The sequence below is a fragment of the Bufo bufo genome, chromosome 4 (assembly GCF_905171765.1).
Source record: "Bufo bufo chromosome 4, aBufBuf1.1, whole genome shotgun sequence".
NCBI lineage: Eukaryota > Metazoa > Chordata > Amphibia > Anura > Bufonidae > Bufo > Bufo bufo.
In genome coordinates this window covers 21875806-22019984 of record NC_053392.1, presented here as the reverse complement: position 1 = coordinate 22019984, position 144179 = coordinate 21875806, and the positions used below count along the sequence as shown (strand labels likewise).

Sequence of the window (144179 nt, the reverse complement as noted above, 5' to 3'; positions counted from 1 at the left end):
CGCGAGGTGGGTCAACTAGCCGGGGTCAGTCCAGGAGGTCACGCCAGTACAAGAGAATAGGCAAAGACAAAACCCAAAAGCAAGCCGAGGTGAAAATCCGAGAGGTAGCGTCAAGGTTCAGGGAGCAGGCAGAAGAGGTGTCAGGAAGCAGATCAAGGGTCAAATCAAAAGGTAAGCTAAATAACAATAATAATACACAGCCTAAGGGACCAAAATCACAGGCAACCTGTAGCCATCAGGCTGCCTGTATTTATAGTGGGGAGTGAGGGTCATGTGACGTGGCCAGCGTCACATGACCGACAGACAAACAAGTCGAGCACCGAGTGATCAGCTCGGCGCTCAAGGCAGACCTAGGAGCAGGGAGCCGCCCAGCTAGATAAAAGCCACCCTGGGAACGAGGCTGAACACAGATCCTCGCTCCCGAAGCTAAGCAGCAGGTCTGCGGCTGATGGGAGACCGAGTGCCCCTTTGGCGCCCCGTTACAGTATCCCCCCTTTTACGAGGGGCCACTGGTCCTAAGCCCTTGGGTACAAATCTCCCAGGATGGTCATCATGAAACGACTTGATGAGCCTCGGGGCGTGGATCTTAGTACCTGGGACCCAAGACCTCTCCTCGGGTCCATAGCCTTTCCAGTGGACTAGGTATTGAAAGGAGTTACTATCCTTTCTAACATCAAGAATTCTAGAGATGATGAATTCCTCCTGACCTTCAACCTCCACAGGTGGAGGAAGTTTTTTAACCGGAACCACTGGTGACACATATCTCTTAAGCAGAGACTTATGAAACACATCATGAATACGAAAGGAGTCGGGTAGCTTAAGTCTAAAGGACACTGGGTTAACAACTTCAATAATATTGTATGGTCCAATGAAACGCGGAGAGAATCTCCTAGAACACTGTTTCAAAGCAAGATTCTTAGTCGACAACCACACCTTATCGCCGAGTACAAAATTTACCCCCTTGGAATGTCTCTTATTGGCATGTTGACACTGGGTTTCCTCAGCCTTTTCCAGGTTCGTTCGAACCTGTGCCCAGACTGTGCACAATCTAGAGGTAAAATAATCTGCCTGCGGGGTTGAGTGAGGATACAGAGGGACTAGAACAAAAGCGAGGATGCAAACCACTGTTACAAAAAAAAGGAGACACCCCCATGGAAGAATTTACTCGATTGTTAATAGCGAATTCTGCCAACGGGAGGTATCTCGCCCATAAGAGTTGGTTATTTGATACATAGCACCTTAGAAAAAGCTCCACTGCCTGATTTAACCGTTCCGTCTGCCCATTGGTCTGTGGATGGAAAGCAGACGAAAAGGATAAAGAGATGTCGCATCTTCGACAAAAAGCCCTCCAGAAACCAGAAACAAACTGAACGTGAACGCCTCTAACAGAGACTATATTCTCAGGGACACCATGCAGACGTACCACATGTTCAATGAACAAGAATGCTAAGGTTTTCGCATCAGGGAGCTTACTTAAAGGAATAAAGTGCACCATCTTGCTAAAACGGTCAACCACTACCCACACCACTGATTTCCCCTCAAAAAGGGGCAGATCAGAAATAAAATCCATGGAAATGTGAGACCATGGTTTGCAGGGAATGGGTAGTGGTTGTAGTTCACCAGCGGGAAGTGTACTCGGGGTCTTAGACCTGGCACAAACATCGCAAGCCAAAACATAAGACCGTTCATCCTTAGAAAAAGGGGGCCACCAGACAGACCTCAGCAGCTATTCCATAGTGACAGCAATACCTGGATGACCAGAGAGCACGGAGTCATGTCATTCACCCAATAATTGAAAATGAAAGCACTCAGGAACAGAGTTGAGCGAACACCTGGATGTTCGAGTTCGAGAAGTTCTGCCGAACTTCCCTAAAATGTTCAGGTTCGGGATCCGAACTCGACCCGAACTTCACCCCGAACCCGAACCCTATTGAAGTCAATGGGGACCCGAACTTTTCGGCACTTAAAATTCTGTAAAATAGCCCAGGAATGGGCTAGAGGGCTGCAAAAGGCAGCAAAATGTAGGTAAATCCCCTGCAAACAAATGTGGATAGAAAAAAGAATAAAAATAAATAAAAATTAACCAATATCAATTGGAGAGAGGTCCCATAACAGAGAATCAGGCTTCATGTCATCCACCACTGGAATAGGCCACTTTCAGATATTTAGGCCCCGGCACCCAGACAGAGAAGAGAGGTCCCATTGCAGAGAATCAGGCTTCATGTCATAGCAGAGAATCAGGCTTCATGTCACCCACCACTGGAACAAGCCACTGTCAGATATTTAGGCCCCGGCACCCAGACAGTGGAGAGAGGTCCCATAGCAGAGAATCAGGCTTCATGTCATAGCAGAGAATCAGGCTTCATGTCACCCACCACTGGAACAGGCCACTGTCAGATATTTAGGCCCCGACACCCAGACAGAGGAGAGAGGTCCCATAGCAGAGAATCAGGCTTTATGTCATAGCAGAGAATCAGGCTTCATGTCACCCACCACTGGAACAGGCCACTGTCAGATATTTAGGCCCCGGCACCCAGACAGAGGAGAGAGGTCCCATAGCAGAGAATCAGGCTTCATGTCACCCACCATTGCAACAGGCCAGTTTACGATATTTAGGCCCCTGGCACCCAGACGGAGGAGAGGTTCATTCAACTTTGGGTTGCCCCGCAACATAATGGTAAAATTAAAAAAAGAGGATTGAATGAAGAAGTGCCCTGGAGTACAAGAATATATTAGTAAGGGGAGGTAGTTATAAATGTCTAATCTGCACAAGGGATGGACAGGTCCTGTGGGATCCATTCCTGGTTCATTTTTATGAACGTCAGCTTGTCCACATTGGCTGTGGACAAGCGGCTGCGTTTGTCTGTAATGACGCCCCCTGCCGTGCTGAATACACGTTCAGACAAAACGCTGGCTGCCGGGCAGGCCAGCACCTCCAAGGCATAAAAGGCTAGCTCTGGCCACGTGGACAATTTGGAGACCCAGAAGTTGAATGGGGCCGAACCATCAGTCAGTACGTGGAGGGGTGTGCACACATACTGTTCCACCATGTTAGTGAAATGCTGCCTCCTACTAACATGTTCCGTATCAGGTGGTGGTGCAGTTATCTGTGGCGTGGTGACAAAACTTTTCGACATATCTGCCATGCTAACCCTGCCCTCAGAGGAGCTGGCCGTGACACAGCTGTGTTGGCGACCTCTTGCTCCTCCTCTGCCTTCGCCTTGGGCTTCCACTGGTTCCCCTGTGACATTTGGGAATGCTCTCAGTAGCGCGTCTACCAACGTGTGCTTGTACTCGCGCATCTTCCTATCACGCTCCAGTGCAGGAAGTAAGGTGGGCACATTGTCTTTGTACCGTAGATCCAGCAGGGTGCAACCCAGTAGTCCGCACACGTTAAAATGTGGGCAACTCTGCTGTCGTTGCGTAGGCACTGCAGCATGTAGTCGCTCATGTGTGCCAGGCTGCCCAGAGGCAAGGACAAGCTGTCCTCTGTGGGAGGCGTATCGTCATCGTCCTCCGTTTCCCCCCAGCCACGCACACAGTGATGGGCCCGAGCTGTGTTGGGTGCCACCCCGCTGTGAACATGCTTCATCCTCATCCTCCTCCACCTCCTCCTCATCCTCGTCCTCCTCGTCCTCCAGTAGTGGGCCCTGTCTGGCCACATTTGTACCTGGCCTCTGCTATAGCAAAAAACCTCCCTCTGAGTCACTTCTAAGAGACTGGCCTGAAAGTCCTAAAAATGACCCCTCTTCCTCCTCCTCCTCCTCCTCCTGGGCGACCTCCTCTTCCATCATCGCCCTAAGTGTTTTCTCAAGGAGACATAGAAGTGGCATTGTAACGCTGATAACGGCGTCATTGCCACTGGCCATGTTCGTGGAGTACTCGAAACAGCGCAGCAGGGCACACAGGTCTCGCATGGAGGCCCAGTCATTGGTGGTGAAGTGGTGCTGTTCCTCAGTGCGACTGACCCGTGCGTGCTGCAGCTGAAACTCCACATGTGCAAGGTGGAGTTCCACCTGGTGGGCACGTCGCATATGAGGCGGTGAGCGGGAAGGCCGAAGTTACGCTGTAGCGCAGACAGGCGAGCAGCGGCAGGATGTGAATGCCGGAAGTGTGCACAGACGGCCTGCCCTTTATGCAGCAGCTCCGACATGTTGGGGTAGTTGTGAATGAACTTCTGCACCACCAAATTCAGCACATGCGCCAGGCAAGGGATGTGCGTCAAACCGGCTAGTCCCAGAGCTGCGACGAGATTTCGCCCATTATCGCACACCACCAGGCCGGGCTTGAGGCTCATCGGCAGCAACCACTCGTCGGTCTGTTGTTCTATACCCCGCCACAACTCCTGTGCGGTGTGGGGCCTGTACCCCAAACATATGAGTTTCAGAATGGCCTGCTGACGTTTACCCCGGGCTGAGCTGAAGTTGGTGGTGAAGGTGTGTGGCTGACTGGATGAGCAGGTGGAAGAAGAGGAGGAGGCAGCCGAGTAGGAGGAGGAGGCAAATAATGTTGCCCTGTGATCCTTGGTGGCTGAAGGACGTGCGCCAAAGAGCTCTCCGCCTGGGGCCCAGCCGCCACTACATTTACCTAGTGTGCAGTTAGGGAGATATAGCATCCCTGGCCGTTCTTCCTGGTCCACGTATCTGTGGTTAGGTGGACCTTGCCACAGATGGTGTTCCGCAGTGCACACTTGATTTTATCGGATACTTGGTTGTACAGGGAAGGCACGGCTCTCTTGGAGAAGTAGTGGCGGCTGGGAACAACATACTGTGGGACAGCAAGCGACATGAGCTGTTTGAAGCTGTCTGTGTCCACCTGCCTGAATGACAGCATTTCATAGGCCAGTAGTTTAGAAATCCTGGCATTCAGGGCCAGGGATCGAGGGTGGCTAGGTGGGAATTTATGCTTTCTCTCAAATGTTTTTGAGATGGAGAGCTGAACGCTGCCGTGTGACATTGTGGAGCTGCTTGGTGACGGAGCTGGTGGTGTTGGTGGTACATCCTCTGTTTGCTGGGCGGCAGGTGCCAAAGTTCCTCCAGAGGCGAAGGAAGAGGCCGAGGCAGCAGCAGAAGAGGTAGCAGGGGGAGCCTGAGTGAGTTCCTTGCTTTTAAGGTGTTTACTCCACTGCAGTTTATGCTTTGCATGCAGATGCCTGGTCATGCAGGTTGTGCTAAGGTTCAGAATGTTAATGCCTCGCTTCAGGCTCTGATGGCACAGCGTGCAAACCACTCGGGTCTTGTCGTCAGCACATTGTTTGAAGAACTGCCACGCCAGGGAACTCCTTGAAGCTGCCTTTGGGGTGCTCGATCCCAGGTGGCGGTGGCCAGTAGCAGGCGAACTCTCTTGGCGGCGGGTGTTCTGCTTTTGCCTACTGCTCCCTCATTTGCTAGGCTGTTGGCTCGGTCTCACCACTGCCTCTTCCTTTGAACTCTGAAAGTCAGTGGCACGACCTTCATTCCATGTGGGGTCTATGACCTCATCGTCCCCCGCATCGTCTTCCACCCAGTCTTCCTCCCTGACCTCCTCTTCAGTCTGCACACTGCAGAAAGATGCAGCAGTTGGCACCTGTGTTTCGTCATCATCAGAGACGTGCTGAGGTGATATTCCCATGTCCTCATCATCAGGAAACATAAGTGGTTGTGCGTCAGAGCATTCTATGTCTTCCACCGCTGGGGAAGGGCTAGGTGGATGCCCTTGGGAAACCCTGCCAGCAGAGTCTTCAAACAGCATAAGAGACTGCTGCATAACTTGAGGCTCAGACAGTTTCCCTGATATGCATGGGGGTGATGTGACAGACTGATGGGCTTGGTTTTCAGGCGCCATCTGTGCGCTTTCTGCAGAAGACTGGGTGGGAGATAATGTGAACGTGCTGGATCCACTGTCGGCCAACCAATTGAGTAATGCCTGTACCTGCTCAGGCCTTACCATCCTTAGAACGGCATTGGGCCCCACCAAATATCGCTGTAAATTCTGGCGGCTACTGGGACCTGAGGTAGTTGGTTCACTAGGACATATGGCTGTGGCAGAACGGCCACGTCCTCTCCCAGCACCAGAGGGTCGACTAACACCACCACGACCATGTCCGCGTCCCTTACTAGATGTTTTCCTCATTGTTACCGTTCACCACAATAAGAAAAAAATTATTTGGCCCAATGTATTGAATTCAAATTCAGGCCTTTTTTTTTACAGGCACCTAACACTATCTGGCTATCTATTTATGTACCGTATTACACTAATGCAGGCACAGCAGTGACCACAGGTTAGCTGAATATAAATTGTAGGCCTAGTATTTAGGCCCTGGATGAAAGGTTTTGTTTTACGGACAGAATTACACTTGGAGGTGCACGGTAGTGTGTGAATTTATTGAGGATGACTCTATCAGCACTTGAATTTGCACCTTGAATGTAATATACCCTTTTACGGACAGAAATACACTATGTGAGATGCACAATAGTGCGTGCAAATTTAAAGGCTTATGCTTTCAGCAATTGTATTTTAACAGTTTGTGTAATATACCCTTTTACGGACAGATTTAAACTTGGCCTGCAACAGCAGAAACCACTGATTTTTGGTATTGCTATTTTGGGAATTGAATTTCAACCCAGAACTAAAACTATGCTTTGACGGACACTAAAAAACTTGTCCAGACACAGCTGGAACACCAGATTTAGGGTATTGCTATATTGGCAATTGAATTTCACCCCAGAAAAAAATATATCCTTTGCCAGACAGCAGACAGTATTACACTTGGCTAGCCTCAGCTGGAACACCAGATTTAGGGGATTGCTATTTTTGCAAGTGAATTTCACCCCTCAATAAAATATAGAAAATTCTATCCTGTGTTTCTAGGGGTGACAATAAGCACAGCCAAGCCCCTGATGTAGGATATAGCAAAAAAACAAACCCTACTATTCATGGTTAAATGGACTTGGTGGCAGCTTGTGCTGGCGCACCACAATACACAAAATGGCCGCCGATCACCCCAGAAAAAAGTGACAGAAAAATGCTCTGGGCAGCCTAAAAACAGTAAGCAATTAACTAGCAGAAGTTGAATGATTCACAGCTGTAGATCGATCACTTCATAAAGTGTTTTTGCTGATTTAATCCCTGCCTAATCTCGCCCTAACAGCAGCTGCATCCTCTCCCTACACTGATTAGAGCAGAATGACGTGCGGCGCTATGTGACTCCAGCTTAAATAGAGCCTGGGTCACATGCTGCACTGGCCAATCACAGCCATGCCAATAGTAGGCAGGGGCGAGCTTGGCTGGGGGGCAGGGAGGCAATTGCCCCATAACAAAAAAAATATATATTTTTTTATCCCTGCAGGGGCGGGCTGGGACGGCCGCCCTAAAGCACTTAAAACGGCCGCTGTGCTGTCTGAGCACAGAGCGACCGGTCAGGAACCAGGAAGCCGCGGTGAAGGCTTTAAAGTTTGTACTCACCGGCGCTTCCTGGTCCTCGGCTGTGTCTGTGCAGGGCTGTGCACAGGCATAAGGCAGTTTGTGAGTGACGTCACACAGCTGTGCGCAGCCTTGAGCAGCCGACAGCAGATCGCTGGAGCCTGGAGGAGAGAGGAGCAGAGTGGAGGAGGCGGAGCCCGGCCAGCGTCCATTCCAGTTCCAGGAGCAGAAGGAAAAGTGTTTTTTTTAGGCTGATGCAGGACAATCACTCAAAGGGGGGAGCCGGGGGCTGATGAATTGATGTGGAGAGGAGGAGAGGTTGCTTTGGGGGGGGGGGGGGGCGGCCTGGCACTTGGGGGAGCTGGCACTATAGGGGGCTGGCACTATGGGGGTAGCTGGCACTATAGGGGGAGCTGGCACTATAGGGGGGGCTGGCACTATAGGGGGGGCTGGCACTATAGGGGGGGCTGGCACTATAAGGGGGCTGGCACTATTGGGGAGCTGGCACTATGGGGGGCTGGCACTATGGGGGGAGCTAGCACTATGGGGGGGCTGGCACTATACGGGGGCTGGCACTATGGGGGGCTGGCACTATGGGGGGGGCTGGCATTATGGGGGGGCTGGCACTATGGGGGAGCTGGCACTATAAGGAGGATGGCACCATGGGGGGCTGGCACTATGGGAGGAGCTGGCACTATGGGGGGACTGGCACTATGGGGGGGAGCTGGCACTATGAGGGGAGCTGGCACTATTGGAGGAGCTGGCACTATGGGGGAATTTCTTACTGGCACATTATGGGGGGGCACCATGGGGAAGAGGAGCACTATGGGGGTATCTGAAGGGGCTTTTTTTTTATTATTGGCACATTCTGGGGGGCACTATAGGGGAGAGCAGTGCTATGGGGCATCTGGTGTTACTATAGGGGCATTATTTGGGGGCACTATGGGGAAGTGGGGGCTCTAAAGGGCCTTTTGTATTGGAACATTATGGGGGCACTATGGCATTTGGTGGCACTAAGGGGGCATTTTTTACTGGCACATTATGGGAGGCACTATAGGGGAGAGCGGCACTATGGGGCATTATTTAGGGGCACTATGGGGGAGTGGAGCCTTATTGGGGCATATGGTGGCACTAAGAAGGGGCATTTTTTTACTGGCACATTGTGGGGGAAAGGAGCACTATAGGGGCATCTGCTGGGGGCACTAAGGGGCATTTCTTTACTGGCATATTATGGGGGACACTATGGGGGAGGGGGAGAGGAGCAGTATGAGGGCATTTACTGGGGCACTATATAGGGGTATTTTATACTGGCATACATTATGGGGACATTAGCTTAACTGCGGGCACTAAGCGGGGGTATTTCATGTACTGTCATATTATAGGGAAAATTAGTACTACTAGGGGGTATTATGGGGAGGAACATGATTACTAGGGCACTATAGGGGCATTATTACTACTAAGTGTGCTCTGGCAGATAATTATTTCTACTGGTGGGATTTTGGGGAGCACTGTTACTTTGGGGGCACCCTGGCATAGTATCAGCTTAGCACAATTATTTTTGGGGGACATTATCTTTATACTATTAGTGTCTGGGCGCAGTTATTTTGTAGAGGACTGTGTGCCAAGAATTGTTTAAGGGGGCACTATCTGTGTGGTAGTAGTATTCCCAGGGGTACTGTTTCTGCAGTATAGTATTGGGGGCATAGCGGGTACAGTACTGGGGGCACTATCTGTGTGGTAGTAATATTTCCAGGGGGACAGTTTCTGCAGTATAGTATTGGGGGTGGCAGGAAACTAATGTCTGTTTTTCAATCTCTGCAGAGACGGGAGATGGCAGAAAAATCATCATGGCGGTCTGGTCTGAATGGAGAAGATGAGGAAAGAGAACGTCTACATCAAAGGTGACATCACAGAAGTAGGATTCAGAGCTGAGTGAGAACAACGAAAGGGGGCAGCAAGCCACGGGCGGGTGGCAGATGGTGGGGGGGAACCACAAGCCTTGAGCAGGATCAGGGGAGGGAGGAGAGCGGAGGAGCTTCCTGGCTGTAGCTTGTTATATAAGCAGGCAGTTCAGCCAGGACAGACCCTCCCCTCTCCGTATGATGTGTAGACAGGCCTCAACTATAGAATGTCAGCTGTACAGTGTGTGTTGGGAGTGGCCTATTATATGTAGGAGGGGCTTTTAATAATGGGCGGGGCTAAAAAATGGGCCACTTGACTGGATTTGCCCCCCAGGACTAAGGCTGCCAGCCCTCCCCTGATAGTAGGCAGGGCTGTGATGGCCTCTTGGGGCAAGTAGTATGACGCCTGTTGATTGGCTGCTTTGCAGCCTTTCAAAAAGCACCAAGAAAGCGCCGAACACTACGTAAATGTTCAGGTTCGGGTCCGTGTCACGAACACCCCAAAATTCGGTACGAAACCGAACTATATAGTTCGGGTTCGCTCATCCCTACTCAGGAACACATAACTTATCTGCCGGTGTTTGTGGAGGAGCAAGTTGCTGAGCCCGTTGAATCTCAGAGGAACGATCCGCAGAAATTGCTGCCACAAAGATGGTTGCCGGCAAGATGGGTTCCGGGGGGGTGTCAGGAGGTTGGACGGCATTAAAACTCCGGGATAAGGCATCTGCCTTAATATTTTTACTACCTGGTCTGAAAGTGACAGAAAAATTTAAACGAGTAAACAGGGCCCATCTGGCTTGTCTAGGATTAAGGCGTTTGGCCGCCTCAAGAAACATTAAGTTCTTATGATCGGTGAGGACAGTAATACGGTGTCTAGGCCCTTCTAAAAAATTCCTCCATTCCTCAAATGCCCATTTTATGGCCAGTGATTCGCAGTTTCCAATATCGTAATTTCTCTCCGAAGGAGAGAACTTACGAGAGCAGAAGGCGCATGACCTTAAATTAGTGAGGTTAGAAGACCCCTGAGAAAGGATGGCCCCCGACACCATCCTCTGAGGCATCAATCTCCACCACAAAAGGTTCCTCGGTATCGGGCTGAACCAAGACTGGAGCCATCTGAAAACAATTTAAGGGTATCAAAAGCCCGAAAGGCCTCCAACGACCAGTTAACCAGATCAGAACCTTTTTTACTTAAGTCAGTAAGGGGCTTGGCAATAACAGAAAAATTCTTTATGAATTTACGGTAAAAATTGGCGATTCCTAAAAAGCATTGGAGTGCCTTTAAGGAGGATGTTCTTACCCAGTCTTGGATAGCCTGAACCTTACTGGGATCAATTTTAAATGAATGAGGAGTAAGAATATAGCCGAGATGAGGAATCTCTTGAACTCCAAACAAACATTTCTCTCAGTGACAGACCCCCAAAGACAGGGTAACCTCCGGAGTACAGAGTTTTACCGTGCCCCCTAGCAGGGGGGGTAGAATCGATGGCGACAACCTGGATTGGGGTGGACAATTCTAGTATAGGAATTCCCATTTGTTCAACAAATTTGTAATCAATAAAACTAAAAGCTGACCCTGAATCCACAAAGGCATTTCCTGACCCCTTTAAGACTCCAAAGGCAATAGAAACCTGCAACAATAATTTACTTCTTACCACCTCCGGGAGTACCTTGTCCTTGGATACTTCAGAGTTGGATGACTTTCCAGAAGGCGGAGCTTTACGACACTGAAGGATCCAGTGGTCGGGATCCCCACAATAAAAACAAGAGCACCGACGACGGTGTAGCTCTCTTCGCGTCATCCCGAGTTGCATGGGCTCGTCCGAGTGGGCCTTCATCTTGGGTTCAATGGGGGAAACCTGAGGTTGAAGAAGGGTATGAAGAGAAAACAAATGCTCTCGCTGTCTCTCTCTGATCCGTCTATCTAGTCTGATGGCTAGCGTCATGGATAACAAACCAGCATGTCTTTTAACTTCTCAGTCAAGCCTGCCCTAAATTGACATTTGAGCGCTGGTTCGTTCCAACCCGAGGGAACGCACCACTTGCGGAACTGCATACAATTATCTTCCACGGGACGATTCCCCTGAGTGAGGGCCTTAAAATTGCATTCTGCCACAGAGGCTCGGTCTGGTTCATCATAAAAAAAAACTAACGCCTGGAAAATGAGGTCCACAGAATTAAGACCAAGGGAATCCGGAGGCAAAGAAAAGGCCCATTCCTGGGGTTCCTCTTGAAGCAGGGAGATGATAATACGAACCTTCTGTAGATCAGGACCAAAGGAGTGAGGACGTAGTCGAAAATGAAGTTTACAGCTTTCCTTGAAAACTAAAAAACTTCGGCGGTCACCCGAAAACAGATCGGGGAATTTAATGTGTGGTTCTACCTGAACGGTGGCGGGAGCAAGAATGGGGGGAGTTCGGATGGTCTCTTGAACCTGTAGTCTCTCCCCAAGTTCCTGTACTATTTGAGCAAGACCCTGCACATGTTCGGTGAGGCTCTGTAGAGGGTCCATGCTAAATTAAGGCCTGTGATTCTGTCACGGGGTAGAGTCGCGGGTATAAAGATAGAACGGAGGTGCACCCCCTGAGCTGCCACCCGGTCCCCTGTCCCTACTTGCACCACCCGCCCTAAGTGACGGGGTGCAACTGGGCAACAGTCCCTGACCTGAGTAAGTGCAAGCAGAGAGAAAGAGACAGCAGGGAAGCGGACAGCCAATGAGAGGTAGCACTAGAGCGGACAGAGAGGTGGAACAAGCAAGGTTCCACCAAAAACGGAAGGGCGAGGCAGATCAACTAGCTCGGGTCAGTCCAGGAGGTCACGTCAGTATAAGAGAAGAGGCAAAGACAAAATCTAAAAGCAAGCCGAGGTCAAAATCCGAGAGGTAGCGTCAAGGTTCAGGGAGCAGGCAGAAGAGGTGTCAGGAAGCAGATCAAGGGTCAAATCCAAAGGTAAGCTAAATAACAATAATAATACACAGCCTAAGGTACCAAAATCACAGGCAACCTGTAGCCAGCAGGTTGCCTGTATTTATAGTGGGGAGTGAGGGTCATGTGACGTGGCCAGCATCACATGACCGACAGACAAACAAGTCGAGCACCGAGTGATCAGCTCGGCGCTCAAGGCAGACCTAGGAGCAAGGAGCCTCCCAGCTAGCAAAAGCCGCCCTGGGAATGAGGCTGAACACAGATCCTCGCTCCCGAAGCTAAGCATCAGGTCTGCGGCTGATGGGAGACCGAGTGCGCCTTCGGCGTCCCGTTACAGGACTATTAGAGATGGAGAGTGCAGGGGAATTGTAGATGGATTTTTTTACACTGTAGGGAGATAGCAGGGAGACTGCAGGTTATTATTATTATTATTTTTTATTATTAACGCGCCATTCATTCCATAGCGCTGTACATATGAGAAGAGGTATACATACATAATACAGACAATTGCACTAATCATAAACAAGACGAGTTGCAAACTGGTACAGAAGGAGAGAGGGCCCTGCCCATGAGGGCTTACAATCTACATGGTATGGGAGAAGGACCCAGTAGGCACGGGTGAAGTTGGTCATGGCGGTATGGAGGCAGCAGGGTCACTGGTTGTAGGCTTGTCTGAAGAGGTGGGTTTTTTCAGGTTTCCTTTGAAGGATTCCACTGTAGGTGAGAGTCTGATATGTTGCGGTAGCGAGTTCCAGAGTATGGGGGATGCACGGGAGAAATCTTGGAGTCGATTGTGGGAAGAGGCGATAAGAGGAGAGGAGAGAAGGAGGTCTTGTGAGGATCGGAGAGTGCGTGTGGGGGTCTATCGGGAAAGTAGCTCAGAGATGTAGGGAGGGGACAGGTTATGGACGGCCATGTATGTATTTGTTAGTACTTTGAAGTGAATTTGCTGGGCAATGGGGAGCCGGTGAAGGGATTGGCAGAGGGGAGAGGCAGAGGAGTAATAGGTTGACAGGTGGATTAGTCGGGCAGCAGAGTTGAGGATAGATTGGAGTGGTGCGAGAGTGCTAGATGGAAGGCCACAGAGGAGAGTGTTGCAGTAGTCTAGGCGGGAGATGATGAGGGCATGTACAAGCATTTTAGCAGATTCAAAGGTAAGGAAAGCACGGATGTGGGAGATGTTTTTGAGTTGGAGGCGGCAGGTGGTGGAAAGGGCTTGCATGTGCGGTCTGAAGGAGAGGGCAGAATCCAAGGTCACTCCAAGGCAGCGGACTTTGTTGACCGGGGAGAGTGTGCAGCCATTGATCGTGAGAGATAGGTCTGTTGGGGGGGTTGAGCAAGATGGGGGAAAGATGATGAATTCTGTTTTATCCATGTTAAGTTTTAGAAAGCGAGAGGAGAAGAAGGATGATATAGAAGATAGGCATTGTGGGATTCTGGATAGTAAGATGGTGATGTCTGGACCAGAGAAGTAGATTTGTGTGTCATCAGCGTAGGAGTGATACTGAAAGCCATGGGACTCTAAGAGCTGTCCCAGGCCAAAAGTATAGATAGAGAAGAGCAGGGGTCCTAGGACAGAGCCTTGCGGGACACCAACAGAAAGGTAATGAGACGAGGAGGTGGTGCGGGAGTTGGAGACGCTAAACGTCCGGTCTGTGAGGTATGATGTGATCCAGGAGAGGGCCAGGTCAGTGATGCCAAGAGATGAGAGAGTTTGCAACAGAAGGGAGTGGTCAACAGTGTCAAAGGCAGAGGACAGGTCAAGGAGAAGGAGGACAGAGTATTGTTTCTTGGTTTTGGCTGTCAGTAGGTCATTGGTGACTTTGGTGAGGGCAGTCTCAGTCGAGTGGTGGGGTCGGAAGCCAGATTGTAGGCGGTCAAAGAGGGAGCAGGAGGAGAGGTGAGAGGACAGTTCAGAATGGACATGTTGTTCAAGTAGCTTTGAGGCATACAGAAGAAGTGATATGGGGCGATAACTGGACAAAGAAGATAGGTGAAGTGAAGGCTTTTTGAGGATGGGTGTAATGGTAGTGTGTTTAAAAGCGGAGGGGAAGACACCAGAGGTTAGTGATAGGTTGAAGAGATGAGTTAGGGCTGGGATACACACTATGGTGAGGTTAGGGATGAGGTGGGATGGGATTGGGTCAAGTGCACAGGTGGTGAGATGTGATCTGGATAGTAGAGTGGAGAGTTTTTCTTCTGTAATGGTGGAGAAGCGGGTTTTGAGAGAAGAGGACCGAGCAGTTGTGTAGCGGGTCTGTGGGGACTGTGCAGTGAAGCTTTCTCTGATGTTGACTATCTTTTGTTTGAAATATTTGGCAAAGTCCTCAGCTGAGAAGAGAGGAGAGGGTGGGGGCGCTGTGGGACTGAGAAGAGAGTTAAAAGTGCTAAAAAGTTGTTCAGGGCTGTGGGCCAGGGAAGATATGAGAGATGAGAAGTAGGCCTGTTTTGCATCCGCGAGTGAGGATTTGAATATGAAGAGGGATTGCTTGTATGCAGTGAAATTATCTTTTGAATGAGATTTCTTCCATCGCCGCTCAGCAGGCAGCCCTGGAAGCTTGTCTGAGTTTTTTGGTCAGGTTGGTGTGCCAGGGTTGTCTGTTAATTTTTCGGGTTTTGTTGTGTGTGAGGGGGGCAACAGTGCCCAGAGCTGTACTTATTGTGGTGTTATATAGGGTGGTAGCAGCATCTGGGTCTTGGAGGGAACAGATAGTAGAGAGTGGGAGAAGAGAGTCAGAAAGCAAGCGAAAGTCAAGATGTTTAAGGTTCCTGCGGGGGGAGGGGGGGGGGTGCTAGTGTGTGGACCAGGGGAAGCAGCAGAAGAGACCAATGAAGAGAAGGTGAGTAGGTTGTGGTCGGATAGGGGGAGAGGCAAAATAGAAAGGTTAGATAGGGAGCAAAGGCGGGTAAAGATAAGATCCAAAGTGTGACCATCTCTGTGGGTGGGAGCTGAAGAACACTGTGATAGGCCGAAGGAGGAAGAGAGCGATAGGAGTTTAGAGGCGGCTGAGTGGCATGTGTCAATAGGGATGTTGAAGTCACCCATGATGATAGTGGGGATGTCGGCAGAAAGAAAGTGTAGTAGCCAGGTATTAAAATGGTCAAGAAAGATGGTGGCTGGGTCTGAGGGGCGGTAAATGACAGCTACTTGAAGGTTGGAGGGAGAGTAGATGCGAACAGAGTGTACTTCAAATGAGGCGAGCTTAAGGGAGGGTGGCAGTGGAGTTGGGCTGTAGGAGCAGGTGTCTGATAGGAGAAGACCAACTCCTCCACCGGGGGGTGTGATCGAATTGAAATCCACTATAAGAGAGTGCAGCAGGGGAGGAGGTGTCAGAGGGTGTCAGCCATGTTTCTGTGAGACCCAGAAAGTAAAGGTTTTGAGAGATGTAAAGTTCATGAATGTACGACAGTTTGTTACAGACAGAGCGTGCGTTCCATAATGCTCCTGCAAGAGGAACCAAAGGAGCAGGGGTCACAGGAATGGTTATTAGGTTTAAGGGGTTGCAGAAATTTGTAGAAGGAGATTTGTATTGGGACATAGAGGTGATAGTGGGGATTTGCTGAGGGGGGCGTGGATTTGGAGAGATATCACCATCAGTAAGGAGAAGCAGAGAAAGTGTTAATAGATGAGAATAGGAGAGGGCAGGAGGTATCTGTGTGTGTTTGGGAAGGAAGTGTTTTATGTTGTCAAACAGGTTTGTGCAAGCTGTCAGATGAGAAGGTAAGATGAAGGGATAGATGAATAGTTCCTTGCTGGGTGAATGGACTTGGGGGGTTTTCAGGAGGTTGTGGAAAAGTGGGAAGAGTAAGATGAAAAATTGAAACATTGTTTGCATTAACTATGTCTGTAATTACCTGTGTTCCCCTTCTGGTCCAATTCTGGTATAATTCAGTCTGTGCACTTAAGAGATTGAGTGTAATTGCCGTGTGCATCACGTTCCAGTGCACCCACATTCAGAGTTAATCCCTTATTTTAGTGATACAGTTACATTGTCTCTGTATACTAGGCCAGTGTAATTTTTTGCCCTGTACATTTGTGCAAAAAATGATGCTGTAGCCACCACAAGTAACAACAGAAGAAGGGGTGATGGTGGCAGCTGCAGCAGCAATAGTCCTGAGCTGCCACTGTCATCCCGCGGTTGTTTTTTGACCAACAATCCAGCTGTACTGAAATGGTTGACTTGCTCTTCAACATCATCTTAAGTTACAACAGATACACAGAGCCAGCAATCAGTGAATTCCCCTGACACCATGCTTAGTTGGCATGGCCCAGAACTGCTTCTATGCACTCAACCTGTACTGAACCTGCCTCTTGCTTCTGCTCCATTTGTTAACCAAGTAATGTTTTCTGCTGGCTCTGCTTTTCATCGACGATGACCTTTGTGGGAACAGTCAGCAGATACAGGCCAGCACAGACTTGGAGGGGAGGTCCTTTGCGGAATCATTTAGGCCTCCAACTACCGATAATGGAAGCATATATGGGAGCACATGTTGCAAATGGTCAGAGACAGATGAGGGTGACACATGTGATTTGCAAACATATGTAGATGATGATGTAGCTGATCGCAAGTGGAAGCCAGGTGAAGAGAGGGCTTTGCCATCATCAGTGGGTGAGGATGTCAGCGTGCCCGTGAGTCAGCCGGGTGGATACACCGTCTGCTACTAGGGAGACTACCTGTGAGGAACATACTAGCAGTGCATGGGTTCATAAAAGTACCGGCAGGCAGGCATCACACAGTGGTGGAGGGAAAATACTATACTCGGCAGTGTGGGAATATTTTGCACAGTCACTCGGCGATGTTAGTAGAGCAGTATGCAGGATGTGTTGGCAGAAAGTGAGGCGTAGCCAGGGTGCTAATGTTGGCACAATGACTCTGCATCAACAAATGGAACATCACCATAAAGTGGCGTGGGAAAACCGCATCTTTCATTTAGTCTTACAGCCTGATGTAGCAACTGTTGCATCTCCCACTGGCCTGCACCCCCACTCCAGCAATTAGGGCTCATCAACATCAGCAGAATGAAGCTGTCGTTCATTTCCATTGACTTAAATGTCGTCTATTGCTCCTGATGCTCATCTTTCTACTTCTCGTCACTTGTTTCGAGAGAAATCGATCACCAAGGCAATTTCAAAAAGAACAGTATTCGTGCACTAATCCAACGGCGCAGAAGCTGAACGTGCACCTGGCCAAATTGCTGGTACTACAGTCCTCCCTTTCCATGTAGTTGACTATGGATGTAGTACGGTATGAAGTAGAATATGCAAATCATTTTTTGTTTATACACCCCTTAGGGAGGCCAGGTCTTTATGGTGACCATCTTTGTCTTTCTCTGGCATTACTTTTTTAAATTATCCTTCGTCTTCATGTCCAAGGAAAGTCAGCAAGATGCAGAGAGAGGAGGAGCTGGATATTCCTGAATACATTATCATCGGTATTAGATGATGTGGGAAAGGAGGAAAAGCAGATGGCAGAAGAAGCGTTCTTCGAACTGTAGGGCAGGGAGCGGTGAGGTTTGGAGAAGTAGGTTCACTACTAGGGCAGGGGAGGGGGGCTTTCTTCTTGTGTCACTCCGGGAATGACCCATTACCATTTTTCTCTCCTCTTTTATTGATTCGTTGGATCTAACTGCCGGTCACCTGCTGCGCCACGAGGTACTCTTCATAGGTAGTTTCAGGATGCAAGGGTTAGAGGTCACCTGAGTGGGTAGGTCATGTGATATTTTTATGGAGATGCAGAAATATCTAATATCTATATATATATATATATTTTTTTAAAGGAATTATTTAAAATCGCTTGATGAAGGTAAAAGGCACTTTTTTACTGTAAACTTAGATTTTTTTATTTTTATAAAACACTTCTTTTTTTTTTTACTTTTTTGAATGTTTGTCCAAGTAGAGGGACTTCAACATTTCAGGGTCTGATTCCTGTTTCAATGTAGTTCAATACATACTTTACTGTATCATACTAATCATTATTTGTTTATGCACCCCTTAGGGAGGCCAGGTCTTTATGGTGACCATCTTTGTCTTTTGCTGGCATAACTTTTTTAAATTATCCTTCGTCTTCATGTGCAAGAAAAGTCAGCACGATGCAGAAAGAGGAGGAGCTGGATATTCCTGAAGACATTATCATCGGTATTAGATGATGTGGAAAAGGAGGAAAAGCAGATGGCAGAAGAAGCGTTCTTCGAACTGTAGGGCAGGGAGCGGTGAGGTTTGGAGAAGTAGGTTCACTACTAGGAGAGGGGGGCTTTCTTCTTGTGTCACACTCACTCCGTGAATGCCCCATTACCATTTTTCTCTCCTCTTTTATCGATTTGTTGGATCTAACTGCTGGTCACCTGCTGCGCCACGAGGTACTCTTTATAGGTAGTTTCAGGCTGCAAGGGTTAGAGGTCACCTGAGTGGGTAGGTCATGTGATATTTTTATGGAGATGCAGAAATATCTAATATCTATCTATATATATATTTTTTTTTAAAGGAATTATTAAAATTCGCTTGATGAAGGTAAAAATCACTTTTTTACTGTAAACTTAGATTTTTTATTTAAATAAAACACTTCTTTTTTTTTACTTTTTTGTATTTTTGTCCAAGTACGGGGACTTCAACATTTCAGGGTCTGAATCCTGTTTCAACATAGTGCAATACATACTGTACTGTATCATACTACATTGACTGTCAGTGTAAAATACTGCCTTACAGGCTTCCAAACATGGCAGACCCTAAGGCCTTTGCGTTGCCTGGGGTTGCCATGGCAGCAATCGGCCCCCTTTCACAGCAGCGCGAGGGACTGATGGACAGACAGAGGGAGGCCCCTCCCACTGCGGTCCTTCTATATGCCCGGTCAGCGCTGATCGCGGCATAGAAGTGTTACTCTGGCAGAATCAGCATTTACAGTGATGCTGGCAGATGCAGAAAGGGTCCCTGTAGTCATTCACAACCAGGCCCCTGCATTGATCGGGTGTGCACAGCTCCGGTGTCCGCTGAATCATCATGACGTACTAGTAAGTTAATTTGCAGGAAGTCAATTTCCGCTGTGACATGGTGGTACGTCAAATGTTGGGAAGGGGTTAAATAATTATATTTTTCATAATTTTTCCACCTTTAAAATTAAGGGAGCTTGACCTCCAAAACATCGCAAGTAGTGTTGAGCGAATCGATGTATCCAAAATGGACTTTGCTACAAATTTCATGAATAGTTTTATTCGCCGAATTTCTTTGCGTTTTGTAGTAAAACTATTTTTTTCCTATTTTAAGTGGCATAAAAAAAAAAAAACAACAACACAGTCACCTCATCCACCTGTGTGCGAAGAGGCCGTCGTGGCCATCTTGATTGCAGAAACCATGCAAAATCTTACGTGGGGTGATTTGTACGTCACTGCGCTGGCCGTGTGCGGTGACATCATCACGTAAGGTGGCTGTGACGGCCTCTCCGCGATCAAATGGATGAAGTGAGTATGTTTTTTCTTTTATAACTGGATTAGCCCCTGAAAGATCTACATTTTAGGCCTCATGCACACGACCGTTGTGTGCATCCATGTCCGTTGTTCCGTTTTCTGTGATTTTCTGCGGACCCATTGGGTCCGTTGAAAACTTTGAAAATGCACCGTTGTTCATCCGCGTCCGTGATCCGTGTTTCCTGTCCGTCAAAAAAATAAGACCTGTCCTATTTTTTTGATGGACAACGGTTCGCGGACCCATTCAAGTCAATGGGTCCGTGAAAAAACACGGATGCACACAAGATTGTCATCCGCATCCGTGTTCGTGTCCGTAGGCTACTTTCAGACAGACGGATCACAGATCCGTCTGCATAAAAGCTTTTTCAGATCTGGGTTTTCACTTCGTGAAAACTCAGATCCGACAGTATATTCTAACACAGAGGCGTTCCCATAGTGATGGGGACGCTTCAATTTAGAATATACTAAGAACTGTGTACATGACTGCCCCCTGCTGCCTGGCAGCACCCGATCTCTTACAGGGGGCTGCGATCCGCACAATTAACCCCTTTAATTGTGCGTATCATAGCCCCCTGTAAGAGATCAGGTGCTGCCAGGCAGGAGGGGGCAGATCCCCCTCCCTCCCCAGTTTTAAATTCATTGGTGGCCAGTGCGGCCCCCCTCCCTCCCCTGTATTACATTCATTGGTGGCCAGTGCGGCCTCCCCTCTCCCCGCCCTAATTAAAATCCCCCCCCATATACTATGGCCCCAGTTGTGCCCCCATCTTTATATTATGGCCCCAGTTGTGCCCTCATACATATACTATGACCCCAGATGTGTCCCTATACATATATTATGGCCTTAGTTGTGCCCCCATACATATATTACGGTCCCAGTTGTGCCCCCATACATATACGATGGCCCCAGTTATGCCCCTATAGATATATTATGGCCCCAGTTGGTGGCAGCCGAGAGTTCCGATCGGAGTCCCAGTTTAATCGCTGGGGCTCCGATCGGTAACCATGGCAACCAGGACGCTACTGCAGTCCTGGCTGCCATGGTTACTTAGCAATTTTAGAAGCATTATACTTACCTGCGCTGTCTGTGAAGCAATTCACCGCACAGACCTTTCACTTACCAGTAGGAGGAGCGCTCCCGGCCGGCCACAGACAGCAAGGTAAGTATAATGCTTCTAAAATTGCTTAGTAACCATGGCAGCCAGGACTGCAGTAGCGTCCTGGTTGCCATGGTTACCGATTGGAGCCCCAGCGATTAAACTGGGACTCTGATCGGAACTCTCCACTGCCACCAACTGGGGCCATAATATATCTATGGGGGCACAACTGGGGCCATCGTATACTTATGGGGGCACAACTGGGACCGTAATATATGTAAAGGGACACATCTGGGGTCATAGTATATGTATGAGGGCACAACTAGGGCCATAATATAAAGATGGGGGCACAAATGGGGCCATAGTATATGGGGGGATTTTAATTAGGAGGGGGGGAGAGGGGAGGCCGCACTGGCCACCAATGAATGTAATACATGTAATACAGGGGAGGGAGGGGGGCCGCACTGGCCACCAATGAATGTAATACAGGGAAGGGAGGGGGGCCGCACTGGCCACCAATGAATTTAAAATTGGGGAGGGAGGGAGGGGGGTCTACCCCCTCCTGCCTGGCAGCACCTGATCTCTTTCAGGGGGCTATGATACGCACAATTAACCCCTCAGATGCAGCACCTGAGGGGTTAATTGTGCGGATCACAGCCCCCTGTAAGAGATCGGATGCTGCCAGGCAGCAGGGGGCAGTCATGTACACAGTTCTTAGTATATTCTAACTTGAAGCGTCCCCATCACTATGGGAACGCCTCTGTGCTAGAATATACTGTTGCATCTGAGTTTTCACAATATAACTCAAATCCGATGGTATATTTTAACATAGAGGGGATCCCATGGTGATGGGGACGCTTCAAGTTAAAATATACCATCGGATTGCAGAAAACTACAAAAGTCAATGGGGGACGGATCTGTTTGCAATTGCACCATATTGTGTCAACGTCAAACGGATCCGTCCCTATTGACTTGCATTGTAAGTCAGGACGGATCCGTTTGGCTCCGCCACGGCCAGGCGGACACCAAAACAACTTTTTTTTTAACTTTCCTTCATGTCTGGTGATCCTCCAAAAATCACGGAAGATACACTGAAAAAAAAAAACGGACACGGATCACGGAACAACGGAACCCCATTTTGCGGACCGTGAAAAAATACTGTCGTGTGCATGAGGCCTTAATCTCAGATGCTGCGAACAGCGATGAATTAGCGAAGAAGAAGTAATTTGTCACAAATTTAATTTCTTTGGGAGATTCTGCAAAGCAGCCAAATAAAATTTTTCATAACTTCGCTCATCTCTGGTCGTGTGGATGGGGCAGGAAACCTGGCGTTCTCTGTATGCTGTATGTAACTAAAGACTGAATATAGGAAATTACCAAAACCAGATAAAGAAAAAGACAGAACTGTGACGTTCCTCGTGCTCGTGAGTCATGATTTTACTCTCACAGTGCATTGAAATAAGTTATTGCTGTGCCGCATTTCTTGGACTATAACGTTACGGTGTACAAGGTGACCTGAAAGAATCAGCGCTCGAGAAACTAATCAGAAACCATCATCTAAGATCAATCTACAATGCCACAAAATAAAGCTGGAGACTCCTGTAGGTGAACATTTCTTCAGATAAGACCACAATAGGACACAAGTTCAATGCAAACAGGAAAAGTTCATAATTCCAAGATTAAAAATGGAAAATTTGAAGCAATGTAAAGTTTCAGTTTTTTATTAAAACCTTGCAGACTCCGCTATCATGGAGAAAATAGGTTATTTATATTGGATAGTTTTAGAAACAGTTAAAGGGGTTATCCGAGTTATGGAGAAAGAAAAAACCTTATAAAACTCCTCAGGACTTACATATACAGTCGTGGCCAAAAGTTTTGAGAATTACATAAATATTGCAAATTGGAAAAGTTGCTGCTTAAGTTTTTATAATAACAATTTGCATATACTCCAGAATGTTATGAAGAGTGATCAGATGAATTGCATAGTACTTTGCCATGAAAATTAACTTAAAGGGATTCTGTCACCTCGTATAACACAAATTCAGATTTTAAACCAGTCATGCTCCACAGCTTACCTTGAATCGGCTGTGCTGTTCTATATTGTAATCCGTCCAGTAGTTTTGCAGAAAAACGACTTTTATAAAACCCTGAAAGTGCCCAGAGGGGCGTTATGTTCCCCTTTGTGTGCACAGTAACGCCCCTCTTACAGTGCCCAAAACGCCTTCCTCCAGAATCCCTAACCGCCCACAGCGTCTCATCCCTCTCCTCCCCCTCCCTGACGGCCGAGCGAAGTCTCGCGCAGACGCAGTACCCACTGAGGGCTGCGCCAGTGCGATTTGCTGGAGACTGAGGACAGGAGCTTCATCGTCGTCACTGGGCATGCGCCGAGCCCAGTGACGTCTGATGCTCGAGACTTCGCTCGGCCGTCCGGGAGGGGGAGGAGAGAGATGAGACGCTGTGGGCGGTTAGGGATTCTGGAGGAAGGCGTTTTGGGCACTGTAAGAGGGGCGTTACTGGGCACACAAAGGGGAACATAACGCCCCTCTGCACACCTTCAGGGTTTTATAAAAGTTGTTTTTCTGCAAAACTACTGGACGGATTACAATATAGAACAGCACAGCCGATTCAAGGTAAGCTGTGGAGCATGACTGGTTTAAAATCTGAATTTGTGTTATACGAGTCGACAGAATCCCTTTAATCCCAAAGAAACCTTTCCACTGCATTTCATTGCTGTCATTAAAGGACCTGCTGAGATCATTTCAGTAATCGTCTTGTTAACTCAGGTGAGAATGTTGACGAGCACAAGGCTGGAGATCATTATGTCAGGCTGATTGGGTTAAAATGGCAGACTTGACATGTTAAAAGGAGGGTGATGCTTGAAATCATTGTTCTTCCATTGTTTACCATGGTGACCTGCAAAGAAACGCGTGCAGCCATCATTGCGTCGCATAAAAATGGCTTCACAGGCAAGGATATTGTGGCTACTAAGATTGCACCTCAATCCACAATTTATAGGATCATCAAGAACTTCAGGAAAAGAGGTTAAATTCTTGTTAAGAAGGCTTCAGGGCGTCCAAGAAAGTCCAGCAAGCGCCATGATCGTCTCTTAAAGAGGATTCAGCTGCTGGATCGGAGTGCCACCAGTGCAGAGCTCGCTGAGGCGAAGACTTTTGGAAGATGGCTTGGTGTCAAGAAAGGCAGCAAAGAAGCCACTTCTCTCCAAAAAAAACATCAGGGACAGATTGATCTTCTTCAGAAAGTATGGTGAATGGACTGCTGAGGACTGGGGCAAAGTCATATTCTCCGATGAAGCCTCTTTCCAATTGTTTGGGGCATCTGGAAAAAGGCTTGTCTGGAGAAGAAAAGGTGAGCGCTACCATCTGTCTTGTGTCATGCCAACAGTAAAGCATCCTAAGACCATTCATGTGTGGGGTTGCTTCTCATCCAAGGGAGTGGGCTAACTCACAATTTTGCCCAAAAACACAGCCATGAATAAAGAATGGTACCAAAACACCCTCCAACAGCAACTTCTTCCAACAATCCAACAACAGTTTGGTGAAGAACAATGCATTTTCCAGCACAATGGAGCACCGTGCCATAAGGCAAAAGTGATAACCAAGTGGCTCGGGGACCAAAATGTTGACATTTTGGGTCCATGGCCTGGAAACTCCCCAGATCTTAATCCCATTGAGAACTTGTGGTCAATCCTCAAGAGGCGGGTGGACAAACAAAAAGCCACTATTTCTGACAAACTCCAAGAAGTGATTATAAAAGAATGGGTTGCTATCAGTCAGGAATTGGCCCGGAAGTTGATTGAGAGCATGCCCAGTCGAATTGCAGAGGTCCTGAAAAAGAAGGGCCAACACTGCAAATACTGCCTCTTTGCATAAATGTCATGTAATTGTCGATAAAAGCCTTTGAAACGTATGAAGTGCGTGTAATTATATTTCACTACATCACAGAAACAACTGAAAGACCTAAAAGCAGTTTAGCAGCAAACTTTGTAAAAACTAATATTTTTGTCATTCTCAAAACTTTTGGCCACGACTGTACATTGGATAAGCTTGATTTCTTAAGTGAAAGCCCCATAATTACAGCTTTTCCTGGTTGTGTTATTGCTGTGTTTACATGCTAAAGGACATGCTGAGGGGCGTGTACCAACAATGTCTGAGCTCACCCTCATGAATATTTGTGGGCGTAACAATCTGCCCTTTCCCGCCCCCTGCTCTGCACAGCCTAACTTTGCATGAAAAAACCCAGTCACATGATCATCTCCGAGCCCAGACAGGCAGAAGATCTGAGATCTAAGCTCTATGACACCTATATGTATCTAAGCTCTATGACACCTATATGTATCTAAGCTATATGACTGCTATATTTATCTAAACTCTGACACCTATATGTATCTAAGCTCTATGACACCAATATGTATCTAAGCTCTATGACACCTATATGTATCTAAGCTCTATGACACCTATATGTATCTAAGCTATATGACACCTAAATGTATCTAAGCTCTATGGCAGCTATATGTATCTAAGCTCTATGACACCTATATGTATCTAAGCTATATGACAGCTATATGTATCTAAGTTATATGACTGCTATATTTATTTAAACTCTGACACCTATATGTATCTAAGCTCTATGACAACTATATGTATCTAAGCTCTATGACACCTATATGTATCTAAGCTATATGACAGCTATATGTATCTAAGCTATATGACAGCTATATGTATCTAAGCTATATGACTGCTATATTTATCTAAACTCTGACACCTATATGTATCTAAGCTCTATGACACCAATATGTATCTAAGCTCTATGACACCTATATGTATCTAAGCTCTACAACACCTATATGTATCTAAGCTATATGACACCTAAATGTATCTAAGCTATATGACAGCTATATGTATCTAAGCTCTATGACACCTACAGTGGAGGAAATAATTATTTGACCCCTCACTGATTTTGTAAGTTTGTCCAATGACAAAGAAATGAAAAGTCTCAGAACAGTATCATTTCAATGGTAGGTTTATTGTAACAGTGGCAGATAGCACATCAAAAGGAAAATCGAAAAAATAACTTTAAATAAAAGATAGCAACTGATTTGCATTTCATTGAGTGAAATAAGTATTTGAACCCCTACCAACCATTAAGAGTTCTGGCTCCCACAGAGTGGTTAGACACTTCTACTCAATTAGTCATCCTCATTAAGGACACCTGTCTTAACTAGTCACCTGTATAAAAGACACCTGTCCACAGAATCAATCAATCAAGCAGACTCCAAACTCTCCAACATGGGAAAGACCAAAGAGCTGTCCAAGGATGTCAGAGACAAAATTGTAGACCTGCACAAGGCTGGAATGGGCTACAAAACCATTAGCAAGAAGCTGGGAGAGAAGGTGACAACTGTTGGTGCGATTGTTCGAAAATGGAAGGAGCACAAAATGACCATCAATCGACCTCGCTCTGGGGCTCCACGCAAGATCTCACCTCGTGGGGTGTCAATGGTTCTGAGAAAGGTGAAAAAGCATCCTAGAACTACACGGGAGGAGTTAGTTAATGACCTCAAATTAGCAGGGACCACAGTCACCAAGAAAACCATTGGAAACACATTACACCGCAATGGATTAAAATCCTGCAGGGCTCGCAAGGTCCCCCTGCTCAGGAAGGCACATGTGCAGGCCCGTCTGAAGTTTGCCAATGAACACCTGAATGATTCAGAGAGTGACTGGGAGAAGGTGCTGTGGTCTGATGAGACCAAAATAGAGCTCTTTGGCATTAACTCAACTCGCTGTGTTTGGAGGAAGAAAAATGCTGCCTATGACCCCCAAAACACCGTCCCCACCGTCAAGCATGGGGGTGGAAACATTTTGCTTTGGGGGTGTTTTTCTGCTAAGGGCACAGGACAACTTATTCGCATAAACGGGAAAATGGACGGAGCCATGTATCGTGAAATCCTGAGCGACAACCTCCTTCCCTCTGCCAGGAAACTGAAAATGGGTCGTGGATGGGTGTTCCAGCACGACAATGACCCAAAAAATACAGCAAAGGCAACAAAGGAGTGGCTCAAGAAGAAGCACATTAAGGTCATGGAGTGGCCTAGTCAGTCTCCGGACCTTAATCCAATCGAAAACCTATGGAGGGAGCTCAAGCTCAGAGTTGCACAGAGACAGCCTCGAAACCTTAGGGATTTAGAGATGATCTGCAAAGAGGAGTGGACCAACATTCCTCCTAAAATGTGCGCAAACTTGGTCATCAATTACAAGAAACGTTTGACCTCTGTGCTTGCAAACAAGGGTTTTTCCACCAAGTATTAAGTCTTTTTTTGTTAGAGGGTTCAAATACTTATTTCACTCAATGAAATGCAAATCAGTTGCTATCTTTTATTTAAAGTTATTTTTTCGATTTTCCTTTTGATGTGCTATCTGCCACTGTTACAATAAACCTACCATTGAAATGATACTGTTCTGAGACTTTTCATTTCTTTGTCATTGGACAAACTTACAAAATCAGTGAGGGGTCAAATAATTATTTCCTCCACTGTATATGTATTTAAGCTATATGACAGCTATATGTATCTAAGCTCTATGACACCTATATGTATCTAAGCTATATGACAGCTATATGTATCTAAGTTATATGACTGCTATATTTATCTAAACTCTGACACCTATATGTATCTAAGCTCTATGACAACTATATGTATCTAAGCTCTATGACACCTATATGTATCTAAGCTATATGACAGCTATATGTATCTAAGTTATATGACTGCTATATTTATCTAAACTCTGACACCTATATGTATCTAAGCTCTATGACAGCTATATGTTTCTAAGCTATATGGCGGCTATATGTATCTAAGCTATATGACATCTATATGTATCTAAGCTATATGACTGCTATATGTATTTAAGCTGTATGACACCTATATGTATCTAAGCTCTATGACAGCTGTATGTATCTAAGCTATATAGCAGCTACATGTATCTAAGCTCTATGGCAGCTATATGTATCTAATCTCTATGACACCTATATGTATCTAAGTTCTATGACGGCTATATGTATCTAAGCTATATAGCAGCTATATGTATCTAAGCATTTTGACACCTATATATATATAATCTCTATGACACCTATATGTATCTAAGCTATATGACACCTATATGTATCTAAGCTCTATGACACCTATATGTATCTAAGCTATATCACACCTATATGTATCTAAGCTATATCACAGCAATATCTATATTATGGACAATGATTTCCTCTGTGATGTTCCTGGGGGTGGTTTTGAGCTACCAGCTGGGGCTAGTAAAGATCTCCAGACGCAGGGCAGCGGGCACACTGGTGGACCGGAGGGAGGTAGCTTTGGAATCCATGGAATCTTTCTTCACGGCTGCCGGCACTGATAAGCATCGCGCATCGGGCGTGTGGATACACAGCAGAATAAATAATGAATGTACATTAGAAATGTGTTTTTAATAATGTTTTAAGCCACCTTAACATATATTGATTTAACTCGGATAACCCCTTTAATTAAAAAACAGATTGAGGAAGATCCAGACCGATACGAGAGTAGATATATAACTAAATAATACAAATATAAAAGAGTAATAAATACAGATGCAGCCGAGCTAAACTTGATGGTTAACGCATTAAGTAAATAATAGGAAGAGAAAGGTAACTAACTTTTAATTGGATTTCAATGGCTTTTGTCACGAGAAAACCAAGATAAGACTGTGCCATGTGTTATCAGAGTCAAGTTTAGCTCGGCTACAACTGTACATTGAAACACAAATCAAAATTCTCCTGTATAATGTCTTCTTATGACCCTTATATTGGACTTTGTGTTGAGTTCTGGTCTCAGTAGGATAATGTAACATTTGGGAATGAAGATACAGCCCAGAAGTCCAGCACTGGAACATGAGATGGCAAAAACTTCCACAGTCACCATGTATTTCCCCTTGGTGCTGAGGTAGGGTGGGATGAAGGAGATCCACACACTGCAGAACACCAGCATGCTAAAGGTGATGTACTGAGCCTCATTGAAGGTGTCTGGAAGTCTTCTGGCCAAAAAAGCTACAATAAAGCTCATCATTGCCAGAAATCCAATGTAGCCGATGGACAAGTAGAAAGCAATGGCAGATCCCTCAATACATTGTAAGATTATCTTTCCAACCTCTATTCCAGTGTTATATTCTGGGAATGGTGGAGAATAAAACAACCAGAGGACACAGATCAAAACTTCTCCAGATGAACCTATAACAAGTAAGGATGTGGAGAGGTGTCTCTTCATCCACTGCCTCAGTGTCCTGCCTGGTTTAATGGCTTGAAAAGCTAAGACTACAGTCACTGTTTTAGCTAAGACTGAAGAAACTGCAAGACTAAAAATGATTCCAAAAGTCACTTGTCGGAGGAGACATGATATATCTGAGGGACGTCCAATAAATAAGAGAGGACATAAAAATGAGAAGATGAGTGAGAGGAGAAGTATGAAACTGAGATTCTGGTTATTGGCTTTCACAATTGGAGAATCTTTATTTTTTATAAATATCCCCAACACAACTATAGTCACAAGGCAAAATGTAAGATTTATAATAATTAGAGATGACCCCAGTGTGTCTCCATAAGACAGGAATTCAATCGGTCTTGGAACACAGGAATCTCTTCTTCCATTTGACCAGTGATCGTTAGGACACACTAAGCATGTTTCCATATCTGCAATGAAGAAATAATTATATTTTACCATTGTAAATTTGGCGGAAATGTCAATTTATAGTAGTAGTCATGACATCACTGGCCTGCGGGAAACAGCAAGAAGGCCGCGGTGCTACATCCAGCGCCACTGCCTTCTCAAACAGCTGATCGGCAGAATTCCCAGGTGTCGGAAACCCACCGATCAGATGCTGATGATCTCTGCAAAGGATACATGACCAGTAATAAAAAGCTACAGAACCCCTTTAATGACCCACATTTTGTATGCTTTGAGGATGTAGCCAGGTTTTCTCATTTTGCCTCTTTGCATTGGGGCTCCCAGATTCTTTGAACCTTTACCCTTATAAAGCTTCATGAGGTTTTGTTTTTTAATAGGATTAGATGAACTTTCCCATGGTGCTGAGCTGGATTAAATATCCTTTCATTACATGTATTTTTATTTTTGATCTCAAAAGGAAATTTTAATTGTGATTCTTATTTTATGACTATAATGAAATATACAAGTGTTCTGATAGTATGTAATCGGTTGTTGGGATATTTGGAGAGGACATCTGGACACTACACTGCGGACCTTCAATAGCTATACATAATTTTTACTAAACCTAATTATATGATAATTACCCTGTTACACGGGCGGCTCAAGCTCACTGCTGCTGCTTTACATCCTAATCTTCACCAACCAATGACTAGCAACCAGTAGATATTTAAGGCATCTTCCCTGGTAGTGGTGCGTACCTCTGCCTGTTTCTTGATTGTTTCTCTGTTGCCTAACCTGACCTGTGCAGGATTTTTCATATTGATCCAGAGCCGCTTGCCGTGACCTTGGTTATGGTTCTCAAATTTGCATGGATTCTGCCTGTCCTGACCTTGGCCTGTCACTGACTATGAGTTTGATTGATCTCTCGGTGCCCTGAACCAGTGTCTCTGACTCCCAAAAGTCAGCTACCCAACTACAGTGGGATTATTCCAGAAGGTAGCGGCCTGGTGGTTCCCTGCAGTGAAGTCTAAATCCCTGTTTGGGGATAAGTGTAAATACCTGCGGACTGGCTGGATAACACCCTTAGATCTAGCCCAAAGTCAAACCGGTTGGTTGGTACAGTGTTTCCACACCAACTGCCATAACATTCCCTTGATTACAAATTCTTTGTATTTCATGGGCAGTTTTTATACTGACATGTTATGGTGTTAGAACAACTGGCCCATTTACTCACATTTATCTTAGGATACATATACATTTATCAGCAGTTGCTTCATTAGGTTGGTGATAAACATCTACTGTCAACAATAGCAGATCTATTCATTGTCATCATGGTTAAATGTGTGGAAATCCTCATGCATCCATGTGTCTGATTAATTTTGATAAAGGTAATGTTTTCGACAATGTTGCAGGACAATGTTGCCTATTTGGGTGTAATAACGGCACCTGCTGAGCTGAAACCTCTCTCTGAAATCACAGTGAAGTATTGACAAGACAATTCAGCAATAGCAAAGTGGGCTACTTCTAGTCACTGTTTCAATTTTCCTCCCCAGAAGTCCATGGGGTCAGGAAATAGTGTTGTACTGATATCCTTCACCCACCGCTGCCTCACTCCTTCCTGTAGGCCCAGACACTGCACTACTCGCAGTGGCCCCACTCCTCTTCCTTCCACAGCTCTGGTTCCACCCACCATGGTCTTCTGTGAGCCAATCCTACTTTAAAGGCTTCCAGGCCTGCTCTGTAGTGCACATGCATGCTTTCTCTCAGCCTCTTGAAAGGTCAGCATGCACACGTCCAAATCCTTTCCCACCCTCTCCCTAGGTATTTATGTTGCCCTCCCCTCTGAAAGGGAGCTTGAGTTTTAGGTTTTCTAGTCTCTAGTAAAATGCAAAAGTGTATTTTCTGTCTGACTACCCATTTACCTTACTCCAGCCTGACTACTGACTTCTAGTTGCCTTCCCTGACCTAAACCTATTTCTTGGATTACCCTACTGCCACCTGTCCTGATCTCAGCCTTGTCTCACGGATATCCTTGTATGCTGCCTGCTCTAACCTCGGCCCATCTCCTCACTACACACATTACCTGATCCTTCAGTGCTTTTCACTGGTGTGTCCGACCCTGTTGGTCAGCCACCAAATGCACTAGAACTATCTCAATTGGTAGTGGTTTGGTGGCTCCTCCTTAGCAAAGTCCGGATCCAGGGGTTAAAGAGTGAATACCACAGGACTAACAGGATCATGCCCTTAGGCTTCTTTCACGCGGGTGAGATTTCCACGTGGGTGCAATGCGTGAGGTGAACGCATTGCACCCGCACTGAATCCGGACCCATTCATTTCTATGGGGCTGTGATTTTCACGCATCACTTTTGCGTTACGTGAAAATCGCAGGATGTTCTATATTGTGCGTTTTTCACGCAACGCAGGCCCCGTAGAAGTGAATGGGGCTGTGTGAAAATCGAAAGCATCCGCAAGCAAGTGCGGATGCGGTGCGATTTTCACGCACAGTTGCTAGGTGACGATCGGGATGGGGACCCGATCTTTCTTATTTTCCCTTATAACATGGTTATAAGGGAAAATAATAGCATTCTGAATACAGAATGCATAGTACAATATGGCTGGAGTGGGGAGGTTTGGGTTCAAGGCTGTGTAGATTGTATTATTTCCCCTTATAACATGGTTATAAGGGAAAATAATAGCATTCTGAATACAGAATGCATAGTACACTAGGGCTGGAGGGGTTAAAAAAAAAAAAAGTATCTCACCTTAATCCACTTGTTCGCGCAGCCGACATCTTTTCTGTCTTCTTCTTTGAAGAATAGGACCTTTAATGATGTCACAACGCTCATCACATGGTCCGTCACATGATCCACCACCATGGTAAAAGATCATGTGATGGACCATGTGATGAGCGCAGTGACGTCATCTAAGGTCCTATTCCTCAAAGAAGAAGACAGAAGAGATGCCGGCTGCGCGAACATTAAGGTGAGGTAAATTATATATTTTTTTTAATTAACCCTTCCAGCCCTATTGTACTATGCATTCTGTATTCAGAATGCTATTATTTTCCCTTATAACCGTGTTATAAGGGGAAATAATAAAATCTACACAACCTTGAACCCAAACCTGAACTTCTGTGAAGAAGTTCGGGTGTGGGTACCACATTCAGTTTTTTATCACGCGCTTGCAAAACGCATTGCACTCACGCGATAAAAACTGAACAACGGAACGCAAACGCAGTCAAAACTGACTGCAATTGGGTACCCACTTGCGCGGGTTTGCCGCAACGCATCCGGACCTTATCCGGACACGCTCGTGTGAAAGAGGCCTTAGTGTTACTCCTAACCAAACCGTTTCATTGGTAAAATGGATTTACACCCACTGTATGTTAACAGGAGGAAGGGCACACACAGTCATGTAGACAATGAGACAATTTTAAACAATTTTAATGTACACAAAACTAGAGATCGCTAGAAGTTACATAGTTGATACAGTTGGAAAAAGACATAAGTCCATCAAGTTCAACCAAGTGTGAATATCATATAGCATCATTAAATATGAGTAAAGACGCGGAACTGTGCGACATTTTGAAAATGAAACAGTTTTTACAGACATATGGCCAAAAGTACCAATGCCATAGAGAAGAATGACATTTCTGTGAAGGTGCAGAACTGTGTAACATTATCAAAACGACAAATTTTATAGAGAGCTGACAAGAAATACTGCTGCCTGTCACGGATGGTTTTGCAGAAAGCTGGAACTTATAAATAAACATCCGACTGGCTTGATCCCAAATTAAAGAGCATATGGGTGAGCCCTATAAAACTATATAAATCACAGAAAAAATGCACCAAACTGCTCCCCCAATGAAAAACACGCTACAGTGTTAGGGCAGCTCCCCCAGAATTGCCACTATATTTCTGTGTTTGTGTCTTGTTTTATATGTAGTGTATGTGCCTTTACCTGGCATTCAAACACTCTTTTGCACCTGGTAACCTCCATCACACGGTCTGATATGGGTGTGGCTTACAGTCTGGCTTTGTTCACATTGCACTAGTTGTCCTGCTAGGCGGTTGTGTGGAAGCTTGACTGTGAGCTGGATTTCATCACCTTCAGACCTTGTTCACACCATAGTTAGCGTAGTGGTAGGACCCCTTGCCATGCTGAGTGACCGTGACGTGGTGCATGATGGGCTCCGATATTTTCCTGACAGGAATATATTGGTAAAAGTCTCAGCTTTTAATATCTGCATTTAGGACTAGCCAGTATAGTCAGTGGCATAACCGTTTGGTGCATTTTTTCTGTGATTTATATGATTATATTTTCATCCGCACAATGCTCCGTTTTGTGTAGGATGCCTTTGTGGTGCATGTGGACCGCGCCGACATCCTCTATTGTATGCATTTTTTGCTGGGGATAGTCGTTTTCTGCGGTCCACATGCGATGGGGCTGCTCCCCCAATGAAAAACATGCTACAGTGTTAGGGGTTGAGCAGCTCCCCCAGAATTGCCACTATATTTCTGTGTTTGAGCCCTATAAAACCCCTAGAGCTCTCCCTGACTGCTATGCCCATGCAAAGGTCTTAATGGTAGACGATTGCATGCCCTTGTACCTTTTACTATGTGACACCTGAAAACCCTATAATAGTGAGGGGACACGACCACCGGCTCCCTGCACTTAATACGGACGTAGTCAGGGTCACCTACAATCAAGCCAGGAAGGAAACACAAATAAAGGAAACAGACTTATCTGAGGAATCAGGAGAAGCAGCCTCCAGCAGTGAACACAATCCAGGAAGAAGTATAAACCGCAAAGTGAGGCAGTATGGGAGGGAATATAAAAGGGAGAAAATCAGTGCAAATAGGTGACAGCTGGGAGAAGGAAAAGAGATTAGAAAGTGAAACCAAAGAACATCATACAACAGGTAGAGAAGAACGTCTGCCAGATCTTCTCACAAAGCTGGCGGTGACAGTACCCCTTCCTCTATGGGTGGACTCCGGACACTCAGAGCCCACCTTCTCAGGATGAGACCTATGGAAAGCCCTGATGAGACGAGTGGCCTTAATTGTCACCACTGGGACCCACATCCTCTCCTCAGGACCATAACCCTCCCAATGAATGAGGTACTGGAGAGAACCGCAGATAATGCAAGAATCCACAATCCTAGAGACCTGAAATTCAAGATTACCATCAACAACAATCGGAGGAGGAGGCAAAGAGGAGGGTACAGTGGGTTGGACATCGTAAGAGGTGTGAAGTTTGAGGAGAATGGTGTTGTGATATGTCTCCCTGGTGCTACCGGTAGCAGGGATAGATGACGGATCCTTAATATTGTTAGGAAAGCAAAGCATGAAAGGGAAGTGGATGTTAATGTCCATCTTTGGACAAACGATCTGGCTTGTAATGAGGTTTCAAAGGTGAAAGAAGCTTTTCACATACTAGGAAAGGATATACGGGAGGTTGCATCAACTGTTTCATTCTCTGCAGTTTTGCCTGTGCATAACCTTCAGCATGACAGGAAGATGCGCATTAAGGAATTCAATGTATGGCTTGGTGAATGGTGTCGGAACCAAGGGTTTGGCTTTGTGTCTCATGTTAGCTCTTGTTGGAATGGAAAAGAACTGTACAAGAAAGATGGTTTGCATCTTTCTCTCAAAGGAACGAATGTCCTCGGTGAACAGTTCCAAGTATTTGCTAAGGAGCATTTAAACAAGGAAAGGGGGGCAAAAGAGTGATAATCCAGCAGTCCGACTGCCCCCCGGAACAATGCCAGAAGATTCCAGTAGCACAAAGGTTAAGAAATGACAAGCTCAGATTCTTATCTACAAATGCTCGCAGTTTAGGGAATAAGATCAATGAACTTGAGACTATAATGGCATCTGAGAATATAGATGTAGTGGCTGTTACTGAGATGTGGTTCAAGGGGAGTAATGACTGTGATATATCAATACCACGGTTCTCTCTATACAGGAAAGACAGAGAAGGCAAGAAGGGGGGAGGGGTGGCCCTGTATGTGAAAGACAGCATAAAATCTAATTTAATGCAAGTTAGCGAGAACAATTTTGAGTCAGTTTTCGTTACCTTGCAGCTTGATAATCATAAGGTAACTCGTGTAGGTGTGATATATAGACCACCTAGCCAAGTCAAAGAATTAGATGATCTACTAGTTGAGGAAATAGCTAAAATGACATTGAAGGGAGAAGTTATCATTATGGGAGACTTCAATTTTCCAGATGTAAACTGGAAAACCAAAATAGCTAGTTCTGCCAGGAGTACAGATATTCTAAATTCCCTACTGGGATTATCTCTACAGCAAGTAGTTGAGGAGCCAACCCGGAAGGAGGCCATTTTAGATTTAGTATTCACAAATGGGAATTTGGTATATGATATTACTGTAGGGGAAAACTTGGGATCTAGTGATCACCAGTCAGTGTGGTTTACTATAAGTACAGTGACTGAGTCACACCACACAAAAACAAAAGTTTTAGATTTTAAAAAAACTGACTTTTCTAAAATTAGATTAGTGGTATAGGAGTCCCTATCAGATTGGAACAGTTTCATTAAAGTCCAGGAGAAATGGGATTACTTAAAAGAGGCACTATTGAAGGCAACAGAAAATTGCATTAGGCTTGTCAGTAAAAGCAAAAAAAAGGAAGAGACCACTGTGGTACTCAGCAGAAGTGGCCAAAATCATTAAAAACAAAAAGATAGCATTTAGGAATTATAAAAAAAAAAAACAAGGATCACAGGCAAATTTATAAGATTAGGCAGAGAGAGGCCAAACAAGTTATAAGAGCTTCTAAAGCACAGGCAGAAGAGAAATTAGCTCAGTCAGGGAAAAAAGGCGATAAGGCATTCTTCAGATACATAAATGAAAAAAGGAAACTAAAACAAGGAATTAAAAAATTAAAAACAAAAGAAGGAAGGTATATGGAAGAAGATAAAGAACTAGCTGACTGCCTCAATGAATACTTCTGTTCAGTCTTTTCAAAGGAAAATGAAGGAAAAGGACCTCAGTTAGGAAAGAATACTAATGAATCTTTTGATGCATATGTCTTTACAGAGGAAGAGGTTCTAAGTCATCTGTCTAAAATCAATACAAATAAGTCACAGGGGCCTGATGGGATACACCCAAAGCTATTAAAAGAGCTCAGCGGCGAACTAGCAAAACCATTAACAGATTTATTTAACCAATCACTGGCAACAGGAGTCGTCCCAGAAGATTGGAAATTAGCAAATGTTGTGCCCATTCACAAGAAAGGTAGTAGGGAGGAATTGGGCAATTATAGGCCAGTAAGCCTGACATCAATAGTGGGGAAATTAATGGAAACCATACTTAAGGAGAGGAATGTGGAACATCTAAAATCCCATGGATTGAAAGATGAAAAACAGCATGGGTTTACTTCAGGGAGATCATGTCAAACTAATATTATTGATTTTTTTGATGGAGTGACTAAAATAATAGATGGAGGAGGTGCAGTAGACATCGCTTATCTAGACTTCAGTAAGGCTTTTGATACTGTCCCACACAGAAGGCTTATTAATAAATTGCAGTCTTTGAGCTTGAAATCCCATATTGTTAAATGGATTAGGCAGTGGCTGAGGGACAGGCAACAGAGGGTTGTAGTCAATGGAATATATTCAGACCCAGGTCTTGTTACCAGTGGGGTACCTCAGGGATCTGTTCTGGAACCCATATTGTTTAATATCTTTATCAGCGATATTGCAGAAAGCCTCGCTGCTAAGGTGTGTCTTTTTGCTGATGACACAAAGATTTGTAACAGAGTTGATGTTCCTGGAGGGATACACAAATGGAAAAGGATTTAGGAAAACTAGAGGAATGGTCAAAAATCTGGCAACTAAAATTTAATGTTGATAAGTGCAAGATAATGCACCTGGGGCGTAAAAACCCAAGAGCAGAATATAAAATCAGTGATACGGTCCTAACCTCAGTATCTGAGGAAAGGGATTTAGGGGTCATTATATCAGAAGACTTAAGGTAGGCAGACAATGTCATAGAGCAGCAGGAGATGCTAGCAGAATGCTTGGGTGTATAGGGAGAGGCATTACCAGTAGAAAGAGGGAGGTGCTCATGCCGCTCTACAGAGCACTAGTGAGACCTCATTTGGAGTATTGTGCGCAGTACTGGAGACCATATCTCCAGAAGGATATTGATACTTTGGAGAGAGTTCAGAGAAGAGCTACTAAACTGGTACATGGATTGCAGGATAAAACTTACCAGGAAAGATTAAAGGACCTTAACATGTATAGCTTGTAAGAAAGACGAGACAGAGGGGATATGATAGAAACTTTTAAATACATAAAGGATGTGGATGCATGGAATAGCCTTCCTGCAGAAGTGGTAGCTGCAAATACAGTGAAGGAGTTTAAGCATGCATGGGATAGGCATAAGGCCATCCTTCATATATGATAGGGCCAGGGGCTATCCTTAGTACTCAGTATATTGGGCAGACTAGATGGGCCAAATGGTTCTTATCTGCCGACACATTCTATGTTTCTATGGACATAAGATTTTAATAAGGACCTGTGAAAAACATTATGGATCTTCCAAGTCTGAGGAAGATCAAGACGGAAGGCAACGGGATTGATGACGGACAAGATCTTGTAAGGCCCAATAAACCTAGGACCCAACTTCCAGGAGGGAACCTTCAGTTTGATATTCTTTTTAGACAACCACACCAGATCCCCCACATTCAGGTCCGGACCAGGCACACGTCTCTTATCCGCCACACGCTTATATCTCTCAATCATCCTCTTCAGATTACCCTGAATCTTTTGCCAAATAAATGACAAAGACAAGGAAAATCTCTCCTCATCAGGTAAACCAGAAGACCCCTCTCCAGAGAATGTCCCAAAACCTCGGATGAAATCCATATGCACCAAAAAATGGTGACTTATCAGAGGACTCCTGGCAACGGTTATTTAAAGCAAACTCAGCAAGGGACAAAAAAGAAACACCAATACTCCTGATTCTCCGCCACAAAACAGCGCAGATATGTCTCCAGATTCTGATTGACGCGTTCGGTCTGACCATTCGACTGCGGGTGAAAAGCAGAAGAGAATGACAACTGAACCCCCAAGCGAGAAGAGAAGGCCTTACAGAATCTGGAAACAAATTGCGTGCCCCTATCAGAAACGATGTCTGAAGGAATGCCATGCAATTTAACAATGTGATCAACAAACACTTGCGCCAGCGTCTTAAAATTGGGTAACCCAGGAAAGGGAATGAAATGCGCCATTTTGCTAAAACGATCCACTACTACCAGAATCACAGTCTTCCCCGAGGAACGAGGCAGGTCAGTAATGAAGTCCATGGACAGATGCGTCCAAGGACGGGAAGGAATGGGTAACGGGAGGAGAGAACCAGATGGCCGTGAATGAGGGACCTTGGCACGAGCGCAGTTCTCGCAGGCAGCCACAAAACCCTCAACCGTCTTACGAAGAGCCGGCCACCAGAATCTCCGAGCAATGAGATCCACTGTGGCTCTGCTCCCCGGGTGCCCAGCAAGGACAGTATCGTGGTGCTCCTTAAAAACTTTGTGTCGTAAAGCGAGAGGCACAAACAACCTCCCAGGGGGACAAAGATCAGGAGCCTCTGCCTGGGCTGCCTGAACCTCTGCCTCCAAATCAGAATAAAGAGCAGAGACGTCCACCCCTTCAGCCAAAATGGGACCTGGGTCTTCAAAGTATCCCCCTCCCTGAAAACAACGTGACAGGGCATCTGCCTTCACATTTTTAACCCCAGGGTGGAACGTAACAACAAAATTAAACCTAGAAAAGAACAAAGACCATCTGGCCTGTCTCGGGTTCAGACGCTTGGCCGATTCCAAGTAGGCCAGATTCTTATGGTCTGTAAACACGGTAATAGGGTGTCTGTCTCCCTCTAACCAATGGCGCCATTCCTCAAAAGCTAATTTGATGGCCAACAACTCCCTATCTCCCACATCGTAATTTCTCTTTGCAGAGGAGAGTTTTCTTGGGAAAAAGGCACACGGTCGCCATTTGGCAGGAGAGGGACCCTGAGATAAGACCGCACCCACACCCACCTCAGAAGCGTCCACCTCAACAATAAAAGGTAGAGAGACATCAGGTTATACCAAAATGGGAGCGGAAGCAAAACTCTCTTTGATACTAGAAAAGGCTTTAAGCGCATCTACCGACCACGAAGAAAAATCGACCCCCTTTTTAGTGATATCAGTGAGTGGCTTAACAACAGAGGAATAATTCAAAATGAACTTCCTGTAATAATTGGCAAAACCCAAAAACCGCATCAGCGCCTTCTGATTCTCAGGAAGCTCCCAATCAAGCACAGTGCGGACCTTCTCAGGGTCCATGCGAAAACCAGAAGCGGAGAGAAGAAATCCAAGAAATTGAATCTCCGGAGCCGCAAACACACATTTTTCCAGTTTAACGTACAATTTATTATCCCGCAGAATCAGCAAGACCTGACGTAGGTGGTCCGGATGAATCTTGAAATCAGGAGAAAAAATCTAAATGTCATCCAGATACACCAGTACAAATTTCCCCATTAAATGATGAAAAATGCTGTTCACAAAATGTTGGAAGACGGCCGGAGCATTCATCAAACCAAAGGGCATAACTAAATTCTCGAAATGACCCTCAGGGGTATTGAAGGCCGTCTTCCATTCGTCCCCTTCCCTGACCCTGACTAAGTTGTATGCCCCTCTTAAATCCAACTTAGAAAAAACCTTAGCCCCAACAATCTGGTTAAACAGGTCCGGGATCAGAAGAAGCGGATATGGGTCACGAACCGTGATACGGTTCATCTCCCTGAAATCCAGACATGGTCTTAAAGAACCATCTTTTTTCTTTAAAAAAAAAAACTGCGGCAACAGGTGACTTCGAGGGTTGGATGAGTCCCTTTCTCAGGCTCTCAGAGATATAAGTACGCATAGCGACTCTTTCAGGTTGGGAGAGATTGTATAAACGTGATTTTGGCAGTTTGGCGCCTGGGATGAGATTAATAGGGCAGTCGTACTCCCGGTGCGGGGGCAACTCCTAGACACCACTCTCGGAAAACACATCCGAAAATTCAGAGAGAAAAGATGGCACAGTCTTGGTAGAAATCTCTGAAATAGACACCGTGAGGCAATTCTCTCTGCAAAACTCACTCCAACCATTTATTTGCCTTGCTTGCCAATCAATACTGGGGTTATGTTTAGTGAGCCTGGGTAGCCCCAACACTAGAGGAGTAGGTAATCCGCTTAAGACGAAACATGACATATCCTCAACATGAGCGTCACCCACAGTCAAAGGATATTGTGAACTATGCCCTTTAACGATCTTTGAGAAAGTGGAGCGGAATCGATAGCAAAAACAGGTATATCCTTATCCAAGTGCATACCTGGAAACCATGCGTTATTGCTAATTGATTATCAATGAGATTGACAGCTGCTCCACTATCTACAAAAATCTCACAAACAATGTTTTTGCTGTCTAGCGCCACCCTGGCAGGTAGGAGAAAATGGGAACTACAAGTAAATGGCAAACTTTTAATTTCCGCATCAACCTTGCCAATAGAAGCAAATGGAAAATTTTTAGAGGGTTTTTTTCTTTTATTACCCTCAGAAAACTCCATGAATCTCCTAGAGGGGCAAACATTAGCCAAATGATTTATACCCCCACAACAGAAACAAACCCTCCTCTGAGAGCTGAATCCTCTACTATCAGAAGCAAGCAAACCCAGCTGAATGGCCTCCTCCTCAGAGGGGATTGAGAGAGACTGAGACCCCTGCGCACTGAATGAGACAGCCCCACTGTCCTTGGACTGAATATGACAGGAAGCAGTAGTCTCCTCTCTCTCTCTAAGATGCCTGTCAATACGAACAGCTAGAGACATGGCAGATTCTAACGAGGCTGGTCTCTCATGAAAAGCAAATACATCTTTCAATCTTTCCAAAAGACCATGGCAAAATTGACTTCGGAGTGCAGCATCATTCCAACCAGTATCAGCTGCCCATCTCTGAAATTCTGAACAATATATCTCTGCGGACTGTTTACCCTGGCATAAAAGATGCAGTTTAGATTCAGCCAGAGCAATACGATCCGTATCATCATATATCTGTCCCAGGGCTACAAAAAATTCATCCACCGATCGGAGAGGCCGTGCCCCGACCGGCAGCAAAAAGGCCCAAGACTGAGCGTTATCCCTGAGCAGTGAGATGATGATCCCCACCCTCTGCTCCTCATCACTAGAGGAATTGAGAAGTAGGCGAAAATGGAGTTTGCAAGCCTCTCTAAAGCGAACAAAATTCTCACTACTTCCCGAGAACGTATCCAGAAGCGAGATCTTAGGCTCGGAACAAACTCCATGAACGCAAGCAGAACCGGTCACCTGAAACTGAGACACAGTTTTACGGAGATCTGAAACCGGATCCATGCTTAAGACGGTTATGGCGGTTTATAATGTCACTTATAAATAAACATCCGACTGGCTTGATCCCAAACTAAGGAGCATATGTGTGAGCCCTATAAAACCCCTAGAGCTCTCCCTGACTGCTATGCCCATGCAAAGGTCTTAATGGTAGATGATTGCATGCCCTCGTACCTTTTACTATGTGACACCTGAAAACCCTATAATAATGAGGGGACACGACCACCGGCTCCCTGCACTTAATACGGACGGAGTCAGGGTCTCCTACAATCAAGCCAGGAAGGAAACACAAATAAAGGAAACAGACTTATCTGAGGAATCAGGACAAGCAGCCTCCAGCAGTGAACACAATCCAGGAAGAAGTATAAACTGCAAAGTGAGGCAGTATGGGAGGAAATATAAAGGGAGACAATTAGTGCAAATAGGTGACAGCTGGGAGAAGGAAAAGAGATGAGAAAGTGAAACCAAAACAAAGAACATCATACAACAGGTAGAGAAGAACATCTGCCAGATCTTCTCAGAGAGTTGGCGGTGACACTGCCATAAAGGACAATAACATTTTAGACAAATCACACAACTGTGCACCCTGATTGAGAAGAGGACAGTTTTATACAGAAAGCCGACCAGAAGTATTATTGTCATGTAGCAGAATTACATTTGAGTGAAGGCATGGAACTGCATGAAATTTTAAAAACTAGACAATTTTTATATACAGCTATTAATGCCACATTTATAGCAGAATTACATTTGGGTGGTGGCGCCACTTGCCTCACTGAATACCCGTTATAACAGTATACTGGAGGCTGGACAAGATATGGTACAATGATAGCACACTGGGCCATTTCCAGCCACTGTCCCAATCTGCCTCCCAGAAGTCCACAGAAAGGGCTTAGTCATTTTGAAAAGGAGATAAATGTAAAGGGAGTCTATAAGAAACTTACCTGTCCGGGTTTCAGCGGTGCTGGAGCCACGCCCCCTGGTGACACGACAACATCCTTAGCAACAGGATGCAATACTCTGTTTCTTCTTGCAGCTGCCGTGTGCTGGGGGATATTAGCAATGGGCTGAATGCTCAGCTGCTCTATTACTGTGTGCTAGTGTTTCTAACTAATGGAGCTCCGAGTAATGGACCTATCAGGTTCTGATCCAGGGACTTGTACTCTATATAAACCTGTTCCTGGCCATACACCAGTGCAGTGATAGTCTCTGACTCACTAGCTGTGCTCCTGGTTCCTTGCTTCTGTGCTTATTGGATTGCTCGTTCCTCTGACTCTTCTGACCACTCTCTGTATCTCGTTTGGTACTCCATAGCTTGTCTGGTTCTGACCCATCTATGTACGACTCTGGTATTTTGTTTGTCTGTCTTGTTTGTTAGTGCATCTCTGCACTTAAATAGCGTAGGGACTGTTGGACCGTTGCGGTCTAGCTATATAGGTCTTCTACTGCAAGTAGGTAGGGACAGCGGGCTGGGTTCTAGCCTAAGGGCTCACTGTCCATGGTTGTCCCCACCTACTAACTGAGTCTGTCATGTAAATTTCACTAATATAGCTACCAGCAATGTCCATCAGAACATTGCAAAAACATTATAACCATACCTTTATGTCATCTGGATGTGTTTTCATGTACAGGAAAATAACTTTTTTTCCTATGAAAAACAGCTTCCAAGTTCCCATTGGGCAGGCTTTCCTTTTGAAAGGGCCTAAGTCCGCCACATTTCCCCGCTGTCTGCTATTCCCCTAACTTCCCAAGGCTGCCTCCCCCGACATCACAGTGATGCAGGGAAGAAGCCTTGGGTGGGTGGGGAGAAGGCCTTTCTAGAAACACACTGATGTTGATGCACTGAAATGTGCTGAACAGGAGCAAAATTGCAACTGGTTTGTAAAAAAAAAAAAAGTGCAACTGCACAGAATATTCAGCAAAACGTGTGCTGCTGGAGGTACTGTGCATAGGACTATAAAGCACTAACTATTGATGGTGAGGTTTTATGAATAAAGATAAAAAGGCTAGATACTCATGCACAGTATAAAAATCTTTTTGGAGGCTCTGCAAGATTTTTGTGATTGCAGTGCATTACATGAACAGCTCTAGATGCCCTCACTGTAAGGTAATCACACAGAACATTGCCCCTATGTTCTCCTCCTCTACTGATAAAACCCTGACATTTCTCTACCTATTAGTTCAATCTACCAAACTAAGTATGTCCCTATACTATCCCTGCAATACCCTGCAATTGACGAGGGTGAGTCAAATTGAGCAAGAGCACCTGTTTCCAAAAAACCTGTGGAGAGCCGCCTTTCTTTGTTATATATTTCTAAGAATTTTCCTCACCGCATAAGGCAGAGCTCCCACAGGGAATATGGATATATGGGACCATGTGGAAACAAAAAGACTGAAAATAGAGGAATTTGTATTCAACCAATCTGTGGATTTAAATTTCGAACTACCAATTGAGAAAAATATGTCAGAGATATTCAAAGAGGTAGAATATCTTCTACATAAACAATTGCGCCAAAGGTGGGAGATAAAAACCCTCAATCAATATATACACATAGGTAAAGTCCCCAAAGGGCTATTACTAACAAAAACTCCAGCCCAAGATCTGTGTAGCACAGACTTCAATGAAGAATGGGATATGATGTTATTGACACAATCACTATCTTTAACAAAATTAATAGTGAAAAGAAGGGGTCAAATATTGGAACAAATAAACGAAAAAATAAATGAAATAAAAATAAAGATAGATAAGCTCCCTAAAAATGAAGAATACAATAAATGGCAAGAAAGATTGTGTAGAAGTCTTGATAAAATAGAACAAGAAATTTTGAATAAAAAATTGAAAAAATACAAATATAATACAAGGATAGAACCTGCCAGAGAAGAACAAGGAAATCCGGAAAATAGAAGTGGTACCCAAAGAGGAGAGGATAGGGAAGAAAAAACACAAGAAAATACTCAAAAAATACAGCAGACTAGATACAATATACCAGTCACAAACAAATACGAAGCCCTTTCTAATGAACATTTTTTAGATGGGACTCCCCCGCATCACAAAACAAGGACACGACACAGATCACAAACGTCACACGAACGTCAGTATTCACCACCAATAAGGAGACACTATTCACCTTCACCATTGAAACACCAATACAATCTACGTCACAGATATCAACACTACAGAAGTTACCAACCGAACAGAACACAACATTCACAGGACACACAGTGGGTGACATCAACAAGGAACAATGGGGAGACACATTATCACAAAGAGAAAACACAAAACAAAAACAGAAAAAAACACGGAGAGGACGAAATAAACCATCACCACAGGATACAAAAGAAATAGATGCGATTATAAATCTGAGTGACACAAAATTGTCTGACGCACAAATTAGGGTGTTAAATAAAGGGTTAAAATTTGCACCGACACCCAAAATAAATAAATTTGAGGCATATATTGGGGTAGAAAAATTTATAAGGAAAATTTGTTTGAAAAAGTATTTTCTGAAAAATCCGGTTTTGGAACAAGCAGAGAAAAATCATAAATATACACATACAGAGTTAAAAGAAACCTCAAAAAAATTTCCTAGACAGGAAATAGGCCAGGAAATTGCAGCATTTAGACAGTGTGTCAGTTCAGACATAAGAAAATTAAAAAATGGACGAAACTTTAAAAATAATTTAACAAGTCAAGAAAGACAGGCAATTAAACAGCTTCAAAAACAGGAAAATTTGATAATACGACCAGCAGATAAAGGAGGAGCTATAGTAATAATGGAGGCAGAAAAATATAATAATGAATGTTTGAGACAATTGACAGACTCAAACACCTATGCTAAACTTAAAGGAGATCCAGGAGAACAATTTTACCAGGAACTTCTACAATACTGTAAAAAAGGTTTAGATAGTAATATTTTGTTACAGCAGGAATATGATTTTATCACAAAAACACAACGGAGACTACCGGTGTTTTATTGTCTCCCTAAAGTCCATAAAGACCCAAAAAATCCTCCTGGCCGTCCCATAATTTCAGGGATCAGATCTTTAACCTCCAACCTATCGCAGTATATAGATAGAATGTTACAGCCATCGGTAAAAAAGAGCGCCTCATATATAAAAGATACTACTCAGATTATTAAAATTCTAGAGGAATTAGAGTGTGATCCAGACTGGATTATGGGGACGCTAGATGTGAACTCCCTGTATACAATAATAAGTCATGAGCAGGGAGTCGCAGCAATGAAAAACCAGCTGGAGAAAAACAGTGGATTACATACCGAACAGATAGGTTTTTTAGAGGATGGGGTCAATGTTATCTTGTCACACAACTATTTTTATTTTGAATCTGATTTTTATCTTCAAACGAGGGGGACTGCCATGGGCACCAGATTTGCCCCCAGTTATGCAAATTTATTTATGACAGATTGGGAGGACACCAATATTGGTCCAAGACTGGGGACAGATCTGGTGCTCTGGCAACGTTTTATTGATGATGTTATTTTTATCTGGAAAAGTGGGAGAGAGGAACTTTTAAATTTTTTAAAAGATATTAATACAAATATGTTTAACTTAAAGTTTACCAGTAATGTGAACCCAATAGAGACCGAATATCTGGACCTACTAATTAGGAATGAAGAGGGAAGATATATATGCAGCACTTTCCAAAAACCAATTTCGAGAAATAGCTATACACTATTCAGCAGCTGCCATCTCCCGAGATGGCTGTTGAATATTCCAACAGGACAATTTGGCAGGCTCAAACGGAACTGTACAAAAATGGAGCAGTTTGAAATGGAAGCTGAAGAGATGAAAACCTGCTTCCTAGACAAAAAGTACCCAATAGACATAGTGGAAGAATCACTATGCAAAATAAGAAAAAAGGATAGAAATTCTTTTTTTAAATCGGAAAATACGGATAAACATAATATAAGTGGTAATTTAAAAGATGAAACACCCAGAATTATTCTACCCTTCAACCCAGAGTACAAAAAAGTGGAACGAATTATTAAACGCTATTGGCACCATATCCGAGAGGATAACACTATTGGTGCATTAATATCAAAAAACCCACAGTTTGTATATACAAAAGTACAAAATTTGGGATGCAAAATAGCGCCAACAACAAAACAAACCCAAATAAAAAAGAAAGGAATCCTACAATATTGGGACCACTTAAAAGGGTTTTTTAGGTGTGGAAAATGCTCAAACTGCAAACAAACAACCTTTCCTAGAAAAACCATGGAGGTACAATCTATACAAAATAATTTTAAAATCGAAATCAATGACCTACTTACTTGTAATTCAGATAATGTACTATATGTGATCCAGTGCCCTTGTGGCAAACAGTATATAGGTCGAACTAAAAGACTCCTGAAAACCAGGATAGCAGAGCATATCGGAAACATAAAAAAAGGATATGAAAAACATGTCCAGTCAAGACATTTTAAACAATATCACAATCAGAACCCATCAGGTCTAGTGTTTGTAGCATTTGAAAAATAAATAAACACTGGAGGGGGGGCGATCATATCGCTAGGATGTCTCGACAGGAGTCAAGAAGAATTTTCGAGTTCGATTCTATCCAACCCAATGGCTTGAATGCGGAACTCGAAATTTTTGGCTTCCTGTAAAATGGGATGCCCCTGGTTGACGGATGACGGTGGTCTCTGTTTATATCAGCACCCCCGTCTTCCCTTTACTAGGGGTCTCCCATAAAACTACACTTCTTGGAGTTTTTTACATATATTTTTTACATATTTTTTACATATTTTTACACATTGCTTGCAAAACTGATTTTTTGAAAAATATTCTTATTTATAAAAATATTCTTATTTATAAACTTTTTTATTGATAAATATTCTTATTTTCATAAGTTTGCAATTGAAAATGCATTTTATAATTGTGATTGGAGCCATAGGCCCATATTCCTCTATATTTTATTGTAAATGAATATTTATATATTTTTATTTTGCAAACATTGGAAAGAAAGGAAACTTCATAAGTGGCAATACTCTTGAAATATAGAAAAAGATTGAGATATTTTTACAGCAAAGAACTGAAATGTATATAATGGACTATATAATAATACTATTCCGGATCAGACTCCGGCTTTTCTGATAGACCGACACAGGATAAAAGGGAAACAGATCACCAATTATGCTTGACCACTGAGGAAGGAGCAAGTTTGAGCTCCGAAACATGTTTGGGTGAACAAGCATAGGAAGATTCTAACTATACCACTGGAGCGCTCTAAAAGGAATCAAATCCAAAGATACTCACAAAATCAGACCTAACATTTACAAAGTGGAACCCCGACAGCTGGACAAAGAAATTAAAAGGCATCCTGAATATTGAAGGGGCGGAACTGATAAACAGAGACGCCGCCATAACACGTGGAACGCCAACTTTTAAAGAAGCTGTGACCGGAGGATCCATAATATAAAGGTCAGCCTGTTCTCACAGCAGGAGCGGGACGCCGCACCAGAGAACAGCGCAACTGTGAGTAAACTTAACAACCATCTGATGTGTACAACTGAAGATTCCCTATCCCTATTTCTATTCTATTTTAAAAAGTGGGACTGTGTTTGTACTGCTTTTTGAAAGTGGGACTGTGTCTGTACTGCTTAAATAAAGAAGAAAGCTAGCGATCCATTGCAGGCAAGCGAATAGTGGAACTCTCAAAACGGCAACATTGATGTTACATTGTTGCAAATAAGAATAGTGCTGCTACATTATTGCTATACAATATAGCCATCCAATTTCCAAACAGACAGTGGAATATAATACATGGGGATTGATACATGGAACTATTACCACTAATCCAATTTTAGAAGGTTTCTGCTTTTGATCTATTTATATGCACATTAATTACTGTCAATACCACCACCATCCTCCAACTGCTATTGACACTGATGCTAAATATCTATTAGTGATTGTTTGCTGTTTTATTATTATTGCTGCTAAAATTACTTATGTTTGAATACTGCCATTGCTGCTAATAATATTTGTATTTTATGGTTTTATGTTTTTATATTTTAATATTCAATAAAATTGTTTTCCATGTACCCATAATTAGAGTGCCTGCTCATCAATATCCTATTTTTCCAAATTTCAATTGACGAGGGTGAGTCAAATTGAGCAAGAGCACCTGTTTCCAAAAAACCTGTGGAGAGCCGCCTTTCTTTGTTATATATTTCAGAGAAGAACATCTGCCAGATCTTCTCAGAGAGTTGGCGGTGACACTGCCATAAAGGACAATAACAATTTAGACAAATCCCACAACTGTGCAACCTGATTGAGAAGAGGACAGTTTTATACAGAAAGCCGACCAGAAGTATTATTGTCATATAGCAGAATTACATGTGAGTGAAGGCATGGAACTGCGTGAAATTTTAAAAACTAGACAATTTTTATATACAGCTATTAATGCCACATTTATAGCAGAATTACATTTGGGTGGTGGCGCCACTTGCCTCACTGAATGCTCGTTATAACCGTATACTGGAGGCTGGACAAGATATGGTACAATGATAGCACACTGGGCCATTTCCAGCCACTGTCCCAATCTGCCTCCCAGAAGTCCACAGGAAGGGCTCAGTCATTTTGAAAAGGAGATAAATTTAAAGGGAGTCCATAAGAAACGTACCGGTCCGGGTTTCAGCGGTGCTGTAGCCACGCCCCCTGGTGACACGACAGCATCCTTAGCAACAGGATGCAATACTCTGTTTCTTCTTGCAGCTGCCGTGTGCTGGGGGATATTAGCAATGGGCTGAATGCTCAGCTGCTCTATTACTGTGTGCTAGTGTTTCTGACTAATGGAGCTCCGAGTAATGGACCTATCAGGTTCTGATCCAGGGACTTGTGCTCTATATAAACCTGTTCCTGGCCATACACCAGTGCAGTGATAGTCTCTGACTCACTAGCTGTGCTCCTGGTTCCTTGCTTCTGTGCTTATTGGATTGCTCGTTCCGCTGACTCTTCTGACCACTCTCTGTCTCTGGTTTGGTACTCCATAGCTTGTCTGGTTCTGACCCATCTATGTACGACTCTGGTATTTTGTTTGTCTGTCTTGTTTGTTAGTGCATCTCTGCACTTAAATAGCGTAGGGACTGTCGACCCGTTGCGGTCTAGCTATATAGGGCTTCTACTGCAAGTGGGTAGGGACAGCGGGCTGGGTTCTAGCCTAAGGGCTCACTGTCCATGTTTGTCCCCACCTACTAACTGAGTCTGTCATGTAAATTTCACTAATATAGCTACCAGCAATGGCCATCAGAACATTGCAAAAGCATTATAACCATACCTTTATGTCATCTGGATGTGTTTTCATGTACAGGAAAATAACTTTTTTTCCTATGAAAAACAGCTTCCAAGTTCCCATTGGGCAGGCTTCCCTTTTGAAAGTGCCTAAGTCCACCACATTTCCCCGCTGTCTGCTATTCCCCTATCTTCCCAAGGCTGCCTCCCCCGACATCACAGTGATGCAGGGAAGAAGCCTTGGGTGGGTGGGGAGAAGGCCTTTCTAGAAACACACTGATATTGATGCACTGAAATGTGCTGAACAGGAGCAAAACTGCAACTGGTTTGTAAAAAAAAAAGTGCAACTGCACAGAATATCCAGCAAAACGTGTGCTGCTGGGGGTACTGTGCATATGTCTATAAAACACTAACTATTGATGGTGAGGTTTTATGAATAAAGATAAAAAGGCTAGCTACTCATGCACAGAATAAACATATCTTTTTGGAGGCTCTGCAAGATTTGTGTGATTGCAGTGCATTACATGAACAGTTCTAGATGCCCTCACTGTCAGGTAAACACACAGAACAATGCCCCTATGTTCTCCTCCTCTACTGATAAAACCCTGACATTTCTACCTATTAGTTCAATCTACCAAACCAAGTATGTCCCTATACTATCCCTGCAATACCCTAAGATGGCTGGCTTGAGTTTGTAATTGGGGTCTGCCGAGTCAGACAGACTCATGTGACACAAGTTCACAATGGCATCTGTGCTTCAGACAGACCACAGAGCCTGATGGGACAATATCTATCCAGCCACATGATAGGCTGTCTGCAAAGCCCGCCAGCCAGGGTTTCCCCCAGAGTCATGTGATCTGTCTTCCCCATCTTCCCTGCTCTATTTCTCTTGCATTTTAACAGTAAAATTTCAATCGCTGTTTTGGCAATTCCTAAAAAGCAAATTGCCTGAACTACGGATTTGTTTGGCAGAAGAATTTTTGTGAAATTTATATCGAATAACTTACAATCAATTCCATCTTCACTACTTTTATCCCTTTTACAAAAAACCTTCTATGGAGAATGATAAAAATATGGATTTCTATATATGATATTCATATTAAACACCTGGAGGAATGGAAACTAGCAAAATGGCACCTTCCAAAATATGACTGATCTACCCGACATACAGATGTAGCCAATGTTATCTTGACTGGCTTAACGTGTGAATGCAACAAAATGATATTACAGTGATCATGTTACAGTGACCCTCCTGGCATGCCTGGAGCCAGGATAATGTTGGCTACATCAGAACACATGAGCTCAAAATGAATGTTGTCTGATCGGTGCTAATGCCCATCTTGTAGATTTGTACTTTCATATGAAATTGTCCCAACTCACCAGTCTGGTTGGAGATTTCGCCTTCTGCACAGGGGGCACAGTAGTAGCAGCATTTCTGTTTTCCTTCCAGTAGGACTTTCCGGTATCCATGGAGGCAACTCTCACTACAGGTGGAGCGTGGTGTCTGGAAAAGTCATATACACAAAGTCATATACACATATACATATACATATTTAATGCTTGCCTTTTGAGACATAAAGGTGCTCTCCCTTTTATAATATATAAACTCCAGATATTGGGACCTGTAGAGGAATCCATACTCATCCAGTCCCCGCTACTCAATTATGGCCCTCTGACATCCAAGCTGTCTACACTGCACTTCTGGTCCCAGCCAATTACTGGTCTCAACAGTGATATGTTCCAAAGTGGCACATCACTGCTGGGTAATGTACTGCTTGGAGATATGTCACCTTTGAGGCCACTCAGTGGAAGCAGAGGATAAAGTGACACTGCCCATGCAGGAAGTTGACATATAGAGACCAGAAGTCCAATGAAGAGCCCTGGAACAAGGGAGTCAGAACCTAGCAATGGGGACTAGAGTTGAGCGAACACCTAGATGTTCGGGGAGTTCGGCTGAACTTTAAAAAAAAGTTCGGGTTCGGGACCCGAACTTGATCTGAACTTGGACCTGAACCCGAACCCCATTGAAGTCAATGGGGACCCAAACTTCACTTTATTATTTTCCATTATAACATGGTTATAACGGAAAATAATAGTATTCGCTTTTTCAGATCTGAGTTTTCACGATCGTGAAAACTCAGATCCGAAGGTATATTCTAACACAGAGGCGTTCCCATGGCTTCAAGATAGAATATACTAAGAACAGTGTACATAACTGCCCCCTGCTGCCTGGCAGCACCAGATCTCATACAGGGGGCTGTGATCCGCACAATTAACCCCTCAGGTGCCGCACCTGAGGGGTTAATTGTCCGGATCTCAGCCCCCTGTAAGAGATCAGGTGCTGCCAGGCAGCAGGGGCCAGACCCCCCTCCCTCCCCAGTATTAAAATCATTGGTGGACAGTGCGGCCCCCCCATCCCCACCCCCCCTATTAAAATCATTGGTGGTTAGTGCGCCCCCCCCTATTAAAATCATTGGTGTCCAGTGCGGCCTCCCCCCCACCCCTAATTAAAATCATTGGTGGCAGTGGCCACAGGTTAACAACCCCCCTCCCCCCCATCATTGGTGGCAACGGAGTGGCAGTTCCGATCGGAGTCCCAGTTTAATCGCTTAACCTTATAAATACAGCAAAATCATGTTTGATAACCTGATGTAATCACTCTTCTTTCAGCTCCACATGGGCGCACACACGCACCCCAACCGCCGTTTTCAAGCGCCGGCCAGCTCTTCAATATTTACTTCTCTGGGCGGCTTCTGCTGTCCTCGACATTCCGAGATCCTACGCATGCCCAATAAAAAGATCTCGGAACGTCGGGGACAGCAGAAGCCGCCCAGTGAAGTGAATATTGATTAGCTGGGCGGCACTTGAAAACGGCGGTTGGGGCGCACGTGTGCGCCCATGTGGAGCTGAAACGCTGCCCGTTGGGCAGAAAGAAGAGCGATTGCATCAGGTTATCAAACATGATTTTGCTGTTTTTATAAGGTGGACAGGGGTAATACTTATATGTTTTTAATACACATTAGATATTTAATTTTACCCGAACACCGAACCCGAACTTTTACTTAAATGTTCGGGTTCGGGTGCCGAACACCGTAAAGTTCGGTACGAACCCGAACATTACAGTTCGGGTTCGCTCAACCCTAATGGGGACTAGATGAGTATAGATTTCTAAGCAGGTCCCAATTTCTGTGAGTTACATAAATACACAACTGACAATACTAGCTAATTCCTCAAGCCGATGTTAAAAGCTGAGAACTTTGCCAATATCTTCCAGTCAGGAACATATCGGAGCCCCTCATGTACCACATCACGGTGTCTCAGCAAGCATGGGGTCCTACAACTAAACTACCTGTGGTGTGTGAACAAGGTCTGAACAGTGCTAAAAACCAACTCACAGAAAAATTCTTACATGCCTCCATGGTGGTATCACCAATGCACTGTCCATTGGTGATACCACCATGGAGGCATGTGAGAGTCTGGCTGTGAGTTGGTTTTTAGCACTGTTCAGACCTTGTTCACACACCACAGGTTGTTTAGTGGTAGGACCCCATGCTTGCTGAGACACCGTGATGTGGTACATGAGGGGCTCCGATGGGGTCCTAGTGGTAGGACCCTATGCTTGCTGAGACACCATGATGTGGTGCATGAAGGGCTCCGATATGTTCCTGACTGGAAGATATTGGCAAAGTTCTCAGCTTTTAACATCGGCTTGAGGAATTAGCTAGTATTGTCAGTTGCATATCATTTTAGTGCATTTTTTGCAGTGATTTCTGCATTTATATATTTTTTCATCTGCACAATGTATCATTTTGTGTAAGATATCCTTGTGGTGCATGTGGTCCGCCCCGGCATCCTCCATTGTATACATTTTTTTGCTGGGATTTGTCGTTATCTGCGGACCGCATGCGGAGGAATTACTCCTCCGGTTATAGACACACTACAGTGTTTGGGTTTAGAGCATTTCCACCCGTTTAGGCCACTTTTTTCAGTGAGTTACATAAATAAAAAAAATTAAAAATCTGGAAACGCCTTTAAGGTGTGTCATATTTTGCTAATGGGAGCAGTGCTAGCCAATCTAGGAGTAGGGCTGGATAAGCAGGAAATATCCTAGGCTAGTTTCAAACTACCATTACCATTCTCCACTAGGCTGTTCCAGCGGAGAACAGCCAAATGGAGTTCTCTGGATTCGGCATACCCAGACGTTACTGCAATGCCTGCTGGCCCCAATTACAAACCGGATTCCAAAAAAGTTGGGACACTATACAAATCGTGAATAAAAACTGAATGCAATGATGTGGAGGTGCCAACTTCTAATATTTTATTCAGAATAGAACATAAATCACGGAACAAAAGTTTAAACTGAGAAAATGTACCATTTTAAGGGAAAAATATGTTGAATCAGAATTTCATGGTCTCAACAAATCCCAAAAAAGTTGGGACAAGGCCATTTTCACCACTGTGTGGCATCTCCCCTTCTTCTTTCAACACTCAACAGACGTCTGGGGACCGAGGAGACCAGTTTCTCAAGTTTAGAAATAGGAATGCTCTCCCATTCTTGTCTAATACAGGCCTCTAACTGTTCAATCGTCTTGGGCCTTCTTTGTTGCACCTTCCTCTTTATGATGCGCCAAATGTTCTCTATAGGTGAAAGATCTGGACTGCAGACTGGCCATTTCAGTACCCGGATCCTTCTCCTACGCAGCCATGATGTTGTGATTGATGCAGAATGTGGTCTGGCATTATCTTGTTGAAAAATGCAGGGTCTTCCCTGAAAGAGATGACGTCTGGATGGGAGCATATGTTGTTCTAGAACCTGAATATATTTTTCTGCATTGATGGTGCCTTTCCAGACATGCAAGCTGCCCATGCCACACGCACTCATGCAACCCCATACCATCAGAGATGCAGGCTTCTGAACTGAGCGTTGATAACAACTTGGGTTGTCCTTGTCCTCTTTGGTCCGGATGACATGGCGTCCCAGATTTCCAAAAAGAACTTCGAATCGTGACTCGTCTGACCACAGAACAGTCTTCCATGTTGCCACACTCCATTTAAAATGATCCCTGGCCCAGTGAAAACGTCTGAGCTTGTGGATCTTGCTTAGAAATGGCTTCTTCTTTGCACTGTAGAGTTTCAGCTGGCAACGGCGGATGGCACGGTGGATTGTGTTCACTGACAATGGTTTCTGGAAGTATTCCTGAGCCCATTCTGTGATTTCCTTTACAGTAGCATTCCTATTTGTGGTGCAGTGTCGTTTAAGGGCACGAAGATCACGGGCATCCAGTATGGTTTTACGGCCTTGACCCTTACGCACAGAGATTGTTCCAGATTCTCTGAATCTTCGGATGATTTTATGCACAGTTGATGATGATAGATGCAAAGTCTTTGCAATTTTTCGCTGGGTAACACCTTTCTGATATTGCTCCACTATCTTTCTGCGCAACATTGTGGGAATTGGTGATCCTCTACCCATCTTGGCTTCTGAGAGACACTGCCACTCTGAGAAGCTCTTTTTATACCCAATCATGTTGCCAATTGACCTAATTAGTGTTAATTGGTCTTCCAGCTCTTCGTTATGCTCAAATTTACTTTTTCCAGCCTCTTATTGCTACTTGTCCCAACTTTTTTGGGATTTGTTGACACCGTGAAAATTGGAATCAACGTATTTTTCCTTTAAAATTATACATTTACTCGGATTAAACGTTTGATCTGTCATCTACGTTCTATTACAAATAAAATATTGATATTTGCCATCTCCACATCATTGCATTCAGTTTTTATTCACAATTTGTTTAGTGTCCCAACTTTTTTGGAATCCGGTTTGTACTTTAAAGGGATCCAGCGGAGAGCCAGCCACTACCTGGCAAATATGCGGAGATTCAGCTGGACAAACACGGTATGTACCGTATTTTTGCCCTATAAGACACACCGGCCCATAAGACACACCTTGGTTTTTGAGGAGGAAAATAAGAAAACAAATATTTTTAAGCAAAAGGTGTGCTTTTGGTGGGTTTTGAACTAATGGTGGTCTGTGCATGACACTACTATGGGGGATCTGTGGATGGCACTGTTATGGTGGATCTGTAGGTGGCACTGTTATGCGGGGATCTGTGGCTGGCACTGTTATGGGGGGATCTGTAAATGGCACTGTTATGGGGGGGGTCTGAGGGGGGCACTGCTATATATGTGTTACCACAGATCCCCCACCCCATAACAGTGCCATTGTCAGCGCCAGCTCTCTGAGAAGCTATGGCAGATGTTCTTCTGTACCTCTTGCATGATGTTCTTTGTTTTGGTTTCACTTTGTCATCTCTTTTCCTTCTCCCAGCTGTCATCTATTTACCCTAATTGCCTCCCTTTATATTCCCTCCCATACTGCCTCACTTTGCGGTTTATACTACTTCCTAGATTGTGTTCACTGCTAGAGATTGCAACTGCTGGTTCCTCAGATAAGTCTTTTCCTTTATTTGTGTTTCCGTGCTGGCTTGATTCTAGGTGACCCTGACTCCCTCCGTATTAAGTGCAGGGAGCCGGTGGTCATGTCCCCTCACTATTATAGGGTTTTCAGGTGTCACACAGTTTAGGTACGAGGGCATGCAATTATCTATCATAAAGATCTTTGCATGGGCATAGCAGTCAGGGAGAGCGCTAGGGGTTTTATAGGGCTCACCCATATGTTCAATAGTTTGGGATCAAGTCAGTCGGATGTTTATTTATAACTTCCAGTTTTCTGCAACACCATCCGTGACAGCCATCCGCATATCCCCCACCCCATAATAGTGGCATGCCCTAATATACCGGAGCTAAACCTGTGGGAGGGGGCAGGGAGGAGGGGCCGGTGGCATGCAAATGCGGCAGGCCCGGTGTGGTCACTGTACTCCGGCCCCGCCGCTCACTCACTGCTTTATTGCCTAAACCTTTTATAATAATAATTTTAATTGAAGTTCCGATCCCCAGCCCCATCTGTACTACTTTCTAAATGTCCTGTAGCAGGCAGAGCAGGGCAGGCGGCCGGCCGTAACTCACTGACGTCACGTGCCTGCGCTGCCTACTTTATGAATGAAGTACCGCTAAAAATGTGGATTAGGTGTGGAAGGAAAATCTGGCGGTGTGCATAAGGCCTTAAATAACAAGGAAACTATGTCTTGCAGATAGAAGCAAAATACAGTAGAAAACATAGAAACATAGAATGTGTCGGCAGATAAGAACCATTTGGCCCATCTAGTCTGCCCAATATACTGACTACTATGAATAGCTCCTGGCCCTATCTTATATGAAGGATGGCCTTATGCCTATCCCATGCATGCTTAAACTCCTTCACTGTATTTGCAGCTACCACTTCTGCAGGAAGGCTATTCCATGCATCCACTACTCTCTCAGTAAAGTAATACTTCCTAATATTACTTTTAAAACTTTGCCCCTCTAATTTAAAACTATGTCCTCTTGTAGCAGTTTTTCTTCTTTTAAATATTCTCTCCTCTTTTACCTTGTTGATTCCCTTTATGTATATAAAAGTTTCTATCATATCCCCTCTGTCTCGTCTTTCTTCCAAGCTATATATGTTAAGGTCCTTAAACCTTTCCTGGTAAGTTTTATCCTGCAATCCATGTACTAGTTTAGTAGCTCTTCTCTGAACTCTCTCCAAAGAATCAATATCCTTCTAAAGATATGGTCTCGAGTACTGCACGCAATACTCCAAATGACGTCTCACTAGTGCTCTGTAGAGCGGCATGAGCACCTCCCTCTTTCTACTGGTAATGCCTCTCCCTATACACCCAAGCATTCTGCTAATATTTCCTGCTGCTCTATGACATTGTCTGCCTACCTTTAAGTCTTCTGAAATAATGACCCCCTAAATCACTTTCTTCAGATACTGAGGTTAGGACTGTATCACTGATTTTATATTCTGCTCTTGGGTTTTTATGCCCCAGGTGCATTATCTTGCACTTATCAACATTACATTTTAGTTGCCAGATTTTTGACCATTCCTCTAGTTTTCCTAAATCCTTTTCCATTTTGTGTATCCCTCCAGGAACATCAACCCTGTTACAAATCTTTGTGTCATCAGCAAAAAGACACACCTTACCATCGAGGCCTTCTGCATTTTTTATTTCTTTTATTTTTATTTTTATTGTAATTTTCAATAGAAAACAGGGGGGTAACAGGATACCAAGGTATAGGCATGCAGGGCACGGTGATATGCTAGTAAGTACATTGCGAGTATAAATCAAATACAAAGTTGATACATGTCAGACATTATGGAAATAAGTAGACAAACAAGTGAGTAAGTGGGTAAGGCATCCAGAGGTGGCAATATTGAGAGAATGCAGTAAAAAGGGGGTATGTAATAACGTTAAAGTACAGGCTAGCTTCACGTTGTATAGCTAATTACCAGCAAATGAAGATGTAGGGTGGGGATCCTTTTTTCTGCTGACAATGGCCGTGGGAGGCCTGAGTGCAATGTGTTGAAAATGGCGCTAGACTGGACTGCTGTTGTCCAATATCTAACTCATGATAAATGAGGGCTAAGTGTGTTTTTGGGAGCTCTATAGGTTGACCAAGGGAGCCATTTTTTGAGGAATGCAACATGTGTGCGCGTTTCCCAAGAGGACAATTCCTCAAACCTATGGAGTTGATCCATTTTCTGGTACCATTGTTCCATTGGGGGGGTTAGGGTCTGCAACCAAAATTTAGGAAGCAAGAGGCGAGCAGCTATCAGCATTTGTGAGAAGATAAAGGGTGGTTGGATATGACCCTTTTCCTGGGAGAGAGACAGCAGGGCTAGCTGTGGGGAAGGTTGGATGGAAGTGTGGCAAATCTTGTTGGCCAAAAAAAATATCTCGGACCACCATTTATAGATAAGGGGGCAGGTCCACCAGATGTGGAGAAAGGTCCCCTTCTCCCGGAGGCACCTCCAGCAGGTGTCCGGAGCAGTCTCAGAGAAAAATTACGTCTTATCCGGCGTATTGTACCACCGGGTGAGAATTTTGTAACTGTTCTCTTGGATTTGGACACAGCGGGAGGCCCTATGGGGGGATTCAAGGAGTCTATGGAGAGAAGCGAACGGGATTGTAGTATTCAAGTCCAGTTCCCATTGTTTTATGAAAGATGGTTTGACTAGGATAGGTGGGAGACGCAACCTGCTGTAGATTTGCGAGATAAGTCTTTATGGGGTCGTGGGCTGGGAGATTACTGACTCGAGCCAGACCAGGGGTCGTAGTAAGTCACCCAATTGGACATGATGTCTTATAAAAGCTCTGAGGTATGAGACTGAGAAGAGGTCACATGGATGAGGGTTAAGTAGAGTATTTGTGGCTTCTAAGTCTATCAGATCACCAGTGGGGCATGCCAGCAAGCTTAGAGAAGTTAATGAGGATTTTATCCCTTGGGAAGCTGACGCTCTCAAGGTAGGGGGGGTCGTGCCTAGTACATCTTTTATCGTTAGGAGTGGGAGGGAAAGGGGATGGAGCAATGAGATATGGAAAGCCACTTCCAAGCCTCTAGAGTGGCTTTTACAATTGGGTAGTGAGTCAACGAACCAGGTAGAACAGTTTGATGCCCAAGCAAGAGTGCTCTGACTGGTCTATTTAATATATGAAATTCGATTTCTACTGCTGTAGATTGCGGGGAGGGGCGTAGCCAGGCTACCGCTCGTGAGATGAGAATAGCTTTGCCATAAAGTTCTGGGTTTCGAAGACCTATACCTCTGGCTTGTCTAGGTTTTGTGAGGAGGGAGAATGAGAGTCTCGCTTTCCTCCCATTCCAGATGAAGGTTCTAAACTTTTTTTGTAGTGAAGTATAATAGTGTTTAGGGATGGGGATAGGGAGAACTTGTTGTGAGTAAGTGAGGCGAGGGAGGATTAGGGATGAGAGTAAATTTTTGCGACCAAACCAAGACAATGTAGGATTGGATTGGGCAAGATTGTCTATGGCATTAAAAATTGTGGATCTTAAAGGAATGAAGTTAAGAGAGAAGAGGTCTGTTATTTTGGGGCTAATTTTGATTCCTAGGTACGTGATGGTGGGAGAGGACCAATTGAAGGGTGAGTTCTCCATTAATTGTCATTTGGTTGAGTGGGAAATACCCGAGCAAAGGACTAGGGATTTGTTGGCATTGATCTTGAAGTCTGACACTGTGCTGTAAAGGTTGAGGTGAGTCTGAATGCGAGGCAAAGAGACTATCGGGTTCACCGTCATCATAAGAACATCATCTGCAAATGCTGCAATTTTTTGTTCCCTGCCTCCCAAATATAGACCATCAATCCCCCGATCCATCCTTATAATGGATAAGAGTGGCTCCAATGCTAAGATGAATAAAAGTGGGGAGAGGGGACAGCCCTGGCGAGTCCCATTACTTATAGCGAATGGAGAGGATAGATTCCCATTAACTAGAACCAGGGCTGTTGCCTGCTCATACATGGCAAAGGTAGCTTGGACATAGGGACCAGGAAGGCCAAACCTCAACAACACATGTTTTAGATACGTCCAGTTGACCCTATTGAATGCTTTCTCAGCATCAGTGCTGAGGAGGAGCAGAGGGGAAGAAATACGCCTGGCATGACATAGAGTATTGATCACTCTAGAAGTGTAATCTTTGCCCTCTCTGTTGCAGATAAAGCCAACCTGGTCCCCGTGAACAAGATGGGGGAGAAGAGTTGCCAGCCTATTAGCTAACATTTTGGCCAGGAGCTTGAGGTCTATATTTAGGAGGGATATGGGCCTATAATTAGATCATTGTTTGGAGTCTTTCCCTTCTTTAGGAGTGTGATATGGGCCGCTGTCATGTCTCTAGATAGTGGGACTCCACGAAGCGCAAGGTTGCAGACATCAAGAAGATAAGGGAGGAGGAGTTCATGTAAGGTTTTATGGTATGAGACCGGGAGGCCGTCTGGACCTGGACTCTTCCCTGGTGGCATTTGGCGTAAAGCCTTACTAAGTTCAGTTAAGGTGAAGGGGGCTTCCAATTTTGTTTTCTGTTCGGGGGATATGGAGGGGATATTGGATGAATCTAAAAAGGCTGAAATAATGGGGGCACGTGTTTCTGGAGTTGTATTGGAGGTGAGGTTGTAAAGGTTTTCATAGAAGGAGCGGAACTGGGCGGCAATCTGGTGGACGGAGAAGATGGGTTTACCCTCAGGTGAGGTCAGTTGATGTATGTAGTTTCCGGTTCTCCTCCCTTTAATCCTGTGAATTAGAAATTTAGTGGCCTTGTCGCCATGGGCGAAAAATTTGTGCTGAGAGTTCATATAATATTTAGCAGCTTTAGCTAGCAAAAGAGCCTTAAGTTTTGCCCTATGATTCGACAGTTCCTGTAATTGGGAGTCAGAGTTTTTTTTTTTATGGCAGGATTCGAGTCTTTGGATGCTTTTGAGAGCCTTGTCTATTGCTTTTTCCCTCAACCTTTTTCTGGGAAGAACCAATATTGATGAATTGGCCCCTGATGAAGGGTTTGTGTGCGTCCCACAGCTTGTTGGCGGAGAGATCGGGACATTTGTTCAGGGAAAAATAATCCTTGATATGTTTGGAGACCAAATCAATCGTGTCTTGGTGTCCCAAAAGGGATTCATTTAGTCACCAATTATAGCATGTGGGGTTACCATTGGGGGCTATTACTGAAAGGAAGATTGGGGAGTGGTCAGAGAGATGCATGGAACCCATTGAGGCCTCACTACAGAGATGTAGGTGTTCTTTGGAGATAAACAAGTAGTCTAGGCGATGATAAGTACCATGCATTGGAGAATAAAACGTGTAGTCCAATGTATTGGGGTGATAAGATCGCCACACGTCTATCAATTGAAGGTTCCAAAAGTTATCGTGTATGGCTTTAAGGGTTTTGCAGGAGTGGGTTGATTTATGGGACGATATATCTACTTGTGGCAATAGAGCAATATTTAAGTCTCCTCCTAAGATCACTATCCCTTCCTTGAAGGAGTCAATGGTTGGGTAAATATTTGAGAACCAGTGGAATTGGTTGGAGTTGGGGGCGTATAAGTTTATGAAGGTGTAGGTTTGTGGACCTATGGTACCTTTAACCAGAATAAATCTTCCATCGGGGTCTTGGATGTGGTTAACATATATAAAGGGAATCTTCCTCTGAAACCCTATACTAACCCCGCCTGAGGCTGAAGTACTACCCCCACAGTGATACCAGTGAAAGTAATGGGAGAATTGCATATTAGGGTAATGGTTGAAACAAAAGTGCGTCTCGTGGAGGAACACAACTCCGGCTCCGGCTTTCCTTAGAATGGTAAAGATTTGACTCCGTTTTGAAGGGGAGTGAAAGCCCTTAACATTATAAGAAGCTATGTGCAGGTCAGCCATTGTAGGTGGTGAGTGTGAGGGTAACTTGTGGCCATTGATGTGTCCTCCAGGAGAGTGCACTGACAGTAGGGGACTCCGCCGTCTGACTTAGGATTAGAGATGTCGTGAACATAAAATTTTCCGTTCGCGAACGGCGAACGCGAATTTCTGCAAATGTTTGCGAACGGGCGAACCGGGCGAACCGCCATAGACTTCAATAGGCAGGCGAATTTTAAAACCCACAGGGACTCTTTCTAGCCACAGTAGTGATGGAAAAGTTGTTTCAAGGGGACTAACACCTGGACTGTGGCATGCCACATGGGTTACGCTCGCTTCACAGACATTGACAGACCAAACTCCCCTTTTAATGCACCGCAAACAACCGCAAACAGTCCATTTGACCAACCGCAAACTCTCCATTTGCACAAGGTTGGATACCAAGCTAGCCATGTCCCGTTGATGTCATTAAAAGTTTCTTCCTCCACCCAGCCACATACAACAAAAAGGGTCTCCGAAAGGTGAATTGAATAGATTTTTTAAACGGGGAGATGGTTAAAAAAACGCTGGCTCCCTCCCCTTTGTTTGAATCCACGGTCACTGCATCTGCGCCGTGCAATTTACTCTCACACCCGATATGAGTGGTATTTTCTGTAGTTCTCTCTTCTCATCAATTTAATCCCTGTTGCGTCCCCAATCTGGGATCCATTTATTAAATAGATTTTTCGAACGGGGAGATGGTTAAAAAAACGCTGGCTCCCTCCCCTTTGTTTGAATCCACGCCACGGTCACTGCGTCTGCACCGTGCAATTTACTCTCACACCCGATATGAGTGGTATTTTCTGTAGTTCTCTCTTCTCATCAGTTTAATCCCTGTTACGTCCCCAATCAGGGGTCTATTTATTAAATAGACTTTTCGAATGGGGAGATGGTTAAAAAATTGCTGGCTCCCTCCCCTTTGTTTGAATCCACGGTCACTGCGTCTGCGCCGTGCAATTTACTCTCACACCCCATATGAGTGGTATTTTCTGTAGTACTATTCTCATCAGTTTAATCCCTGTTACGTCCCCAATCTGGGGTCCATTTATTAAATTGATTTTTCGAACGGGGAGATGGTTAAAAAAATGCTGTCTCCCTCTCCTTTGATTGAATCCACGCCACGGTCACTGTGTCTGCGCCGTGCAATTTACTCTCACACCCGATATAAGTGGTATTTTCTGTAGTTCTCTCTTCTCATCAGTTTAATCCCTGTTACGTCCCCAATCTGGGGTCTATTTATTAAATTGATTTTTCGAACGGGGAAAAGGTTAAAAAAACGCTGGCTCCCTCCCCTTTGTTTGAATCCACGCCACGGTCACTGCGTCAGCGCCGTGCAATTTACTCTCAAACCCGATATGAGTGGTATTTTCTGTAGTTCTCTCTTCTCATCAGTTTAATCCCTGTTACATCCCCAATCTGGGGTCCATTTATTAAATAGATTTTTCGAACGGGGAGATGGTTAAAAAAACGCTGGCTCCCTCCCCTTTGTTTGAATCCACGCCACGGTCACTGCGTCTGCACAATGCAATTTACTCTCACACGCGATATGAGTGGTATTTTCTGTAGTACTCTCTTCTCATCAGTTTAATCCCAGTTAAGTCCCCAATCTGGGGTCCATTTATTAAATAGACTTTTCGAATGGGGAGATGGTTAAAAAAACGGTGGCTCCCTCCCCTTTGTTTGAATCCACGGTCACTGCGTCTGCGGCGTGCAATTTACTCTCACACGCGATATGAGTGGTATTTTCTGTAGTTCTCTCTTCTCATCAGTTTAATCCCTGTTTCGTCCCCAATCAGGGGTCCATTTATTAAATAGATTTTTCGAACGGGGAGATGGTTAAAAAATGCTGGCTCCCTCCCCTTTGTTTGAATCCACGGTCACTGCGTCTGCGCCGTGCAATTTACTCTCACACCCGATATGAGTGGTATTTTCTGTAGTACTATTCTCATCAGTTTAATCCCTGTTACGTCCCCAATCTGGGGTCCATTTATTAAATAGATTTTTCGAACGGGGAGATGGTTAAAAAAAACTCTGGCTCCCTCCCCTTTGTTTGAATCCACGCCACGGTCACTGTGTCTATGCCGTGCAATTTACTCTCACACCCGATATGAGTGGTATTTTCTGTAGTTCTCTCTTCTCATCAGTTTAATCCCTGTTATGTCCCCAATCTGGGGTCCATTTGTAAAATTGAGTTTTCGAACGGGAAACTCTGGCTCCCTCCCCTTTGTTTGAATCCATGCCACGGTCACTGCGTCTGCGCCATGCAATTTACTCTCACACCCGATATGAGTGGTATTTTCTGTAGTACTATTCTCATCAGTTTAATCCCTGTTACATCCCACATTAGGGATTGCCTTTTGTGAAAAAAAATTTAGGCCGGGTACCTTCGACTGCCTTCACAGTGACAGACCAAACTCTGATACACCAAAATGAATTGATTTTAGGAACCGGGAGATGGAAAAAGCAGCTTGGTCGGTCCTCTTATTCCCAAGTTGGGGCACTGCGCGTGCACGGAGCAATGTGCTGTGACACCCTATATGAGTGGTGTCTTAACTAGTACTATTCCTATCAGTTTAATCCCTGTTACGTCCCCTATCCGGGGACGTGTGTAGAATTGATTAACCATTGTCGAATTAACGAACCATTACGACATCCTGCAATAATTTAGTTCTGAGCTTTGTACTTGCTTTGTATTGGAATTGATGGGGATTTTTTAAATTGTCTGCATTATTTCTAATAAACTATTAAGAGACTTTATTATGATTTTTTTATTTTATGTATTAAAAACCCATGAAAAAAATAAATAAAAAATTAATGTTTTTTCTAAGAAAAATTATCCAGCCGATCGCTTTTGGTCTGATCATAATGAAGCAACGGCCTTATCATCTGGGGTGTGGCAACATTGCCAACAAACTCATAGAGGTGATGATCGCTTCATTGTGATACGCAAGCCCCTTCACCACAACAAGGTAACGATCACGAAGGGGAATTGACACTTGTATGTGCCTTTTTTTTTGTTTAGTTTTTGCAGCCACAGTGCAGCACAAGAGGCCAGAAAAATTAGGCATGTACACATGCCTGAACAATAGTGGTATTGTTGCAGCCGCTGTTGTAGCAGTGGCCGGAAAAATTGATGTTTTCAAGACAGAAAGGTGACTAAAACATTGTGGCTTGAATCCTAGTTGGTGTCGGAGAATTCACGAAAGTCATCCGGTATGCAGACATTAAATACAGCAGTGTGGGGACCATTTTGAGGCCAAGGCATGTCATCAGGCCTTTTGTTAGTCAAACGTATCCCCCACTGTCAGTCCCTTCGGGATACATGCCTCATTCATCTTAATGAAGGTGAGGTAATCAACACTTGACCGAGGCAACTTCTTTTGTCAGTGACAATGCCTCCTGCTGCACTGAAGGTCCTTTCTAACAGGACTCTTGAAGCGGGGCAGGCCAGAAGTTCTATCGCAAACTGGGATAGCTCAGGCCACAGGTCAAGCCTGCACACCCAGTAATCAAGGTGTTCATCGCTCCTCAGAGTGTCGATATCTGCAGTTAAGGCGAGGTAGTCGTTCTCTAAGGCTGGATCCTGAAGGGCTGTGGCGATGTGTAGGACTGAAAAAGCTCTGCATGTCCTCCATCAAAAACACATCTGTAAAGCGTCCTGTCCTTGCCGCCGTCGTGGTAGGAGGAGGATTACTTTCACCTCTTCCCCATATTTTTTAGTTTGGTTTTGAACTGCTGCATCCTTTCCGACTTTCGGTAATTTGGTAACATTTCCACCACTTTCTGCTTATACCGGGGGTCTAGTAGCGTGGCCACCCAGTACAGGTCGTTCTCCTTCATCCTTTTTATACGAGGGTCCCTCAACACACATGAAAGCATGAAAGACCCCATTTGCACTCATTTCCCGTTCCTCCTCCTCACTGATGTCATTGATGGTCTGTTCTTCCCCCCAGCCACGTACAACACCACGGGTCCCAGATAGGTGACAACAACGAGCACCCTGGGATGCCTGCTGTGGTTGGTCTTCCTCCTCCTCAAAGCCACATTCATCCTCTGACTCCTCTTCCTCATACTTCTCTTGCAGCGTTGCCGAAGGTCCGGCAAGCGATGATGACAAGGCTGTTTCTGGTGGTGATGGTGACCACAACTCTTCCTCTTCCTCTTCACGCTCATCTACAGCCTGATCCAGCACTCTTCGCAGGGCACGCTCCAGGAAGAAAACAAATAGGATGAGGTCGCTGATGGTGCCTTCGGTGCGACTGACTAGGTTTGTCACCTCCTCAAAAGGACGCATGAGCCTACAGGCTTTGCGCATGAGCGTCCAGTAACATGGAAAAAAAATTCCCAGCTCCGCAGAGGCTGTCCTAGCACCCCGGTCATACAAATACTCGTTGACGGCTTTTTCTTGTTGGAGCAGGCGGTCGAACATTAGGAGTGTTGAATTCCAACGTGGCGGGCTGTCGCAAATCAAGCGCCTCACCGGCATGTTGTTTCGGCGCTAAATGTCTGAAAAGTGCGCCATGGCTGTGTAGGAACGCCTGAAATGGCCACACACCTTCCTGGCCTGCTTGAGGATGTCCTGAAAGCCTGGGTACTTAGACACAAAGCGTTGTACGATGAGATTCAACACATGTGCCATGCACGGCACATGTGACAACTTACCCAAATTCAATGCCGCCAACAAATTGCTTCCATTGTCACACACCACTTTGCCAATCTCCAGTTGGTGCGGGGTCAGCCACTGATCCACCTGTACGTTCAGGGCAGACAGGAGTGCTGGTCCGGTGTGGCTCTCTGCTTTTAGGCAAGTCAACCCCAAGAGAGCGTGACACTGTCGTATCCGGGATGTGGAATAGCCCCTGGGGAGCTGGGGGGATTCAGTTGATGTGCAGCCAGACGCCGCAGCAGAAGAGGACTCAGCCGAGGAGGTTATCGAAGAGGATGGAGTAGGAGGAGTAGAGGAGGTGGCAGTAGGCCTGCCTGCAAGTCGTGGCGGTGTCACCAACTCCGCTGCAGAGCCATGCTTGGCAGCCGTCAGCAGGTTGACCCAATGCGCAGTGTACATGATATACCTGCCCTGACCGTGCTTTGCAGACCAGGTATCAGTGGTCAGATGGACCCTTGCCCCAACACTGTATGCCAGAGATGCCATGACTTCCTTTTCAATCACTGAGTAGAGGTTTGGGATTGCCTTTTTTGAAAAATAAATTCGTCCGGGTACCTTCCACTGCGGTGTCCCAATAGCGACAAGTTTTTTGAAGGCCTCAGACTCCACCAGCTGGTATGGTAAAAGCTGGCGGGCTAGGAGTTCCGTCAAGCCAGCTGTCAGACGCCGGGCAAGGGGGTGACTCTGTGACATTTCCTTGACAGACACCTGACTGTGGGCAGATGAGATGGAACTGCTGAAGGTGAGAGGCGGAGTGGCGGGTGGTTGAGAAGGGGCAAGGAGGACAGCAGTGGTTGACGTGGCTAAAGATGCTGGACCAGGAGGAGGATGGTGGCTTTGAGTTTGTGTGCTGCTTGTACTCATGTGTTGATCCCATAGGCGTTTGTGATGTGAGATTATGTGCCTTCGCAAAGCAGTTGTACCGAGGTGGGTGTTGGACTCCCCACGACTCAGTTTCTTTTGGCACAGGTTGCAAATGGCATTGCTGTTATCAGAGGCAGACACACAAAAAAAATGCCACACTGCTGAGCTCTGCAATGACGGCATTTTGGTGGTGGCAACATCATGCGTTGATTGGCATGCTGTCTGGCTAACTCAGGGTGCCGATGCATGCTGTCTGACTGTGCCACTAGCTCCTTGCGACGACCTCCCCCTGCTTCCAACTCGTCTCCTCCTTCTCTCTTTCTCCCCTTCTGAACTTTCCTCCTCTTATTCTTCTCTTCGAGCAGGCACGTGTGGTGGCTGTGGTGGTAGTGGTGGTGGTGGCGGCGGCCGGGAGAGTGGTAACTTGTGAGCAGGTGACCAAAGCTGAGCTGGAGGAGGGTGGTGCGTCAAGGTTCTTAGCGGAAGCTGTTGAAGATTGGGTTCCTGTGTAAGCCAGTCAACTATTTTCTCTGAATTTTTTTAGTTCAGGGTACGTGGCCTCTGAACACTGGGCGTTATTCCAGGGCCAGTGGAAATCACAGCACCACGACCACGACGGCCCCTGCGGGGTGGCCTGCCTCTGTCTGTCATTTTTTTATAGATAAGTGGTACTATGCATGCAAGGTACTGTGCCACCCTATATAAGTGGTGGGCAGTGGCCACAGTACAGTCTGTGTGGGCCAGACACACACTGGCTTGCAACTGGGATTATATCACAGAAAAATATTAAATTGAATATTTTTTTATCTGCAAGGTATTTGTGAGTGAGTGACACCCTGTAACGGTATGAGTGGTGGGCTAGCCAGTGGCCACAGTACAGTCTGTGTGGGCCTGACACACACTGGCTTGCAACTGCTATTATATCACAGAGAAATAATTTATTGCATTTTTTTTATCTGCAAGGTATTTTCTGTCACACCCTGTATGAATGGTGTGCACACAGTACTGTCTGTGACTGAGCCTGCAGCCTCTCACACACGGGCAGGCAACTGCAATATATATAAATATAAAAAAATATTTAAAAAAGCAGACTGATGTACCAGCCCTGAAAAGGGCTTTTTGGGGTGCTGTCAGGACGCTGTCCTTACAGCAGATGAGTCGGTGGACACAGAACACTGCCCTAGCTAACGCTTTCCCTATTAGATCACAGCAGCAGCTGCACTGTCCCTCCTCTCACTGAGAATGCAGATTCCGAATGAATCTAAAATGGATGCTGTCCAGGAGGTGGGAGGGTCTGGGAGGGAGGGTCTGCTGCTGATTGGCTGGAATGTGTCTGCTGACTGTGAGGTACAGGTTCAAAGTTTACTCAATGATGATGTATAGGGGGCGGACCGAACATCGCATATGTTCGCCCGCCGCGGCGAACGCGAACAAGCTATGTTCGCCGGGAACTATTCGCCACTTAGGATATGAACCGCAATGTTGAGGGTCTCGCATTGTACTAAGAAGGAGGTCAAGTACCTTGGGAAAAAGATAGGGTGGAAAACAAGTGCATAACAAATTAGAACATCAAAACAAAGATAAACATGCATACCAAGATATGCTTTAGACATTTGGGGGGTAATTCGTCAGATGACCCTATAGGAGATCATATAGCACCCTGAGGAGGGCAATAGGGTAAAAAGCAAGGATGGGTCTAGCATTTTGTAAACTATATGTCAGGGAAAACAATAGGTTATACTCATTTTATGTCCGGATACACCAGTTGATGACTGGGGCATAAAACTTTCAGAAGTGATAACCGATAAAAGCAGGACCAGAACTTGGATCCAATCAAGGATCCTGAGAAAGGCTCCTGGGAGTGAGCTGGTGGCCTCTTTTCTTGGATCTCGATGACTTAAGCTATTTTAATAGCTTTGGGTGTAAATGCAGAAGGAATTGGTCATGGAATGCTAAGTACCCCAGAAAAAATGTTCACAATTTAGAAATACCTGTAAATGATGAATATTATGTATGTTCCTAAACTGTAACATTTATATCATTTTAACAAAGTGAAAAAACAGCAGAGACTCTGTACACACGGACAAAATAAGGAGATTTAGCAAGCCAGGCATCTCTAACACCAGTCTTGGTCTGAAGTGCTGTAGCATGAGATACCTCAAAATAATAAAAAAACAGAGATGAGCGAATTTCTTGAAAATGGTCATAAAATTTGATTTGGGTCATGAGATGAGGAAATCTTTTCTACACTAACGGGATTCTAACTGAATCTCACAAATTTTTTCTTCCAAATGAATTATAATTGCCTAAATAAGCACTGATCATTTTACTTTCAAAATGAAGTACAATAAAGAGGGAAACCGGACAAGGAGTATAAGGATGAAAGATCACATGACTCAGACAGGTCATGTTATCTTTGCAGGCAGCCTGACAGCCAATCAGGAGGCAGAATGTTTGCTGGTCTATTAGGCTCTGTGCTAGCTGTGAAGCTCAGCCACTGATGTGAAGTCAGGTTGTATCAATAGGGAGTGCATAGGGACTATTAGTGTACTCGGACTGGATGTCTTACGGGGGGGGCAGCTGTTCATGGCTGGCACTGCAGACACAAAGACCCTGCACTAAGATCATTCAAAGAGACAGTTGTCACAAGGTAGGGGGAGGGGTGGAACACCAGAATGACAATAGAAGGAAAAATACCAGAAACTAGCCCTTACGGCAAGAAAAAGGGTAGAGGTCACCACCTAGGAAACCCTAAACCTAGCCCTGACTCCTGTCAGAATGAATAGACCATGAAGGTGGGAATATTCATACTCTGGAAACCTAGGCCTTAAAAACCCTGGAAAGCCCTAGGAGTAGTGACTGGGTCTGAGACCACTGGTTCCTTCCCAGATGAACGAACCAGCGTCTCCCTGAGGCCTAGCAAACAACGAGCAAATGGGAACAACAAAATACAAAGAGAAGTACACTCATCTTCAATAGAAAATGGATGAGCGGGAACACAGATGAGGGACTCACAGCAGCTCTTCCAACTCCAGGCAGATAATATCAACCACATGGTAAGAAGTGTGAATCTAGACTAAATAGAAATCAGAAATGACAAAAAGCTACACCTGGGATAAGAGGTGTGGCCATTACTAACAACAACACTGCAACAAGTGGAAACAGAGAGACTGTCAGATAACCTCACGTGCCGCCAGTCTCTCAGAGCTTCTAACTCAACTCAAACCCGAACTCAACCCGAACTTCACCCTGAACCCGAACCCCATTGAGGTCAATGGGGACCCGAACTTTTCGGCACTGAAAAGGCTGTAAAATAGCCCAGGAAAGGGCTAGAGGGCTGCAAAAGACAGCAAAATGTAGGTAATCCCCTGCAAACAAATGTGGATAGGGAAATGAATAAAAAAATAAAATAAAATAACCAATATCAATTGGAGAGAGGTCCCATAGCAGAGAATCAGGCTTCATGTCACCCACCACTGGAACAGGCCACTTTCAGATATTTAGGTCCCGGCACCCAGACAGAGGAGAGAGGTCCCATAGCAGAGAATCAGGCTTCATGTCACACACCATTGGAACAGGCCAGTTTACGATATTTAGGCCCCAGCACCCAGACGGAGGAGAGGTTCATTCAACTTTGGGTTGCCCTGCAATATAATGGTAAAATTAAAAAAAGAGGATTGAATGAAGAAGTGCCCTGGAGTACAAGAATATATGGTTAAGGGGAGGTAGTAATAAATGTCTAATCTGCACAAGGGACGGACAGGTCCTGTGGGATCCATGCCTGGTTCATTTTTATGAACGTCAGCTTGTCCACATTGGCTGTGGACAGGCGGCTGCGTTTGTCTGTAATGACGCCCCCTGCCGTGCTGAATACACGTTCAGACAAAACGCTGGCTGCCAGGCAGGCCAGCACCTCCAAGGCATAAAAGGCTAGCTCTGGCCACGTGGACAATTTGGAGACCCAGATGTTGAATGGGGCCGAACCATCAGTCAGTACGTGGAGGGGTGTGCACACGTACTGTTCCACCATGTTAGTGAAATGTTGCCTCCTGCTAACACTTTCCGTATCAGGTGGTGGTGCAGTTAGCTGTGGCGTGGTGACAAAACTTTTCCACATCTCTGCCATGCTAACCCTGCCCTCAGAGGAGCTGGGCGTGACACAGCTGCGTTGGTGACCTCTTGCTCCTCCTCTGCCTTCGCCTTGGGCTTCCACTTGTTCCCCTGTGACATTTGGGAATGCTCTCAGTAGCGCGTCTACCAACGTGTGCTTGTACTCGCTCATCTTCCTATCACGCTCCAGTGCAGGAAGTAAGGTGGGCACATTGTCTTTGTACCGGGGATCCAACAGGGTGGCAACCCAGCAGTCCGCACACGTTAAAATGTGGGCAACTCTGCTGTCGTTGCGCAGGCACTGCAGCATGTAGTCGCTCATGTGTGCCAGGCTGCCCAGAGGCAAGGACAAGCTGTCCTCTGTGGGAGGCGTATCGTCATCATCCTCCGTTTCCCCCCAGCCACGCACCAGTGATGGGCCCTAGCTGCGTTGGCTGCCACCCCGCTGTGAACATGCTTCATCCTCCTCCACCTCCTCCTCATCCTCGTCCTCCTCGTCCTCCAGTAGTGGGCCCTGGCGGGCCACATTTGTACCTGGCCTTTGCTGTTGCAAAAAACCTCCCTCTGAGTCACTTCTAAGAGACTGGCCTGAAAGTGCTAAAAATGACCCCTCTTCCTCCTCCTCCTCCTCCTCCTCCTGGGCCACCTCCTCTTCCATCATCGCCCTAAGTGTTTTCTCAAGGAGACATAGAAGTGGTATTGTAACGCTGATAACGGCGTCATCGCCACTGGCCATGTTGGTGGAACACTCGAAACAGCGCAACAGGGCACACAGGTCTCGCATGGAGGCCCAGTCATTGGTGGTGAACTGGTGCTGTTCCGCAGTGCGACTGACCCATGCGTGCTGCAGCTGAAACTCCACTATGGCCTACTGCTGCTCGCACAGTCTGTCCAGCATGTGCAAGGTGGAGTTCCACCTGGTGGGCACGTCGCATATGAGGCGGTGAGCGGGAAGGCCGAAGTTACGCTGTAGAGCAGACAGGCGAGCAGCGGCAGGATGTGAACGCCGGAAGCGCGCACAGACGGCCCGCACTTTATGCAGCAGCTCTGACATGTCGGGGAAGTTGTGAATGAACTTGTGCACCACCAAATTCAGCACATGCGCTAGGCAAGGGATGTGCGTCAAACCGGCTAGTCCCAGAGCTGCAACGAGATTTCGCCCATTGTCGCACACCACCAGGCCGGGCTTGAGGCTCACCGGCAGCAACCACTCGTCGGTCTGTTGTTCAATACCCCGCCACAACTCCTGCGCGGTGTGGGGCCTGTCCCCCAAACATATGATTTTCAAAATGGCCTGCTGACGTTTACCCCGGGCTGTCCTGAAGTTGGTGGTGAAGGTGTGTGGCTGACTGGATGAGCAGGTGGAAGAAGAGGAGGAGGAAGCCGAGTAAGAGAAGGAGGTTACAGGAGGCAAAGAATGTTGCCCTGCTATCATTGGCGGCGGAAGGACGCGGGCCAAAGAACTCTCCGTCTCGGGCCCAGCCGCCACTACATTTACCCAGTGTGCAGTTAGGGAGATATAGCGTCCCTGGCCGTGCTTACTGGTTCACATATCTGTGGTTAGGTGGACCTGGCCACAGATGGCGTTGCGCAGTGCACACTTGATTTTATCGGATACTTGTTTGTGCAGGGAAGGCACAGCTCTCTTGGAGAAGTAGTGGCGGCTGGGAACAACATACTGTGGGACAGCAAGCGACATGAGCTGTTTGAAGCTGTCTGTATCCACCAGCCTGAATGACAGCATTTCATAGGCCAGTAGTTTAGAAATGCTGGCATTCAGGGCCAGGGATCGAGGGTGGCTAGGTGGGAATTTACGCTTTCTCTCAAATGTTTGTGAGATGGAGAGCTGAACGCTGCCGTGTGACATGGTGGAGATGCTTGGTGACGGAGGTGGTGGTGTTGGTGGTACATCCTCTGTTTACTGGGCGGCAGGTTCCAGCGTTCCTCCCGAGGCTGAGGAAGAGGCTGAGGCAGCAGCAGAAGAGGTAGCAGGGGGAGCCTAAATGACTTCCTTGTTTTTAAGGTGTTTACTCCACTGCAGTTCATGCTTTGCATGCAGGTGCCTGGTCATGCAGGTTGTGCTAAGGTTCAGAACGTTAATGCCTCGCTTTAGGCTCTGATGGCACAGCGTGCAAACTACTCGGGTCTTGTCGTCAGCACATTGTTTGAAGAACTGCCACGCCAGGGAACTCCTTGAAGCTGCCTTTGGGGTGCTCGGTCCCAGGTGGCGGTGGCCAGTAGCAGACGAACTCTCTTGGCGGCGGGTGTTCTGCTTTTGCCCCCTGCTCCCTCTTTTGCTATGCTGTTGGCTCGGTCTCACCACTACCTCTTCCTCTGAACTCTAAAAGTCAGTAGCACGACCTTCATTCCATGTGGGGTCTATGACCTCATCGTCCCCTGCATCGTCTTCCACCCAGTGTCACAGCCAGACAGCTGAGAAGCGCTCACAGGAGCTTCTCAGATCCTCCTCCTTGAATTTCTTTGTTTTGGTTTAGTTCTCATCTCGTTAGTCTATCTCAGCTGTCATGCTGTTGGACTAATTGCTACCCTTTAAATTCCTCCCCATAATGCAGTAGTGTGCGGCTGATACAACTTCCTGGAGTGTGTGTGCATGCTGTTGCCAGTTCTCAGTCGTCACTCGTCTGCAAGTTAAGTGCTGTTTATGTATTTATGATTTTGTCTTTTCTGGATCCAGGTGACCCTGACTCCCTCCGTGTCAGTGTAGGGAGCCGGTGGTCGTGTCCCCTCACTATTGTAGGGTCTTCAGGTATAGATAGCCGAGGAACGTGGATATGCGCCCATCCACCTTTGGGGTGTTCGCATAGGCTGAGCAGTGAGGGAGAGCGGCAGGTCTATTTGCAGGGGTCTCCCTTTGTTCCTTAGTTGTGGATCCAGAGAGACATTGTTTATATGGTATTGTCTTGTTTCCTGTACACCATCCGTGACACCCAGTCTTCCTCCCTGACCTCCTGTTCAGTCTGCACACTGCAGAAAGACGCAGCAGTTGGCACCTGTATTTTGTCATCATCATAGACGTGCTGAGGTGGTATTCCCATGTCCTCATCACCATGAAACATAAGTGGTTGTGCGTCAGTGCATTCTATGTCTTCCACTGCTGGGAAAGGGCTAGGTGGATGCCCTTGGGAAACCCTGCCAGCAGAGTCTTTAAACAGCATCAGAGACTGCTGCATAACTTGAGGCTCAGACAGTTTCCCTGATATGCATGGGGGTGATGTGACAGACTTATGGGCTTGGTTTTCATGCGCCATCTGTGCGCTTTCTACAGAAGACTGGGTGGGAGATAATGTGAACGTGCTGGATCCACTGTCGGCCACCCAATTGACTAATGCCTGTACCTGCTCAGGCCTTACCATCCTTAGAACGGCATTGGGCTCCACCAAATATCGCTGCAAATTCTGGCGGCTACTGGGACCTGAGGTAGTTGGTTCACTAGGACGTGTGGCTGTGGCAGAACGGCCACGTCCTCTCCCAGCACCAGAGGGTCCACTAACACCACCACGACCATGTCCGCGTCCCTTACTAGATGTTTTCCTCATTGTTACCGTTCACCACAATAAGAAAAAAATTATTTGGCCCAATATATTGAATTCAAATTCAGGCCTTTTTTTACAGCCACCTAACACTATCTGGCTATTTATTTATTTACCATATTACACTATTAAAGGCACAACAGTAACCACAGATTTAGGGGAATATCAATCGTAGGCCTAGTATTTAGGCCCTGGATGAAAGGTATCCTTTTACGGACAGAATTACACTTGGAGATTCACAGTAGCGTGTGAAAAAATATATAGGATTATGCTTTGAGCACTTGTATTTTAACACTTATTGTAATATACACTTTAACGGACAGAAATACACAAATGCACAATAGTGCGTGCAAATTTAAAGGATTATGCTTTCAGCAATTGTAATTTAACACTTTGTGTAATATACCCTTTTACGGAAAGAAATATACTTGGAGATGCACGCTGAGTGTAATATGCCCTTTTACGGACAGATTTACACTTGGCCTTCAACAGCAGAAGCCACTGATTTAGGGTATTGCTATTTTGGCAATTGAATTTCACTCCAGAAAAAAATATATCCTTTGCCAGACAGCCGACAGTATTACACTTGGCTAGCCACAGCTGGAACACCAGATTTAGGGGATTGCTATTTTTGCAATTGAATTTCACCCATCAATAAAATATAGAAAATTCCATTCTGAGTTTCTAGGGTTGACAATAAGCACAGCCAAGCACCTGATGTAGGATATAGCAAAAAAACAAAACCTACTATTGATGGTTAAATGGACTTGGTGGCAGCTTGTGCTGGCGCACCACAAGACACAAAATGGCCGCCGATCACCCCAGAAAAAAGTGACAGAAAAACGCTCTGGACAGCCTAAAAACAGTGAGCAATTAACTAGCATAAGTTGAATGATTCACAGCTGTAGATCGATCACTTCATTAAGTGTTTTTGCTAAGTTAATCCCTGCCTAATCTCGCCCTAACAGCAGCTGCATCCTCTCCCTACACTGATTAGAGCAGAGTGAGGTGCGGCGCTACGGGAATCCAGCTTAAATAGAGGCTGGCTCACATGCTGCACTGGCCAATCACAGCCATGCCAATAGTAGGCATGGCTGTGATGGCCTCTTGGGGCAAGTAGTATGATGCTTGTTGATTGGCTGCTTTGCAGGCTTTCAAAATGCGCCATAGAAATCGCCGAACAACGAACCCGAACCCGAATTTTTACGTAAATGTTCGGGTTCGGGTCCGTGTCACGAACACCTCAAAATTCGGTACGAACCCGAACTATACAGTTCGGGTTCGTTCATCCCTGCTTCTAACCTCTGTTATGGGAGGGACCGTGAAAACAGTACTCCTATTTTCTGTGCATGAGTCAGCCTTTTTTTCCAACAATCTGTTAGAAAGCTGCTTCAATTAATAAGTGTTGTACAGACATATTCTGAGAACCTGGAGTAAGTAGATATTATATGTTAGTAGGATGCACAGGGTTGCTGGTCCACCAAACAGGGTGCCCACAGTCCCGCAGTGTCAGACCCCCCGAGTACATGTGAGTGCATCACATCGACCGAATAAAGGAATAGTGTCAAACCCGATTTAAAAACTCTGCATGAAAGGTGGCAGTCAGACGGAGTCCGGATCCAAACAAGCGGGCTCACGTGCAGTGACTAACCTACGCGGTGAACACACTACCTGCCAAACTGAAGGAGGAGACCGGAGTGAGGTCCGCAGGACGGCAGAAGCTCTCAACATCGGGCGGCAGAAGCTTCCAACACCGGTAAGACCGTTTCAATACAAAAAGCCGGTTGAATTGCTAGAAGCTCTAACACTGACCTAAAACGGGACGCCGCCAGGTCAGTAATATAGCGGGACTCTGCCGCCTACTATTGTACACTACTGTTCCAACCTATACACCACTGTTCCAACAAGTTCGGCTTAGGATTTTAGGCCATATTTTATTGCTGACTATTGGGAATAATACTGAAAACCTTGTTTTTGATCCAGCTTTTTAATGTTCATCGGAACAATTAGAGGAACTTGAGTCATCTTGATACTTTGTTGCCAATATTGCTGCTACAATCGAAGTACGCTGCTATAACTTATGCTGCTATAATTAACTTATGCCACTATTTCAAGTGAAACATTTTTTAGTGTATTTATAAGGACCAAGCGCTTTTAACTGATCAGTTTAGTGTTGTATGTGTGCCTCTGAATGGATTGTAATATTTGCAGTGCTATGTTTCTTTAGGAGCAATCTCCAGCTATTGCAAGCCATAGGTGATACATTACCTCAATCACCTCTGCCGTGAGATCGCCCTTTAGAATTGTCAGATATATTATATTCATTTTATCACAATTTAGTATATTATAGATTCCATATTGTATTGTAAGTCTATTAAATAAATTCAGTGACCCAATATCTTAAGGTGTGCCCAGTCCTTTTCTGAGAACCACCATCAGCATATAAATTTTGTAGCATACACTGCAAAATGTTGTCTTTTTGTTTCCAAAAAACATCTGCAATTTTACACATATTAAAAAATTGCACAATTCAGTGCATTTTAGGGCATCAATATCAGTATGCATTGTGTTTATAGAAGAGCATGTTTATTTTAGCCAGTTAATAAAAAAAAAACTGTTAAATTTTTCTATTTATAGTTGCACAATTCAGTGTATTTTAGCACATCAATTCCAATGTGCAGTGTGTTCGTAGAAACAGACGTTTAATTATGCTTCTATTAACTACAAAAAACTGTTACAATTTTGCTACTGATTACAATTGCACAATTTACTACATTATAGTGCATCAGTACCAGTGTGCAGAGTGACCATCGAAGGGCAAGTTAAATTGAGGTTGTGTAGAATGTGTAGAGTGTATGTAGAATGGCACATTTTATTGACCCTATGTTAATTACAAAAAAAAAAGCAAATCCAATTTTGGTACCGTTAATACTTGCAAAATTCAGTGTGCAGTTTATTTGTAGAAAGGATTGTTTGATTGTCTGTTAGTTACAAAAAAAAAAACACTTGCTATTTTAATACCATTTATACATACGAAATTTAAGGCATTTTTTGGTACGTCAATACCAGTGTGCATTGTGTTCATAAAAGATCATGTTTAATTGAGTTTGTGTGAATCAAAAAAATGTTTCCGTTTTGTTACCATTTATATTTGTACAATTCAGCACATTTCAGTGTGTCACTACCAGTGTAAAGATTGTTCGTAGAAGGGGCGTTTATTTGCGCCTGTGTTTATTTCTAGAGATGAGCGAATTTTCGCCGAATATTTCAAAAAAATTTGGTTCGGTCTAAATTTATTTGCGGCAAATCAAATAAAAAAAAACAGCTATTTCCTGGCTGCAGGGAGCCTTTATTGTGTTGTAGAACACTGTGTCTTGCAGTAACACGCCTATGGATTCTGCTGTGGCAGTGAATTACAGTAATACTGTGAGTCAGTATGACATGCAGATGACAGGCGTCGCTCTTAGAATCACTGCACACTTCACTTATTTAGGCAGTCACAGGGCCAAAATTGACCAAATAACTATGAACTCAGCCTTACAGGTCGATGTTAGCGTCAAGAAGAAGAGATCTCCTTTTACACCCTCATCAGCTGATTCCACATAGATGTCTACAAAACCTGTTATTTTAAACGCTTACACAAGTAGAGCCCCCCAGACAGAGTGGAGAGGGCGTCAACCATAAGTTTGTCTTGACATCACAGATTATTTTGCCCTTCCTCTGATCCGTCAGAACAATAATCCCCAAAAAACGGATCCTGTCTGTGGATCATCCGGCTTCACTTGGAGAAGTGTCAAATCAGAAGAAGTGTCAAATAAATGATGTAGGCCAGGCCTAAAGAGAAAATAGTGGCCCAGTCATGAAGTAGGGAGGTTGGGAACAACATGAGAAGTCCACAAAGTGGCCCTGTGACATAGTGGTGATGTGGAAGCAGCATGAGGAGACCACAGAGTGGCCCAATGACAGTGTGGAGGTGGCGTCAGCATCAGGAGGCCACTGAGCTACACAATGACAAAGTGTGGAGGTGGCGGCAGCATCAGGAGGCCACAAAGTGGCACAATGACAGTGTGGAGGTGGCAGCAGCATTAGGATGCTACAGAGTGGCACAATGACAGAGAGTGAAGGTGCCAGCAGCATCAGGAGGCAACAGAGTGGCACAATGACAGAGTGTGGAGGTGGTGGCAGCAGCAGCATCAGGAGGAGGCCACAGGTTGGCACAATGACAATGTGAAGGTGGCAGCAGCAGAATCAGGAGGCCACAGAGTGGCACAATGACAGTGTGGTGGTGGCTGCAGCAGCATCGGGAGACCACAGAGTGACCCGGTGACAGAGTGAGGAGGTGCGTGGCAATCCGAGTACCAACTGAAGATTGTGGGTGAAAGAAGGAGCACTTGGCATCAGATGTGTGGCATTAGGCAGGTTGCAGCATCAGAATAGTAGCTGAGGCAGGTAGCCAGAAGAAACCAGTCTCTTTTGTCAAAGTGTTGGTGTGGCACCATGGATGATCGACTCTGATGCATCAGGCATTGGTGGGTGGAAATCCTGGCTGATCCACGCCTGATTCATCTTGACAAAGGTCAGTCTCTCCACATTTTGGGTGGACAAGCGAGTTCTTCTTTGGGTAACTATGGCCCCCGCCGCATTAACCGCCTCAGCTCCCCTAGCTTAAACCCCCTTAATGACCAGACCACTTTTTACAATTCTGCACTACACTACTTTCACGGTTTATTGCTCGGTCATGCAACTTACCACCCAAATGAATTTTACCTCCTTTTCTTCTCACTATTAGAGTTTTCATTTGGTGGTATTTCATTGCTGCTGACATTTTTTATTATTAATCAAAATTTACCAAAATTTTTGCAAAAAAATAAAATTTTTCACTTTCAGTTGTAAAATTTCTCGAAAACAAAAAAATTTCTATATAAATTTTTCTCAAAATTTATTGTTCTACATGTCTTTGATTAAAAAAAAAATGCAATAAATGTATATTTATTGGTTTGGGTAAAAGTTATAGCGTTTACAAACTATGGTACAAAAATGTGAATTTCCGCATTTTGAAGCAGCTCTGACTTTCTGAGCACCTGTCATGTTTGCTGAGGTTCTACAATGCCCAGACAGTAGAAAAACCCCACAAATGATTCCATTTCGGAAAGTATACACCCTAAGGTATTCGCTGATGGGTATAGTGAGTTCATAGAACTTTTTATTTTTTGTCAGTTAGTGGAAAATTATGATTTTATTTTTATTTTATTTTTTCTTACTAGGCTGCAAAAAAGTGTCACACATGTGGTATCGCCGTACTCAGGAGAAGTTGGGCAATGTATTTTGGGGTGTCTTTTTACATATACCCATGCTGGGTGAGAGAAATATCTCTCTAAAAGACAACTTTTCCCATTTTTTTATACAAAGTTGTCATTTGACAGAGATATTTATCTCACCCAGCATGGGTATATGTAAAAATACACCCCAAAACACATAGCCCTACTTCTCCTGAGTACGGCGATACCACATGTGTGACACTTTTTTGCAGCCTAGGTGGGCAAAGGGGCCCAAATTCTAAAGAGCACCTTTAGGATTTCACAGGGCATTTTTAACACATTTGGATTTCAAACTACTTCTCATGCATTAGTGCCCCTAAAATGCCACGGCAGTATAAATACCCCACAAGTGACCCAATTTTGGAAAGAAGACACCCCAAGGTATTACGTGAGGGGCATGGCGAGTTCCTAGAATTTTTTTTTTTTTTTTTTGCACAAGTTAGCGGAAAATGATGATTTTTTTTTCTTACAAAGTCTCATGTTCCACTAACTTGTGACAAAAAATAAAAACTTCCATGAACTCACTATGCCCATCACGAAATCGCTCGGGTGTCTTCTTTCCTAAATGGGGTCACTTGTGGGGTAGTTAAACTGCCCTGGCATTTTAGGGGCCCTAATGCGTGAGAAGTAGTTTGAAATTCAAATGTGTAAAAAATGTCCTGTGAAATCCTAAAGGTGCTCTTTAGAATGTGGGCCCCTTTGCCCACCTAGGCCGCAAAAAAGTGTCACACATGTGGTATCGCCATACTCAGGAGAAGTAGGGCAATGTGTTTTGGGGTGTAATTTTACATATACCCATGCTGGGTGAGAGAAATATCTCTGTAAATGTCAACTTTTCCCATTTTTTTATACAAAGTTGGCATTTTAGAGAGATATTTCTCTCACCCAGCATGGGTATATGTAAAAAGACAGCCCAAAACGCATTGCCCTACTTCTCCTGATTACGGCGATACCACATGTGTGACACTTTTTTGCAGCCTAGGTGCTCAAAAGGGGCCCAAATTCCTTTTAGGAGGGCATTTTTAGACATTTGGATTCCAGACTTCTTCTCACGCTTTAGAGCCCCTAAAATGCCAGGGCAGTATAAATACCCCACATGTGATCCCATTTTGGAAAGAAGACACCCCAAGGTATTCCGTGAGGGGCATGGCGAGCTCATAGAAGTTTTTTTTTTTTGGCACAAATTAGCGGAAATTTTTTTTATTTATTTTTTTCTCACAAAGTCTCCTTTTCCGCTAACGTGTGACAAAAAGTTCAATCTTTCATGGACTCAATATGCCCCTCAGCAAATACCTTGGGGTGACTACTTTCCAAAATGGGATCACATGTGGGGTATTTATACTGCCCTGGCATTTTAGGGGCCCTAAAGCGTGAGAAGAAGTCTGGAATATAAATGTCAAAAAAATTTTACGCATTTGGATTCCGTGAGGGGTATGGTGAGTTCATGTGAGATTTTATTTTTTGTCACAAGTTAGTGGAATATGAGACTTTGTAAGAAAAAACCAAAAAAACAAAAAACAATTTCCGCTAACTTGTGACAAAAAAAAATAAAATCTTCTATGAACTCGCCATGCCCCTAAAAACTGATCTTTTTATAGCGCCGCAGCGATTTTCCGGTGTTTTTGCAGTGATCAGAAAAAAAATATTTCCGTCACTTCGGTGGGGTGGACTGAACGCAAGTGTGCGCACAAGATCAGGCCTGATCGGGCGAACACTGCGTTTTTTGTAGCTCCTATAGAACATGTCCTATTCTTGTTCGCAATTGCGGACAAGAAAACGCATTTTCTATATAGTTCTGGCAATGTGTGGATCCACAAAATGTGGAAAGCACATTGCCGGTGTCCGTGTTTTGCGGATCCGCGGTATCCGTGTTTTGCCGATCCGCGGATCCGTGGATCCGCCGATCCGCAAAAAAACATACGGACGTCTGAATGGAGCCTTACAGGGGGGTGATCAATGACAGGGGAGTGATCAGGGAGTCTATATGGGGTGATCACCCCCCTGTAAGGCTCCATTCAGACTTCCGTATGTGTTTTGCAGATCTGTGGGTCCGCGGATCCGCATAACACATACTGACGTCTGAATGGAGCCTGGTGATCAGGGAGTCTATATGGGGTGATCACCCCCCTGTAAGGCTCCATTCAGACGTCCGTATGTGTTTTGCGGATCCGTGGATCCGCGGATCCGTGGGTCCGCGGATCCGCAAAACACATACGGACATCTGAATGGAGCATTACAGGGGGGTGATCAATGACAGGGGGTGATCAGGGAGTCTATATGGGGTGATCACACCCCTGTAAGGCTCCATTCAGATGTCCGTATGTGTTTTACGGATCCGCGGATTCGTGGATCCGCAAAACACATACAGACGTCTGAATGTAGCCTTACAGGGGGTTGATCAATGACAGGGGGTCATCAGGGAGTCTATATGGGGTGATCACCCCCCTGTCATTACTCACCCCCCTGTCAGGCTCCATTCATACGTCCGTATGTGTTTTGCGAATCCGTGGATCCGTGATCCGTGGGTCCGCGGATCCGTGGGTCCGCGGATCAGCAAAACACATACTGACGTCTGAATGGAGCCTTACAGGGGGGTGATCAGGGAGTCTATATGGGGTGATCACCCCCCTGTAAGGCTCCATTCAGACATCTGTATGTGATTTGCGGATCCGTGCATTCGCAAAACACATACGGACGTCTGAATGGAGCCTTACAGGGGGGTGATCAATGACAGGGGGTGATCAGGGATCCTATATGGGGTGATCACCCCCCTGTAAGGCTCCATTCATATGTTCGTATGTGTTTTACGGATCCGCGGATCCGCAAAACACATACAGACGTCTGAATGGAGCCTTACAGGGGGGTGATCAATGACAGGGGGTGATCAGGGAGTCTATATGGGGTGATCACCCCCCTGTCATTGATCACCCCCCTGTCAGGCTCCATTCAGACGTCCGTATGTGTTTTGCGGATCCGCGGATCCGCAAAACACATACGGACATCTGAATGGAGCCTTACAGGGGGCCTGATCAATGACAGGGGGTGATCAGTAACAGGGGGGTGATCAGGGAGTCTATATGGGGTGATCAGGGGTTAAAAAGGGGTTAATAAGTGACCAGGGGGGGTGTAGTGTAGTGGTGTTTGGTGCTACTTTACAGAGCTGCCTGTGTCCTCTGGTGGTCGATCCAAGCAAAAGGGACCACCAGAGGACCAGGTAGGAGGTATATTAGACGCTGTTATCAAAACAGCATCTAATATACCTTTAATGGGTTAAAAAAATCGGATCTACAGCCTGCCAGCGAATGATTGCCACTGGCAGGCTGCAGATCCACTCGATTACCTGCAGTTTCTGTGAACGCGCGCGCCTGTGTGCGCGCGTTCACAGGAAATCTCGCCTCTCACGAGATGACGCGTAGATGCGTGATTGTTCCTGAGTCAGCCGCCTCCGGAACGCGATCCTGCGTTAGGCGGTCCGGAGGTTGTTAAACACCCGCTCTGATGCCACACTACTGTCTGGGCAGGACAGCTTTTCCAGGGCAAACTCGGCTAGTTGCGGCTTCAAATCCAGTTTGGCTGCCCAGTAGTCCAGCGGATTTTCAATGTGAGGTGGCAGGGTGATGTCCAAGTATGCCACCACCTACTGGTTGAGGTCCTGCTCCAGGTCTAGCTGCTGCTGCTGGTGAGTAGTTTCTTCACTAAGCACCGTGTATGCGATCGCAGAAAACCGCAGGTCAATTCAGACCTGCGGTTTTCTGCGTTTCCGGGTTATTCGGGTCTCTGAGGACCCAATAACCCGGAACAGAATGGTGATGTTGATGTGATTTTACCCCACCAATCACTATCCTGCGATCCTGAGTGGTGATGGTGATATCACCTCTCAGGATCGCTTCTGATTGGTTGGTGGGCGGGACGGCGGCAGATTCAAATGTTGCAAGCGCTCCTCTCCTCCTCCTTTTGTGTTCCGGAGCCGGAGGAGAGAGGAGCTGCCTGCATGTCGTTGTCGATCTGTGCCAGCATCACCCCATCTGTGCCCCCCAGGACCCGATCTGTGCCCCGGCACCCCCCATCCTAACAGCAGGTACTTAGGGAAAGTATAGGGGAAGTTTGGGCTAGGCAGGGAAAATAAAGGGAAAGTTAGTTTGAAAAACTTTTATTGCATCACCCTAAGTTAGGGTGTCTGGGGTCCACAGCACAGCCGTGTGACCCTAGACCCCCCAGGGGTGCTGCCGCTTGCCCCCCCCCTGCCCCCCCCAACTTTTTTGGGGTGCAGGATTTAGCGTCCGGCCACTGTTAGCGCATCGCACACCCCACCGCTGATCAACTTCGGACGGTTGATCAGCGGTTTAGAATATTTTTTTTCAAATTTTTTGAACACCCGTGCCCCCACACACACACACACACCAAATAAAGATTTACACACACGCACATACACACGCAGACGCACACTCCCCTATGGCCCGCCGGACATTCTCGGCCGAGGAGGCATACACCCAGCTTGCCTCCGACTCCGAGAGTCCCAGTGAGGACGAGGATGACCCCACTTTCCTGTTGTCATCCGTGTCCTCCTCATCATCTAGCGATGATGATGAGCCCCCAAGGCGGCGGAGACGCCGCCAGGCTGAGCTAGTGGACCGCCATGCTAGTGACCCTGTGGTCCAGTCTAGTACGAGCAGCTCTGGGGCTCGTACTAGTTTTCCGGCCCACCAGTTAAATCCACCGGAGCACCCTGCCGGTGAACCTGTCTGGTGTACCCCAGAGCGATACGAGCCAGTGAATCCTGATTTTGTAGGCCAATCGGGAATCCTGATTTCCACAGTGGGCTACACTGAATATGACTTTTTTTGTCATTTTTTCAGTGACCCACTGGTAAATCTGATGGTGGAGCAGACGAACCTGTACGCCCAACAGTTCGTTGCTCAACACCCAGGCTCCTTTTTGGCCAGGCCCGGTGGCTGGACGCCGGTCAGTGCAGCCGAAATGAGGACATTTTGGGGCCTCGTGCTGCATATGGGGCTGGTCAAGAAACCTAGTGTCAGGCATTACTGGAGTGGGGACGTCCTCTACCAGGCCCCACTTTACAGTACGGCCATGACACGCTCCCAGTTTGAGGCCATCCGGAAATGTCTGCATTATTCAGATAATGCTGCATGTCCCCCCCAAGGTGATCCTGCCTATGACCGTCTGTATAAGATACGGCTGGTCATCGATCATTTTGGGGACAAATTTGTACAGGCCTATGTACCTGGAAGGGAGGTCGCGGTTGATGAGTCTCTCATTGCGTTCAAGGGGAGACTCATTTTCCGCCAGTATGTGCCCTCCAAGCGGGCGAGGTATGGCGTGAAGCTATACAAACTTTGTGAGAGTACCTAAGGGTACACTTACAAGTTTCGTATATACGAGGGGCGAGATTCCCGTATTCAACCCCCAGAATGTCCCCCCACTCTGGGTGTTAGCGGGAAACTTGTGTGGGACCTTATGTACCTTCTGCTAGATAAGGGTTACCACCTTTACGTGATTAATTTTTATACTAGTATCCCCTTGTTCCAGTCCCTTGCCGCCAGATCCACGTCCGCTTGTGGGACCGTGCAGAAAAATCTGTGTGGCCTCCCTGCCCACCCCCTCCAGGTACCTATCCCCTGGGGTGAGACCCGTGCCCTTACCAGTGGAAACCTTATACTGTCCACAATCCACGGTAACAGCACCACCCCCGTCTCTGTGCGAGGTACCGCGGCAGCGGTCCTCAAGCCTGATTGTATAGTCGACTACAATCGGTATATGGGAGGAGTTGATCTCTCTGATCAAGTCCTCAAGCCATATAATGCCATGCGCAAAACCCAGGCATGGTACAAAAAAGTTGCGTTCTACTTGGTACAGGTTGCCTTGTACAACGCTTTTGTACTATCCTGAAGCGCTGGCAGCACAGGGACAGTCCTCCAATTCTATGAGGCAGTCCTCAAGGCCCTGATCTTTTCGGACCGGGAAAGAGCAGGCTGGAGTACCTCGGGAAAAATTAACGTGGTCTCCCTGCCCACCCCCTCCAGGTACCTATCCCCAGGGGTGCGACCCTTACCAGTGAAAACCTATTGCTGGTCCGATATAAGGACAAGAGGGATGTCCTTGTACTGTCCACAATTCATGGTAACGGCATCACCCCTGTCCCTGTGCGAGGTACCGCAACAACGGTCCTCAAGCCCGATTGTATCGTCGACTACAATCGGTATATGGAAGGAGTTGATCTCTCTGATCAAGTCCTCAAGCCATATAATGCCATGCGCAAAACCCGGGCATGGTACAAAAAAGTTGCGTTCTACTTGGTACAGGTTGCCTTGTACAACGCTTTTGTACTATCCTGAAGCGCTGGCAGCACAGGGACATTCCTCCAATTCTATGAGGCAGTCCTCAAAGCCCTGATCTTTTCGGACCGGGAAAGAGCAGGCCGGAGTACCTCGTGAACTGGAGGCGCCTGGATCGTCCCTGGCCAACACTTTCCAGGTGTGGTCCCCCATACTGGAAAGAAGGGACGAACCCAAAAATAGTGCAGTGTGTCGCAGGAGGGGGATACGGAAGGACACCACTACTCAGTGCGACAAGTGCCCCGATCATCCGGGCCTCTGCATTGACGGTTGCTTCAGGTAGTACCACACTTCCATGGAGTACTAAATTTATAAATTATATACCAATTTAGCCACTGAAAAAACAGGTTCTCAGACTTGAGACACCCAAAAAAACTTAAATAATTTTTAAAAAGTATACAAATTAGGTATCGCTGCGTCGGTAATAATCTCCTCTATAAAAATACCCCATGACCTAACCCCCCAGATTAACACGGTCCAAAAAAAAAAAGTGCAAAAAAAGAACTTTTTTTGTCACCTTACACAACAAAAATTTTAATAGCAAGCGATCAAAAAGTCCTACAGCCCCCAAAATAGTGCCAATAAAACCGTCCTCTCATCCCGCAAAAAATGAGCCCCTACATAAGATAATCGGCTAAAAAAAAAAAATATGACTCTTAGACTTTAGAGATACAAAAACATTTTTTTTGTATCAAAAAGGATAATATAGTCTAAAACCTAAATAATTGTAAAAAAAAGTAGACTTATTAGGTATCGCCACGTCCATAAGAATCGTTAATTTCTAACGATAATTTGTTTTCCCTTAGTCCTAACAGCAGCACAGATGTGGTTAACTGCCCCTGTGGACTGGTAGGACCGGCGGAATTTTTAATGAGCCCAAGAACCAATAAACGATCTTCAGCTCCCTGAAAGGGAGGAGATCACCCCCCAGCCCACCGTGTTTTTAACAAGCATAATGTATTTTAGGGTGGGATATTTGTGTGCTGCTGTTAGGACTAAGGGAAAACAAATTATCGTTAGAAATTAACGATTCCCTTACGTCCTACCAGCAGCACAGATGGGTAGATAGCAAGAAGAATCCCCTAGGGAGGGTCGTCATGCCTGGCAGAACTAAGAACAGTCTGCCCAAAAGCTGAAAACTCTGCCATCCTAGCATCTATCCTATAATGGGAGATGAAGGTTGACTCAGAGCTCCAGGAGGCCGCCTTACAGATCAACTCTAAGGGGAGGAGTCTTCTCTCCGCAACCGAGGTGGAGACCGCCCTAGTAGAATGGGCTCTCACAAACTCAGGAGGATCTAAGCATTGGGAGACGAAAGCTTCCATAATGGCCTCCTTGATCCAGCGACTAATGGTAGCTTTAGACGCTTTACGGCCTTTAGACTTACCGGCAAACAGGATAAGGAGATTCTCATCTATCCTGAATTCTCTAGATCTATCCACATAGATCTGGAGGCATCTTGAAATATCCAGCGGGTCTCTAGCTGGAGTATCAGAGGAGGAGGCTATAAACAAAACTGGTAAAGAGATTACCTGATTGATATTCTGGAAAGTAGGCACCTTAGGCCTGAAGTATGGTAAAAACTTCAGGAGTACTCTGTCCTGTAGGAAAATAATGTACGGGTGAACTGCAGAGAAAGCCTGCAATTCAGAAATTCTTTTGGCTGAAGCTATGGCCAGAAGAAAGACCATCTTTAAAGTCAAATATTTGAAATTTACCTCCTCCAAGGGCTCGAAGGGGGGAAATGCTAGCCCCCTGAGCACTACTGAAAGATCCCACTGGGGGATAGGTTTCAGTATAGTAGGCTTTAGTCTTTCAGCTCCCTTCAGGAAGCGTTTAATGAGTGGGTCCCGAGAATGTGGCCTGTTGAGACAGGCCGAGATGGCATAAACCTGTACCTTCAAGGTAGCTGGAGATAGGCCTCTATCTAATCCATCTTGAAGAAATTGAAGTATCGCAGGAAGGGGCGGATCTGCGGACGCCACCTGTCTGGAATCACACCATGCCACGAAGATTCTCATGATCCTGGAGTAGGCCTTCTTTGTAGACTCTGCTCGGGAATGCGACAAAGTTCTCAGGACCGACTCGGAAAGCCCTTCTATATTGGGAAGGGACTGATCAACCTCCAGGCTGTCAGGTTGAATCTGTGCAGATCTGGGCAGAGGTGAGTGTCCCACGACACCAGGGTCTGCTCCGGGGGGAGTCTCCAGTATTGTCCCCAACTCATCTGAATGAGTTGGGTAAACCAGGATCTTCTGGGCCAATACGGTAAGATGGCTATTACCGAGGCCTGATCCTGACGGATTTTCATCAATACCCTCGGTATCATGGAAAACGGAGGGAAGATGTAAGCCAGCCTGAACCTCCACGGTATTGACAGAGCATCTATCGCCAGGGGGTTGTCTTCCCTGTAGAGGGAACAGAACCTCAGCATCTTGGCGTTGAACCTGGTTGCCATGAGATCCACTTCTGGCATACCCCATCTGTGAACTAGCTGCCTGAAGATCTCCGGATGCAGAGACCACTCCATGGTCGGTAATCCTCGACTTAAGCGGTCCGCTATCATATTGAGGGAGCCTCGAATATGAACGGCAGATAGATGGGAAAGGTTCGTCTCTGCCACCGAAGAATCACCCCGATCTCTGACAGAAGGGGCAATGATCTTGTGCCTCCCTGTTTGTTTATATAGAGAACTGCAGTCATATTGTCTGACTGGACTTTCACTGCTTTGCCCCGGATCTGAGGGGCAAAGTGAAGGAGGGCTAGCCGGATAGCTCACATCTCGCGAACATTGGAAGAAAGACGCCGCTCCAGAGGAGACCAAGATCCCTGAATTGGGGATCCGTCCAGGTGAGCGCCCCAGCCTACAAGGGACGCGTCTGTAGTCAATATGACCCAAACTGGTTGGGCCATAGACTTCCCTGGTGGTAGCTGAAACCACCATCTGAGGGAATTCCGGGTTTGACCGGACAGGGAGCACAGGGAATCTAGCCCCGCAGGGCTGCCGTTCCATAGGTGTAAGACCTCCGACTGAAGAGGACGGAGGTGCCATAGCGCCCAAGGGACTGCATCCGCAGCCGCTGACATGAGCCCCAGCATCTTCATGAGAGTCCGGATAGAGACTCGACGAGGGACATAAAGGACCTTTGCTAGGTCCTGAATCCGCGCTCTCCTTTCTGGAGTCAACCGGAGGGACATCTCCACAGAGTCGACCACGAATCCTAAGTAATGGATTGAAGTCGATGGGCTCACATTCGACTTCTGCCAGTTGATAATCCAGCCTAGGCGGAAGAGAAAAGAGATTGCGACCTGAAGATGGTGGGTAAGGATCGGAACTGAAGAGGCTATGAAAAGCCAATCATCCAGATAAGGAATAATAGTCAGTCCTTGAAGTCTCAAAGCTGCCACCACCACCTTGGTCAAGATAAGGGGGGCAGAAGAGATTCCGAAGGGAAGCGCGGCGAACTGAAAGTGCCTGCGAACCCCTGATATCTGGACCGCGATCCTGAGGAGTTTCCGGGATGCGGAATGGATCGGAATGTGAAGATACGCATCTTTGAGGTCCAGAGTAGCCATGGCATCCCCAGGGTTGAGGATATGGCTGACTGACCTTATGGTTTCCATGCAAAACCTTGTTTTCCTTATAAATCGATTGAGAAATCTCAAGTCGATGATCATCCGGAGATCTCCCGTCTTTTTGGGAACCAGGAATACCGGTGAATAAATCCCTAGGCCCCTCTCCCCTGCCGGCACCTCCTCTAGGGCTCCCTTGGAAATATAGTCCTGAATGTAAGCTTCTAGGACCACTTGTTTGGTCGACCCGAAGTTTCGTGTGGCGATGAATCTCTCTGGGGGGAGAGAGATAAGATCTACCCGGTACCCGAGGGAAACTATGTCCTGGACCCAGGGGTCTGCAATCAACCGGCTCCAAGAGTCTTTGAAATGGGTAAGACGACCCCCCACGGGAATCTGGGGGAGGGGTACGGGAAAATCTACGGGAGATACTGCAGGGGCAGCAGGGCTTATCCAAGAGCCTCAAAGAGGCCCATAGTCAGGAGGGTTTTGCCTCCCTGGTGGGTTTACGGGAGCGTCTCGAATATTTACGGTCCCCCCCAATCTCTGCGTCTAGACTGCTGCCCTGGACGACCTCTGCCTTTCTTCTCCTGCCTGGGGCGTCCCCGAAAGGGCTGCTGGGGGAGGCTCTTCCCCTTTTTATCGGAGAGCCCCTCCATTATCTTGTCCAATTCGGACCCGAATAGCCTATCCGGTTCGAAGGGGAGCCCACAAAGATTGAACTTGGACGCGTTATCAGCGATCCAAGGTTTCAGCCAGAGTGGTCTGCGGGCAGCCGAAACTAGGGCCATAGTTTTGGCGGCCAGCTTCAGCTGCATCTGGGTAGAATCGACCAGAAAGTCCATGGCCAGATTGGCCGACTTGAAGGCTGCCAGGATATCATCCCTTGATACGCTCTGATCAACGTCCGTCTGGATACGGTTAAGCTTGGAGCGTAAATAGGCGGCTACCTCCGTGGCCGCAATAGAAGTTGATGCGGAGGCAGCAGCCGCCACGTAACTCCTCCTAAGGGTGCACTCTGCCCTCCGGTCTAGAGGGTCCTGCAGACTAGACCCATCGTCTGCAGGAACTAGAGTGCGCCGGGACAACTTGGCAATAGCCATGTCCACCTTGGGAACGGAACCCCACGATTCCACCAAGGGTTTAGCCATCGGGTACATCAGTTTGAATTTTCTAGTGAGAACTGGACCCTTCTCAGGCTTTCTCCATTCCGTGCGCATCACGGAGAGAAGGGTCTCATCCGCTCTAAAGACACGCTGTGTCCGTCCGGCGGGATCGGAGGACTTCCCCATGTCAACATCATGGTCCCCCGACCTGATGGACTTGAGTAACTTCTGCGTCTTTTCTGGGGGAAAAAAGCAAGAAGTAGATTCTTCTTCCTCAGAAGAAGAAGACCCCGGAGAACAGGGGGTAGGTCTTTCGACCGGTGCGACCACCTCCATGGGAGTCTGAGAGGGTCCTGGTAGCCTCTCATTCAGCAGCCGCACCACTCCCTTAATGGAGTCGTCCACGTATGTCTTCGTCCACTGAAACATTTCCTGCATCGTGGGTTCCGTGGATGCCGTGCGACAACTCTCACATCTAGAGTACAGACAGCTGTCGTCTAAGAGGGTGTTGCATTCGTAACACGCCAGATGCTTCCTCTTGGCCCCAGCTTTACGCTGATCCGGATCCTTAGGGGAAGCCATAGTTCTGTAATTAGAAAGAACACAGGTCATAACACCTACAATTTTACCTGGAGGTGGTGAAACAAGACCTTATGGGGGCCCACCAGCACTAGCAGAAAATAGAGCTGTAAAAAGGAAACCACAATCCCAAGCCAAGCAATATCAAAATATCTCAAGGCACAGGGAGCTCTGGAGCTAACTTGTGAAAGCGACGCAACCAGAGCACTGACTGACAGGCTCTGGGCGCTTAAGAGGAGGAAGCCCCGCCCCCTGGACGGGGCCTCAATCGTAATTAGCCCAGAGGGATAAACAGAGCCTAAACAGGCTCAGCAAGCCCTAAATGTCTCCCCCAGCTAATCCTGGATCCCAGGGTGAGAAAGGGAGAAAGCTTTTAATAGAAGCAGTGGGGTTTACCCTCACGGCATCGCTATGAAAAAAACGGAAGTGACGTAGCGCACCTAGTGCGCGTCACTTCCGGAGATGGCGGCGCCCATAGCGCCGCCACATGCGGCGAGAGAACGGAGGTGATACCGCAGCACTTGATGGAAGAAGAGGGGAGGGGACACCCCCCTCCCCGAAAGTACCCCAGCGGCACCCGACGGCCATAGCGCCGCTCACATGCGGCGAGGGAGGACGGGATACCACAGCTGGATACAAGAAGAGGGGAGGGGACACCCCTCACCCTGACGGTACCCCAAATAGAACGCCGACTAGCCTAAAATAAAGGCAATGAGAGGCCATAGAGGCAAACTTTAGATTTAAAGAAAAATAGAGCCCCTAGCACTCTTCAGCTCCCTGAGGGGGAGCGCCGCCAGTCCACCTGTCCAGAGGACAGAAAAAAACACGGTGGGCTGGGGGGTGATCTCCTCCCTTTCAGGGAGCTGAAGATCGTTTATTGGTTCTTGGGCTCATTAAAAATTCCGCCGGTCCTACCAGTCCACAGGGGCAGTTAACCCCATCTGTGCTGCTGGTAGGACGTAAGGGAATCTCCTTTATAAAAATATCCCATGACCTAACCCCCCAGATAAACACGGTAAAAAAATAAAAAAATAATTTGGCACTTTTCCATTTCAATCCGTTTTTTCCGGTAACAAAGCAAGGGTTAACAACCAAACAAAACTTAATATTTATTACCCTGATATTGCAGTTTACAGAAATGCCACATTTGTGGTTGTAAGCTGCTGTATCAGTAAAAGGGAGGCCGCAAATGGAAAGGACCGACATGGTTTCTGGAAGGCCGATTTTTATGGCCTTTTTTATTGACACCATGTCCCTTTTGAAGCCCCCCTGATGCCCCCCTAGAGTAAAAACTCCACAAAAGTGACCCATCTAAGAAACTACACCACTCAAGGTATTCAAAACTGATTTTACAAACTTTATTAACCCTTTAGGTGTTCCTCAACAGTTATTGGCAAATGGAGATGAAATTTCAGAATTTCAATTTTTGGTAACCTTACCTCACAAAAATGTAATATAGAGCAACCAAAAATCATATGTACCCTAAAAGTAATCCTAACAAAACCGCCACCTTATCCTGTAGTTTCCAAAATGGGGTCACTTTTAGGGAATTTCTACTCCAGGGGTGCATCAAGGGGGTTGAAACAGGACACGGTGTAAATAAACCGGTCCATAAAAATCAGCCCTCCAACAACCAAACGGCGCACCTTTCACTCTACGCCCCGCTGTGTGGCCGTACAGTAGTGTACGGCCACATACTGGGTGTTTCTGTAAATGGCAGAGTCAGGGCAATAAAGATACAGTCTTATTTGGCTGTTAACCCTTGCTTTGCTAGTGGAAAAAATGGGTTAAAATGGAAAATTAGGCAAAGAAATGAAATTTTCAAATTTCAGCACCATTTGCCAATAACTATTGTGCAACACCTGAAGGGTTAACGACGTTTGTAAAATCAGTTTTGAATACCTTGAGGGGTGTAGATTCTTAGATAGGGTCACTTTTAGGGAATTTCTTCTCCAGGGGTGCATCATGGGGGTTGAAACAGGACACGGTGTAAATAAACCAGTCCATAAAAATTAGCCCTCCAAAAACCGAACGGCACACCTTTCACTCTACGCCCGCTGTGTGGCCGTACAGTAGTGTACGGCCACATATAGGGTGTTTCTGTAAATGGCAGAGTCAGGGCAATAAAGATACAGTCTTGTTTGGCTGTTAACCCTTGCTTTGTTAGTGGAAAAAATGGGTTAAAATGGAAAATTAGGCAAAAAAATGAAATTTTCAAATTTCAGCCCCATTTGCCAATAACTCTTGTGCAACACCTGAAGGGTTAACAACGTTTGTAAAATCAGTTTTGAATACCTTGAGGGGTGTAGTTTCTTAGATGGGGTCACTTTTAGGGAGTTTATACTCCAGGGGTGCATCAGGGGGGTTGAGACAGGACACAGTGTAAATAAACCGGTCCATAAAAATCAGCCCTCCAAAAACCAAACGGCGAACCTTTCACTCTACGCCCCGCTGTGTGGCCGTACAAATTTCATCCCCATTGGCCAATAACTCTTGTGCAACACCTGAAGGGTTAACGACGTTTGTAAAATCAGTTTTGAATACCTTGAGGGGTGTAGTTTCTAGAATGGGGTCATTTTTGGGTGGTTTCTGAAGAGACTCCATCTTGTCTTCTCTTACATGTACAGAATTGTTATAATATCTCACCCACGCACTGCTTCACATCCCCCCCCCCCCCCCCCCCGCTGTGAGTTACGTTTCCTTATCTGTCCCAGGACAGATTCTGGGAATATCCTAGAACTAGAACAAATGTTCTAGTTTCACTCAGGGTCATTCGGCACAACTGCGTACATTCTTATATGTGACATATTACATACCCATAAAAGGATGTTCCGGTAATATCTGTATGGGCGTCAATGTTTATCATTTTTGATTGGTTTAACGCTGTTGTTATGCAAACTTTTCTACTGCCTATATGAAGCCAAGTGATAGCATAATAACATTAGAGTGTTTCTCAGTGATGTGTGTGTCTGTTATTGCCAACTGAGAAACATCTCTCCTGACGTCAGTGTCTCAAACCAAGGTGGTCGTAGAGGTCCAGAAAGGTCCAAATCCTTCCAGTTTCTATTATATAAGCCTCACAAAGTGACTTCAGACCTGAACTGGTCCCTAAAAATTGGGTTTTTGAAAATTTCTGAAAAAGTTCAAGATTTGCTTCCAAACTTCTAAGCCTTGTAACATCCCCAAAATATAAAATATCATTCCCAAAATGATGCAAACATAAAATAGACATATGGGGAATGTAAAGTAATAACTATGTTTAAAGGTATTACTATGTATTATAGAAGTAGAGAAATTGAAACTTGGAAATTAGCAATTTTTTTCAAATTTTTGGTAAATTTGGTATTTTTTTATAAATAAAAATGATTTTTTTTACTTCATTTTACCAGTGTCATGAAGTAAAATATGTGACGAAAAAACATTCTCAGAACGGCCTGCATAAGTCAAAGCGTTTTAAAGTTATCACCACTTAAAGTGACACTGGTCAGATTTGCAAAAAATGGCCTGGTCCTTAAGGTGAAATAAGGCTGAGTCCTTAAGGAGTTAAAGAAAAAATATATTTTCCGCTCAGCGGTGCGGTTATCTGTTCTAAAGCCATTTTTGCCGTGTATTAGTGGCAAACCAAAAATAGAATAGAAGTTGGAGGGCACTCAAGTATCTGGTGTCACACAGAGTACTATAATTTATGGTAATATAAACACATTTATTGACTAAAAATTAAAATTCATAAAAATACACATAAAACACACCGTACTGATAACGGATCAAATCTCCTATGTAGTAACTTGTAGAATATTAAATCAATACGCAGTTGATATTTGTAGTGCCCTTAATCAAAAACCAATAATCTTTTCTTTTGAAATGGTTTGTTCAGAGAACGATGATAACCATCTGTTATAGGTTGAAAGAAGCGGAAAAAGATACTGAATATTGGTAAGTATAATATCTTAATTGTTCATATTGTCAATTACAGGTTCTCCGCAATAATACACATTTCTATAGCTGACTGGTTTGAGGACCGTATTTTTCTCCCTCTAAGATGCACCAGCCTATAAGACGCACCTAGGTTTTAGAGGAGGATAATAAGAAAAAAATATTTTCCATTGCACCTCAGGTCAGACCAGCAATCAGACCCTTAATGTTAATCAGACCTCAGATCGGACCCCCGATGCCTCAGATCAGCTTCCATGTCAGCCATCAGCCCCCATCCATCAGCCCCCATGTCAGTCATCATGCCACCATGTCAACCATCATCCCCCCATGTCAGCCATCATCCCCCCATGTCAGCCATCATCCCCCCATGTCAGCCATCAGCCTCCCATGTCAGCCATCAGCCTCCCATGTCAGACATCAGCCCCCCATGTCAGCCATAAGCCCCACATGTCAGCCATCAGCCCCTGTGTCAGCCATCATGCCCCCATGTCAGCCATAATGCCCTCATGTCAGCCATCATGCCCCCCATGTCAGCCATCAGCGCAAATAAAAAAAATAAAAAGTTTTACCTCTCCTGCTCCTGGACGCCGCTGCTCCTCACCACCAGCGCTCTCTCTCTTCTTCCTGGTTCTCGGCTGTAAGCTGTGACATGGTGCGCAGCCCATTACAGCAGACAGCCGAGCGGAGGACCAGGAAGCGGTGAGTACAGATCCTCCACCGCTTCCCGGTCCTCCGGTACTAATGAAGCGCTTCCAAAATGGGGTATTTAAAAAAAAAAAAGTTTCATTTTTCCGCCCACCCCTCTCTGCGCCCTAAGGCAGCTGCTTGGTCTGCCTTATTATAGCACCGGCCCTGGTTACATTACCAATAGTGATGAGCGAGCATGCTCGGCTGAATACCTGTTCGGCTCGAGCGTCACTATGCTCGGCACATGGTGGTACTCGGCCGATTACTGCATGTGCTCAAGCGCCATGCTCGAGTCTCCTCCCCGCACGTTTCGTGGCTGCTAAGCAGCCAATACACGTGCAGGTAAGTACTGCCATCACTGTAATGCCAGTAGCCATGTTGGCTGCTGGCATTACAGTGATTGGCTGGCCGGAACGCGTCATCGGGAGCTATATAGTCATAGTCAGGGAGAGCAGAGGGTAGGAAGGGAAAGACAGTGTAGGGAGCGAAATTCTCAGTTACTATTCGCAGAAAGCTTTTCAAAGACCCAAAAGTCCTTGTAAGGACTACTGTGTGTGTGTTTGACAGCAGAAAGATATTTTTCTTTAATACCTATTAGTGACATATACTGTACATTATCCGCAGACTGTGTCTTTTTGCGTAAATTCAAATAATCAGCGCCACATTTATTGTCTATAGTGTGCGTGTAATACACATCTGTGATATATACAGTACTCCATCCGAAAACTGTTTCTTTAGCGTAGATTCCAATAATCTGGCCCTAATCTAGTGTCCATAGTGTGTTGTTTTCTGTGACATATACAGTACTCCATCCGAAAAACTGTTTCTTTAGGGCAAATTCCAATAATCTGGGCCTATGTTTATGTGACATATACGGTCCTGCATCCGAAAACTGAGTTTGTATTGCAAATTCCAAAAATATGGTCCTAATCTAGTGTCCACAGTGTGTTGTTTTCTGTGACATATGCTGTAGAGTTGAGCGGACACCTGGATGTTCGGGTTCGACGGGTTCGGCCGAACTTCACAAAAAAGTTTGAGTTCGGGACCCGAACTTTGACCCGAACTTGAACCCCATTGAAGTCAATTGGGACCCTAACTTTTGAGCACTAAAATGGCTGTAAAAATGTCATGGAAAGGGCTAGAGCTAGAGGGCTGCAAATGCTGGCAAAATGTGGTTAAGAGCATGGCAAGTGCTCTGCAAACAAAAGTGGATAGGGAAATGACTTTAAATAACATAAAATATGTAAAAATAAAAAATTATAATCTTGATCTAGGAGGACAAGGTCCATATGGAGTAGGAGGTTGATAAGGCGGTGAATTTGGCGGTGTAGGTGGAAGCGGCGGTGGATGAGGAGGAGGTAGACTACACAGCTTTTTGGTTTAAAATTTATTTTTATTTTTTTAAATTAGGGTACACCCCAAAACATTGGGAAATATAACCTGTGATAACGCCCTCCAGTCAAGCTAAACACACATTCAGACAATACACTGGCTGCAGGACAGGCCAGCACCTCCAAGGCGTAAAGGGCAAGCTCAGGCCATTTGCCCAATTAGGAGACCCAGAAGTTGCAGGGGGCAGAACCATCAGTCAGTTCGTGTAGGCGTGTGCAAACATACTGCTCCACCATGTCCCACGTCCCCGTGATGTTCACGATCCAATTGGATATCTGCTCTATCAACTTTCGATGTTCTTTTCTGTACCTACCATGGTGATCACGGTTAGCGGCGAATCAGGGTTGCACGCCTGAGAGGGAGCGTGAGAAAGAAAGACCACATCCAAGGAAGATCAATGGATGAAATTTAATTGTGATTGAGCGTAAATGTGGGAGAAGCTATTAAAACGGAAGAATTGAAGGAAAGGAGGGGGCGCGCGGCAATCACCCACTCCTGACTCGGAGTACGGGACTCTTAAGATGCCCTGTTATTTGAATGATTATTTAAAAATTATAGGAATGTCACTGGGGTATTTTGGATTTGTAAACGTTAGCCAGGAGAGGCCCTGCTGCCACTTTGTTGACTCTAGATATTTTCTGCCTGATCGCACGTCCCTGTGACGTCCACCATCCATTTAGATATCTACTCTATCAACTTTCGATGTTCTTTTTTGAGCCTACCATGTTGATCACGGTTATCAGCGAATCAGTGTTCCACGCGGAAGAGGGAGCGTGAGAAAGAGAGACCACATCCAAGGGAGGTTAATTGTTTTAAATTAAATATGATAGAGTGGAAATATGGGACAAAGTATTGAAGCGCAAATGTGGGACAACTTGTTAAAGTTTAAGCATTGAATAAAAGGAGGCGGCGCGCATAAATTAACCGCCTCACGTCCGCCCATAGACTATAAACGTCCTATGGGTGGACGTCTATTTCTGACAGCACGTTTTAAAACGCCCTGTCAGAAATAGCAGCTGCACGCTAATCGTGCAGCTGCTGATCGGGTTGCCCGCTGTCAGTGACAGCAGGGCAACCCTAAGACAAGGCAGGGACAGTTCCCAGGTGTCCCTGCCTTCACGATCGCTGCAGACACAGCGCTCACCGAGCGCTGTGTCTGCAGAGCAGGAAGCGCTGTGCGCTTCCTGTTCCGGCCCGGCGGTCATGTGACCGCCGTGACCGGAGAGTGCAGGGGCTGTGTGAGGTCTTTCAGAGACCTCGATCAGCCCTGCTCTGAGGCTGTACAGCGCTGGATTGCTGCTGTACAGCCTCTCTGGGGGGTGCATTTCTTCTGTAACTGGGGCTACTATGTCAGCCCCAGTTACAGGAGAAATCAACTGTGAAAAAAAAAAGAAAAAGTGAAGTAAATGTCCCCCAGAGGTCTTGTATGACCTTATGGGGGACGAAAAGTGTAAAAAAAAATAAAAAAAATAAAGGGTTGAAAAAATAAAATAAAATAAAGTTTCACATGTAAAAAAAAAAAAGTTCCCAAGTAAGGAATAAAAAAAAAAAAATAGAAAAAATAAAATAAAATAGACATATTAGGTATCGCCACGTCTGTAAAAACCAGCTCTATAAAATTATCACATGACCTAACCCCTCGGGTGAACACCGTAAAAAAAATAAATAAAAAATAATGTCAAAACAAGCAATTTTTGTCACCTTGCATCACAAAAGGTGCAACACCAAGTGATCAAAAACGCGTATGTCCCACAAAATAGTACCAATAAAACCGTCACCTCATCCCGCAAAAAAGGAGCCCCTACATAAGAAAATCTCTTAAAAAATAAAAAAAACTATAGCTCTTAGAACATGGAGACACTAAAACATCATTTTTTTGGTTTCAAAAATGCTATTATTGTGTTAAAGTGAAACAAATAAAAAAAAGTATACATATTAGGTATTGCCGCGTCCGTAAAAACCAGCTCTATAAAAATATCACATGACCTAACCCCTCGGGTGAACACCGAAAAAAAAAAAAAAAAAAAAAAGGGTGTCAAAACAAGCAATTTTTGTCACCCTGCATCACAAAAGGTGCAACACCAAGTGATCAAAAATGCGTATGTCCCACAAAATAGTACCAATAAAACCGTCACCTCATCCCGCAAAAAATGAGCCCCTACATAAGAAAATATCTCAAAAAATAAAAAAACTATAGCTCTCAGAACATGGACACATTAAAACATAATTTTTTTGTTTCAAAAATGCTATTATTGTGTAAAACTTTAATAAATGAGAAAAAGTATACATATTAGGTATCGCCACGTCCGTAACAATCTGCTCTATAAAAATGTCACTTGACTGAACCCCTCAGGTGAACGCTGTAAAAATAAATAAATAGAAACTGTGCTAAAACAACCAATTTTTTGGTCACCTTGCCCCATAAAGTGTTATAATGATTGATCAAAAAATCATATGTACCCTAAAATAGTACTAATAAAACTGGCACCTTATCCCCTAGTTTCCAAAATGCGGTTACTTCTTGGGCTTTTCTACTGTAAGGGTGCATCAGGGGGCTTCAAATGGGACATGGCATCTAAAAACCATGTGGAGTTCCTTTTCTTCTGCGCCCTGCCGTGTGCCCATACAGCAGTTTATGACCACATGTGGGTGTTTCTGTAAACCACAGAATCTGGGTAATAAATATTGAGTTTTGTTTGGCTGTTAACCATCGATGTGTTAAAGAAAAAAATTGATTAAAATGGAAAATCTGCCAAAAAAGTGAAATTTAAAAATTTGATCTCCATTTTTCTTTAATTCTTGTGGAACGCCTAAGGGGTTAACAAAGTTTGTAAAATCGGTTTTGAATACCTTGAGGGGTGTAGTTTCTACAATGGGGTCATTTATGGTGGTATCCACTATGTAGGCCCCACAAAGTGACTTCAGACCTGAACTGGTCCTTAAAAAGTGGGTTTTGGCAATGTTCTTAAAAATTTGAAGAATTGCTTCTAAACTTCTAAGCCTTCTAACGTCCTAAAAAAATAAAATGACATTTCCAAAATGATATAGGAAGAAAACGGCTGGCACTCACTATGTGGTATCACATCAAACAACAATTTATTAAAGCTGTATCGCTATTTAAACAGTAAAATACATATTCGATAAAAACAAAATAGTTAAAAATCCCCCTAAAAAAGAAATAATAAAAAACAATATACTGTTCAATTGGATCTAAAACCGCACAAGAGTAAAGTCTCTTCAAAAGATATGATGTTTCTTTGTCTGTTTGTGCAATATATGTCCAATTGGGTATAACAGGAATACTGTCGTTGTAAATGCAATAGGAAATAAAGCCAAGTCCCCACGCTGTGTTAGTAACTGCTGGGATATAGTCTCTACCTCTCTATGGTTCACTTCAGCAGTTGTTATTTAAATAAGTCATGTAGGTTTCATTTTTTGGATATATCATTCCTTTGCAGGGTAATAATGTAGCTTACCCACCAGGACGAAACTCCGGCTGTCTACTTCACTCGCCGCCGCTTGCTCTCAGCGTCCCCCGCTCTCCGTTGTTTGGCACGTGATATACCTGGGTTATCGCGGGATTTAGCAATTCCAATCCGAAGATCTGGTGAGAGCAGAGCGGAACTCCGGCTGTCTGTTTAATTCGCCGCTGCTAACTCTCGGCGTCCCCCGCTCTCCAATGTTTGGTACGTGATGTACCTGAGTTATCGCGGGATTTGGCAATTTCAATCCGAAGATCTGGTGAGAGCTGTAGAATAAGTATATGAGTGGAGCGCTCCACTTGTAGAAAATACTTCAAATTTCGTTGATCATATCCAGAAGCTCCTTATTGGCAGGGATATAACGCTAAACGCGTTTCGAGGACTTCAATCCTCTTCCTCAGTAGCTACTGAGGAAGAGGATTGAAGTCCTCGAAACGCGTTTAGCGTTATATCCCTGCCAATAAGGAGCTTCTGGATATGATCAACGAAATTTGAAGTATTTTCTACAAGTGGAGCGCTCCACTCATATACTTATTCTACAGCTCTCACCAGATCTTCGGATTGAAATTGCCAAATCCCGCGATAACTCAGGTACATCACGTACCAAACATTGGAGAGCGGGGGATGCCGAGAGTTAGCAGCGGCGAATTAAACAGACAGCCGGAGTTCCGCTCTGCTCTCACCAGATCTTCGGATTGGAATTGCTAAATCCCGCGATAACCCAGGTACATCACGTGCCAAACAACGGAGAGCGGGGGACGCTGAGAGCAAGCGGCGACGAGTGAAGTAGACAGCCGGAGTTTCGTCCTGGTGGGTAAGCTACATTATTACCCTGCAAAGGAATGATATATCCAAAAACTGAAACCTACATGACTTATTTAAATAACAACTGCTGAAGTGAACCATAGAGAGGTAGAGACTATATCCCAGCAGTTACTAACACAGCGTGGGGACTTGGCTTTATTTCCTATTGCATTTACAACGACAGTATTCCTGTTATACCCAATTGGACATATATTGCACAAACAGACAAAGAAACATCATATCTTTTGAAGAGACTTTACTCTTGTGCGGTTTTAGATCCAATTGAACAGTATATTGTTTTTTATTATTTCTTTTTTAGGGGGATTTTTAACTATTTTGTTTTTATCGAATATGTATTTTACTGTTTAAATAGCGATACAGCTTTAATAAATTGTTGTTTGATGTGATACCACATAGTGAGTGCCAGCCGTTTTCTTCCTATTTTATTTATCTTCTTGGACTGATCGAGTGAGCAGTCTTATCGGCTAGAGCACCCCTACCCTACTGAGGAGGGTGGTGAGCTATCCACATATCTTTCCATATTTCCAAAATGATGCCATCATAAAGTAGACATATGGGGAATGTTAAATAATAAATATTTTATGAGGTATCACTTTCTGTTTTAAAAGCAGAGAAATTGACATTTAGAAAATTGCGAATTTTTCAAATTTTTGGGTAAATTTGGGATTTTTTCATAAATAAAGGTGAAATGTTTTGACTCAAATTTATGACTATCATGAAGTACAATGTGTCACGAGAAAACAATCTCTGAATGACTTGGATAAATAAAGGCGTTCCAAAGTTATTACCACATAAAGTGAGATATGTCAGTTTTGCAAAATTTGGCCTGGTCAGGAAGGGGGCAAATGGCCCGGATGGCAAGTGGTTAAAGAAGAATTTCTGAAATGTTATTCCCTGTCACCTATGCAGAGCAGGGGTTTCTATCTGGCAAAATTGGTAAAATGTCACCTGACAATGTAACAGAAGATTTTCTAAAATGTATGTTCCTGTTACCTATGCAGAGGTACCCCCGTGACGTCCACCATCCATTTGGATATCTTCTCTATTAACTTTCGATGTTCTTTTCTGAGCCTATCATGTTGATCACGGTTATCGGCGAATCAGGGTTCCACGCCAGAGAGGGAGCATGAGAAAGGGAGACCTCATCCAAGGGAGGTCAATGGCTGCAGTGGGATGAAGCGTAAATGTGGGACAAATTATGTCACCAGGATTTTGTGCATAGAGCTGGGGACATGGGCTGCTAGATGGCCGCTAGCACATCTGCAATACCCAGTCCCCACAGCTCTCTGCTCTTTTATTGTGTTAAAAAACCTTTTTGATCAATATGCAAATGACCTGATATGAGTCTCCTCCTTGCTGGCTGACGTCACAGAGCTGGAGCGCCGAAATCTCGCGATGCGCGAGCTAGCGCATGCGTAGTTCGTTCCCTGATGCCAGCACAGGGAATGAACATGATGCCGACACTCTGCATGCGCTAGCTCGCGCATCGCGAGATTTCGGCGCTCCAGCTCTGTGACGTAAGCCAGCAAGGAGGAGATTCGGAGGACGCGGGGCAGTGCTGGGCTCCTTTCCGCTTGACTCATCTCCGGACACGGGACTCCTATCAGGTCATTTGCATTATTGATCAAAAAGGTTTTTTAACACAATAAAAGAGCAGAGAGCTGTGGGGACTGGGTATTGCAGATGTGCTAGCGGCCATCTAGCAGCCCATGTCCCCAGCTCTATGCACAAAATCCTGGTGACAGGTTCCCTTTAAAGCAGAAGGATTGAAGGAAAGGGCCAAATAAAGATGAATTTTAGAAATTTAGGTCCCTGTCACCTATGCAGCGGAGGTGTTTTTCATCGCCAGAAATGGGTTAATGTCACCCACCAATGAAACAGATTATTTTTTAAAATTTCGGTCCCTGTCACCTATGCAAAGCAGGGGTTTATTCACATCAAAAATTGTAAAATGTCAAAACAAGAATGTAACTGAAAAATTAGCAAAATTTATTAACCTGTCTATTAGGTAGAGAAGAAGTCTATCACAGTCCAAAATTGTTGAATGTCACCCGAAAATGTAACAGAAAAATTAGTGGAATTTTTTAAGCTGTCAACTAGGTAGAGCAGGGGTATATCACACCCAAAAATTGGTGAATTTCACCCGAAAATGTAAAAGACAAATTAGTGTTTTTTTTTTGTTTTTTTTACCTGTCTACTATGTCTACCTGTCTACTATGTATAGCAAAATTGGTGAATTTCAACCGAAAATGTAACAGACAAATTAGTGATTTTTTTACCTATCTACTAGGTATAGCAGTGTTATATCACACCCAAAAATTGGTGAATTTCACCCGAAAATGTACCAGACAAATTATTGATTTTTTTTTACCTGTCTATAGGAGTGGTATATCACACCCAAAAAGTTAGTGAATTTCACCAGAAAATGTAGTAGACAAATTTGTGAATTTTTTTTACCTGTCTACTACTAGGTATAGGAGTAGTATATTACACCCAAAAATTGGTGAATTTCACCTGAAAATGTAACAGACAAATTAGTGATTTTTTTTAAACCAGAATATTAGGTATAGGAGTGGTATATCACACCCAAAAATTTGTGAATTTCACCCGAAAATGTACCAGACAAATTATAGAATTTTTTTACCTGTCTATAGGAGTGGTATATCACTACCAAAAATTGGTGAATTTAACCTGAAAATGTAACAGACAAATTAGTGAATTATTTTAACCTGTCTACTACGTATGGCAGTGGTATATCACACTCAAAAATTGTGAATTTCACCCGAAAATGTAACAGACAAATTGGTGATTTTTTTTACCTGACTACTAGGTAAAGGAGTAGTATATCATACCCAAAAATTGGTGAATTTCACTTGAAAATGTAACAGACAAATTAGTGAAATATTTAAACCTGTCTACTAGGAATAGCAGTGGTATATCACACCCAAAAATTGGTTAATTTCACCCGAAAATGTAAAAGACAAATTCGTGATTTTTTTTTACCTGTCTACTAGGTTTAGGAGTTGTATATCACAACCAAAAATTGGTGAATGTCACCTGAAAATGTAACAGAAAAATTAGTGAATTTTTTTAACCTGTCTACTAGGTATAGCAGTGGTATATCACACCCAAAAATTGGTGAATTTCACCCAAAAATGTAACAGACAAATTATAGAATTTTTTTTACCTGTCTATAGGAGTGGTATACACAACCAAAAATTGGTGAATTTAACCTGAAAATGTAGCAGACAAATTAGTGAATTTTTTTAACCTGTCTACTAGGTATGGCAGTGGTATATCACACCCAAAAATTGGTGAATTTCACCCAAAAATGTAACAGACAAATTTGTGATTCTTTTTTACCTGTCTACTAGATATAGGATGACCCCCGGACGAAGGCACGCCGAAACGCGCGATGGGGTAGCGCTATCCTGGGTGATATAGCACACTTTTTTTGTTGTTGAGTCTTTGCTCTCTTTTTTACCTGTACGGCATTTGATTCAGGTTATTTCATACCTAGTCATTACTGAGGTTTGCTCTTATTTCCTTTATGCTGCACTCGCAATGCAAACCCTGCTTCAGTTTTTGCCGTGTAGGTTTTCTTTTGATTGGTGACTCAACCGTTATTTATGCTGTATTTTTTGGTCATTGGTCGGTCATTGTACCGTATATAATCCATTCCATTGATCATCATTATTTTTTACATTTGACACGTGTGCTATCCCAGGGTGGCGTTCTTTTTTATGTTTCCATTCACTTTTTTACGGCATATCACTTATTGCTTCATACTTTTTAACTATGTTACGATATAATTATATTTTTACTTTTGGTACCATGAGCTCTGTTTTCTTGTTTTTTCGCCTGTTTTACTCGGGAGCTAGTACCGAGTTACAACTACGGGTGTCCTTTTGGTTGTATTGGGTGGATACTGTTTTCCATTTTTTACCAATCTGGCACCTTTGGTCTTTATTGTTTTTTCTAGGTATAGCAGTGGTATATCATGCCCAAAAATTGGTGAATTTCACCTGAAAATGTAACAGACATATTAGTGAATTTTTTTAACCTGTCTACCAGTTTTTTAAACTGTCTACTACAGTTTCAGGTGAAAATCCTCAATTTTTTGGGTGTGATATATCACACCCAAAATTTGTGGAATTTCACCCGAAAATGTAACAAACCAATTAGTGAAATGACATAAAATAAAATAAAATACGTACAAATAAAAAAAACAACAACTTGGTTTATGAGGAGGAGATCCATATGGAGTAGGATTTTGAGGAAGCGGTGGATGTAGCGGTGTAGGTGGAAGCGGCGGTGGAGGAGGACGAGGTAGCCAACACTGTTTTTTGGTTAAAATGTTGCTTTTTTTTATTATTAGGGTACACCCCAAAAGAGTGTGAAATATCCAAAATACAAGAATGAGCAATTGCGCTGTAGTATAACAATGGCTGGGTAAGGCCGGTATACATGTCTATTCTGCACAAGGTACGAACAAGTCCTGTGGGATCTATGCCTGGTTCATTTTAATGAACGTGAGCTTGTCCACATTGGCTGTAAACAGGCAGCTGCACTTTTCTGTGATAACGCCCCCCTGCCGTGCTAAACACATGTTCAGACAATACACTGGCTGCAGGGCAGGCCAGCACCTCTAAGGTGTAAAGGGCAAGCTCAGGACATGTGCCCAATTTTATATACCCAGAAGTAGAAGGGGGCAGACCCGTCATTCAGTACGTGTAGGCGTGTGCACACATACTGCTCCACCATGTTGGTGAAATGCTGCCTCCTGCTAAGACGTTCCATATCAGCTGGTGGTGCTGGTTGTTGTGCCGTGCTGACAAAGCTTTTCCACATTTCGGCCATGCTAACCCTGCCTTCTGACGTGCTGGCGGTGCCCCAGCTGCGTTGGCGACCTCTTCTTCCTCCTCTGCCTTCGCCTTGTGCTTCCACTGTGCCCCCGCTGTCAGGTGGGAATGCCACCAGCAGCGCGTCTACCAGCGTGGGTTTGTACTCACGCATTCTACGATCACGCTCCAGTGAGGGAATTAAGGACGGTACGTTGTCCTTGTAATGGGGATCCAGCAGCGTGGCCACCCAGTAATCAGCACAAGTTAAAATGTGGGCAATTGCGGAGACACTGCAGCATGTAATCGCTCATGTGTGCCAGGCTGCCCAGAGGCAACAAAAAGCTGTCCTCTGTGGGAGGTGTATTGTCTGTGTCCTCTGTATACCCCCAGCCACGCACCAGTGATGGCCATGAGCTAGTCTGGGTGCCACCCTGCTGTGAACAAGGTTCCTACTCCTCCTCCATCTCCTCCACCTCGTCATCCTCCAGAACTGTGACCTGGCTGGACAGTTGTGTACCTGCCGTTTGTGGGTGCAGGAACCCACCCTCTGAGCCACTTGTGAATGACTGGCCAGAAACCCTACGAAATGATCCCTCTTCCTCCTCCTGTGCCACATCCTCTTCCATCATCACCAGCAGCATTTTTTCAAGGAGGCATGAAGTGGGATAGTAACACTGAGAATGGCGTTATCGGCACTGGCCATGTTGGTGGAGTACTCGAAACACTCGCATGGAGGCTCACTCATTGGTGGTGAAGTGGTGCTGTTCGGCAGAGCGACTCACCCGTGCGTGCTGCAGCTGAAACTCCACTATAGCCTGCTGCTGCTCACACAGTCTGGCCAGCATGTGCAAGGTGGAGTTCCACCTTGTGGGCACGTCGCATATGAGGCGGTGAGTGGATAGGCCGAAGTTACGCTGCAGCGCTGACAGGCGAGCAGCAGCAGGGTGAGAACGCCGAAAGCGCACACAGACAGCCCGCACTTTATGCAGCAGCTCTGACATATCGGGGTAATTTGTAAGGAACCTCTGCACCAAATTCAGCACATGCGCCAGGCAAGGGATGTGTGTCACACCGGCAAGACCTAGAGCTGCTACAAGATTTCGCCCATTATCGCACACCACCAGGCTGGGCTTGAGGCTCACTGGCACCAACCACTCATTGGTCTGTTGTTCAAGGCCCATCCACAGCTCCTGCGCGGTGTGGGGTTTGTCCCCCAAACAGATACGTTTTAAAACTGCCTGCTGTCGTTTACCCCTGGCTGTGCTGAAGTTGGTGGTGAAGGAGTTATGCTGACCAGATGAGGAGCCGGTAGAGGATGAGGAAGCAACAGGAGGCAAGGAGAAGCTCCCTGCAATCCTCGGTGGTGGAAGGACATGCGCCAAACTGCTATCCGCCTCAGGCCCAGCCGCCACTGCATTTACCCAGTGAGCTGTTATGGAGGTGCACCTTGCCACAGATGGCGTTGTGCAGTGCACACCTGATGTGTCCCCCACTTGGTTGTGCAGGGAAGGGATGGTACAACTGAAAAAGTAGTGGCAGCTGGGCACGACGTACAGTGGGACAACCACCGCCATAAGACTTTTAAAACTCTTCATTTCCATCAGACGGAATGACAGCATTTCAAAGGCCAGTAATTTTGGGATGCTGGCATTCACGGCCAGATATCGCGGGTGGGTAGGGGGGTACTTCCTCTTACGCTCCAGTGTTTGGGAGATGGAGAGCTGAACGCTTCCGTGGGACATTGTGGAGATGCTTGGTGACCCAGATGGTTGCTGGCAGATCCTCTGTTTGCGGGGTGGCAGGTGTCACTGTCACTTGAGGTGGATGAAGAGTCCGAGACTGCAGCAGAAGAGAAAGCAGGAGGAGGAGGTTTTTGAGGTGTCTACTTCATTGCAGCTCTTGCTTTGCACTTAGTTGCCTGGTCATGCAGGTTGTGTTGAGAACGTTGATGCCTCGCTTCAGGCTCTGATTGCACAGTGTGCAAACCACTCGTGTCTTGTCGTCAGCACATTGTCTGAAGAACTGCCACGCCAGGGAACTCCTTGGAGCTGGCTTTGGTGTGCTCGGTCCCTTGTTGCGGGTGTGCTCGGTCACTTGTTGCGGTGGGCAGTAGCAGGCGTACTGTCTAGGGGATGGCCGCTCCGCTTTTGCACCTTGCTCCCTCTTCTGCTGTGCTGGTGGCTCTGTGCAACCACCACCTCTTCCTCCGAACTAAACAGGTCACTCGCATGACCTTGATTCCTTGTGGGGTCAAGGACCTCATCATCCTCCACATCATCTTCCACCCAGTCTTTACCCCTACCCTCCTTGTCGGTCTGCACACTTTCGAAAGCCACAGCAGTTGGCACCTGTGTTTTGTGATCATCTGAGACGTGCTGCGATGGTCCTCCCATGTACTCATCTTGAAACATAAGTGGTTGGGCATCGGTGCACTCAATCTCTTCCACTTCTGGGCCAGGGATAGGTGGATGGCCCTGGGAAACCCTGCTAACAGAGTCATCAAAAAGCAGAAGAGACTGCTGTATGAATCGGGGCTCAGACTGCTTGGCTGATTTGTAAGGGGGTGAGGTGAAAGACTGATGGACATCGGCTGCAGGTGCCAACTCTGATATTTCAGCAGGAGACTGGGTGGGAGACAATTTGAAGGAACTGGAGGCACTGTCAGCAACCCAATCTACTATCGCCTGTACTTGTTCTGGCCTCACCATTCATAGAGCCGCATTAGGCCCGACCAAATAACGCTGCAGGTTCTGTCGCCTGCTCGCACCTAAGGAAGGGGTTTCACTTGTGCGTGTAGCTGGCACAAATCGACCAAGTCCTTTCCCTGCAACAGGAGCTCCACCAGCAGCACCACGACCTGGGCCACGTCCCTTATTTGACGCTCTCCTCATATTTCTCAAATTTAGGATCTTGCCCTAAATGGGTGCTTTATTAATAGCAGAATAGAACAACAGTATGTAAAGGGTGTATCTCACACGTACAGATGCAGACTAGGCCGCAATTAAAGATTTTTGTCCAAAATGGGTGTTTTATTAATAGCAGAATAGAACCACAGTATGTAAAGTGTGTATCTCACAATGACATATGCAGCAAAGGCTGCAAAATTAATTTTTTTGCCCAAAATGTGTGTTTTTCTAATAGCAGAATAGAACCACAATATCTAAAGTGTGTATCTCACACGTACAGATGCAGACTAGGCTGCAATTAAAGATTTTTGCCAGAATTGGGTGTTTTATTAATAGCAGAATAGAACCACAGTATGTAAAGGGTGTATCTCACACGTGCAGATCCAGACTATGCCGCAATTACAGATTTTTGCCCAAAATGGGTGTTTTATTATTAGCAGAATAGAACCACAGTATCTAAAGGGTGTATCTCACAATGACATATGCAGCAAAGGCTGCAAAATTAAGTTTTTGGCCCAAAATGGGTGTATTTTCAATAATAGAATATGACAGCAGTATATAACGCTTGAATTTCACACGTGCAGATGCAGCAAAGGCTGTAAAATTGTGTATTTTGCCCAAAAAGGAAATTATAGCAGTATTTCTAGCTTAAATTGCACACTGACTAATGCGACAGAGAGACAAGATGAAGGTTATTGCCAAAAATTGGTGTTTTTTTCAAAGCCAGAAAATTATTGAAGTATTTCAAACTTGTTTTTAATAATCACAGATGCTGCAAGGGCTGCAAAATTACGTTTTTTGCCCTAAATGGGTGTTTTTTTTAATAACAGAATATGACAGCAGTATATAACGCTTGAATTTCACACGTGCAAATACAGCAAGGGCTGTAAAATTGTGAATTTTGGCCAAAAAGAGTGTTTTTTAAAACCCAGAAAATTATAGCTGTATTTCTAGCTTAAATTGCACCCTGACTAATGCTGCAAAGGCACCAGATGTAGGATATTGCCAAAAATGTTTTTTTTTAAACCAAATTATTATTGCAGTATTTCAAGCTTGGATTTGAATGTCACAAAAGCACATATGCAGTGCTGGTTCACTGAGCTTGCATAAAATGGCTGCCGCCGCCGCCCACCTAACTAACAGACAGGTAAAAGTAATTTTTCTCTGTCACTGGGCTTAAGGCAGGGTAAAAAGATTGTGCACTGCATCCACACAACTAATTCTATGTAGATCGCTGAGTTCAATTGCAGTTCTGATTAAAGATTCTGTCCTATTCTCTCCCTCACAGCAGCAGCATCCTCTCCCTACACTAAGCACAGCAGAGTGACGTGCAGCGCTACGTGACTGCAGCTTATATAGAGGCTGGGTCACATGCTGCTCTGGCCAATCACAGCCATCCCATTAGTAGGCATGGCTGTGATGGCTTCTAAGGTCACACAGTTAAACGCTTGTTGATTGGCTGCTCTGCAGCCTTTCAAAAAGCGCTAAGAAATCGCTGAACACCGAACCTGAACACGAACTTTGACTGAAATGTTCGGGTTCGGGTCCGGGGTCCAAAAATCCTAAATTTCGGTACGAACCCTAACTTTACAGTTCGGGTTCGCTCAACCCTAGTTACTGGAGTTTGGAATATGACAGAAAATGTTGGAAAAGTCTGAATAATCTTACCTTCCATCTGACATTTTGGGTGGTAAATATTTGGAGATGTTCTTGTCTTTTATGTGAGTAGATCAGATGATGTAAGGCATAAGCCACAATATACACTGCAGAGTACACACTGAATGTGTAACGGAAATTGTCTACATCATACCGGGAGCGATCCACATTACCTAGAACATCTCTTTCATTACATGGTCTATTAGATAAATACTGTCCAGAGCTGCAAGAAAGATGATCATACCATACTTCAAACATCATCTCAACCTCTGGGTATTTTAGAGGATCGGCTGTGAGTAAATATTCTTGCAAACCTTTTGGTGGTGCTGTTCCACAGTGCGACTGACCCGTGCGTGCTGCAGCTGAAACTCCACGATGGCCTGCTGCTGCTCGCACAGTCTGTCCAGCATGTGCAAGGTGGAGTTCCACCTGGCGGGCACGACGCATATGAGGTGGTGAGCGGGAAGGCCGAAGTTACGCTGTAGCGCAGACAGGCGAGCAGCGGCAGGGTGTGAACGCCGGAAGCGCGAACAGACGGCCCGCACTTTATGCAGCAGCTCTGACATGTCGGGCTAGTTGTGAATGAACTTCTGCACCACCAAATTCAGCATATGCACCAGGCAAGGGATGTACGTCAAACCGGCTAGTCCCAGAGCTCCAACGAGATTTCGCCCATTATCGCACGCCACTAGGCTTGAGGCTTACCGGCAGCAACCACTCGTCGGTCTGTTGTTAAATACCCCGCCACAACTCCTGCGCGGTGTGGGGCCTGTCCCCCAAACATATAAGTTTCAGAATGGCCTGCTGACGTTTACCCCGGGCTGTGCTGAAGTTGGTGGTGAAGGTGTGTGGCTGACTGGATGAGCAGGTGGAAGAAGAGGAGGAGGAAGCCGAGTAGGAGGAGGCTACAGGAGGGAAAGAATGTTGCCTTGGCGGCGGAAGGACGTGCGCCAAACAGCTCTCCGCCTGGGGCCCAGCCGCCACTACATTTACCCAGTGTGCAGTTAGGGAAATATAGCGTCCCTGGCCGTGCTTACTGGTCCACGTATCTGTGGTTAGGTGGACCTTGCCACAGATGGCGTTGCACAGTGCAAACTTCATTTTATCGGATACTTGGTTGTACAGGGAAGGCACGGCTCTCTTGGAGAAGTAGTGGCGGCTGGGAACAACATACTGTGGGACAGCAAGCGACATGAGCTGTTTGAAGCTGTCTGTGTCCACAGCCTGAATGACAGCATTTCATAGGCCAGTAGTTTAGAAATGCTGGCATTCAGGGCCAGGGATCGAGGGTGGCTAGGTGGGAATTTACGCTTTCTCTCAAATGTTTGTGAGATGGAGAGCTGAACGCTGCCGTGTGACATGGTGGAGATGCTTAGTGACGGAGGTGGTGGTGTTGGTGGTACATCCTCTGTTTGCTGGGCGGCAGGTGCCAACGTTCCTCCCGAGGCGGAGGAAGAGGCCGAGGCGGCAGCAGCAGAAGAGGTAGCAGGGGGAGCCTGAGTGAGTTCCTTGTTTTTAAGGTGTTTACTCCACTGCAGTTCATGCTTTGCATGCAGATGCCTGGTCATGCAGGTTGTGCTAAAGTTCAGAACGTTAATGCCTCGCTTCAGGCTCTGATGGCACAGCGTGCAAACCACTCGGGTCTTGTCGTCAGCACATTGTTTGAAGAACTGCCACGCCAGGGAACTCCTTGAAGCTGCCTTTGGGGTGCTCGGTCCCAGGTGGCGGTGGCCAGTAGCAGGCGAACTCTCTTGGCCGCGGGTGTTCTGCTTTTGCCCCCTGCTCCCTCTTTTGCTACGCTGTTGGCTTGGTCTCACCACTGCCTCTTCCTCTGAACTCTAAAAGTCAGTGGCACGACCTTCATTCCATGTGGCGTCTAGGACCTCATCGTCGCCTGCATCGTCTTCCACCCAGTCTTCCTCCCTGACCTCCTGTTCAGTCTGCACACTGCAGAAAGACGCAGCAGTTGGCACCTGTGTTTCGTCATCATCAGAGACGTGCTGAGGTGGTATTCCCATGTCCTCATCATCAGGAAACATAAGTGGTTGTGCAGTAAGCCGGATTGGGACAGATGCACACTGGCACAATATTAATGGTTTTGAGTTTGTGACGCCAATTGCAGCTTGCGCAGGTACTGTAGCAGGGCCCTTTAAGATGTTATAGCTCACGTACTAGGTAAGGAATGCCAGAGGGGGGATAGTGTCTCTTTGTATGTCAACTGTGTCTCCTACCTTGGTACGGCTGGACTCCTGTATCCTGGCTCACATGCAATAAATTGAATGTGGTTAGCAGGAGTAATTGAGGAATAATTGAAATCCACACAGATAATAGGGTCCAACTTGTGTTTACTTAAGGACTAGCAGCTTTGATCCATACAGGTAGAGCAATAGTCTAGGATCCCAGCAGGTAGTGGCAATATGTGGCAGGAATTTATATTTATTCTGCTTCTTATTTATACGCCTAGTAGAATCTAGCAGGTATCTATCTTCTGCTCTGTCTTTGGTCTGCTTGGTTTGGGCCTGACTAGCTGATGAGGTACTTAACTTCTCTTTGTCTTTGGATCTGTACTTACAGGACTGCTCGCAGGGTATGGTGTTGTCTTCCTGGAGATCTATAGTGCTGTAGATGGCTGCTTTCTTTGTCCACCAGCTGAGGTAGATTACTCAGGCTGGGAAGGGTGATCTTGGGCCTCAGCCGAGGCTTGGATCCTAGGTTTCTGGGAGCTCCTACTAACACAGCCTTCCCCAGCAGGGGGGCTGGTTCACACTGGATCTAACTGGTTTCTTCCCTCCCTTGCTGCAGGGCGTGGGACCAGCCCACTTCTGCTCCTAGAAGAGGGAGAGCTAAACACTGGAATGAACTATTCCAGTCTAGCTATACTAAACTGAACTAAACACATTGCTGCCACCTGCTGGTGTACAGGGAAATTACAGCATAATATATGAAACAGGCATAGAAAATACATATAATGGAAAATGCAATGTTAGACTACACAAGATGACAATACATATGCACCTGACATATTGCAACGGGGAGAAAGAGTTTTAGTGACATACTCTGGGATGTTACATACCCGCTTACTTTAAGTGAAGCCGTCCTCGGCGTATGCTTAGGAGAGTGGAGGAATCAGCTCTGGGTACCCAATAAAATACAAAGTGCTGCATGAATCACATATAAAGACATTACATAGACAAAACATATAATGGTTTCATCAAGGTTCCTGCCCGCTAGAGTAAGGTGTCCAACACACAGTTTCCTACTCTTGGTATAACCAGGTAACCTAATACTGCACAAAGCAAACATTACTGACTGACTTTGTATATCGTCCACCAATATCAAAGAAAGCATGGGGGTGTCTTTACTCCGTAATCCCACCATTATGTAATGGAATGCCTGCAAATAGAAGGGTGGCTTTATCCTGTATTCCCTTCCCTGCACCATAGCCTGAAGAAATTTGGCTTGCAGCACGATCACTATGATGTCTATGAGGAAGCTAAGTATATGGCTCTAAGGCTTGAGGCGCCTTACCTTAGGCAAAAGGCTCAGAAGGGGAGGTATTTATCGTCTCTGTGTTTTCTGGCTATGTCACAGGAGGAGGGCCTTTAATCCCATGCGCTCCTGGAAATGAGACACCTCCGGATGGGAACAATCCGGAACATTTAACAAGCGGGAAGGAGCAGCCTAGGGCTTCTAACTATTCCCGAAGCAGCAGGGGTACCTGTGAAGTAATTGGATCTGCCAGGACTTACCACTTGGTCCTACCCTGGGTACCTATGGGTATATATCACCGGGTGTAGGCCATTAGTATTCAGCGTCCGTATGAAGACAGTCCGTATAAAGGAGGGGAGAGAAAAAGAGCTGTAAAAAAGGCACACTTTAAAGGGCTTCTGTCACCCCACTAAAGTGATTTTTTTTTTTTGGGGCTAGTTAAATTAGTTATATTGCGATATATGAAAATATAATGCTCTTACTTACTTTGATTCAGCAGTTTCTTCCAAAAACAAAGTTTTATAATATGTAAATCAGGTGTCTACCAGCAAGTAGGGCGGCTACTTGCTGGTAGCTGCTGCAGAAAACCGCCCCCTCGTCGTGTTGATTGACAGGGCCAGCCGGGATCTCCTCCTCCGGCCAGCCCTGTCGGCATTTCAAAAATCGTGCGCCTGTGTTCATTCGGCGCAGGCGCTCTGAGATGAGGAGGCTCGTCTCCTCAGCACTCCCTCAGTGCGCCTGCGCCGATGACATCACCGAAATAGAAGACGTCATCGGCGCAGGCGCACTGAGGGAGTGCTGAGGAGGCGAGCCTCCTCATCTCAGAGCGCCTGCGCCGAATGAACACAGGCGCGCAATTTTTGAAATGCCGACAGGGCTGGCCAGAGGAGGAGATCCCGGCTGGCCCTGTCAATCAACACGACGAGGGGGCGGTTTTCTGCAGCAGCTACCAGCAAGTAGCCGCCCTACTTGCTGGTAGAGACCTGATTTACATATTATAAAACTTCGTTTTTGGAAGAAACTGCTGAATCAAAGTAAGTAAGAGCATTATATTTTCATATATCGCAATATAACTAATTTAACTAGCCCAAAAAAAAATAATCACTTTAGTGGGGTGACAGAAGCCCTTTAAGTAAGTTGCTACATTTTAGTTAAGTACAATGGTTAAGTGCAATCATTACAAACAGTATATAAATTCACATTGTGGCACCTAGAAGGAGAATTCACACAATGGGCATGTTATCTTAAGCGTTGCTCAACCTATAAACTGGAAAAATTAATGCAGAAACATTATGCAAATATCAGTGCAATCAATATTATCATTATACGCTCAAATATGACTTGAGTCCTTTTTCTTGAAGTGCTTGACTGTGGACAGGAACAATAAGAGTTAATTTTAATCCAATGGAACAATAAAGTTAATTATAATTTACGCAAGGTAGTGGGTAATTTGCACAATGGGTAGTTTTCCTCACAGGAAAGTCTGGAAATCTTCTTCCTGGATCCCATATTTGAGGATGCAAAAGTTCTTTCTTAACCTGGGTTCTCTCTGCAACTGTAACTCTAGCAGAAGCTTCATCTTCAATCTCCTGGTGGCTTTTTGTGGCAGAACTTGGAACTGCAGGATCACCTTTCTCTGGAAAATCCTCTGTAAGCCTTGGCTTTTTCCTTGTAGGTGACAGGTTTTCTGGACAGCAATAAAGGAAGGACCCTTGGTCGTTCATAGCAAAGATCTCCGGATTCGGTGCTGGTTCTGATAGAGTCATATCAGGTGTGCTGTCTTTAGCAGGCGGCTGAGAAGAAGACTTGGAGGCTTCATCACTAAACATCCTCTGTATCTTTTTCTGTTCTTCTGTTCTTTTTAGAAAGTCCTGTAATTTACTCCACCTGTAAGTTTTCCATCGGGCAACGTCATCCTGCCAGGTGACCTCTTCATCACTGCAGGAACTGTTGAGGAACACAAGAGGGCGCTCCTGCATCTTATAGCTCAGGCTGGCTGCTGTGATGGAGCTGCACTGACCTCTTGTGGCGGTTTCTGGTACTGCCTGGGTAGTGAGGCTGGTCAAAGCTGCGTGAGCTGCTGTACATCGGGAACTCCTGCTGGGGCAGAAGGTCTGAGAACTCCTGGCTGTAGTGGCTCTGGCAACGGTATCGCCAGTGGTGGTGGTGGCAGGGAAGAAGCGCTCTCTCCGGGCAGCGGAGTGGCAACCGGCGTGATGAGGGACATCTTACGGACCTCTCTGGGTAAGACGTGCCCCTGTACTCTGGGACTGAAAGTCATTACTAAGTTATTTATTTGCGCCACTTGTAGATTTGAGGCAGCAGGGAGTTCAGGGATCACCATGGGGACCTCCGGGTTCAAGCGTCCCACTCTGGCAGTATTGGTTCTGGGCAAAGCAGGCGTAGGCCTGTTTGGGGTATCAAAACCCTCAGGGAGCGGTTCAGGGGCAGGTACGGACCGGGCCTAGGCCTCAGGGAGCGCGTCTGCTCCTACCTGATGTCGCGGCCGGTCGGACGTTTCCGGTGCCTCCTGGTGGTCATCGCGGGGTCCAATCACCGTCTGCGGTGCAGGCTGGTCCAAAGCCTGGGCGACTGTATCAGCGGCATCCTTCACGGGAGCAGGCTCAGCATCGGCGGCCATCTTGGTTTCCGGGTTGGCGGCCATCTTCTTTTCCGTCATGGTGCATGCAGGAGGTGAGGGTGGAGCCCAGAGGGAGGAGTCTGCACTCCCTTGGCTCACATTGTAAAGTTCGTGGTGGGCAGTCTTTAGTTTTCCCGCTTCTAGGGGGGCGTATTCGGCATCTTCACGCTCTTGAGATGGCGTTCCTGAATTTTCCTGCTTCTGGGCATGAAGAAGAAGCGCCATTTTACGAATATGGCGAATTAACCCTTGGACTGCTGGAGCGCACGTTTAGCGCTTTCTGGCATAGCAATAAAGCAATAAAGTTACTTTTCAGGGTTTTGTACAATTCTCAGATCTTGCAGTACTGTGAAATATGCGATGGGATCCGTTTTAACACAGAATTGGATCCGGTTCTGTTGGACAGGGATGGCACACAATTCAATCCGATCCTGTTCACAGTGACGCCAAAATATGCAGTAAACCGGATTGGGACAGATGTACACTGGCCTAGGGGTCTAGGACCTCATCGTCCCCTGCATCGTCTTCCACCCAGTCTTCCTCCCTGACCTCCTGTTCAGTCTGCACACTGCAGAAAGACGCAGCAGTTGGCACCTGTGTTTCGTCATCATCATAGACGTGCTGAGGTGGTATTCCCATGTCCTCATCATCAGGAAACATAAGTGGTTGTGCAGTAAGCCGGATTGGGACAGATGCACACTGGCGCAATATTAATGGTTTTGAGTTTGTGACGCCAATTGCAGCTTGCGCAGGTACTGTAGCAGGACCCTTTAAGATGTTATAGCTCACGTACTAGGTAAGGAATGCCAGAGGGGGGATAGTGTCTCTTTGTATGTCAAAGGTGTCTCCTACCTTGGTACGGCTGGACTCCTGTATCCTGGCTCACATGCAATAAATTGAGTGTGGTTAGCAGGAGTAATTGAGGAATAATTGAAATCCACACAGATAATAGGGTCCAACTTGTGTTTACTTAAGGACTAGCAGCTTTGATCCATACAGGTAGAGCAATAGTCTAGGATCCCAGCAGGTAGTGGCAACATGTGGCAGGAATTTATATTTATTCTACTTCTTATTTATACGCCTAGTAGAATCTAGCAGGTATCTATCTTCTGCTCTGTCTTTGGTCTTTGGTATGCTTGGTTTGGGCTTGACTAGCTGATGAGGTACTTAACTTCTCTTTGTCTTTGGATCTGTACTTACAGGACTGCTCGCAGGGTATGGTGTTGTCTTCCTGGAGATCTATAGTGCTGTAGATGGCTGCTTTCTTTGTCCACCAGCTGAGGTAGATTACTCAGGCTGGGAAGGGTGATCTTGGGCCTCAGCCGAGGCTTGGATCCTAGGTTTCTGGGAGCTCCTACTAACACAGCCTTCCCCAGTAGGGGGGCTGGTTCACACTGGATCTAACTGGTTTCTTCCCTCCCTTGCTGCAGGGCGTGGGGCCAGCCCACATCTGCTCCTAGAAGAGGGGGAGCTAAACACTGGAATGAACTATTCCAGTCTAGCTATACTAAACTGAACTAAACACATTGCTGCCACCTGCTGGTGTACAGGGAAATTATAGCATAATATATGAAACAGGCATAGAAAATACATATAATGGAAAATGCAATGTTAGACTACACAAGATGACAATACATATGCACCTGACATATTGCAGCGGGGAGAAAGAGTTTTAGTGACATACTTTGGGATGTTACAGTTGTGCATCAGTGCATTCTGTCTTCCACCGCTGGGGAAGGGCTAGGTGGATGCCCTTGGGAAACCCTGCCAGCAGAGTCTTCAAACAGCATAAGAGACTGCTGCATAACTTGAGGCTCAGACAGTTTCCCAGATATGCATGGGGGTAATGTGACAGGCTGATGGGCTTGGTTTTCAGGCGCCATCTGTGCGCTGTCTGCAGAAGACTGGGTGGGAGATAATGTGAACGTGCTGGATCCACTGTCGGCCACCCAATTGACTAATGCCTGTACCTGCTCAGGCCTTACCATCCTTAGAACGGCATTGGGCCCCACCAAATATCGCTGTAAATTCTGGCGGCTACTGGGACCTGAGGTAGTTGGTTCACTAGGACGTGTGGTTGTGGCAGAATGGCCACGTCCTCTCCCAGCACCAGAGGGTCCACTAACACCACCATGACCATGTCCGCGTCCCTTACTAGATGTTTTCCTCATTGTTACCATTCACCACAATAAGAAAAAAATTATTTGGCCCAATGTATTGAATTCAAATTCAGGCCTTTTTTTGCAGGCACCTAACACTATCTGGCTATCTATTTAGGTACCGTATTACACTAATACAGGCACAGCAGTAACCACAGATTTAGCTGAATATAAATTGTAGGCCTAGTATTTAGGCCCTGGATGACAGGTATCCCTTTTACGGACAGAATTAGACTTGAAAATGCACGGTGGCGTGTGAAGTTATTGAGGATGACAGTATCAGCACTTAAATTTGCACCTTGAATGTAATATACCCTTTTACGGACAGAAATACACTATGTGAGATGCACAATAGTGCGTGCAAATTTAAAGGCTTATGCTTTCAGCAATTGTAATTTAACAGTTTGTGTAATATACCCTTTTACGGAACAAAAATACAATTGGAGATGCACGCTGAGTGTAATATACCCTTTTACGGACAGATTTAAACTTGGCCTGCAACAGCAGAAACCACTGATTTAGGGTATTGCTATTTTGGGAATTGAATTTCAACCCAGAACAAAAACTATGCTTTGACGGACACTAAAAAACTTGTCCAGCCACAGCTGGAACACCAGATTTAGGGTATTGCTATTTTGTCAATTGAATTTAACCCCAGAAAAAAATATATCCTTTGCCAGACAGCAGACAGTATTACAATTGGCTAGCCACAGCTGAAACACCAGATTTAGGGTATTGCTATTTTGGCAATTATATTTCACCCCAGAAAAAAAAATATAATTTACCAGACAGCAGACAATATTACACTTGGCTAGCCACAGCTGGAACACCAGATTTAGGGAATTGCTATTTTTGCAAGTGAATTTCACCCCTCAATAAAATATAAAATTCTTTCCTGAGTTTCAAGGGGTGACAATAAGCACAGCCAAGCCCCTGATGTAGGATATAGAAAAAAACAACAACACACTATTGATGGTTAAATGGACTTGGTGGCAGCCTGTGCTGGCGCACCACAAGACACAAAATGGCCTCCGATCACCCCAGAAAAAAGTGACAGAAAAACGCTCTGAGCAGCCTAAAAACAGTGAGCAATTAACTGGCAGAAGTTGAATGATTCACAGCTGTAGATCGATCACTTCATTGAGTGTTTTTGATGAGTAAATCCCTGCCTATTCTCGCCCTAACAGCAGCTGCATCCTCTCCCTACACTGATCAGAGCAGAGTGACGTGCGGCGCTACGTGACTCCAGCTTAAATAGAGGCTGGGTCACATGCTGCACTGGCCAATCACAGCCATGCCAATAGTAGGCATGGCTGTGATGGCCTCTTGGGGCAAGTAGTATGACGCTTGTTGATTGGCTGCTTTGCAGCCTTTCAAAAAGCGCCAAGAAAGCGCCGAACACCGAACCCGAACTTTTACGTAAATGTTCGGGTTTGGGTCCGTGTCACGAACACCCCAAAATTCGGTACGAACCCGAACTATACAGTTCGGGTTCGCTCATCCCTACTAACTATATAATGTCCCTAACACCCTGCACTGGAACCTATCAGCTACACTATTCACTCACTAACCTACACTATCTACCACTAACTATCTGGATTATATATATGAGGTATCAGATGTAATATGACACAGGAATTCAGCAAAGCACAAATATCACACTCCTCTCTCTCTCACAACTGCATGAAACAGCACAAAATGGCTGCTGTGGACGTTCTTACATAGAAAGGGGTAGGCAATTTTTCAATTGGTTGCTAGGGATGTTGCTAAGCTCTGACAAAGACATTGCAGCCTTCTCATTGGCCCACAAGCAAGAAGGGAGGGATCATGTGTACTGTGTAAAAAAAATATAAAAAAAATTGATATATATTCTAAATATTTGCGAATTCTCGAAGTGACGATATTCGCGATTAAAATTCGTAATATGAAAATTCACACTCAACACTTATCAGGAGACCACAGAGTGACAAGGTGACAGTGTGGAGGTGACAGTAGCATCAGGAGACCACATAGTGGTAAGATGACATAGTGTGGAGGTAGCAGCAGCATCAAGAGACCACAGAGTGACCCGATGACAGAGTGGGGAGGTGGGAGCAGCATCAGGAGACCACAGAGTGGCAAGGTGACATAGTGTAGAGATGACAGCATCATCAGGAGACCACAGAGTGGCAAGGTGACATAGTGTGGAGATGACAGCAGCATCAGGAGACCACAGAGTGGTAAGATGACATAGTGTGGAGGTAGCAGCAGCATCAAGAGACCACAGAGTGACCCAGTGACAGAGTGGGGAGGTGGCAGAAGCATTAGGAGACCACAGAGTGGCAAGGTGACATAGTGTGGAGATGACAGCATCATCAGGAGACCACAGAGTGGCAAGGTGACATAGTGTGGAGGTAGCAGCAGCTTTAAGAGACCACAGAGTGACCCGGTGACAGAGTGGGGAGCTGCGTGGCAATCCGAGTACCAGCTGAATATGTTAGGTGAAAGAAGGAGCACTTGGCATCAGATGTGTGGCATCAGGTGGGTGACAGCATGAGAATAGTAGCTGAGGCAGGTAGCCAGAAGAAACCGGTCTCTTTTGTCAAAGTGTTGGTGTGGCTCTGATCCCACACTACTGGCCAGGCAGGACAGCTTTTCCAGGGCAAACTCTGCTAGTTGCGGCTACAAATCCAGATTGGTTGCCCAGTAGTCCAGCAGTTCTTTAATGTGGGGTGACAGGGTGCTGTCCATGTATGCCACCACCTGCTAGTTCAGGTTCTGCTGCGGGTCTAGCTACTGCTGCTGATAAGTAGTTTCTTCACTGAATCTGCTCATCAGCGACTCTAGACTCAAGTTGCTGATGATGAAGCTGGAACTGCTTCTGTGTGGCTTCTACACACTTTCAAAATAATCCTTCAGTGGGGTGAATAAATGAGGATTACCGGGATAAGGGAATCATTCCACAGCATTTATGTTGAACAGGGTTCAGTAGGGGAGGTTACAGCCTTTGTAATAGGAACAATCCTATTACACCTTGCTGCACTGATGTCACACCGGTGACAGGTTTGAGAAGGTCTGAAAGATTATCTGCACGTTAGTGATCTGACAGCATCTTTTGGTTTCACTTTGTCTGTGTGTTGCTGGTATGTCCACACCTCCTGTTCAGGTGTGGATCATGTGACCTTTACCTCCCCCTATTTAGTCTGATTTTACCCATCACTCCTTGCTCTGGATAGCTTCATTTGGTTTTTGGAAGAGATGGAGTGTGGTTCTAGTTGAAGTCCTGTTCATCCATCATCCATCAGCCTCAGAAGTTAAGTGTTCCGCTTGTTGTATTTTGTATTCCCCCCCACCTTTTTTGTTTACTAGGCCTCAGCGAGACGCTGGTTCCTTCACCAGGGAAGGAGCGGGTTGTCTCTGCCCTGTTATTACCATTAGGGCATCCGAGGGCCACCAGGGTATTCTAGGTTCCTGTGTATGGGCATCTCTACCATCGAGAGGTGCCCATACGGATAGGAGTTAGGGCCAGGAGCAGGGTTTTATAGGTGGTGACCCTTTTCCTTCCCTAGTGTCTTTTCCCTTCCTTCTTGTTGTCTTTTGGTGTTCTCCCCTACTACATCCGTGACAATTGACTGGGGATCAAAATTGCCATTATACGGGGGGCGTGGCCTGCTGCGGACCGAGATGGCTGCTTGGTGAGAGAGCTCCGCTTCACCATCCCTGTTAAGCGACCCAAAGCACCTTGACAAAAGAGAGATTGAGCTACCAGACCGTCTCCTACCTGCACTGTGACATGATGACCAGGCAAAAAGCCTCCCGCCCGGGTCTCCGACGCCTCACAGACTTCTTTTCTGCTCAGGAGCCTGATGGCGGCTTCCCGCCACTACGCGCCGTCTCTTCACCTGCGCTGCAAGAGGCCGAGAACTACAGGGTGGGCCATTTATATGGATACACCTTAATAAAATGGGAATGGTTGGTGATATTAACTTCCTGTTTGTGGCACATTAGTATATGTGAGGGGAAACTTCAAGATGGGTGGTGACCATGGCGGCCATTTTGAAGTCAGCCATTTTGAATCCAACTTTTGTTTTTTCAATAGGAAGAGGGTCATTTGACACATCAAACTTATTGGGAATTTCACAAGAAAAACAATGGTGTGCTTGGTTTTAACATAACTTTATTCTTTTATGAGTTATTTACAAGTTTCTGACCACTTACAAAATGTGTTCAATGTGCTGCCCATTGTGTTGGATTGTCAATGCAACCCTTTTCTCCAACTTTTCAAACACTGATAGCAACACCGCAGGAGAAATGCTAGCACAGGCTTCCAGTATCCGTAGTTTCAGGTGCTGCACATCTCGTATCATCTGAAGGCAATCGTCTATGCTGTGAAGATACGAGATGTGCAGCACCTGAAACTACGGATACCGGAAGCCTGTGCTAGCATTTCTCCTGCGGTGTTGCTATCAGTGTGTGAAGAGTGGGAGAAAGCTCGCTGAAAGCAATGATGTCAGCGGTTCATCACTCTCTCATTTCGCAGCTGCAACAAGTGGCCTCTTCTATTACTTCCTCCTTGGAAGATATGGGATCCAGAGTGAATCACATTGAAAATAAAATGGGGGAATTAACCAGCTCCCACAATGATCTTATTGATGCGCACTATTCTCTAGAAGATGAAGTGGCAGGGCTGAGAGCTTAGATGGCTGACCTGGAGGACAGGAATAGACGCTACAATTTAAAATTCAGGGGCATCTCAGATTCAATTTCCCCGGCTAACCTGCAACAGTATTTGGGAGAAATGCTTCAGCTGGTATTCCCAGATAAAGACCCTCAAATGCTTTTGATTGACAGGGCTAATCATCTGGCCAAACCTAAACATCTACCAGCGTCAACGCCTAAAGATGTTATTGCGCGTTTTCACTTTTACTGCACAAAAGAGGAACTAGTTTCCTATGTCAGGAAAATATCGCAATTTACCAGCGCCATTTCAGTCCGTTCAAATTTTTGCTGATCTCTCACAAGTGACACTGCAAGCTAGAAAGCAGCTATCCACAGTTACCAAAGTATTGAGGGAGCTCCAAATCCCATACAAGTGGGGATTCCCGATGAAACTTTTGTTACACAAAGACGGGAAAACATACGTTATCAGGAACCCTGAAGAAGGCGAATCTCTGCTCAAAACTTGGAACATTGGTAGTTCATCATCACCGGTTCCAGCAAGAAAGAAACCAACTTCCCATGTGGCCCCGGACTGGACCTCAGTGGGAGACTGATCCTGAAAGTGATTCTTCTATGGTTCACTATTTCCTCCTAGTCAAGTTGTCATTATTAACGTTAGGGATGGCGGAAAAAGGCCGAACTGTTCATCCCCGATTTTTCTGGTCCAAGGTTCTTGTAACCCTCATTAGACGAGACCGAGTTTGTTCTGTTGCTAACCTATGTTTTCTTCACAGGTTGTATATCCACTAATATTTGATTTTTATTTTTTTTGTCCTATTACTATTACTCTTTTCCTTTTTGATGGTCAATTGATGGTAATCCCTTCACCACGTCAGCTCAGATATGTAAGATTTGCATTATGTATTCAGCTCTTGAATAACTTCTATTTATATGGCAGTCAAGGTTTTGTCTATTAATGCTAAGGGATTAAACTCTCCTTATAAGAGATCCTCACTCTGGAAAGACGTTAGCTCTTCCCAAATTGATATTTTATGTGTCCAGGAAACACATTTTGTACGCGACAAACATCCTGATTTATCCCATAAAGGTTTTTCTAATATCTTACTTGCCAACTCTAACAAGAAAAGAGCAGGAGTAGCTATTGCAATTAAAGACTCCCTGGGCTTTCAGGTTGATAAAGTGCTATGTGACGAGGGGGGGAGATACATTGTTCTGGTAGGCTTGGTGGGTTCGGTTGCAATTACCCTGGTCAATATATACGCCCCCAATAAATCCCCTATAAGGTTTTTAAACAAAGTCCTGAGGAAGACGCGCACTATACGAAAAGGTTATCTAATGATCTGTGGGGACTTTAACATAGTGCCAGATGGGATTCTGGATTCATCAAATCCGGCCAGACTAAAATCTCCAACATTGGGGCGTTGATTGAGAGATAACCAGCTATATGACACATTTCGATGTTTAAACGCAAATTCTAAAGAATTTAGCTTTTACTCAGCGAGGCACAGGTCGTTCTCCCGAATTGATCTGTTTCTATCTGATAGACCACTATTATCCAAGATATCTAAATCTTCTGTTGGGACCACATCATGGTCTGATCATGCACCAATTTCGTGCTCAATCACCCAATTTCTGCCTGTCAATACTCAAAAATCCTGGAGGAATAACACTTTTCTCCTGCGGCACCCCAAGTATAAACTAAACCACTCACAGAATCCGCCATAGTAGACTATTTCTCTCTCAATGATACTGAAAATATTAACACTTTTACTTTGTGGCAGGCTCATAAATCCACCATTAGAGGAGAATTAATAAAACAAAGCTCACACTTCAAGAGAGCACGTGAGGCTAAGCTGTCAGCCCTTTTAGATGAAGAAGCTAGGCTAGAAGAGCGGGTCAGATCAGATCCTTCCTTATCCCTCCACAAGAACTTGATGTCCCTGAGACATGAAATTCACTCCACCCTATAAATGGATTACGATCGCCAATTAACATCCATGCGACTTTCATACTACCAATCCTATAATAAGCCTAGTAAGTTAATGGCGAGGAAAATAAAACCAATATCTCAAAAGATAAATAAATATTCCCCACTTAATTGCACCTGACAAAATTTCTAGAATTACTCATCCAAATGAAATATCAGAAGCTTTTAGCAATTTTTACTCTAAGTTATACAATCTTAACAAAGAGCCATCTACTTATCAACCATCCCCGGAAAAAATTAACTCCTTTCTTCAAAAAGTGCATCTTCCCTCTTTAAATAGTGAACAAGTTGATGAGTTAAACTCCCCAATATTCCCTTCAGAAATTGAGGCTACAATCAGATCTCTTAAACCAAATAAATCACCTGGCCCTGATGGGTATTCCAATAAATACTACCAATTGTTTTCATCCCTGTTACAACCCCATCTTGTTCAACTTTTTAATAAGGTGTTAGTGGGAGAACAATTCGCTTCGGAAATGTTACAGGCTACGATAGTTACCATACCGAAGCCAGGGAAACCGACCGACTCCCCTGCTAACTTTCGCCCGATTTCTCTCCTCAATTGTGACGTGAAGATCTATGCAAAATTGATTGCCCGTAGGCTTTTGAAAATATTGCCTTTGTTTATATATACTGACCAGGTGGGCTTCACAAAGGGTAGGGAGGCACCAGATGGTACCCGTCGGATACTAGGTCTGTTGCAAAATGCTGGGGGGTTGAAGACGCCTTCTCTGCTTCTGACTTTAGATGCAGAGAAGATGTTCGACCATATACATTGGGGTTTTGCGTCAGCGGTTTTGGATAAATTCGGCTTTCAGGGCCCTATCAAAAATGCGATTCAAGCATTATATTCCACCCCATCAGCTAGGGTATTGGCTAATGGCTCCCTCTCCTCCCCTTTTTTAATTACCAACGGTACCCGTCAAGGTTGCCCTCTCTCCCCTTTTCTTTTCTTAATGGTAATGGAACCCTTCGCAGAAATGGTACGAATGTCAGATTTGATTCGTGGCATTTCGGCAGGTAATAGACAACACAAGATAGGACTCTTTGCTGACGACGTCATTTTGACTGTAACTGACCCCTTGCCTTCACTGAGGGCTACATTGCAGATAATTAGGGAATTCGGAGAAGTTTCCTACTATAAAATAAACAAATCAAAATCCCAAATCCTAGCGGTTTCTCCATCTTTAAAGAGGGCTTTAGAGAGTGAATTTCCCTTTCAATGGGCAGTAGACTCAATCACATATTTAGGCGTACAAATTTGCTACCCCCTCTCACGGTTAATTAAAAGTAACTATGATGTTTTATATAACTCCCTCCAAACTGATATAGATCGTTACTCTAAACTGGACCTATCCTGGTTAGGGCGAATAGTAATATATAAAATTATGGTGCTCCCAAAGATTATATACCTATTTCGTACTCTACCCATCCCAATACCCACCTCAGTCATAGCAAAATTTAAGTCTCAAATGCTTTCATTCATTTGGAAAAAAGGCCCTCACAGAATAGCGGCTTCTATACTCTATAACCATAGATCCCATGGAGGATTGGGGGTTCCGAATCTTCAGGGATACTATGACTCATTTGTATTCAAACAACTAAGATATTGGTGTAGCCAGGAACAGACCCCAAGCTGACAACAGATAGAAGTGGACCTTAACAAATGGATTTCACTTTATTCTCTTCTTGTATTACATGCTATAGATCCTAGCTTTCCGCTTCCCACAGCACAGACTCTGAAAGCATCTATACAAACGTGGAAACTATTATTGCAACGTATTGATCAGACATCTCCAAAAAGAATTGTCCAGGTTCCCATTGAGATCCTGTAATATTATATAGCAGATTTCTCGGTGAGTGGCTGGCGGAAAGCGGGGATACAGGTAATAAATGACTTTTACATTAACGATGTTATGAAGTCGTTTTCAGACTTACAGGTTTCCTTTAAGATACCTGACTTTTACCAGTATAATTATTCTAGGATTGCTCAGTTTTTATCGAATTGGCCCAACAGGGTTGCAATGCTTCCAGTTGTTCTTCTTAATTATTTGCTGTGCACGCAAGGGGCGTCGCAGATTCCCACAAATGCAATATACAAAAACGTGATAGGAGATGTACACTTGTCTAAAAAAGCACACTTCTTGAACTGGGAGAGAGATTTAAGGACCTCATTTCCGAAATCCAAATGGTTATCAGCGATCAAAACCACACACCACGCTACAAAATGCTCTAACTTATTGGAATGCTATCACAAATTACTCACTCGGTGGTATTTTACTCCCACTAAACTGAGTAGATTTTACCCCAATGTTGAAAATGTGTGCTGGCGCTGTCAGAAATCTCCAGGTAACATATTGCATATCTTCTGGGAATGTGTCACGCTCCAACCCTTCTGGACAGAAGTTGGGGACCCGATGATAGAGGTGACAGGCCACAAAATTTCGCTATCCCTGGCTATGGCACTCTCATTGGATCTTGACCTGATTCCAAGACAATTGAGATTACTGATTTGCCATATATTACTAACAGCTAAACTCTTAATTGCTAAAAAATGGAAAACATCCTTAACCCTTTCAGGACCAAGCCATTTTTCACCTTAAGGATCAGGCTATTTTTTGCAAATCTGACTAGTGTCAGTTTATGTGTGAATAACTTAACGCTTTTACTTATCCAGGGCGTTCTGAGATAGTTTTTTCGTCACATATTGTACTTCATGACATTGGTAAAATGGAGTCAAAAAATTTCATTTTTTTTAATAAAAAAATACCAAATTTACCAAAAATTTGGAAAAATTAGAAAATTTCCAAGTTTCAATTTCTCTACTTCTATAATACATAGTAATACCTCCAAAAATAGTTATTACTTTACATTCCCCATATGTCTACTTCATGTTTGGATCATTTTGGGAATGACATTTTTTTTTTTGTGGACGTTACAAGGCTTAGAAGTTTAGAAGCATTTTTCAGAGAATTTCCAAAACCCATTTTTTAAGGACCAGTTCAGGTCTGAAGTCACTTTGTGAGGCTTACATAATTGAAACCAAAAAAGACTCCATTTTGGAAACTACACCCCTCAAGGTATTGAAAACTGATTTTACAAACTTTGTTAACCATTTATGTGTTCCACAAGAGTTATTTGCAAATGGAGATGAAATTTCAGAATTTAATTTTTTTTGCAAATTTACCATTTTAATCCATTTTTTCCAGTAACAAAGCAAGGGTTAACAGCCAAACAAAACTCATTATTTATTGCCCTGATTCTGTAGTTTATAGAAATGCCCCATATGTGGTCGTAAACTGCTGTATGGCCACACGGCAGGGCGCAGAAGGAAAGGAGCGCCATATGGTTTTTGGAAGGCAGTTTTTGCTGGACTGGTTTTTTGACACCATGTCCCATTTGAAGCCCCCCTGATGCACCTCTAGAGTAGAAACTCCATAAAAGTGACCCCATCTAAGAAACTACACCCCTCAAGGTATTCAAAACTGATTTTACAAACGTTGTTAACCCTTTAGGTGTTCCACAAGAATTAATGGAAAATAGAGATTCAATTTCAAAATTTCACTTTTTCGGCAGATTTTCCATTTTAATATTTTTTTTCCAGTAACAAAGCAAGGGTTAACAGCCAAACAAAACTCATTATTTATGGTCCTGATTCTGTAGTTTACAGAAACACCCCATATGTGGTCGTAAACTGCTGTACGTGCACACGGCAGGGCGCAGAAGGAAAGGAATGGCGTACGGTTTTTGGAAGGCAGATTTTGCAGGACTGTTTTTTTTGACACCATGTCCCAATTGAAGCCACCCTGATGCACCTCTAGAGTAGAAACTCCATAAAAGTGACCCCATCTAAGAAACTACACCCCTCAAGGTATTCAAAACTGATTTTACAAACGTTGTTAACCCTTTAGGTGTTCCACAAGAATTAATGGAAAATAGAGATACAATTTCAAAATTTCACTTTTTCGGCAGATTTTCCATTTTTATATTTTTTTTCCAGTAACAAAGCAAGGGTTAACAGCCAAACAAAACTCATTATTTATGGCCCTGATTCTGTAGTTTACAGAAACACCCCATATGTGGTGGTAAACTGCTGTACGGGCACATGGCTGGGCGCAGAAGGAAAGGTGCGCCATATGGTTTCTGGAAGGCAGATTTTGCTGGATTGTTTTTAGACACCATGTCCCATTTAAAGCCCCCTGATGCACCCCTAGGTTATAAACTCCAAAAAAGTGGCCCCATTTTGGAAACTACGGGATAAGGTGGCAGTTTTGTTGGTACTATTTTAGGGTACATATGATTTTTGGTTGCTCTATATTACACTTTTTGTGAGGCAAAATAACAAAAAATAGAAATTCAGAAATTTCATCTCCATTTGCCATTAACTCTTGTGGAACACTTAAAGGGTTAACAAAGTTTGTAAAATCAGTTTTGAATACCTTGAGGGGTGTAGTTTCCAAAATGGGGTCATTTTTTTGGAGTATATACTTTAGGGGTGCATCGGGGGGGGGGGGGGGGGTTTAAATGGGACATGGTGTCAAAAAACCAGTCCAGCAAAAACTGCCTTCCAAAAACCATATGGCGCTCCTTTCCTTCTGCGCCCTGCCGTGTGGCCATACAGCAGTTTACGACCACATATGGGGCATTTCTATAAACTATAGAATCAGGGCAATAAATATTGAGTTTTGTTTGGCTGTTAACCCTTGCTTTGTTATGGGAAAAAATGGATTAAAATGGAAAATTTGCCAAAAAATAGCTGTTTTGGCACTGTTTTTATTTTTTATTATTTACAACGTTCATCTGACAGGTTAGATCATGTGCTATTTTTATAGAGCAGGTTCTTACGGATGTGACGATACCTAATATGTATACTTTTTTATTTATTTAGGTTTTACACAATAATATAATTTTTGAAACAAAAAAAAAAACATGTTTTAGTGTCTCCATAGTCTGAGAGCCATAGTTTTTTTTATTTTTTGGGCCATTGTCTCATGTAGGGGCTCATTTTCTGCGGGATGAGGTGACGGTTTGATTGGTACTTTTTTTGGCGTACATGCGACTTTTTTGATCACTTTTATGACCTTTTTTGGGAAGTAAGGTGGGCAAAATTTCAATTTCCTCATAGTTTTTATTTTTTTATTTTTATGGCATTCACCGTGTGGGGAAAGTAACATGACCGTTTTATAGATCAGGTCGTTACGGACGCGGCGATACCTAATATGTGTAGTGTATTATATTTTTTAAATTTTTATTCAGTGATAAATGTGTTTTTTTTACACTTTACTTTTTTCACTTTTTTTTTGACCCAGACCCACTTGGTTCTTGAAGATCCAGTGGGTCTGATGTCTGTATAATACAGTACAGTACAATATATATTGTATTGTACTGTATTTTACACTTTAGCCTTTTAGCACAGATCTGTTCAGCACCATGGACAGCAGGATGCCTGAGAGGCGTCCTGTTGCCATGGGAACCTTCCCCGTCTGCTCAGTACTGGTCAGAACTGCGCAGACGGGGAAGGGTAAGGATGGGGCTGTCGGGGGGCTGTCTGGGGGCTCTCTCCCTCTCCCATCGGGGGGCTGCAAAGGCACAGCAGCCCCCCGATGGGAGAGGGAGGGAGCTCCCTGAGCTGTTAACCTTTTCCATACAGCGGTCTGTACGGATCACTGTATGGAAAGGGTTAAACGGCTGACATCGCATCACCGATGTCGGACGTTTATACCAGGGTGTCAGCAATGTGCTGGCACCCTGGTATACCCACTAGACGCCAACGATCATTCAAGGGGAGGCGGGCGGGGGATCGCGATCCCGCCTGCCACACTGCCCGCCTCCCACACCTCCCGCACCGCCTGCGACACCCCCCCTGCACCACCCGCCCACATTATATCATTCAGGGGTGCAGGGGGGGGGTGAAAAATCTTTATTTTGGACATACTAAAGTTTCTGATCCCCGCGGTCAGGGACCGCAGGGATCAGAAACTGCAGAAAGCGCTACAAACCGCTAGTCTGAATTGACCTGCGGTTTGCAGCGATCGCCGATGGGGGGGGGTCACAGGACCCCCCTCGGCATTGACCCAAGGTGCCTGGCTGTGTGTAACAGCCGGGATCTCAGCGCTGTCACCATGTCTGCAGACATGGTGACAGTTTAATGCCATGACGTGTATACTCATCATGGCGCGCTAAGTAGCAGTGCTCCATGATGAGTATACTCATCATAGGTCGGGAAGATTTTCACACTCTCTCCTTCTCTGATCGCTTCCCTGACAGGAATTGGGGCGATCAGAGAAGGAGAAGCACATAGTCCCTCCCTAACCCCCCTTACCTGCCCCGATGCGCTGCGATTGGTCCCTCTGCAGTATTGGACCAATCACAGCGATCGCGGGCGGGTCAGAGCTCCGATACAGTTCCCGCCGGCTTCTCTGGTTGCCTAGCAACCCCAGCACGCCGGCTTCACTGAACCTTCAGCGCTTCGCTCCCTGCGGTGACACAGAAAGCCGATCACGTACATGCACGTGGGATGCGGTGAGGCACCACATTCCCCCACGTACATGTACGTGATGTTGCGTGATGGGGTTAATCCCCTCCAAGAACGACCTCATAGAAAAAATTTCTACCCATGCTATATTCGAACATCTTTGGGCCCAGCGGACTGACAGGGTACGCTATTTCCATTCATATTGGTCTCCTTGGCTTGCAAAATTCCCTATGCCTAGATAACTAAGCCTTCTTATCTGATCATAGAAAGGTTCTTTTACATGGAACCGGTTCTCTAATGAAACTAATTAGCTGACCATCCTTTTTACCACTTTTATTTTCTTCTTTTCTTTCTTCCTTCCTTTTCTTTAGTTTGTCATTATGTGTTCTGAATTTCCTTCCCTCTGTGTTACCTCATCTTAAATGTCTCCGTTCTACGTTGGCAGCACCCAAGCGGGTGCCGTAGGACAAGTTGTCTGTTTAATGTTTTGAATATGGCAATTCATGAGTGGTTGCGCCCACTCTTTAATGGTATGATGTATATGCATTTCACCATATGTGGCTGCGTCCACAAAGAAGCTGTTGTATTCTATTATTGCCATTTTGACAATAAAACATTTTTGTGAAAAAAAAATTGCCATTATACAACTCTGTAATTTCAGAAAACCGTTCTTGTTATTGGGATGCAAGTGTTGTTTGATACAGCCATTAACATGGTTTATTACAAGAAAATATATTTCTACAGTACGTCTTATTTGCCCTTGTGCAGTGCATTTACATGTTGTAAAGCCCTTTTTGCCGTGTATTAGTGGCTAAAGAAAAATATATTCGCCATTCTGCGTTGCACTTATATGAAGAAAAGCCTTTTGTGTATTGTACAAGAGGAAAAAAATTAGGGCCTAATTGCTGTTCAATGGTGCAGTTATATGTTCTAAAGCTCTTTTTGCGGTATGGACCGAATTACGTAGTGGTGAAATTTTTTATGTGAACCGGGCTTTTTTGAGGAAAATTGATGGGTGATTGTAGACTTTGTTCTGTATAAACCTATTTTATGTGTAGAAAAGCCTTTAGTGTACTGTTGCCTTTAATGTGATTCCGTTCGCCCTGGCAAACCAGGTGCAGAACTGTGTGAGAGTGATGAGAGGGGTCGCACATGGCTTGCATACACTACATGCCTCCAACATAATTCTTGGTCTCTACATGAAAATAATGTATTTTCTGTAAAACACGAGAGGGGCAAAGTTGGAGACATTGACTTCGCAAGTCAAAAATTTGGAAAAATTAGCAAATTTCAAAGTTTCAGTTTCTCTACTTCTGTAATACATAGTAATACCCCCAAAAATTGTGATGATTTTACATTCCCTATATGACTACTTCATGTTTGTATCATTTTGGGAATGCCATTTTATTTTTTGCGGCTGTTACATAGCTTAGAAGTTTAGAAGCAAATTTAGAAATTTTTCAGAAATTTTCCAAATCCCACTTTTTATGGACCAGTCCAGGTCTGAAGTCACTTTATGAGGCTTACGTAATAGAAACCACTCAAAAATGACCCTATTTTAGAAACTACACCCCTCAAGGTATTCAAAACTGATTTTACAAACTTTGTTAACCTTTTGGCCCTGGCCAAATGGGAGGACATAGGAGGGGAACGCCATATGGGTTTTGGAAGGCAGATATTGCAGGACTGGTTTTGTTTATACCATGTCCCATTTCAAGCCCCCCGTTGCACCCCTAGAATAGAAATTCCAAAAAAGTGACTCCATTTAAGAAAGTACACCCCTCAAGGTATTCAAAACTGGGTTTACAAACTTTGTTAACCCTTTAGGTGTTCCACAAGAGTTAATGGCAGATGGAGAAACAATTTTGGAATTTCTATTTTTTGGAAAATTTTCCATTTGAATCAATTTTTTCCAGTAATAAAGTAAGAGTTAACTGCCAAACAAAACTCAATATGGGTTGCCCTGATTCTGTAGTTTGCAGAAACACCCCATATGTGGTCCTAAACTACTGTTTGGCCAAACGGCGGGACATAGAAGGAGGGGAATGCCATATGGGTTTTGGAAGACAGATTTTGCAGGACTGGTTTTGTTTATACCATGTCCCATTTCAAGCCCCTCCCCCCCCCCTTTCACCCCTAGAATAGAAATTCCAAAAAAGTGACTCTATCTAAAGAATTACACCCCTCAAGCTATTTAAAACTGGGTTTACAAACTTTTTTTTATCCCTTTAGGTGTTCCACAAGAGTTAATGGCAGATGGAGAAACAATTTTGGAATTTCTATTTTTTGGAAAATTTTCCATTTTAACCCTTACTTTATTACTAGAAAAATGGGTTAACTGCCAGACAAAACTCAATATGGGTTTCCCTGATTCTGTAGTTTGCAGAAACACCCCATATGTGGTCGTAAACTACTATTTGGCTAAACGGCAGGACATAGAAGAAGGGGAACGCCATATGGTTTTTGGAAGGCAGATTTCGCTGTACTGGTTTATTTACACCATGTACCCTTTCAAGCCCCCTGCTGCACCCCTAGAGTAGAAACTCCATAAAAGTGACCCCATCTAGGAAACTACGGGATAAGGTGGTTGTTGTTTTGGGACTATTTTTGGGTAAATATGATTTTTGGTTGCTCTATATTACACTTTTTTGAGGCAAGGTAACAAAAAAATGTAATTCTAAAATTGTTTCTACATTCGCCATTAAGTTTTGTGGAACATATAAAGCGTTAACATAGTTTGTAAAGTAAATTTTGAATACCTTGAGCGGTGTAGTTTCTTAGATGGGGTCACTTATTTGGAGTTTCTAGTCTAGGCTTCATCAGGGGGGCTTCTAATGGGACATGGTGTAAATAACCCAGTACATCAAAATCTGCCTTCCAGAAACCATATGGCGTTCCCTTCGTTCTATGCCCTGCCGTGTGGCTATATAGCCATTTACGGCCACATATGGGGTGTTTCTGCAAACTACAAATTTTGCCAAAAAATTGGTGTTTTGGCACCGTTTTTATTTTAGGTTTTTAATGCTGTTCATCTGAAGGGTTTGGTCAAATGTTATTTTTATAGGGCAGATTCTTATGGATGCGGCAATACCTAATATGTCTATATTTTAAAATTTATTTAGATTTTACACTATATTATCATTTTAGGAACAAAAAAAAATATTTTAGTATCTCCATAGCCTGGGAGCTACAGTTTTTTTTTTTTTGTTGGGCGACTATCTAATGTAGAGGCTAATTTTTTGCGGGATGAGATGGCGGTTATATTGGCACTAATTGGGGGGGCATATGACTTTTTAATGGCTTGTTATTACACTTTTTGGGATCCAAGCTGCTTTTTTTTACATAGTTTTTATTTGATTTTTTTTTACAGCGTTTATCGAGGGGCTAGTTTATGGGGTATTTTATAGAGAAGATTTTTACGGATGCGGCAATGCCCAATATGTATGGCTCTCAGACTTTGGAGACACTAAGCAGGCATTTTCAAACGGCGGCCCTCGAGATGTTGTAAAACTACAATTCCCACCATGCCCTGCTGATAGCTGTAGGTTGTCTGGGCATGCTGGGAGTTGTAGTTTTACAACATCTGGAGGGCTGCAGTTTGAGGATGCCTGCACTAAAACTAATATTTTCTGGGGGGGAAAAATTGTTTCCGTGTCTCCAAAGTCTGAGAGCCAAAGTTTTTTATGTTCTCTAGGGGACTGTTGGGGATTATAAAAATTTAGTACTCCATGGAAGTGTGATACTCCCTGAAGCAATCGATAATGCAGAGGCCCGGGTGATCGGGGAAAGTGTGACATTGAGTGGTGGTGTCCTTCCGTATCCCTCTCTTGTGACACACTCTGCATCTTTTTTGGGTTTGTCCCTTCTTTCCAGTATGGGGGACCACACCTGGAAAATGTTGGCCAGGGATGATCCGGGCGCCTCCAATTCCTGAGGTACTAAGGCCTGCTCTTTTCCGGTCTGAAAAATTTCAGGTCCTTGAGGACTGCCTCATAGAATTGGAGGAATGTCCCTTTGCTACCAGCGCTTCGGGATAGTACAAAAGCGTTGTACAAGGCAACTTGCACCAAGTAGACCGCAACTTTTTTGTACCATGCCCGGGTTTTGCGCTTGGCATTATATGGCTTGAGGACTTGATCAGAGAGATCAACTCCTCCCATATACCGATTGTAGTCGACAATACAATCAGGCTTGAGGACCGCTGCCGCGGTACCTCGCACAGAGACAGGGGTGTTGCTGTTACCGTGGATTGTGGACAGTATAAGGACATCCCTCTTGTCCTTATACCTGACCAGCAACAGGTTTCCACTGATAAGGGCACGGGTCTCACCCCAGGGGATAGGTACCTGGAGGGGGTGGGCAGGGAGGCCGCGCAGATTTTTCCGCACGGTCCCACAAGCGGACGCGGATCTGGCGCAAGGGACCTGAACAAGGGAATGCTAGTATAAAAGTTATCCACATACAAGTGGTAACCCTTATCTAGCAGTGGGTGCATAAGGTCCCACACGAGTTTCCCGCTAACACCCAGAGTGGGGGGACATTCTGGGGGTTCAATACGGGAATCTCGCCCCTCGTACACACAAAATTTGTAAGTGTACCCTGAGGTACTCTCACAAATTTTGTAAATTTTCACGCCATACCTCGCCCACTTAGTGGGAATGTATTGGCGGAAACTGAGTCTCCCCTTGAAAGCAACGAGAGACTCATCAACCGCGACCTCCCTTGCAGGTACGTAGGCCTGCGCAAATTTTGCCCCGAAGTGATCGATGACCGGCCGTATCTTATACAGACGGTCATAGGCAGGATCACCTTGGGGGGGGGACATGCTGCATTATTTGCATAATGTAGACATTTCTGGATGGCCTCAAACCGGGGGCGTCTCATGGCCATACTGTAGAGTGGGGTCTGGTAGAGGACGTCCGCACTCCAGTATTGCCTGACACTGGGTTATTGCACTAGACGCATGTGCAGCACGAGGCCCCAAAACGTCCTCATCTCGGGTGCAGTGACCAGCATCCAGCCACCGGACTAGCCAAATAGGAGTCCGGGTGCTGAGCAACGAACTGTTGGGCATACAGGTTTGTCTGCTCCACCATCAGATTCACAAATGGGTCACTGAAAAAAAAAAAAAAAGCCCATTTCAGTGAAGCCCACTGTGGAAATCTGGATTCCTGGATTGCCAACAAAATCCGGAATCTCGGGCTCAAAATCCACTGGGGGACACTAGCTAAGTTCACCGGTAGGGGGCTCCGGTGGGCTTATTTGGTGGGCCGGGAAACCAGTACGAGCCCCAGGGCTGCTCATACTGGTGTGGGCCACAGGGTCCCTAGCATGTGGGGTCCCTGGCTCCGCCGCCTTGGGGGCTCATCGTCATCAGATAATGATGATGAGGAAACGGATGACAAGAGGAATGTGGGGTCATCCTCATCCTCACTGGGGCTCTCGGAGTCGGAGAGCATATGGGCATATGCCTCCTCCACCGAGAACATCCGGCGGGCCATGGGTATGTGTGTGTGTGTGTGTATGTGCGTGCGTGTAAAACTTTATTGTATGTGCGTGTGTGTGGGGGCACGGGTGTTCACGTACTAAAAAGCTAAAGTAAAAAAAAAATTGACAAGTGTTAGAAAAAAAATAAAAGTTCAAACTTGCTGATCAGCGGTACACAGGAGCTGGTGCAGAACGGTCCTCACAGTGCAGGAGCAGCAGCACGAAGAGGAGGGGAGAGAGGAGCGCCGGGAGTTTGAATCTCCCGCACCAATCAGCACCGAGGACAGCACCGCCGACCCCAAATGCTCGGACTGTGATTGGTGGTGTGTAATCACACCACCGATCGCCATCCTTTTCCGGTTCATCGGGTCACCGGAAACCCGAATGGACCGGAAACGCAGCAAACCGCAGGTCTGAATTGACCTGCGGTTTGCTGTCATTGCCGATACGGGGGGGTCATATGACCCCCCTGACGTTGTGACAGGATGCCCGCTGAACAATTTCAGCGGGCATCCTGTTCCTATTAACCCCCGCCGCGCCGCAATCTAGTTTTAAAGTTATGACGTACCGGTACGTCATGGGTCCTTAAGGACTCGGGAAACATGCCGTACCGGTACGTCATAAGTCCTTAAGGGGTTAAAGACCAGCACCGTACATTTACCGCGGGCTGATCGGGCTGGTGCAGGGGCTGACCCCGCCCGATCAGCGCAGGGCACCGGCAGTCACTGATAACATGAATATTTTCAACTTACTGAAGCTGCTTGATTTAATTGAGAATAGATGGTAAAGGCACAGTCTGCTGGTGTGTTGTCATTAGCGTGTTCATTATGTTTGCTGCTGGCCCCATGACAACGTAATTTGGTCCATACAGCAAAAGGAGGTCTACAGTCATCCATCAATTTTCCCGAAAAATGCCTGTTTCACATAAAAAACTTCTACAATGAAAGGTTAATGGAATTCGGTTCATTCGGTTATTGTTCTGACGGATCAGAGGAAGGGCAAAATAATCAGTTATGTCAACACAAACTTACTGCTGACCCCCTCTCCACTGTCGGGGGCTCTACTTGTATAAGCGTTTAATAGAACAGGTTCTGTAGACATCTATGTGGAATCAGCTGCCGACGGTGTAAAAGGAGTGCGCTTCTTCTTGGTGCTAACATCGACCTGTAAGGCTGAGTTTATACTTGAGTTATTTGGTCAGTTTTTGCCCCGTGACTGCCCAAATAAGTGAAGTGTTCAGTGATTCTAAGAGCGACGCTTGTCATCTGTATGTGATACGGACTGACAGTATTATTTCACTACCACAGCAGACTCCCTATGCGTGTTACTGCAAGGCACAGTGTTCTACACCACTATAAATCCTCTCTGCAGCCAGGAAATAGCCGTTTTTTTAACGCGATTCGTCACAAATATATTCAGATCGAACCGAATTTTTCTCAAAAAATTTGGCGATTCGGCAAATCGAATTTTTGAAAGATTCACTCATCTCTTATTATAACTAATGAATGGTAATATATTTATAATAAAGTAATAGTAGTTACGTATTTTCATTTTCTTACTTTCCAGGAGGTTTGAGCATATCAGTTAGTGTTATTGCCTCATGAATTTTGTACTATATGTTTTGCACTAGGCACTTTAGAATATTTATTCATCTATTTCAGGGACGCTCAACCTGCGGCCCTCCATCTGTTGTAAAACTACAACTCCCATGATGCCCTTCTGTAGGATGATAGCTGTGGGCTGTCAGGGAATGATGGGAGATGTAGTTTTGCAACAGCTGGAGGGCCGCAGGTTGAGCATGCCTGATCTATTTAATCTGTTGGGAAATAGATTATGGGGTGTAGTATTGGTCTGCGCCTGGTTCATTGATGGGATCTCTTCTTGGAGTGTTACACATCCATTGTGGATCTATTCTTTTGTATATGTATGCTACTGCTACTGACTTTGTAACATGATTTAGGATCAATTAATAAAATATATATTTAGATTAATTGTGTACTGTGTATTTATCATTTAGTGTTTTGTGTGGTGGATTTATTCTAATATACACAGTAGTGACTCTGTTGGAGCCATTTGAATATTGATGTAATAGTGGAACCTGACAAAGCTCTGACATTTACTGATGTTTCAGATACACAGTCGTTTCCCTAATGAAAAATAAAAGGGCCGTTCTGGATAATCTAAGACCATGTATCACAGACAAGTGACAGGTTTCAGAGGAAACTTCTCCTACTACAAAATGATAGCAGAGGTGAAGTCACAGAACACCAAATAGACTAAAGACAAGAAGGAATAATTCATCAAAGAGCGGTCCCTTATACACCAAAGCGGAATGAGGAGGCTGCAAGGACGCACGGAGCTCTGACTGGCGCTATGGGGGAATTCCTAAGCCGTGTACTCCAGGCTTCAGGCTTCAAATAGTGACAACATAGGGGTTTGTCATATTGCATCAAAGTTTTGAGACATTTAGTTTATAACTCCACTCACACCAGTTTGGAAAACCAGGGGGGGGGGGGGGGAGCGGGTCCTGTCAGTCTGGTTTGGCTGATTTAAGACAGATGTATCATTTGTAACTTTTTAAAAAGTTCAAAAATGGTCACAATATTATACCAGTAAAGGGGTGGTGAAGAAAGTAAAGTAACACCTCAAGACACAGGTGTTAGAGTTTAACATTTGGTATTAAGGGTTAATGTGCTATGCACGGTGTAATCCCAAATGGTTTTCCATAATCAGCAAAAAGTTACTATCTGGCATGGAGACCATTTTTCGGATCAGTCTGGCTCAAGCTGAGGGTGAAGCTACAGTTTGTGAGCCTGACAGAATCTGGCACCAAGGAAAGGGAAAAAAAACATTCCTATGGCTGCCAGAGTAAAGCAGGTGTGCTAGGAGAACCCCTGAGGGATAGAGGACAGCCATCTGTAGACTGTTTAGGATCACAAGGTACTGTGTGTGATAGCAAAGGAAACACATTTTTTTATGGCTATGGACTTTGTTGCTTGTGGGGAGGGTATATTGCCTCTGGCAGACATCACACTTATATAATGGATTGGACATCCAATTGAAGATGTACAGCTCTGAACCCCACTGTGGGAACTGCAAATCTTAATGCTTGTGGTCAATTGGCGCCAGTCACATGATCTACCTACATGACTGCTGCCCTGGAAGCATCTCCTCTTCTGTTCTTGCCCTGAAAGCATTCAGTATATAAACAGGTCCAGCAGATTCCACTGCATCTATCTGTGCATGAGTTAAATAACGTTCAGCACAAGAGCAGAAGAGAATACATTAATGGCAGGAGCCACACGGGTAAATCTTGTGACCATCACCATTTCGATCTCCAGGAACACAGTGGCCACCAGTGGCTGCAGTTTACAGATCCATCCATGGAAAGAGAGGGACGTTGAAACAGAAAGCTGTGATAAGAAATGCTTGGGGTTTCCTAGGACAGTGTCCACTACATTACAGCTTTATTGAAGTTATTTTAGAAAATGGCCAACCGCTTTAACTTAGATCAGCAGTAGTTTTATTAGCACATGTTGTATCATGGCCATGTGTAGCCAGCCTTCATTTACATAGTGACTCATTGAATAAATACATGTGTCAAATCAAGACCGGCCTTTGTATGAACCACCATTCTGTTCCTCCTCGCTGATCTTTATGTGTAGGGTTGAAGTGATGACCTCACCTCAATTACATATGACTTCTGTAGCCAATCACTAGCTTACAGGTACACTGTTGAAGGCCAGTGATTGGTTGCAGCAGTCAGGTGTTGTAGACATGACATCAGAGCTGCTAAATCACCACAAGGAAGACCGGGATGGAACAGCTGGAGTGGTGAACAATTTAACATGGACTTGATACTTGTTTTCTTATTTTCCACCATCCTCTGCCTGTGCCTTTGCTAAATTTAGACAACAATATTTAGACAATACATGGTCAATTAAGATCCTGGTTGAATATGCAAATGACACCCAAAAGTACACATAATATAACTAGAAGACCTGCGATCCCACAGTTGGGTGATTATTAGAGTTGGTCGAATCATGTTTAAAATCCATGAACCGAAGTCCATTTGTTCCCTAATTTAGTTTTAATGTTGTACAGAGATCTGTATCTGTACACCATAAAATGTATGGGGTTCTTGGAGGCAAACTTTGTTAAGTTGAAGAGACCTCGGTAAAGAACTTTAGCTTTTTTAAGCAGCAATCTGAAGCCGGCTCCAGTACAGACTAGTACCTCGGTACCGAAGCCGGCTCCAGTACAGACTAGTACCTCGGGACCGACGCCAGCTCCAGTACAGACTAGTACCTTGGTACCGAAGCCGGCTCCCGTACAGACTAGTACCTCAGTACCAAAGCCGGCTCCAGTACAGACTAGCACCTCGGTACCGAAGCCGGCTCCAGTACAGACTAGTACCTCGGCACCGAAGCCGGCTCCAGTACAGACTAGTACCTCGGCACCGAAGCCGGCTCCAGTACAGACTAGTACGTCGGTACCGAAGCCGGCTCCAGTACAGACTAGTACCTCGGTACCGAAGCCGGCTCCAGTACAGACTAGTACCTCGGGACCGAAGCCGGCTTCAGTACAGACTAGTACCTCGGGACCGAAGCCGGCTCCAGTACAGACTAGTACCTCGGGACCGAAGCCGGCTTCAGTACAGACTAGTACCTCGGGACCGAAGCCGGCTCCAGTACAGACTAGTACCTCGGCACCGAAGCCGGCTCCAGTACAGACTAGTACGTTGGTACCGAAGCCGGCTCCAGTACAGACTAGTACCTCGGTACCGAAGCCGGCTCCAGTACAGACTAGTACCTCGGGACCGAAGCCGGCTTCAGTACAGACTAGTACCTCGGGACCGAAGCCGGCTCCAGTACAGACTAGTACCTCGGGACCGAAGCCGGCTTCAGTACAGACTAGTACCTCGGGACCGAAGCCGGCTCCAGTACAGACTAGT

The 144179-nt window shown here is 45.2% G+C and overlaps 1 protein-coding gene across 1 annotated transcript; it reads right to left on the bottom strand.

The window, feature by feature from the left end:
- Positions 1–28591: 28591 nt before the first annotated feature.
- On the bottom strand, positions 28592–118482 carry LOC120998901 (vomeronasal type-2 receptor 26-like). Its single transcript, XM_040429779.1, has 4 exons — positions 118312–118482; positions 117293–117862; positions 51528–51651; positions 28592–29511 (listed from the first exon to the last, which is right to left on the bottom strand). The coding sequence occupies exons 1-4, from the start codon at positions 118480–118482 to the stop codon at positions 28592–28594; spliced, it is 1785 nt and encodes a 594-aa protein (XP_040285713.1).
- Positions 118483–144179: the final 25697 nt, after the last annotated feature.

Coding starts and splice junctions, on each gene's coding strand:
- LOC120998901 (XM_040429779.1), bottom strand. CDS start 118,482: ATGGCCGCCAACCCGGAAACCAAGATGGCCGCCGATGCTGAGCCTGCT. Junction 117,863..118,311: donor CCGACCGGCCGCGACATCAG/GTAGGAGCAGAC, acceptor CTCACTACCCAG/GCAGTACCAGAAACCGCCAC. Junction 29,512..51,527: donor CGAAATCTCCAACCAGACTG/GTGAGTTGGGAC, acceptor TCTTCATTGCAG/ATATGGAAACATGCTTAGTG.